This window comes from Urocitellus parryii, chromosome 12 (genome assembly GCF_045843805.1).
Source record: "Urocitellus parryii isolate mUroPar1 chromosome 12, mUroPar1.hap1, whole genome shotgun sequence".
NCBI lineage: Eukaryota > Metazoa > Chordata > Mammalia > Rodentia > Sciuridae > Urocitellus > Urocitellus parryii.
In genome coordinates this window covers 32,021,488-32,159,975 of record NC_135542.1, presented here as the reverse complement: position 1 = coordinate 32,159,975, position 138,488 = coordinate 32,021,488, and the positions used below count along the sequence as shown (strand labels likewise).

Below are 138,488 nucleotides of genomic sequence, written 5' to 3'. Positions count from 1 at the left end.
AAGAACTCTCCCCGCCACTCTCCATAGAAGGTGCAGGGGCACCAGCTGCACGCGTGCTTAACATTGCCAATAGTGCCATGCCACAGGTTGGCTGAGTTATAAAGAAAAGAGGTTTATTTTAACTTGCCAGGAACAGGGACTGCCTCTGGGGATGGATTCTTGCTGGCAGAGTCCAAGGAAGGTGCAAGGTATCACACAGGAGGGACAGGGAGCAGGCATGTGCATGAGTGTGTAAGCGTGTGCATGTGTAGGTTTGTGTCTGTGTGAGGTGTGCGGGCACACGTGAGCTCCTTCTGGCCTCTCTCCTTATAAAATCACCAGGACTCAATCAGAGGGCCACACTCTGGTGACCTTCTAATCCTGATCAGATCCCAAAGGCCACACCTCTACACCGGCAGCGGGATTCTGTCTACACCTCATCAGGCCTCGAGATGGGGATGGAGTTTCCACTAGTGAAGCCTGAGTCACGGGGCCACTTCCAAACCCCAGCACACCCGTACCCCGAGGGTTCTTATCAGTTGCCACAGGCCTGCTGTTTGCTGTCCAGCTGAAGAATCCAGACTCAGGGCAAGCACACCTTTGTGTGTTGAGCAGATGTGCACACCACTTTGGAATGTTTGAGTAGTGTTTGGGGTCAAGTGCAGCCCAGACAATGCCTGTGTACCCCCAAACCTACACCTTCTCATGCTCTGCACTCCAGTGAGAAGGGGTCTGTTCTGGGCCCTTGAGTCCCCACTCAGGTCACAAGTCCTAAAAGCCATCCTACCACCTGGGCCCAGACCTGCGCAGCTGCCGAGGCCACCCACCCCTGCCGGGTTCTGCTCTCGCGACTAAAAGGCTCAGGGCCACTCCAGGAAAACTGGGCTGCCTGGGCTGCGCAAAGTAACCCCACAAGAGACACAAAGACCTTTTTCTTTGGGGTCGCCGTGACGGCTCCTCTGACCTTAAGGGTCCGCAGGAAGAGAGCGAGAGCAGGCGCTGACCCTTTTTATTGAGGAGAAGCTATTCAAATGAGGCCAGGGGTCAGGTTTCAGGGGCTGAGTCTATCTTCATGATGTCCACTGTCAGCAGGTTGACTGACACCTGGGCAGGCCACACCCAAGGGCACAGTAAGAGGAGGGGACACACACAAGGCACTTCCCTGGAAGACTCTATCCTAAATGGGGCAAGGGGTTATATCACAAAGGAACAGGGGAGCGTAGCTTCACCCATGGGGCTGTAGCAAGGCACACCCATGCACGAGACACTGACCCTCGCACCCAAGAAGGGTGGGGAAAGCTTGTCACATTTCTGCGACTGAGCGCCTCAGCACCCAGCCGGGGAGAGTGCCTCAGTCACGAGCAAGGTTGGTCTCCCACACATCCCAGCTGAGCTGGGCCAAGGCAGCACACACTTCAGTGCTGGAGATGTGATGGGCCTCAGGGCTCTGGACTCCACACACCACCAGTGCACACCTCACCAGTGCAGCCAAGTCACCACCCGTCACAAGGGCTTGGGTGCACGCCCACAGAGAGTACAGAGATAGGCGTGACCCAGCCTCTGTACCATGGGGATTTCTCGGTACACAGAAATTGCTTCTTATCAGAGTCTAGAAAAATGTGCACCCGAAGGCACAGGAAGGAGGAGACGGGAGCAGGGAGCAGGCGCAGCTGCGGGCAGCAGGAGGGGCTGGAGGTCTGAGGGGCTGCCCCTGGGGGTTGTAGAGGAGGGGTAGGATTCCAGGACCTGAGCGACAGGGAAGAGAAGAAAGTTCTGGGCTGGGAAAGCTGGAGCGAGAGGAGGCAGGTGGGATGGGGTGAAGCTGTCCCCTGGGGTTCCCTTCCTCACAAGGTCAAGTGCAGCAGCTGGTCGAGAGGTCAGAATGAGAACTGGAGGAGGATCTGGCAGGCCAGAGTCTTGGCAGTCGACTCGGCCTCTGCAGAGCATGGTGGCTCTGCACGTGCCCACAGCTGTGCTTCTGCAGGTCAGCAGCACAGGCACCTGGGCTGGGCCACCCTCCACTGTGCCCTGCCCCACCCCCTCAGATGGCTCCCTGCCACCTGAGGTCTTTGTGGAACCCAGCCCACCTGCTCTGGAGTGCCTGTCCCGCCCCCTGGCAGAGAGCAGTGCCCCCTCTGCGGGGCCTTCCCTAGATCTGTCTCCTGACCCTGAGGGGTACCATGGCAGGCTTCCCGTGCTGTGAGGCTCACGCCATCCTGGGCCAGGAGTCAGACGGCAGGTGTCTTGGCCTTGGCTCACACGGGCTTCGTCCCCTAGCTCCAGGCCACCCGAAAGCTACACCCTGTGTCCGTGGCAGGTGGCCATGGACCTGCGCAGCCGACCTGGCCCTGAAGTGTGTTCACGTCTCAGTGTAGCACAGGTGCCGTTCACCAGCACAAGAACAAAGACCAGTCCCCGCCCACGGGCCTTTCCAAATCAGGTCTCAGGGTGAATCCCACCTGTAATGACCTGGTCTCAAGAGATGTCCATCTTAGGAAAACTGTGGTCCAGGGGGAGACAGTGAGGAGCAGGCTGTGGAAACCCAGGGTCTGCCAAGTCCGTGGCCTTTCTGAGGCTGGTGGGAGGCTCTCTGAGGAACCAGAGCCTCAGACTGCGGCACCACCTACAGATCCCCGTCCTGGGGCACGCCACCCTTATCCCAGGGGAATGGGTGGTCCTCAGACTCAGATCCACACAGGGACCTGCTGCCCGGGGGTGGGCCAGTGTCCTCCCTGAAGGTGAGGACAGGGATCTCTAATGGCCACCTGTGTTTGAAGCCCTCAATCCCAGGCTCTGAGCAGGCCAGTGCAGGCCTCCTGCAGGAGGGACTACGGTCAGGACTTCTCAAGTCCCGAGGGTCACTCCAAGAGGGTGGGCACGAAGGTCTCTGCCTCTGTTCCCTGCTTCTTTTCCCTCCTCCATTGTGATCAGCCCGTCCTGGGGAGGCTGGGGTGGGAGGCCCTGCAGGCCCTCCCTGCACCCCTTCCCACGGGTCTGCCACTTTGTGCTGCCACACTGCACAGCCAGCTCCGAGGTGCTCCAGAATATTTCTCTGCAGCTTGAGTCCCGTGGGCTGCATCTGGCCCCTGGAGAGGCAGGTGTCCTCTGCCTGAGGTGGGCTTCCTGCCTCCAGGGAAGAACCCAGGGTTTGCCTGGACTGTCCAGGAATGCCCAGGCCTGCAGCCCTGTTGACCCTCAGGGTCGGAGCACCTGGGCAGGATCCACAGGAGGACCTGCAGTCCAGTTCCCCCTGGTGAGCTGGAGGCTTGGGGGCTGGGGAGGCAGGTGAGGCCGAGGCTCGCTGTGCGCCAGGCAGCACCACACAGGCTTGCAGGCTGATCCCATTGCAGAGAAGGGAAGGCCCCAGGCAGAGTGCAGAGCCTGTGTGCCCATGGTCACAGGGTTGGAGTGCACAGACCACGGTGGTGTCGTGGCAGGGTGGACGCACCCGTGAGAATTGTCCCACTTTGAGAAGAACACACAGCGTCAGCTCCTCAGGTTCCCCCCAGAGGACCTGGCCTGGGGCTGGGCAGGACGGCTGGATTCACGGGCTCCCGGGTCCCGGAGAACACTACACTCGGGGGCCCCGGCTCTGGAGCAGGGAGCTTAGGTGGAAAGAGAAATCGATCTTTTTTTACTATTTATTTTTTAAATATTAATGTGTTAGACATGACAGCAGAAGGCATTTCACTTCATAGTACACATAGAGAGCACAAGTTTTCACAACCCTGGCTGTACACAGTGTATTCACAACACTCCTGTCTTCACACATACTTGGGTAATGATGTCCATCTCATGCCACCATCTTTCCTACTCCCATGTCCCCTCCCTTCCCCTCCCTCCCTTTTACCTGTCCAAAGTTCCTTCATTCCTCCCCATCCCACTATAGATCAGCATCCTCATCTCAGAGAAAACATTCAGCATTTGGTTTGGGGGGATTGGCTTAATTCACTCAGCCTGATCGTCTCCAACTCCATCCATTTACCTGCAAATGCCAAGATTTTATTATCTTTTATTTCCAAGTACTATTCCATTGTGTATATAGGCCACGTTTCCTTAACCATTCATCTACTGAAGGGCGTCTAGGTTGGCTCCACAGTTTAGCTATAGTGAATTGTGCTGCTATAACATTGATGCGTCTGTGTCGCCTTAGTGTGCTGTTTTTAAGTCTTTGGGGTATAAACTGAGGAGTGGGATAGCTGGGTTAAAGAGAAATCGATCTTCAGTGTGTCCCCACCAATGCTGGTGAGACAGGCAGACAAGGGGTGACCTGGGAGCCTCAGGTGTGGGGTGCCTAGGCCCTCACTTTGTGTGTCAGTCCTCATGGAAGAGAAATGGCCTGGGAGTGGGTCAGAGCCACCAGGCGCAGAGGGGAGCAGGGCTGGCGTCACAGAGACCTGCTGAGGGTGAGGGTGGAGGAAGCCTCGGGGTGCTGAGCCCAGGGAACCAGGCCAGTGCCCTGGGTGGCCCCTGCGTGGAGCAGGGTCAGGGCCTCTGCACTCGGCCTGCTCTCCCCTGCCTGGTGACCCCGCGGAGCTCTGGCAGCCCTGACAGCCCTCCGCTGTGTTCCGTGCTGAGGAGCTCACGCTGCACATGGGGACACAGGCCTGGAGGGGGAGGCACAGCCTGCCAGGACCTGGGGCAGGCTCCTCCAGGGAAGTGGGCTTGCCACACACCCACTGTGGCCGGCACGGGTTCCCGGAGATGGGACTTTAACAAGAGAGAGTCGCCCAGGGGAGCGGGAAAGGAGGCCTGGCGCAGTGCCCTGGAGGACGGTGGGCTGGAGAACCCCCTCCACCCACTGCCGAGGGGCGTCACCACGAGGGGCGTCAGCAGGTCACACCCTGGGCTTCCACACCAGCCCGGGCCCCAGCTGCCGTGAAGAGGAGAGGCACCCAGGAGGTACACCCCATATCCAGACGAGGGCACAGCAGTGGGGAGAGGTGGGGATGGGAGCCCAGAGTGGCCGGCGGGAAGAAGATGCCAGAGAGCCAGGCTCCTCGGTCAGCTGCCCAGGGAGAGGCCCGGGTCACGGCTGAGAATCCAGGGCTGTGAGGAGAGGACAGCAGAGACTCGGAGCACGGGGGACTGTCTCTGTGCGACCTGGGGAGGCCCAAGGCCCCAGTCGGGTCCTGACCTGGTCCTGAGAGGAAGCAAGTCTAGGCCGGAAGCCTGGTGGACAGAGCGGCCCCAGGCCCCACCTGAGCAGGAAGAGGAATGGGGGCCATTAGGACTTAGCTGGGGCCAGATGGAAAGAGGAAGCTTCAGCACTCAGTCAGTAACTGCCAACTCAGGTCCCAGCACTGTCCAGTGAGCCTCCAGGGGACAGCACCAGGCTGGGGACCATCATTAGGAGACCTCCACCTGCAGCAACTCTCAAAACATCCAAAGCTGAAAAGTAGAAGCCACCCGGAATCTTCAAGGACTTCCCATGCTAGTCCAGCTAGTCCAGCTAGTCCAGCTAGTCCAGTTGCCACATTTTCTTTCTTTCTTTTTTCCTTTTGTGACTTGCTGGGGATTGAACCCAGGGCTTGGGCATGCGAGGCCAGCACTCTGCCAACTGGGCTATATGCCCAGCCCCCAGTTCACACGTTTTCTAGTGTAATGGACCAGAAGGCTGAGAACCAGCCCTTCGGGTGGCCGGTCCTCTGCATACGCTGCGTGCACTGGGCAGTCTGGGCGCACACCCAGGCGACGTGTGTTACATGTCACACACGTGTGTGTTCTAGATCACCACGATGGAAAGCAACCTGAAGACGATCGAGGAGGAGAACAAGGTCATCGAGCAGCAGAACGAGTCCCTGCTGCACGAGCTGGCCAACCTGAGCCAGTCCCTGATCCACAGCCTGGCCAACATCCAGCTGCCTCACATGGTAAGTGAATGAGCGCCCGGAGGGCAGCCTCCCTTCTCACCTGGATAGATGTCCTGTGCCATCACTCCATGGTCCTCCGCCTTTGGGCACCTTGGTCACCATCCCAAAGCCATGTCGTTGCCCGCTAGCCACCGTGGTGGGCGGACCCATGAAGCCGAGTTGCCGACAGGCTGTCTAGTGGATGACGCAGGGGCAGGGTGCTATGCTCTGTTTTATGCTGTTGTGAATATACTATGAAGAAAATAAAAGTTGTGTATGAACTACTATTTAATATTTCGTAGGATCCAATCAATGAACAAAATTTTGATGCTTACGTGACTACTTTGACGGAAATGTATACAAATCAAGACCGTTATCAGAGTCCAGAAAATAAGGCCCTACTGGAAAATATAAAGCAGGCTGTGAGAGGAATTCAGGTCTGAACAGCTGCTCTAGTGGCGAGACTCATGCTAAGAAAGGACGCCTCTTGGTTTCGGCTGCTGTGACTTGTTGCCAGACAGCGTTCTATTTATTTCTGTCGGAACAGTGTTATGCTTACGAGACTCCACACGGTTTTGTGTCTTGCTTTAAGATAGCACCTGCAGAATAGTTTTTGAACACATTCACATTTTGTACGTTTTCCTAAGAGCTGACGTAGTGTGATCTGCCGTGTAATGTTTATAGCTGCTACTGTATGCACACTGGGGGTATATATATTTCTGAAGAGGTAAGCTGATCAAAATAAATAGAGTGTAAATTCTTTTTAATGCTTTAGTGATTAAATGTTTTAGTATTTTGAACTGAAATGGACAAAAAAGAAAAAGAAAAAAAAACAGCTTTGAATGACCATGTTGTGGCCCCATGGCCACTTTTTAGACATTATCATTTTGCCTCGTGTTGGAGGACTTTATGGAATTTAAGAAATACATTTTGTGTGCATATTGTTTCATAGCGAGAATTGGTTGCAAAATGCTTTATTTTTGAACAATGCTTGGAAATATTATGTGATTTTTTTGTTTGTTTGTTTTAGGAGGATGGTGTATGGTGGGGGCAATAAATGAGGTTTTTTGCATTCCAAGGAAATGGCATATGGATTAACTGTAAGAAATGAAATAAGTAATTTATTGTAAGACAACATCAAGCCATGGAAACTTGGCAGAAGATTCAAAGCAGCTTAAGCAGCACTTTTAAATTAACTCCTAAACATTACATGGTGTGACTCTGGAGACTTCCGTTAAGACAGGACCTTGTCAGAGGTGGACAGCACGAAGATTTCCTTTTGCGTTCTCAGTACCCTCTGGAACAACCTTCTCTTATCTCTCCTAGAGTCCCGTGCCCCTCTGAACTGTTCCCGCAACATAGTTTACCTAACAGAAGTTGTGTGCTTTCAATTTGAGCAAAAAGATAATTTAAGAGCATTTATTTCCCCTTTTCACTTTTAAAAAATCATTATCGTTGCTATTCTCATTTCACGTTTGAGGGACAAAAGCTGACGGCTGTGAGCACTCTGGTTTCTGGACTGAATTTCCTGCTGGACGGTGGGAAAGCAGCTCTGTAAAGTTTCCCACCCCTCGCCCCACCCGACCCTGACTCTGAATCGGCTCTGGCCCTATTCAGAGCGCTCTGAGAACGACGGACGCTTACGCTCTGCCCTCGCGGGTCCAGGTGACCACAGAGCATTGCCTAGCCTTGTTGGTTATTGTGCCCTATGCTGAGAATGAATGCAATCAGAGTTTAACCTGACTAATATACTGCAGCACTTTTTGCTTTGAACTAGGTCATCTTAGACTTCTTACACCTTCAGGATTGGATTGTTTGACTCCAATGACTGCACTATCTGTATGCATAAGACCACTTTTGACGGCTGCGTTCCCCTTCTAAGTAGTCTTTTGACGATGTGTTGTGTTTCCTGATGTTGATTTCTTTTAGTAGCATCTCTCCTTCCATGTCTTGATGTTATGCAGGAAGTACAAAAGTACTTTAAAATTTTGTTATGAAAAAAAAGATGGGTTTTGTAAAAATTAAAAAAAAATATTTTTAGCAGAACAGGACTTACAGGGTCATTGTCCCCACAATGTGCCAGTCGACTATTTGCACTTACCTTGTCCTATTATCCGTACGGAGGTGTGCAATTCCTGTGTCGGTCGCCTCGCGACATGAAGCTGGACGGATGAGAGCGGAGGCCCCCCCGGCTGACCCACCGCGTAGCCCAGGGAGACTACAGGGATCTCACGACGAACATTCTGATACAATACTCGACCTCGGTATATATATGTGTATAGATGTGTGTACATCCCAGCGGCACTTTATACTGTTCACTGTACAGACGCCTACAGTTCTCCAGGACGGTCATTCCTAGCTGGGAGAAGACGACGTCACTGCTCGGCGCCCTGGCACGCCCCTTCTGTTGTGCGACTAGTCCTAGCTGCCATGCTCAGAAATGCCTTTTGAGAGCAGAAGCAAGGTGCTCACTGTCACCTGATGCCATACACGGTCCGGGCCTCGCCTCGGAGGGCCCCTGTTCATAGCGGCACACGCATTCCCCCGCGTCTGGTCTGCAGCTTCTCGGCCAATGTAGTATGCTTTTAGTAGAGTAATAGGTAGTATCGGTTTGGATTCTCATTGTCATCCCCCATGTACAATGGAAAGGGACACTAAGCACAAACCTGCTGCTCATGTAACGTTGGTACATAATCAATCAGAGTCATCTGTGACTGTTGTATAGGGATCACAGTGCCACCTGTTAGAATGCTGACCATATGGGCTATTGTGAGTTACCAGAGCTTATTTATTATAACTTATTGTTCATATTCATTTGAGTTAATTTAAGCAATCATTTATCAAGACAGAATTTTGTATAAACTATTTATTGTGCTCTCTGTGGAACTGAAGTTTGATTTATTTTTGTACTACACGGCATGGGTTTGTTGACACTTTAATTTTGCTATAAATGTGTGGAATCACAAGTTGCTGTGATACTTCATTTTTAAATTGTGAACTTTGTACAAACTTTGTCATGCTGGATGTGAACACATCTTATCTAAATAAAGAGGTGTTGCCACGTTTGTAGCACGAAGGATCTCTACCCGGCTCTGCGTCTTCCCTGGACCTCTGGCCCCCAAACCAGAGCGACTCTGCACTGCCGCACTATGGAGGGCTGGTCAGAGGGAACAGCTGTGAGGGCTTTCCTGGTCTGCCCACAGTGTCCTTTTTGAAAACACAATTTTGTCACATTTCCTGCAGCACCTCCCAGCTCAGAGTGTGCCTGGAGGTGAGGACACTGCCCCTGTCACTCAGGTGTCCCCAGGGACAGGACATCTGCTGGGAACAAAGGTGCAGTCCTCATACTCTAGGTGACCATGTTGTCACTGAACAGCTCCCACATCGACGGCTCCCATTGGAACCAGTGATGTCCGACCTGTAGGAACAAATGATGTTCCTGCAGATGGTGACTGCCATGCCCCAGGTCTGTCACCTGATGATTAAAAGCCATTTTCCCCAGGAGCAGTGTGTGCCCCAGAAGTGATAGCACTTTCAAACAGTAACTTAACTAATGTCAAAACTCTTTGAAAATTCAAGATTTTGACCCCAAATTACCCAACTTTATCCTAAAACTATTGAAAGAGTTGCAAATGCATCAAAATAAATTAAAACAGCCTTAAAATTCTATCATAGAGGAATAAGTAAGGGTTCATGAAAATCGCCCCTGTTGGAGCTGTTGAAAGGATCCTTAGAGGGGCAGGTGCAGCTCAGAGGCGGAGTGCTTGCCAGGTGCTCGGGAAGCCCTGGGTTCCAGCACACACATGATCCTTAAACACGGGAAGATGACTGGGATGAAGCCAGGGAACTGTGAACAGGTGAGGCCGGGGGGCCAGCATGGAGGCCAGTCAAGTGCATGTCCGGAGAAGCTGCTCCCTGCCTCCTGTGAGTGCAGAACACAGGCTGCAGTCCATGCCGAGGAGGAGGAGCGCCAGGCGGGAGCGCAGGTCCTGCCTCGGGCAGCACCCCTGTGTTTCAGGTAAGAGCAGGAAGACGGCGCAGGCTGTAAGGGCACACAGAGAGTGCACCTCGCCTGGCCCCAGGCTGGCCTGCTGCATGTCTGTGGCTTTGTGGAACCCAACAAGGAGGCTGCATCAGTGTTGTCTCACTGGGGAGAGGCCAAGCGTGGTCGGGGCACTGGGGGGCTGAGGCTGAAACAGGTGTGAGTCCATGCAAAGGACACTCCCCCGCCCGCAGCCCACCTGTGGGTGCCAGAGCAGCCACAGGGACACGGCCAGGGGCCTGCAAGGGCATAGACACCAACGGGAAATGGTGCGGCCGCCAGACTCTGGACGGTGGCCTCTGGCCAGTCAGTCCTCTGCCATCCCCCAGGGGACCCAGGGATTCCAAAAGCCTGGTGTCTCTGCAGCCCCTGGTGATTGGGAAGCAGCCCTCCCCTCCACACAGGAAGCCGTTTGCAGCCTCTGCCAGCTGTGAGTGGCTTCTCTGTGTCATCAAGCACACTTTCCCGTGGAGTTAGCTGGAGGCCAGTCCTGCTGGAGGAGGACACGGCAGTGAGGCCCCTCAGCAGGATGCAGCTCTTCTTCCTGGGCAGTGCCCATGTGGATTGGTGCCCTGGCATTCAGGGCAGCAGATAACACAGAGGAGCCAGGACCTCAGGCAGAGTACCGTCTAAATCCACATCAAGGAAAAGCCTGAGCATCCAGCGAGGCCTGGCTGCCTGGCCACGAGTGGGGGGGGCAGTGTCCCTGTTCCTCCCTGTCCGTTTCTTCACACCAGACACTTTTCCCTTCTGTGCTTCAGTCTGGGCCCTTAAGTGGCCTCCAGTCATTTTTTGAGCCAGGCAAGAGAAACATCAGGAAGGAAAGACAAGCACAGGGAGGGGGGGTGGGAGGGCCGGGGAGCAGGGCAGGGGAGCAGGGCCCGGGGAGCAGGCCCAGCCAGAGCGACAGTCTCAGTTGGCGTGACAGCGGAACCCCTGGAGCGGCCCCAGGCTCAGGTACAGTGGGTGGGCTGCAGGTGGCCGTGGCCCTGTTGTTCCCCAGGCTCAGCTTCCCTTCCCTGGAACCTGGCAGGCTGGCCAGGACGACCTGCCCAGCCCTCAGGGGGGAGCCCTGAGCCGTCACCGAGATGCGCACTGCTCACGTCGGAGCAGAACCACAGCAGTCAGCTTCTCCTGTGCTCAGTCAGCCACAGGGTTTTCTATCCCGTGTGTAAGGAGAAACGGTGAGTGTTAAGATCATCTTCTTCATCTAATCTGTGGGGGCAAAACCCGCCCAAGACCAGCGGAGAGTGGGCTAGAAAAGCGACCTATTAACTCTGTGTGCCAAGCTGGGCGCCCACACCATCATCTCCACACAGACCTCCCTGAACACCCCCTGGGCTTTGCCAAGACCCTGCTGGGGCAGTCAGTCCCTGGGAAGTGTCTCGCCCGACTAGAGGAGCCCTGAGGTGGGGACCCGGTTCCTCTCCTGCTTTCCTAGCGGACACAGGATTCACACTCCCTGTCCAGGGGTGGACAGAACTGGGCGAGAAGGATGCTACTTCCTTCCTCTGCTGGGAACGGCCTCTTTACGCAGCCCCAGATCCTGGGATGGGGCAGATCCTCGTGAGCCACCAGGAAGAGAGGGTCAGGAGAGAGCCCAACGCTCAGTTCCTGGTCTTCAGGACCCAGATGGTCAAGGAAGCCACTGGCTCCTTAAGCCAATGAGAGGCCCCACCAGGGCCCCCTTCACCCCTGGGCTTCTGGGTCCCCTGAGTCAGACCCTGTGTCTCTCCAGCCCCCACCAGCAAGTCTCAGGTGGTTTCAAAACCCCACAGTTTAAAGACAGCCCCCAAATAACTGGGAAACCCCAAACTGTGTCCTCAGTTGTATGAAAGGAAAGCAGAACCTCAGCTGAGAGCTGACGGAGGCCATTGTGTGGGACCAGGATCTGGCACACTCCAAAGCAGGCCAGGGCAGGAAGGCCTGCAGGGGAGGGAGGGTCTCAGGGCAAAGCCCAGGGGGCCGCTGGCCTGGGCAGGCAGACGGCTGCTGGGGAGCTTCCTTCAGAACTGGTACAGTGCTGCCGTCTGGCTGGGCACAAGTCACGAGCCACTCAAGCAGGAACAAACTTTATTTCCCAACTCCCACAAACGCCATGCACGCGGCCTTCTCCAGGAACACGCCACACACCCACCGGAAATCCCTCCTCCGGCACTTCCCCAACCAACAGGAACTCCCCAGGAAGTAGCAGCCCAGGCGGACAGCAGGGTCTAATACACAATTGAACACACAGCTTAACATAACCATCATCATCTCAAAGGCTCGCTGGCCTCACCTCTCAATCACTCCATTCTGGCAAAAATGCCAGGCGTCATCCCGACTCGGCTGTGGCCCTCAACAGGACAGGGGGCAGCTGGCTCCTGCGACATCCGAAGTTGGAAGCAAGGACCCTTACAGGAGCCATGAGTCAGTGTGCTGCCCGCTCAGTGCCGGTCATCACCGGCTGCTCCTTAGCTCTAGGAGAGCCACTGGCTTCCTGTGGCAGACTGGTATCCAGCTCGTTTACCACAAATAAGAGGCTGGTTCCTGGGTAGGTGGCTGCAGGCCAGTCATGTGTGACCTGCCCTTTCTCTCTGTGTTTATTCTTGTTAGCAGGCTCCTTTCAACCTGTGAGAATCAAGAACTAAAACACTTTTGTGTTAAAATTGGGCTTCGCAGGCAGGAGTTGAAATGCCCCGGGCATCATGCTGAATAGGGTCCCCGTTTGGAAACTGCAAAGTTCTGTCTGTCCATTTCTGTTTCTATGACACCTGAGACTTGATCTGCGCGTGGTCCTGGGGACGTGTGGGGCCACCGGGTGAGGGCCCCACACGTCCTCAAACTTCTGGCGGAGAAGAGCAACCAGGTTGTTGGAAAAGACAAACACAAGGAACAGTGGGCTCTGGAGGCAGCTGGCAGCCCAGGGAAAGAGCGCAGCCCCACAGGACTCGGTCACCTCTACAGGCCACAGCTTCCACTCTAGTTGGATTCACCTGTGATCCCCTCTGCCTGTGCAGCGAGTCATCGAGAGAAACACGCCTCCTCTGTTTACAGTGTGGGTAGGAAAAGGGAAACTGGCCCTTTCTTTCCCTTATTTACAATTTTTTAATAATTTTATTTATTTTTTATGTGGTGCTAAGGATCAAACCCAGTGCCTCACCTGTGCTAGGCAAGTGCTAGCAACCTCAGCCCTAAAAGAGTATTCTTATATTATAAAAATAACATGAGGTGTTTAACAGACAGCAGAGTACTTGAAAGGGAAAATAAACACGTTAAATTTTTAACTTAGTTTTAATGATGTGCAATTCACCAGATTTTTTGACCAGACCATATGTTAATCAAGGGTCATGCAATACTGATGGTTCAAGGCATCATATTTATGTAAAAGGCTGCAACATTTACAAGTTTAACTTTAAAATGCTTACAAAAGAACCAAGATTTTGTTATGGTTTGGATGTGGTGTCCCTCAAAACCTCACGTGTGCAAGAAGATTTGGAGGAGAAATTAATGGGTTATCAGAGCCTTAACCCAATCAGTTGTAAAGGTAAAATTTTTAAGCTGATTCTAAGCTGCAAAGCCTGAGTTAAAGTGTAAAAGACCGGGCATTGTAAAGTTTCCAAGCTGCAGGGCCTCAGTTAAAAAGTGAAAGACTAGGTATTGTTAAAATTCCTCTGCTACCCCCAGAACCTGTAATCCCTGTAGCTGTTAGGACAATGCTGGAGCTGCCCAGTAACTATCCCCACTGTTTCCACTGGTTGTCTAATAACCTGGGACTCTGTGTAGTATGTCACATAGTCCTTGAGGCCCAAAACCAATCAGTTTGAATGTGTACCCCGCTTAGAAGTGACCCATCACCCCCGTCCAGCCTGTTCCCGTCAATGAATGTGCTAATCATGTCTCAGAGTTGTTGTTCAATTTTCCCGTGCCTCATGATGATCTGCTCTGATGTATGCAAAGCCCCCCGCCCTCCCCAAAAAGTGTACTTAAGCTCTGCTTGACCTCTGCTCTGGGCTCTGGGCTGCTCTCCCTTCCTGAGTGAGCCTTGAGCCCCAGCATGCTGGTTCAATAATCTCCCTCCTGCCAATTGCATGGAGCCAGTCTCTTGTGTGGTCTCTTCCTCCGACGCTTTGCCGGACCCTTACACAGTGAATTAATCCCCTGGTAGGCATTAACTGAGTGGTAACTGGAGCAGGTGGGATATGGCTGGAGGAGGACGGCTTTGGGGCGTGGCTTTGGGGTGTACATTTGTGTCTGGTGAGTGGAGACCTCTCCCTGCCTCCCCCGCCCCTGCTTTCTAATCTCCGTGGCAGCTGCTTCCCTCTGCCACACTCTTCTGCCATGATGTTCTGCCCACCTTGAGCCCCGAGGAATGGAGCCGGCCTTCTGTGGACTCAGACCTCTGAGACTGTGAGCCCTCACCTAACTTCCTCCTCCACCGTGGTTCTGGTTGGGTCCTTTCAGTCACAGCAATGAAAACAAAGCTAAAACAGATTTTAAATGTCGAGTTGTGTCAACGTAAAGCAAAAGTCACTTCTATGTTGCATTGTTAACAATGAGCCAAGATTCAGAGAAGCCAATGGCCGTGGATGCACTGCCTGTGCCTGGTCCTGTCAGGGACAGCCTCCACCCAGCTTGCTAGAGCCCTGGGTGCTCTGGGCCCCAGCAGTGCCCAGCTGTAGCAGGTGTCTTGCAGGGAGAACCCCTTCAGACCCCGCCACTCCCCATACCCAAGGCTCTGGCTTGTGGCCACCCGGCAGGGGATCCGGTCATCCCAGACTCTAGCAGTGCGAGTCCTGTTAGATTGACTGAGACAGAATCTCCCTGTTCTCTTGTCTGGGTCCACTCGGGATGTTTTAACCAAACACCATGGACAGGTGGCTGAACCACAGCTGTCCTTCCTCACACTCCGGAGGCTGACTGTCCAAGGCCAGGAGCTCCAGCATGGTGCGGACCTGTGTGCTGGCTCTCAGCAGCTGCTGGCTGTGCACTTGGTGGAGAGATGGGACAGCACCATTCTCCAGGCCTGCTTCTAAGGACACTAGCCTCTCTCATGACCCACTCCTGCTCCAAGGCCCTCTCCTAAAGCTAGCTCCTCGGTGCTCAGGCATCAGCCTGTGGATCTGGGGGACATAGACATTCAGACCAGACCCCCAGGCCACTTCTGGGCTGCAGATCCCCACATGTGCCTGGCTCCGTCTCCCTCCCTGGCAGCAAGAACCCTGGGTGGGGGGGGGGGTCCCTGATATACACTTGACAGTATCAGGATAATTTTTTTCTTTAAGGAACCTTCTAAAAAGAAGACCTCATCCAGTCAGTAGCTGCCAAACGGATGCCCCCACTACTGTGTGCATGGACGGTGTTGACCATGACCTGCTTTGTTCTGAGGCTGTACAGATTCATGCTGCTTGCAGGAGTGACCGACATCAGGAGCAGACCTCAGAAGGACCAGCAGTGGAGTCCCGCAGTCAGGCACCGCAGGGCCATCTTCAGGGTGGAAAATGGCCCCGTTATAGAAGGAGTCTGAGGGTTATAGGTTACAATGAGGGTGAATTAATCACTGGAAACTGAGGCGAATGTGTCCATTGGGCAGTTAGGAAAAAAGTTGTGGAAAGTCTGGAACTTATGGTTACTGGGAAGGGATGAACGCTCAGAACCCGGCCCGAGCTCACTGTGTATCCTCTCCCTTGGGGACCACTGTTCCCAGAGCTGCACAGCGCTTTTCTCCTGCCAGGACTCATGGGCAAGGCACAGGGTGAAAGTCCATGGCTCAGCTCAGTCTCTTCAGGACGCAGTGCTGCTGGAAAGGGTTAATGCTGCCTTAGTTTTTCTCCCTCCTCCTGGCCACACTGCCCTCCTGTTTTCCCTAGAGGCTGGCTGGGGGGAAGTTATTTTCCATAATCTTCATCGACAACAGAACCTGTCATCAGGGTGACTTGAATTCAGCTCCCAGGCCACGGTCACTTGTATTCGGCTGAGAATCAATTACTTTTCATTCGTTCTAAAGCAGAGGTGTCATTTCACATTGACAATGTTCTCCGCCTTCCAAAGCATGCAAAAGTCAGACCTTCATGCACTTCTACACAGGCAACTGCCCGAGGCCACGCGCCCTTGGTTCCAGCCCCACAGTGGAGGGAAGCAGAGCTGAGGCCCGAGCCTGAGTCCTGGGACCACTGCCTCAGAACAGGTTCTGCAGAGGTTCAGAGCCCACTCCAGAGCACCGCCTCCTTCTGGAGAGAAGAGGAGGGAAGTGGGACCCGGCAGGTGGCCCACTGAGGAACACGCAGCCCATGAAGCTCACAGCTCTCAGAAAGTGAAGGGAGAGTCCAGGTTGTCGGAGGAGCTGGGAGGAAACGCAGAGACTTGAGGCACAGTGCGGCCATGGACCGAGGGGCTAAAGGGCACCTCCATGGGAAATGGGCCACAGTCGGCCATCTGCTCAACCTCGCGGATAATGTCCATTACCCCAAGTCCCCACGCACCTTAGAGGTGCTCCGGGAACAAGCCGTCACCCCATAAAGTTGACCAGTGTGCAGAGGAGATCCAGCCACTTCTCTCCTTGCTCCCTGGACTACTGAAGGCCAAAGACTCTGAGGCCCAGGAGGGGCAGGGAGAGCCCCAAGCCTAGGGCATACTGGGGACTCCAGGGACAGGAGGGCCCTCCACAGCCCTAGTCAGTGAGCACCAGAGCCCCGTGGCTCCACCTGCAGGACGCCTGCCTGCCACCTCTGCTGGTCACCCCTGGGTGGCTCGTGTTCCGGACTGCCGCCCGAGACAAGGCTGAACCCCAGTTTCCCTTCCTCCCATCCCCTCTCTCTGCCACTCGCCCCACAGGGTCCCAGGTAGAAGCCTGGGATCCAAAAGGAGCAGGGCTACTTCCCTCTCCAGCAGCAACGAGGACGCACAGCGTGGACAGGGAGGCCTCACTGCTCCCGGCCACCGCAAGAAGAACCAGGTGAAGGTCCGGGCTTCTTAGAGGAGAAAAGAGGCAAACCAAATCTAAGGGTTTCATGGAGCTGAGAGGATTGACACACCAGGTAGCCCCCCAAGCCAGGGGAGGCTCAGAGAGCTTCGCCCAGGAACTGAGAGGACGAATGAGGTGGTTGGAGAACAGGGGGGCTGTGCTCTGGGCTCACCTCGCTCCAGCACAGCCGTGGTCTCCCTGCCTCCGCTGTGACTGCCTGTGCTCAGACTGGGGTCATGCTGTGAGGACTGGGCACAGGGGCAGCCCAGGCCAGGACCAGTTTAAAGAAACAGGCTGCACAGATCCGCGAGGCCACAGGAGAGCGCTACTGATCCCATCTGCAGTTACTGTCTGGACTCGCTGTTGGTGTGGGTGTTCATACAGGTTCTCCAGAGAGGACCAAGAGGACCCGTGTGATTCCAAGCCATTCATGGGATCCTTTCAATTTAATGAATCGATAGTCCTGGGAACCAGTAGCTTCTCAGTGCAAGGAGCTCGAGCCCCCAACAAGAGGGACCTGCAATGCAGCCCAGGCCCAGGCTGAAGACCTGGGGGTCCTACTGCAGAGCCTCTGGTGCAAAACTGCGCCCCAAGTTGAGAATCATGCCTGACGTCCACGTGAGAGCAGCATCAGCAGATGCACTGCTCAAGACAAGCAGAGCTGGTGCACACTCCACACTACCTTTACCCCCCAGGCCTCCCCACTGTACAGGGCAAGCCTCTCCCCTCGGCTCCTGCCCCCACGGCCAAGGCAGAGGCAGATGCCCTCGCAGACACACCTAGGAGTGTGCTTTGCCAGTTCTCCAGGCAGTGTCAGTCCCGCCACGTTGACCAGCAACACCGACCATCAGAGTGTGACTTGACCGTCTTTACAAGAGTTTCTAAAACTCAGAAGGTGGAGTAGCCTCAACATACCAAGAGCATAAGTGAGCACCAGAGGCCTAGTCTGAATTGTAGCTGCGGGAAGGCAAACCCATTATCTCCATAAAGACCACTAGAATTGAAATGAATCCTGGTCATGGCACGCAGCTCTGCATGTTCTAAATCGGTGCACTCCTAGAAGGTTTGTAACTCATACTGTAACTAACGTGTTCAGCACAAAATTCAAATTTCCATGGAAGGAATTCTGGCTTAAATGTTATGTAAATATGTAAACTTGGGAAACTTGCTCAGGTCGGATTTAATATTCAAAAATCCTGGTAAGGCAGTACTGTATTTGCCCCTCTGTGGGATTCTGCTGCATGAAACTTACTTTTCTGGAACATCCATTTCTGGCAAGTATGTCTGTCCTTTTGGAGGCTGTGAAATGACACACCTGCTGCGTCCCAGTGCTGGGCGTGCACATGACTCTGCAGGAGGCTGCCCATCCTTAGAGGGGCCTCAGGTCTTGTCCATGGCAGGAGGTGGGAGCCAAGCAGCAGGAATAGAACATTTGGCTAGAAGACCATAGGCAAATCTGCCTCCCAGCATATTGTAACAAATACACGGAATGCCACGTGAGACTCTTTCATCACCTACATCGATTTCATTGTATTGACTATTGAAAACACAGTTGTCTGTCTTATTTTTTCTTACAGTGTCCTTCAAATGCATTGTTAGATTAAGGCGGTTCCAAACCCTGGCCTTAGACATGGGGAGGGACTAGAGTGGCTGGAGGCTGGGGGTTGCTGCAGGTGCCCGTGGGCGGGGCCCAAGGGTGGCTCACACCTGCAGTGTCAGCCTTTCCCGTGACGCAGCTTTTCCCACCAAGAACTGATCCGTGGGCACTTGAGGACAATTCTATAAACTGGGCCCACTGTGCTGACCACCAGGCTTCCGTTAAAAAGCAACTTCCCTGCAGTCCTGCCTGCCTCGAGTCAACAGATGTCACATTCCTCAGCAAACTGCCTGTCACCTGCAGGAGAAATGCAGGCCTGCAAAGCCAATGAGCAGACCACAGGTCACCCTGCAGGGGTGGGAGCTTGTGACCCTACACAGACCAGATCCCGGAATTCGGAGAGATAAGGATCAGTCCCTGAAATCTGTAAGAACAGGTTCCAGTGAGAACCATCAGCAGGGGCCAAGGTGACCCAGGGTTGCCATGGCAGTGGGGGCTTGAGAGTCGGATGTCATCCTGCTGTCATTCAAAGGTGAAGAGGTGCCCTCTGGAAGCTTCCCTAGGACCCCAGTGGAACAGGAGGGCAGGAGGGATGCTGTCCCCTCCTCTCTGGCAGGACCCAGTTTCCCTGGGAGAGTCTCCTTTCCCTTTTCCTATCCCTCCAATAAACTCAGGCTGCTCTTCTGAGGGACGAGTGTGACATCTTTCTGGCATGAGTGCGACCTTTGTGGTGAGGAAGGACAGCTGTGCTGCCTAAGCTCAGTGAGACCCACGCCCGGGGACGACCACAGCTGTCGTGCCCGGCTGGAGGGGGTCAGCTCCTCCTGAGCCGGGCTGAGCGTCCTCTCCTTGGTTCCAGAGGAAGTTCCTAGCAGGAGTGGGAGCAGAGGCAGGCAGCGCTCCCACAGCTGCGTGTCTGTGGGAGGAGGGGGTTCGCGCCTCTGGCAGGGTGACCATGCTGTGCCTAGTAAGCATCCCACATTAGACACCTTCCAGAGGTCAGCATGGCAGGCAGAGTGGAGGCAGACCCTGGCTGCATGTTCCCCGGCTGCACCCCCACACAGACCCTCCCAGGGTGGTCCAGGCCAGGCCTTCTCTAAGACCGGGAGAGCCCAAGGAGAAGCCTGGGGGCCGTGAGGGAGGCAGCAGCTCCCGTGTCCCAGGGTACTGTCTGTGCTTGCTGTGCCCTGCCACCTGGCAGGCGCCGAGCAGCAGAGGTGGGCCATCACCCCGCACAGGTAGGCTTGGGAGAGTCCTGCTGACCTCGCCTGCTGACCGCGGAGCACAGGGCCTGACAGAAAGAGGGCATGCTGGGCAGGGCAAGAGGGCTCTCGGGGCAAGTGCAGACCCTTCAGAGGACACCAACTCAAGGAGGTGGGCCACCAAAGCCCCCAAATGCCGAGCCACGCACAATTAGAGGAACGGCTGTGAGTGTCTCAGCATCTGCCTCATTTTAAAACAAAAAGGATCTCATCTACTCTAAAGCAAGGCTAGTGGCCTGAGCTTCCAGGGTACCTGCACGAGGGAGGCGGGGAAGAAGAGGCTCAGGACTGGACACTGGATCCTGGGGACGGGTCAAGACGAGCAGCTTCAACCTGGCCAGGGTCTTCAGCCCCTGTCCCTATGAGGCACCTTCCGGGGCCTGAGAACAGAATGAGAGCAGCTGCCTTCTGCAGGGCTTGACCAGGCTTTCCTGCCCCACTCGGGCTGGGTGACCTGCAGGAATTGGGCAGGTCCTCCAAAGGGGGAGGAGGGACACATACCTGCTTATTCCTGGCACAAGAACCAGAACCCAAGTACCCGCTGTGCGTCTGGAAGTGCCACTTGAGGTAACAGACTCCACGTGGCTCTGACGTGACCAAACACTGCTCACAGAGCAATGTCCAGCAGAGAGCAGGCCCACTGCAGCCCATCCTGGAGCTGGCCCGGCAGCCCAGGGAGTGGCTGGTGGTGGCTCCAGAGTGCCACAGTAAAGCATAGCAGGTGTGACCACAGAGGTGTGTTCTCCGAGGGAGGCTTATGGTCCTGGAGGCCCCAAGTCACAGGGACCTGTCCCTCCGCACCTGCAGGCAGTGATTCCCTGCCTCTGCCAGCTCCGAGTGGTCCCACATGCTCTTTGGCTTGTGGTTGAATCACTCCGGTCTCTGCCTCTGTGGTCACATGACATCCTTGTCCCTGTGTCTGTATCCTGGCACCTCTTCTTAGGAGGACTCCAGTCTCCCTGGACTGGGGCTGCCCTTGCACCTGTGAGTTGACCAGATGACTCCATTTCCCGAGAAGGGTATGCTCACAGGCCTGGATGGGACTGCAGCCTGTCCTTCACGGGAACCTGTCATCACAGAGCAGGCAGAGTGACAGCTCCCGGGTGTGCACAGCCGTCGTGCAAGTCTGAGCCCAATTCCTGCAGGTCACCCAGCCTGAGTGGGGCAGGAAAGCTTGATCCATGAAAAGATCGAGAACCCAGCAATAAAGAATTAGCCTTTAAAAGACACAATGGGTTAGAACCTGGCCAGGCCAGGCCGGGCGGGGCCCTGAGAGAAGGGCATTATTGGTAAGGAGTGAAGCCCACCCTTGACTTTGGAGTTGGGAGGTGGCAGCCAGGCCCGTGGTGTCCTCCTGGTCTGCATCCTGGCAGCCCCTCTGAGAATGTCTGCCTGGACACTGCCCTGTTGGCCTGCCTTGCTGTTCTGGGGAGGAGACCACAGGCAGGGGACGGGTCCTGCTGCATTCCATACTCTCACACTCCAAGAAAAGGCAGGACATTCCCCAGGGGTGCCACACCCACTTCCAGGCCTGTGTGTGCCCCAGGCTGAGGGGTGGCTGTGGGGACAGCGTGCTGAGAGCTGGGCGTTGAGCTGGAAGACTCGTCCACTCACTTCCCAGATGGACAAGAAAAGCTGCAGGCCCGAAGTAGGGCTTTTTTTTTTTTTTTTCCATCGGTGCCCTTGCTCTGGGCCCAAGAAAAGCGGGGCCAGGACTCAGAGCTCAGGAAAGCCTTGCTTGGACGGTAAAGGTTGGTCACAGTGGAAGGGCACCCACCAAGGCTGGCCATGGGAGAGGGACGGAGTCCTGGGAGCCTGGGCAGAGCTCCTAGCACTAAGAAACCCCAGCAACACAGTGGGCAAGACGCACGGGGCCTGCAGCAGGGCAGCTTCTCTAGGGAGTGTGCTGGGCTGATCACGCATGGCCTGGCTGACCACCATGGTCTGGCTGATCACCATGGCCTGGCTGATCCCCGCCTGCAGCCCTCCAGCACAGACCACTGTTGGCATCAAACAGTAGTGGTCCAGGCCCAGGCCAAGAAGACGCTCACAAGGAGACAGCAGGGTGCGGGCCCAGCTTCTTTACAGGCACAGTCTCTTGGAACCAGCGGTTTTGACTCCGTATTTCCAAAACAGCACTGAGGAGAATATAGTGTCAAAATGTCTCCAGGGCCTGGGATATGGCTCAGCATATTGTCTAGCACGCATAAGTCCCTGGGTTCAACCCCCAGCACCACCTAATAATAATAATAACAACAACAACAATAACAATAACATCTCCAAACCACAGAGCTCTGCAGTCAAAGCACCCAGAAAGGAGAACAAAGCCCCCTGCACCACTGGTCTGTGCACTGCCCTTCACGCTCCAGAGCTGAGTTTGCTGACACTGCCTGGGCTCTCCTGGACTATGAGGGCAGGAGTCTGGCCGTGTCCCAGGTGGGATGCTGGTCTTAGGGCCAGCTCCTGCTGGGCGTGTCGCTAGAACCAGGCTTCCCAGGGGACAGGAGGGCACCTGCCTTCCCAGTGCACCTCAGCTACCCAGGATTTGATCATCTGTGGCATAACTTGAGCAGAGCCCAGATGAGGGGTATTTTGAACCAAAGAAGGTCATGCCATTCAAACCCCCATGACACTTGTGGTCACCCAGGGTGGTCGGGCAGAGGTCAAGAGCCCAGGAATGCCAAGTGAAGCCACTTCGTACACACGAGGCCTGAAGTCTGCTGTGAGAAGGAGCCCGGGTCTCTGGTGCTGTGCTTGAGGAGGAAAGTTGGTTTCCTAGAACAGCGCAGCCTGCTCGGTAGAACCCTGGTGCTGACCTTCACTGCAGGTGAAGGACACAGGGGATCATTTTTAGCTCTCAGGTCTGTCCTGAGATATATTCATTTCACAAATGAGGATTCCGAGGTATTCAGTGGTCCAATTGCCTAAAGTCCAGTGGGCCCAGGATTTTGAGGCAGCCCTGTCTGGTTCTACACCCTGTGGCTGTCCATCCGCAGCACCAGCTCCACACACTGAGCACATCAGAAGCCGGCAGGTGTGGTGTGCACCTTCACAGGCAGCAGACCCCGGAGAGTCGTCAGGCAGTGTCTTTCCACCCACTGTCCTGGGGCCACTTCTTGAACTCACAGGACTCCAGGGCGGAGCAGACCCTCTGAAGCCAGGCCTCAGACCAGTCGGCGACTTTGTACCAAGTGGACCCTGAAGAGACTCTTGGGACGCTGTATTGATCCAAGAGGAAGGTCCTGGAGTTTCCCCTGGAACACACTCTCTGGTTCTCTGGTTGGGCTGAAGTTGCTGGGGGGGGGGGGCTGCTGCCAGGGGACTGCTGCTGGGAAGGTCTGCTGCCAAAGCCCCGGTGGAAGGGAAGGTGCTCCTGCAGGCCGGGCAGTGCTGGAGGGCCGCAGGCACGCTGCCATTCCTCAGGCCACCACGCTGTGGGCAGGCCTGCAGGACACTCCAAGTCAGAGAAGAGCCTATGGCAGGACCAGCTGTGCTTTCCCCGTGAGCCCCAGGAGCACTCAGCCTCCTACCCAGAACTCTGGCTGCAGCCAAGAGGCTTCCGGTGGAGGGTGGCGTTTGGGCACTCCAACTCCCCTGAGCACTGTGACCTGGTGGTACTGAGCGGCTCAGCACCTTCTGAACAAGGCAGATCTGAACTCTGCAACAATCCATTCTTTGGCACACCTCAGGCCCAGGTTACCCAGGCGATCCACTCTGACATGAGAGTGATGCTTTCTCCAGCGGCCCCTGTTCGTCCTTCTGCTGCATCCCGCCTACCAGGTAGCACCTTCCCCACCATGTTGTCCTGTTTGGACCTGCTCTGCTGGGCTTCTCTGCAGGTGTGCCAAAGTAGGAAAGGTATGGAAGACTGTCTCCATGGACTGTTTCTCAGGGCTGGCCGCTGCTGACTCAGTCCTCTTGGGTTCTCTTCCTCCCTCGCTTCTCAGGAGCTGAGGGCCCGTGAGCTCTCTGCCGACTCCCCCACTTCCAGTTGTTCTGTGCCCCCGACCCCCTTCTGCCTGGGAACTGAATCTGACAGTGAATCAACAGTGTCCCCATCCGTTGTCTTCCTGCTGGGGTGGCCCGTGGGAGTGACCCCTGCCCTGTGTCCCCCCATTCCCAGTTACACCTGGCTGGGGTCTAGTGGCACCTCCTCTCCCGGCCTTCCCAGGCACCCCTGCCTTTGCTCCACCTTCTCAGGGTGGAACTCTCTTCAGTTACACCCTGCCTGTGCCTCCAGTCCCGGGGGTCCCCACAAACGATGGTAACATGGGAAACTGGGCACCCCCCACCCCAGGTGGCTCCTGAACTCTCTGAAGTCTTCACTCAGGAAAGAGTCACTGTGCTCCACACAGGAGGCCTGGGCAGTGCAGATGCCAGGCCCCTGTGGGTGGAGACTGTGGAGCCTGGACTCCTCGCACCCCAGGAGAGGCCAGGGGGTCTGACTCCATCATGCAGACAGGTGGGAGGGCTGATGAGTGCCCATGTGAGAAACCCCCACGCCATGCAAGCCGTGGCTGCCTTGACACAGGTCTGCCACGCCATGCAAGCCGTGGCTGCCTTGACACAGGTCTGCCACGCCATGCAAGCCGAGGCTGCGTTGACACAGATCGGCCACAGGCAGAGGAGGGGACGGGACTGACAGGCAGGGTCCGGGGCTCCCCTTCTGGTGGCTGCCCTGGAAGGGTTCGGGTGCCTGACCCTGACCTGGGCAGGGGGGAGATGAGGTCAAGGAGAGACAGGGCCCACAGTCTCCCTCAGATCCTGAAAGCTACTGTGGCAGCTGGAATGAAGACGCCCATCTTCCGGAAACCTCAGACCTGCCACCCGACAGTGATCCCGGTGGGGGCCTTCCTCAGAGTCAGGCTCACTGGCTCTGGGGTCTGGACCTCCTGGCCTCCTCTGAGGTCAGAGCCTTCGTAGCCCATCCCGTGCACACTGTGAGAGCCGAACCCCTCTGCCTCTCCCTGTTTGCAACTCTCACTTCCAGTGGACTGAGTGCGTGCTGAGGCCTCTCCTCCCTGACTCTCTGCAGCTGAACTGAGCCTTCTCAGGAGGGCCCTGCAGAGGAGATGGGTTAAGTTAGGGAGAGGTCCTCAGGGTGAGTGAGTGCTAATCTTGCCGGGCCCTGGCCCCTAAGAAGGCAGAGCCGCGGGGCACAGAGTGACCAGGAAGGAGGGCTGGAGTGCCTGATCCAGGAGATGGGCCAAGGGCGCTGCTGTCCCCAGAGGCGGGAGAGGCAGATTCTCCCCAGCCTCCTGAGAGAAGCTGCCCCAGCACACTGTGGTGGCCTGCTTGTGGCTCAGGACTGTGTGAGTCACCTAAGCTCTGGTGCAGAGGGACTCTGGGCCCCCTGAGTGACTCCCTGTTGCTCCTGGGTCGAGGGACTGGGTCTGAGGCAGATGGACCTTGGGCCAGTCAGCAAGCCCTTGGCAAGTCGGTGCAGGCCCCTGTTCTGGGGCACTGACCAACCATCTGGGCATGGCCTTGACCTTCCCCAGGCCAGGTCCAGCTGACCCTGAAGGCTCAGGTCACGAAGGGTGTTCAGCCCTCACCGCCTGGCTCCATGGCCCAGGCTGATGGAGGGTGACGCGGGCAGCTGCCTTCCCTGTGTTTTCTTAACCCTTTGCCTGTGGGTGACAGGTCTCAGGACACAGGGCAGGGGTCACTCCCACTGGCCACGCCAACAGGAAGACAACGGATGGGGCACTGTTGATTCACTGTTAGAGTTCAGTTCCCGGGACAGTGAGGAGCAGGCCCAGAGACAAAGCAGCCACCACTGCGGCTTAGGAGATGGTGCTGAACCGAGAGGAGTGCCGGTGGCTTGTGATGCCCTGTGGTACAGGTGCCAGGTGGCTGCTGTGTCAGGACCTGAGTGTGGGGCCAGACACCAGCCACCGGGGAAGCCGGGAGACCTGCGCCCTCCACCCCGAGGTAGCCCCAGGATATCCAGCTGGTCACCTGAGACCTGCAGTCTCAGGGCCTCCTCTCAGATGAGGACCAAGGGTTTCCCGGAGCCCTGGGGAGACCTGGCACAGCCAGCACAGTGCCCCTGGGGTCTGCTGGTGCTTGCACGTCTAGACCAACAAAGCAGCCAACCCAGCTCCACAAGTGGGGGTCTCGTCTGTCTGTGTCCAAGCTGCGCCCTGCCCTGGTTGGTGCCAGGAACATTCAGAACTGCAGGCCTCCCGGGCTGCTCCGGCCCTCCAGGTGGGCAGGGCCACGGGGGACAGGCTGGCCGTGCTCATTCTTGATGCGTGTGCCTTGTCCCTGCCTGCCACAGCCAAGGCCAGGACCTGGGTGTAGAAACACTAGCCTGTGCTTGGGACAAGTGGGAGGTGGCACTAGACAGGAATTAATGTCGAAAGGGGTGGAAGCAGAGGAATTCACAGCAGGGGGCCATGGAACAGAATAGGGTCTGGGAGGTTGCCCAGAAATTTTCCAGTAGATGTTGAGGTCACTTGGCATCTGGTGCATGGGAGAGGTGGGCACACAGACAGAGCACTGCAGAGCTGAATGGAGGCCCAGCCAAAGGACTGCTGACCCACCAGGCTGAACTGAGTCCAGGCCCAAGGGGGCGGGTGTTGGCGGCGCAGAACTCAGTTATGGAGTGAGCGGCGCTGAGCACAGGAGACTAACAGGATTTGGGGTTCTCAGTTGTGGGGCGAGGACCCAGCTGAGCACAACTTCCATGCTGCTGGCTGTGAGACAGCGCCTTGGGTGACTAGTGGAGAAGGCACCTTTTTTAAGGAAGGGGCTACTTTGGCTTCTGACATGATAACCTTGGGATTCTTGTAGGGCATGCAGAGAGAGGTATCAAGAAGGCATTGGAAATGCAAATAGCACCCTGGAGTAGGTCAAAGAGATGTAGGACACCGTCTGGCTCATTGTGAGTCTACAGGTAGGGGAAGGCCATTACAAGTCTTTAAGGGTGTACTCACCTCTGGACATGTATGGCAGCCTGGAGCACGTGGCCCAAATATGAACAACCTTTAAAACTTTTGTGTTGTGTAAGAAAGAATGTGTTCTTTTACCTGGGCTAGCATTTTCTCCAGTGGCAGGAGTGTCATTCACTGTGATTCCTCACTGCATCTGAGTTGGTGCTAATGAGGTATCTTGGGATGGGGCTGGTCACCAGAAGGACTGGTCATAGGATAAGAATGTTGGGACTTTGAGGACTGATGTCTGTCTGACTTCCGGTAGTGGAGGGGTGCTGGAGGCTGAGTTCAGCACCTGGCCAGAGACTCACTCAACATGCTGTGGAGCTGATACCCGGTCCACACTCTGGATGGCATTGCTCAGAGCTTCCTGGCTGGTGAACGGTGAGCATTTGGGTTCCACAGTGAGGACACAGGGGCTCTGCGTCTGGAACCTTCCCTACCTTGCCCCATGCCTCTGTATTTCATAGGTACCAATTTGTACCCTTCATGATGACTTGGTGACAGTGACTCCACTCTTCCCTGTGTCTTGTGAGGACTTCCAGTGAGTTGTCCAGCTGGAGGGGGAATGTGGGGCCATGGAATTCCCAAGCAGCTGGTGAGATGTGTGAGGGGCTGAGGACTCTGAACTTCCAGCTGATGTTGCACAAGGCAGTCCTGCTGGGATACACTGTGCCCTCCATGCGGGGTCTGCGGGAGCTGCAGGTGGCCATCATCAGGGTCCCATCACAGTCTGCTGGCTAAATGGGCCTGCTCGTCTGACTCCACAATGCCCTGACTTTCTGACCATGTGCAAACTGAGGAACACTATTCCACAGCAGTCCTGGTCCAGCCTCCTGCCCTTTACACTCTGATGTGCTTCCCTGGAGCCTGGGTGGGGTCCAGCAGAATGCAGGCTTGCCAGCTGTGAGGCTGCAACCAAAGCTGTCTCCATGGGCTCTTAATTCTCTCCCTGGGAACACTTGTGGTCAGAGGTGTGCAGGCGTGGAGGGATCTACATGCTAAGGAACAGGAGCCTCCTCCCAACAACCGTGAGTCCCTAGATGGTGCAGCCTGGCTAGCCTTGCGGCCTGAATCCTCCTGAGAGCCGAGCTGGACTTCACCCCCCTTCACTGCTCCCAGAGGCTGGGCCCTCAGAAGCAAACCTGCAGGTACAGAACACCTGTGTGAGCTCAGGAGTGGCAGGTCAGCACAGACCCGCGGTCTATTTCAGAGCCTGGCACCTATTTACCCTGTACCTTGGGGCCAGGCCTGCCCTCCAGGTCCTTGCCTGTAGAATGGTGAGAAGCCATATGCCAGAGCCAACGGAGAAGTGTGAGAACGCAGTCTTTCAGTGGGCATGTGAGCCTTGGTGCTTCCCTCCTGGGGGTAGGGTGGGGGTGGTTCACAGTGACCTTCCCCACCAGATGCACACAACACCCACCTGTGAGGCCAAGGGTTCTTCCACTCTAAAGCGAAGAGGAGGCAGACAGCAGGAGGGTAGAGGCCTTAGGGAGTAGGCAGCTTGGCTCTTAAACTTGCCACTGTGCCTGCCTGTCTCCATACTGCACCTGGAGGAGGGGCCTCAGTTTCTCCAAAAGTAATGAAAGTTAAATGGTTTTATATGGGGGTGGGAGTGGCGACAGGGAGAGAGCACCAAAGTGTGCTTGGAACTGCGCCTGGAACATATTAAGTGTTTTGTAACACTCAAAAGTGTTAAAAAACAGTGACGTCGCCAACAACAACATACCCCTTCTGCACACAAGGAGGAATGGCTAAGAAAGGTGGAGAAACTTAGCGCTGAGTCCTCTGGGTTCCAAGAGCAGAATCGGGGATTCAAACCTGGGTCACGAACCTCTCCCCTGCACCCCAGGCGCCCTGCGCCCATAGCTCCTGCGGTGGCCACCACATCTTGACCTCGCTCGCTTCTGTCGCCTTTCCCGGCTACGCGGAGGGGGCGCAGCAGCAGGACACCGCGGTTTCGGGTCCTCGCCCCGCCCCCGCCCTGGGCGAGGCAGAGGGGGCAGGGCGGAGCGGCGCGCATGTGCACAGCTGGCGCCCCCCCCGCCCCCCGCGCACAGCTGGGACGTGGGCCTCGGCCAGGCGGGCTCAGTCGAGAGCCGGCGGTGGACGCGCCGGGCCCAGTACAGTCTGTCGGTGCGAGCGAGCCTAGGTTCGCACCGTCGGCCATGACCGCGCGCTCCGCGGAGACCGCGCGCCGCTGCCTGCTGGCTCTCGTGCTGTGCTGCGGCTTGGGGGCGCTGGCGGTGGTCGCCCAGAAGCCAGGCGCCGGCTGTCCGAGCCGCTGTCTGTGTTTCCGCACCACCGTGCGCTGCATGCATCTGCTGCTGGAGGCCGTGCCGGCCGTGGCGCCGCAGACCTCCATCCTGTGAGTGGGGCCCGGGACCCAGGGCTGATCGGGAACACGTGGGGTGGGGACCCCACGTGGGGTTTCGTGGGGCTCGTGCGGATCAAGGGGCGCGGGAAGCTCGTGGGCTCAGCGGTGCCGGGGATCCTGGGTCGCAGGACGTGGTGACTGGACGTCGGGGAACCCGGCGCAGGGCGCGCCGGGCCTTTGTCCGCCCGGGCCTGGACGCCCAGGGGCGGACCGAGCTCTAAGCGCGGGGCCTCGGGAGCCGCCTTTGTTCAGAACTTGGAATCCCCGGCTGGACCGAGAAGGGTTGGGAACCGCCAGGGAAATCCCCGCGCGCCTCCCGAGCCCTCCCCCAGGGCCCGTTCTCTCTCCTGTTCGCTCCCCTCTTCCTCCAGTCCAGTCCGGCCCCGGCTGAGTCCCACTCTCCTCCTTGAGCGTCGGGCTCCTGGCCGGTCGCCCCTCCTCCTCCCTCCCCTGCTCTTGTCTCCCTGCCCCCCCCCTTCCCTCAGTGCAGTACCCCACCCCCGCGCTCGGGGAAACCTCCCATGTGTAGCTTCAGTTCCCGCGACCATAGCGACCTCAGCCAGTGTCCTCGCATGGGGTTCAGAGCGCTCTTCAGCCCAGAGTGCGTCCTTCCTTCCTTTTCCAATGTGGCCTAGCGTGTTTACCCAATTGCTGAACTTCCCGGATACTTGGTATTCAAATAAGATACAATGTGTCTCGTACTCTGCGGACCTCTCCGTGGACCAGAGAAACCTGCACGAACTTCTATGTCACCTTTTCCTAAGGAGGAATCTCTTTCCTTTTCACAGCCTGCTTCTTAGGGACCTAGTGCCACCAGAGTTCGCTGCAGGCCTCGGTGTGTTCTGATGATACTTGGATTAGAAAAATTCAGATTCTGTAGAGGCAAGCATGCGTTTTAGGCGCCGACTTTAATTCAGCCTCCTACAGCTGCCCTCTGCATGCCAAAAATAGTTTTCACTTTTCTTGGCTGGACTGGAAGACTTTTGGCACCACTGAAGAGCCTGCAAAGGTTGTAAAAGTTTGAGTGAACTGTTCAGGAAGTGGGTGGGAGCCTTCTTGTACACGGATGGCCTACCTCTCCTGGTGGGTCATGGCTATGCAGGCAGCTTTGTGCAGGGGCTGTAATGCCCACAGGAAACTGCTCCTGAGAGCTGAAAAAGACTGTCCTTCTTTTTCAGAGGGGGTGGATGGTCAGCCAGGACCAAGATCTAGGAGGGTACAGTACCCCAAGAAATGGACTTACGTGGGACAGGGTGAGGTTTCTCCAGTGTGGATGACTGGATTGATTCTTTAGTGAGTTAGTGGGAGAAACTTGGACCCTGAAGCCATTTTTCACATATGGTCAGAGCCTGATACTTGCTCTGTGTTTGTTCCCAAATCTTAATTGCTTTTTGAAAAAAAAAAAAAAAAACCGACTATTTCAAAATGAGTGTTGTAGGAGAAGAGTGGAATTCTCTGTCCTTCTGTGCATGTGTGGCCTTCAGCAAAGATATAACCGGAAGTGTGAAGGAGCCAGGGGGACAGGCTCAAACCTCTGTCCACACTTGGGAGACTTCCTGAAAGAGCACATTTGCAGACATTTATATCCTACTTACATGGAGTTTTGGGGCTTTCAGAGATGATTGAAATGGGAGCATCTGATGTCATTGATTCTGTGAGGCAAGGAGCATAGATGTCAGGTTGATGGAATCCCTCAAGAACTGAGCGGAGTCTGGGTGAAATCCAAATGCCTTCATTCCACTAAGAAGCTGGCTACGCACAGCTCCCCGTGGCCATGACTGTGGACTCACGGGCAGAGAGAGGGTAGAGCCAGGAGCCAGAACCCAGCCAGGGTTTAAGTGCCGGAGCCCGTGATGTGACAGCACTCTCCCTGGGAGAATGTGTTTACCGCGTGGCCTGAGTGCGTCAGTGGACCGGTGGTGTGGTGGGGTGGCAGGCTTGGGGAAGGACAGGAGAGGGTGGGCTGGGGAAGTGGAAGGAGGGAGGCAGCCCCTATGTTGTGTCTGGGTCGGGGCAGGCGTGGGTGGGTACCGGCTCAGCAGGGCAGGGCACAGGCACTGGCAGAAGCAGGGCTCTGCAGCTCCTCTGCTAGCTCTCTGCACCCTCATACTTGCTGTTGCTTGCTTTCTTTTTTGAAGAACTAAGTGGTAGAAGTTGGCGATGTGACAGAGGTCAGCACCAAGACCTCACTCCCACAGTCCGTTGGGCCGTCCCACCTTCGCCTTGTCCCTCACTTTGGAGACCCCACCCAGCTTCTGGAAGGGACTGGATCAGAGCTACAGGAGAATGTGATTCCTGGGCCCTCCGTGTTTCAACGCGACAGTCCCACATGTAGCTTGGGGCCTCAGAAAACAGGGGCAGAAGACACCTTGGGATTCCGGTTTGGACTGCCCCTGAGCTCCCTCTGCCTAAGAGTGTGAGGTGGCTGCAGTGCGCTGCAGCAGGGCCTGGCCTCAGGGTCCCGGGGTGCGTGCTGGGTGCAGCTCTGCAGGCTCCTCTCTGTACTCACACTGCGGTCGACACGGTCATGCCGACAGGAGGAAAGCTGGTATCCGGAGACCAAGCGCATGTTTTTACTCTGCCCCTTTTTTTGTCTACTCAACTCCAGCCTTTGGGGGAGTACATTTAAATAGACGGTGCAGGGTCCTCTGGGCAGCAGGGCCTCTGCCCTCTGCCTTACTCTTTCCCCAGCTCCTTTCTCTTCCCTGCAGCCTCTATTGCTGAGGTCATAGGAATCGACTTTGCAAAGCTAGCATCCACCCGGCAACCCAGGCCACTTCAAAACCCGGCATCTCTGCCAAACCAAGTCTGTGGCAGAAACCCCGGTGCTGGCGGGCCGCGGGGCCCAGGGAGGCAGCTTCTTGGGGAACATGTGGTCGGCCAGGGCCCACAGGCACTCCCCCTGGGTGCCACCTGTCTGCCAGACAGCTGTCCCGCATTCCTCCGCTTTCCAGCCTCCTCAGTGTGGGGGTCCTGCTGCATTCTCCACCTGATTAAAAAGGCCCGGCTCAGGGTCAAGGATCCATGTTATCATGTTAACTGGCTTCTTCCCTCTGGAGGGGGCGGCTTCTCCCCACGTGTCAACACTCCTGAGGGCAGAGAAAGGGGAGACCCCGGATCTTCAGAACCTCAGACCATAAACCTGGGAGGAGAACGAGCAGAACTGCCCTGTGGTTCCAGGGCCTTCTTGGCTCTGCTCTTGCAGGATTTTATTTATTTAGTTACGTAGTCGTTCTGGGGATCGAATCCAGTGATTCAATGGATTGAATCTACTACGGAGTCACATCACAAACCCTTTTTATTTTGTTTTTTTAAATTTTTTTATTTTGAGATGGACTTCTCCGGCCCAGACTTGCGATCCTCCAGCTTCAGCCTCTGAAGTAACCGAGTAGCTGGGATCGTAGGCGGGCTCCAACTCCAGCTGCTGGTGGGTTTTCTGTCTGCCCACAGCTGATCAGCCCCAGAAGAGAGGGATCTGCATTCCTACCTGAGGAGCTTGGCCTTAGGGCAGGGTGTTGCTCAGCATCCTTTGCACAGCCCTGCAGCACCCAGGGCCCTGGGAGCCCATGGGCTGAAGTGGAAGCTTACCCAAGGACTGTGGCTTTATTTGACCTTCAGGGTGGATTTGTATGAGGGAAGGAGGACTCTTCAAGACACAGTTGATGTCTGTAGAGGTGCAGACTCTAGTGGTGCACCCTGGGCAATTTTGTCCTGCCTCTGACCCTGGAGCGTGTCCCCACAGTCCAATGGTGAGCTTGTGCCCTGACTGCTTCCTGGTGCCTCCTGCCAGCCTTTGGCTTGTGGAGGGGGATGGTCTTCCATTTTCTTTCTTGTCTGTCTTTGGCCCCTGAGGGTAGGTTTTGCCTCCTGGAGGTGTGGGGATGCACTGCCCCTTTCCCTTGTCTGGAGAGGGTGTGGAGAGTGGGTCTCAGCATGTTGTCCAGTTCCCTAGTGGGGCCCTAGTCTTGGGGCTTACTTAGCTGTGGAAGGATTTCTAGCTGCGGTTTTGATTTTTCCCGTTGGCAAAGGCCTTCCAGGGTGTTTGCTCTGGAGCGAGCTTGGGAGTCTGCTCCCACCCAGAGACCCTCCACTTCACAGGTGTGCCTGGGATCACCAGCATGAAGTCGTGCATGAGTTCCCCTTGCTGTCCTGAGACCTGAGGTCACCGAGCAGCCGCAGAGTCCGCCTTGCCCTCGGGGACTGTTTCTTTCCTGCGTCAGCCCCTGAAGGTCTGTTGTGTGGTTTGTGAAGGCCAGCCTTGGACACGTCCATTTCCCTCTTGGTTGCCGTGCCCATGCTGCTCATGTCCACCTTGCTCTTCGCTCCCTTCTCTGCTGGGGCTCGGTGTGCTCCTGCCTCACCAAGGTGAAGACGAGGCCAGGGTGCCAGGTGATTCTTCTCTGACGTAGGTGGCCGCAGCCGCGAGCAGGGTCTCCATTTTCACTGTGTTCAGGGTGCCTTCTGACTCCTCCTGGTTTCTTTGTTGACGGGGTGACAATTGCTGAATATCTGGGGATCTTCCTGACATCTTCCTGCTGTTGCTTTCTAATCAGTTCCATCAGCAGCAGCAAGTATAAATTGTGAACTTAAATCCTTTTAAATTCATTGAGACTTGTTCCTTGGCCTGGGGTATGACTCATTTTGGAAATGTTTCTTGGGCACTTAGAAGGAACATATTCTGCTGTCTTTGGGTGGAACATTCTGTGATCTCAGTTTGATCAAGTTGGTGGACAGTTCAGATCTTCTGTGCCTTCCTAACTTTATGTCTGTGTATTTTGCCATTTCTTTTCCCCAGTGCTAGGGATTGAACCCACGGTGCTCCACCCCTGAGCCACATCCCAGGCCTTTTTATACTTTATTCTGATACAGGGTCTCGCTAAATTTCCGAGTCTGGCCTTGATCCTCCTGCCTCAGCCTCCTTCAACTTATTCCACTGATTATTGAAAGAGAAGAGTTGAAATCTACAACTCTCTCTGGGAATTTGCCTTTTTCTCCTTGAAGTTTTTATAGTTTTTCTCATGTATCTTGCAACTGTGTTATTAGGAACACAAACATTCCTCTTCCTTCTTGCTAAAGAGACTCTTTATTTTTGGTAATGTTGTTTGCTCTGCAATCCACCTTGTCCGATATAGGTATTGTTCCTCCTCTGTTGAAGTCAGCATTAGCTATGAGTGGGCTTCCGTCCTTGGTTTTGCCTGGTGTGTTAGCAGGTGGGTGGGCCCAGCCTTCTCACCCAGCCTGACCTCCTCTGCCTTCTAGTTGGGATATTTAGACCATTTACACTTAATGTGATAATTGGCAGGACTGGGTTTAAATCTCTCCTCTTGTTAATCGTCCCATCTGTTATTATTTTCTCTCCATTTCTATGTCTTTGCAATTAAATGCATGTTAATATCACTACACTTTCTGTTGTTCATTGGTCATTCGCTGTGAACCTACTTGCTTTAGCATTTGTAATACCCTTCTGAGTTTTATTGCAGCTTAACTTCAAATATTGCCACTGAGCCTTGGAGGAGCCTGCAGTAACACTTGGTTCCTCCCCAGCCCTGGCTTTGGGCTGTTGTCTTCACACATTTTAACTTTACATTATTGCAACTTACACTATGTTTTCATTATTTTGTTTGAACAGTTTCTTTTTGAGATTTAAATAGGCAGGACGGTGGGGTCCTACCTGGTGGGTCCCCCTGTGTGGGAGCATGTTTCTGTCTTCTGCGGGGAAGACGTCTGACATCCAGCTTGGTTATGCCCAAGAAATAGTCTCTTTTACCTTAACTTTTGAGTGATGTTTGGTGGGACGGCTTCGGCCCCTGCTGTAGACTAGACGCTGCTGTGCTGTCCTCTGCTCCGTGTCCAGGGGCACGGCAGCTGCCCTACCTCTGTGCCCTGGTGTCTCTGACGGCCTGAGGATTCCTCTCTGCCCTTTGATCAGATCTGCCTTGGCGTGGATTTCTTCCTGCTTCTCACACTCGGGGTTTTGTTTATTTATTTGTGGTTTTTAACTTAGATTTACGGCTTTATAATTTCATAGACTTGGACGCTCTGGGGTGTTGATTCCTGAGCCGTGTGCTCTGTCCCCTCCTCTGTCCCCTCTCCTCCGAAGGTTCCAGGAGTGCCTGTGAGAGGCTCCTGTCCGTTTCTCTGGGGGTCACTAACCTGCGTGCTTTCTGCTCTTACATCTGTACGGTTTCAGGTCTTCTCTCTGCGATACCTAATTTGCTACTGATCGCCTCTATTTCAGGTCAGTCTTCATCTCTGGAACACGTGGACCTCGGCACAGGCCTCCGTGTCTCTGCTTCACGTTCTGAACCTGTGCAATGCGATTCCATGGCGTAGCCTTTCCTGGCTGCTAACGTTGACGTCTGTGTCAGTTCAGGGCTGGTTTGATGGAATGTTTTCATCTTTTAATGATGGATCATTACTTTCCTGCCTCTTCTCATGCTTGATAATGTCTTATGAGATTCTGGACACTGTGAATTTCATTTTGTTGAGCACCAAATATTTTAGTGTCCAGTCATTATCCTTGGCTTTGTTCTGGGTGCAGTTACGTGGAGACAGCGTGGCTCTTTCTGGTCCTGAGGCAAGATTGGAGCAGTCCTCAGGCTGAGAGGAATCACTTCCAAGAGGTGGCTGAGGCAAGACCCTCCAAAATGCCATGCCCAGTGCCCCATCCGTCTCGAGGTTTCAGTCCCGTGGTGGGAACAGGCGCTGTGGTGAGTGCTGGACACTGCTCTCTAGTCCACTGGGGGCCCTTTCCTGCCGCCGCACGTGTGCTGGCCGGTGCTCAGCTGACCCAGCGCCCTCTGCTCTCCACAGTGGTGTCTGTGCCCTCCCTGGAGCGCTGGCCTGTCCTTTCCAGGGCCATCCTGGAGTTCCATCCTGTGATGTCCCTGGGCAGGGGCTGGGGAGGCGCGAGCCTCTCTGTCCACCTCCTGGGCCATCCTGTTTCGCCGATGCCTGTTTTGAAACCAGTGGCCTCACATCAGGTCTTTGTGCCCCCACTCCTATCTGTTCTTGCCGCTGCTGGTCCGTCTTGACAGAAAGCAGGAGTCCCCACTCCATTTTAAAACACCGTTTTTTAGCCTTTAAATTTTTCTGCACCAAGGTGTGGTAAAATAAATAACGCTCAGAACTAACTGCTGATGAGCTCACGTGCTCAGAGTTTCAAATCTGCTCTGGAAGTGGCTGGCGCTGGTGTTCCCCGGTCCCTTGGCACGCCGCTGCGTCGGGGTGGCTCGGCTTCAGTGCTGGGCCGCCGTGGAGCAGCCCGTGGACCTGGCCATGTGAGGGGCGGTGCAGAGCTCCGGGCTCTTCTTGGAGGCTCTGCTGGAAGCCTCTTTGCAGATCGAGCTGTGAGTGTCCCTTGGGTTTTGTCCGTGGCTGCCTGCTGACCACAAAGGCAGAGTTGCATAGTTGTCAGCAGCCGAACTGTTCACATCTGGAGCTTTGGGACCATGTTTGCTCTGACAGTGACACAGTGTCCCGGCTCTGCCTGAAGCTCTGTCTGCACAGCCCCGGCCTCCAGGCTTCTGTGGGAGGGGAGAGGGAGAGTGGGCACTGCCTCTGGTCTCATGTCCGTCTGGATGCCAGGCCCTGGGAGAGGCCTCAGCAGGTTCCTGCAGAGGGGACATGTCTGAGGGCCTTGCCCTTCTGCCGTGCCGTGCTGGACTTGGGTGCTTAGGCGTCGGACTGTGTTGCGTGGTCTCTCGGAGGCCTCTACCAAGTCCTTCTCCTTTCTCTGCTGTCCTGGGCAGGGTGCTGCTGTGGGCCTCTCCCCTGTTCTGGGTGTTCCTTTTGTGTCTGGGTTCTGTGCCTGGGGCTGACAGTGCCCTCCACCCCTGCAAGCTCAACTCCTGCTGTGGGAGGCAGCAAATAGCACCACAGAGAAATGCAAGTGGGAAACCATCCTCCTGATGAGCAGCATAGTGTGGCTCCTGGTTTGGGGACTAAAGGAAAATGCTGGATGGGCAGCTGCCCAGTGTGATTATCTGTGCACAGGTAAAGGAGTCTCAGCAGCCACAACCTGCAGAGCCAGCCAGGTGCTTACCTGAGGACCTTTCCCGAGGCGGGAGCCGGCGTGGGTTTGGCATTGACCTGCCTTGAGTGTTTGTGGAGGTGGTGGGTGAGGTGGTGAAGGGCTGGAGGGGAACCAGGAGAACCCTGATTTTCCCGTCAGAGGTGGGCTTCTGCAGACCTGGAATCAGCCGGATGGCGGAACAGTTTTGCTTAGGTGGGAGACATGCATCTTCTGCTGCCCTGAGCCAGGGACGTGGTGTGTGCCCTGGGGCCCACGAGTGCTCTTCCTGCTTTCTGCTGCGGTCTGAAGGACTCTGGGAACGAGCCACGCTGCCTTCACTCCCGCGCCCTCTCAGCGGCTCAGCGTGTCCACCCCCTGCAGTTGTGGAGCTGGCCGTGCACACAGATGTGTCAGAGTAGCCTTCCGGCTTGAAGCCAGGGCTGGGCAGCTTGTTCTCCAGGCCATAAGCTAAAGAATTATGAAACACCCTCTTTCCCACTAATTGCTCCATCCTGTGTATTTTTATTCTGCAACATATTTTTTTAAAGATTTTTTTTTAAGAATTTGCAAGTTGTACATGTTTATAGTAGAAAAATTTGAAAAATACAGATAGAACAAATGACTCACATTCCTATGATCAGAGAAAAGTATCAGCTTCTTGGACTTTTTCCTCCGATGCAGGTTCTCGCAGACCTCTCCTTGTGTCAATCACGTGTCAACAGTTGGGTGGCGATGGACGTCCTAGTCTGTACCTCACGTGTTTTAAAACGTGGCCGCGTGTTTTGATCCTGCTCAGTATTCAAGCTCTGCACAGGGACATTGTCTTTTTCCTTCCTTTGCTGTGCTGGGGTGATACCCAGGATCTAGGTGTGCTTCCCAAGTGCTCTACCACTGAGTGTCAACCCTGCTCCTGTGTCATCGTTAGTGGCCACATAGTATTTAAGTAAATTGCCACATTTACTTAATGAAATTCTTATTACTGGTCATTTCTTTGTTTCCATTTTTTTCTTTTTGCTCCTGTAAATAAGGCTGCATTTGTGTGCATTATTTTACGTGTCTGTCTAGATTATTTTAGGGTAGGCTTCTATAATCTCGCCATGGCTTGAATCTACACCAGGGATCCTGGTTGGCCTCCTGTGGGATCCTGAGTTGGCTTCCTGCCTGGGTTCTGGGTGCGATTTTCCTGAGGACCGTCCCTTTAGCTGAGCCTGGTCCTTCACAATGTTAGCAGCACAGATCCTACAGGGTAAGCCTGTGGCAGCTGAGGGCGGGTGCAGGGAGGGGTGTTGGGCTGCTGGGCGTGGGACACCATCTTGCCACCAGCTGTGCCTGCCTGAGGACGGTCCCTCCCGACACTCTGTGACTCGAGTGCCTGAGAACCACACCCACCACCACACTCGCTGACAGCTCTGTCTGCTCTGCGCTCCAGGGGCCCCCAGCTCATGGCTGTTTCCTGTTTGGTTTCTGCCCAGTGGCTGCTGACTTCTGCTGGACAGTGGTCACACCAGGCTTTAGGACCCTGGATATCAGGCAGCCCTGCACCCTGCCGTCTGCTCCCTGGGATTCACGGTCGGTGCCTGCTGTCTGTTGGAGTCACATTCTGGACACGGAATGGGGCAGCACTGGCCACTGCTCCTAGAGGAGCTGCAGATTGACCTTCTGTCAATCTCTGGTCACAGAATTTTTATCAGCTACCCATAAATGTTCTCTTGTGTACCTTGTGCCTGCACGTTGTCGATCATGAACACTGAATGCAGGGCCAGGAGCGCACCCCCACAGAAGCTGTGTCAGCAATGCTTGCTGTGACCCGGTCACCTGACAAGGACAGCTGAGACGGGAAGGTTGACTTTGACTCCTAGTTTCAGCGACTTGGTCCCTGGTGGACATTGCTCTTGCCCGAGGTGAGGCAGAACATCACGAAGGGTCTGCAGAGGAAGCCGCTCAGGACATGACGGCCAGCAAGCAGAGAGGGGGTGGCTGGGGCACCTTCCTGGCCTCACCTGCAGGGCCTCTGTCTTCCCATCTGTGGGGGCCAGAGGAGTGGTCCTGTGGGCCTCCCGCCAGGCCACTGGCTCTAGGGGCGCGTGTTCACTGTGGGCGGACGTCTCCAACCTCGGGACCGCACCCAAGTGCAGGTGTAAATGTGACAGGTCCCACCTGCGGGGGCGCCTGGTGCCAGACGCAGGGTGGGGGTGGGTGGGCGGAGGGGGTACTGTGCAGGAGCCCTTGGAGACGGCAGGGTCTCCGAGAGCAGGTGGCTGGCAGGACACGATCCTTCCTGATTCCAGGGGCTGGCTTTCAGTCAGCGGAGACTTCAGGTGCAGACAGGAAGTCACCATCGGTCCAGCTTTGACGCAGGTCAGATGGGCAGTTCTCGTTTGAGAAACGTCTGATTTCCCTTGTGAGGAGGGACAGAGGACATGCTCCGTGATTGCAGGTGCCCTGCCCTGCCCTCCCAAAGTCCCGACTTTATTTTTAGAAACATCCTGCTTTCTTGAAGTGCCACATCAGCACAGACCTCACGTCACTCCCGCACAAAGCGTGAGGGACAGTGACAGTGGAAATCCAGGCTTACTCTAAAGATGAGGCTGGCTGGGTAGAGAGAGAATATTTGGCCTCAGCAGTGATTGACCTCTTTGTGTGCATTGTTCACTGCAGGAGAAAAATGAGACTCTTGCAGTTTTCAGGCAGAGCAGTTTCTTCACTCAGAAGGTGAGGTGGCTTTCCGGTGGGAAACGGGGCTGCCAGCCACTGTTCACGTCATGCCCCCTCCCGGGCTCAGCCAGACTCCAGGGGATGAAGTTAGGGTTGCTGCTTCCTGGGCTAAAGCAAATATTTCTAAAAGTTTATAACCAGAGGAGCAGCACGTTTGACTTTTAAAAACAGCAATTAAAGTAGATAGTCATCCCTGTGGGTGTTCCAGACGCGGGATGTTTGTGTTGGCATGGCAACAGTGGGCAAACAAGCACATCGGATGCTTATTTTCTTGTGTGTGTGTTTCACTGTGTGACCTTTTTAAGTCAGTGTGTCACCCCACGATTCACCCACCCACCTGTCCATCCACATGTCCATTCATCCCCAGCCACTCATCTACCCATCTGTGCACATATCCACCCTTCCATCCACACATCCTTCATCCATCCGTCCTTCTTTCCATCTTCCCAATCATCCCACACACCCACCCACCTATCCCTGCATTGTTCTGTCCATCTATGTGTTCATCCATCTGTCTGTCCATCCATCAACCATCCAAGCCACCCCCCATTGAACCACCCACACCCACGTCCATCCATCTGCCACCCATCTGCCCAGGTGTCCACCATCCATCGTACTCGAGTCCTTGTGAGGTGTCAGTCACTGGCGCATGCAGCCCTTGCTGTTGGGTGCTCACTGTGCCAGGGGGTCAGGCTGTGAGTGTGTCCAGCAGTGGTGGCAGTGCCACGTAGCAGTGTGCACCATTCTGTCCTGCTTCTGTCCCTTTTCCTCCCTACCCTCTCCATGACTTGAGAAGAGGTTGATGCCTAGCTGCAGGGTCACAGAGGAGGAGGAAGAAGGAATTCCTCCAGCAGATCCAAACTTCCTTCCTCCTAAGCTCAGAGGGCACGAGTTTTAAAGCCCAACTCCCTCATCGCTTCTTAGCCTTAGAAGGCCTTTCCTTGCTGTGAGGTCCTCAGCCCTGGGTCCAGTGGCCTTTCAGCTGGTTCTGGGGGATGAAGCTCTACAGAGAAGGGCTGGCTGTTTTTCCAGTCTTGCCAGGTGCCTGGCTGGTGGCTGCAACCCTGCCCACCGTGGGTGCTGCCTTCAGGCTCTCCTGCCCTCAGTGGTAGGTGGCCACAGGGATGCTGAGTGGGCAGCCGACTGTGCCTGCCGTCGAGGGGCGGGGAGCTCTCAGCTGGTGGTGGGGAATGAGCCGCGGGGCCACCTGGGTTTTTGAGGAGGCTCCCTTTAGGACCTTCTCTGAGACCTGGCGATGGTCTCACGGCTGTCCCCGGAAGTCCTCACGCCACCTTTGTCATGGAGGTTCTCTGTCCTGTCTTGGTTGGCTGGGGCTGTGTTCCCACGTTCCTGAGTCCCATGTGTGGGAAGCCCCCAGGTCGGTGCTGGTGGTAGCCACTGGATTCCACCTTGTGACCTTTTCCTTGGGGAGCGGATTAAATCACACTGGACCTGGCTGGAGACTTAGAGAGCCACCAGCCAAGGTCAGCGAGCCCCAGGGACCTGGGCCAGTTGCTTCTGGGGAGTGGCTGGCCCAGCTGGGGCCCCCTCTGCTAGCTGGCTGGGTCCCGGGTGAGTGCCCAGGGGCTCCGCCTGGCTTGTTGGTTGGTCTGGCTGACCGGCCACGGGTCTCTGATCCCTGTTGAGGGGCAGTGTTCGCCGCAGGGAGCGGCTCCATCTTAGCAGGCTGCGCTCCCGCCTTCTGATGGGAAGCCCATGAGGGTGAGCTTCAGGGCCCGCGGGGATGGGCTGCGGCTCCCAGATATGGAGTCAGACCTTAGTCTAGGTATTTCTGGGGAGGTGTTTTAAAGATGAGATTAACATTTAAATCGATAAACTCGGAGTAAAGCAGATAGCTCTCTACAATATGGTGGTCCTCGCCCAGTCAGCTAACCCTTAGTGGAGCAGGGTGGAGCCCCGCGGAGCAGGAGAGGGTTCTGCAGCCCACAGCCTTTGGGCCTGGGCGACTCCTCCCAGGCCCCTGCCCGCCCACGCTGCACATCCTGACTCTCCACCCCCACCCAGCCTCCTCAGCCTCCTCTCTTCTTGTGTCTCTGGCTCTCCTCCTGCCCTGTTCCCTTACCTCTCCCTCCTCTCCACCCTGTCCCTACCCGTCCTGTGGCTCTGTGTCTTCAGGACCCCTGACTGACAGTGTCCTCGTGGTATGTCACATGACTTGGTCCTCCAGGCCAGATGACGGATCAGGTGGGGCCTGACCTAGAACCGTGAGTCTGTGCTGTCCACGGTCAGTTACTCATGGTCAGGCTCGGCCCAACGTAGGAGCTGCCTCCTGGGAACCTGAGCCGGGAGGTACCTGGAGTGAGCAGCGGGCTGTGGTGCTGAGGCCAGAGCAGAGACGGGGACCAGAGGGCTGGAGCACGGAGGAGGGCGTGGTGGGCAGGGCTGCGGGGGCACGCAGTCAGCACCAGGAGCCAGCCTCTGCCGCCCTTCATCCCCGTTCAGCACGAGAGTCGTGCAAAGAGCTTTTATTTCTCGAACTCAAAATGGGTTAGAAACACAGTTGATAAAGTGAAGAAAGAGAAAGAACCCTCTTTTCTTATTAATAAGAAATCAATTATTTTTCTTGTTATCAAGGCTGTTCTTTGAGGAATACTTCAGTGACACGTTCGGAACAGCCAGCCTGCGCCGTCACCCTTGTCACATCAGCTTCACCTTTTCACTGTGCCTCTGTCACTCAGTTCTTCCTTGTTCATCTGTGCAGGTCTCTGCCTGTGCAGGTCTCCCCAAGTGCCCGTGTGTGTCTGTGCCCATGCTTCTCTGTGTGCCCTTCTCTGTGTGTGCCCCTCTCTGCCTGTGCCCACCTCTGCGTGTGTCCCTCTCTGCGTGTGCCCACCTCTGTGTGTGCCCCTCTCTGTGTGTGCCCCTCTCTGCGTGTGCCTCTCTATGTGCGTGCCCCTCTGTGTGAGTCCCACTTGGTGGATGTGGAGGTCTTTGTGCAGAGTCAGCAGGTCCCTCCCCTGCTCAGCCCGGGGTCCTTTCCTGCTGAGCTCCTCATCATAGCCAGCCTGCACTGCGAGCGCCCTCGGGCATTGCTGTCACAGACCGTGGTGGCTGCTCTTGGCCCCATTTCCAGGTGTGGGGGCCATGGTGCCTCAGAGGTGGCAGGGCAGGGCGCAGGGCCAGCACTCTGCCTCTGGCCTTCTGGTGGCTTCTTTTAGTTCACACGCCAGCCTCCCTCGCATCTCTCTCTCCCTGGGATCCACTGTGGCTCAGTCAGTCCAGGTGTGAAGGCTGTGAGTGACTGTGAGGGCTGGTGCTGGGGAGATCCCTGGGCAGGGTCACAGACTGCCGCACCCTTGGGCTCTCACCCTGAGCATCCTGGCCAGGGACTCTCACTGAAGGGCCCTTCAGGCCTCCACTGCTGCGCGGGGCCAGCTGGGCCTTCCCAGGGAGGTCCTGACAGTGGAGGGCTGAGGGGTATGAAGATGAGCTGGCGGTCCCAGCCCCTGTCTCCAGGGCTGGACGTCCCCATGGTGGGGCCTGGACGTCGGCATGGTGGGGCCCAGCCTCCCTCTGTCAGGCCTGCCCAGCCCCCGTCTCCAGGGCTGGAGTCCGCATGGTGGGGCCCAGCCTCCCTCTGTCAGGCCTGCCCAGCCCCCGTCTCCAGGGCTGGAGTCCGCATGGTGGGGCCCAGCCTCCCTCTGTCAGGCCTGCCCAGCCCCCGTCTCCAGGGCTGGAGTCCGCATGGTGGGGCCCAGCCTCCCTCTGCCAGGCCTGCCCAGCTCCCGTCTCCAGGCCTGGACGTCGGCATGGTGGGGTCCAGCCTCCCTCTGCCAGGCCTGCCTAGCTCCCGTCTCCAGGCCTGGACGTCGGCATGGTGGGGCCCAGCCTCCCTCTGCCAGGCCTGCCCAGCTCCCGTCTCCAGGCCTGGACATCGGCATGGTGGGGCCCAGCCTCCCTCTGTCAGGCCTGGGTTCGTGCTGCTGGCTGTGTGCAGACCTCGCTTTGCCGTCAGCACTGCGTACTTGTGGCTCAGTCACCCTGCAGGGACTCTGCTGGTGCCATGAGACGTCCTCTCTGGGGCAAAGTGCCCGTGGGCTGCGGGAGTGCTGTGAGCTTGGTTCGGTGCCAGCAGGACTCCAACAGAACCATGGACACGGGGGAGGCCGAGAGGCCCTGCAGGCCACTGCCTTCACGTGGGGAGCCGCCGGCCAGGTACGGGGCACAGTGGCCCAAATGTGGACACTGGGGCTCCCCTGTGTTCCCTCCGCCCTCCTCTCTGGCCACATTCTCACCTTGGCAAACACACCTGGTCAGTTGCTGTCCGGGGGCTGCCCGTGCTGCCCTTCCAGGCCCTGCACCCTTTCCTGTGCTGGGGCAATGCAGGGGCAATGCAGGGACTTCCCCTGGGATAATGGGTGGGTGGGCGGGCGAGAAGGCAGGAGGGAGGGCCTGGCTGCCCCGGGGGTGCGTGGAGAGGTCGGCACACAGGTGGAGCAGGAGGTCAGGGTGGCACTGTGCAGACGTGGTAGGGCCAGCCACAGGACGGCAGTGTGGCTGCGGGTCAGGGCCTGCACTTCCGCCGTGGGTCACTGTGGCAGGACAGGGGATTGGGCTAGTGGAGGTCCCTTTAGTAGACCACAGCCCACGCTGGCTGTGACATGGGCCTGCTCCTGGGGACAGTCCCCTTCCACAGTGTGCCCCGGTCTCAGCTTGTTCCCTGTGGAGTAGACTAGGACAGTCTCTGGTCTGGAGTTTGCTTTCCAGGAGGGGGGTACAAAGATGGGGCAGGAGGGGCAGGTGGGGCCGTCTGGGCAGTCCCTTTGCCCGTGCCAGGAGGATCTGCTGAGACGGCAGAATCTGGGCTGGGAGTTCAGCTGATCGCAGGCGTCCCGGAGAGAACAAAGGCCTCAGACAAGACCCCAGCGGTGGCGTCTGCTGTTCCCAGGCCAAGCCCCTTCCTCCTGGAGCCCCCGGCTTGGAGACGCAGGAGGAGCCCTGGCCCGCCTGGGAGTGGTGCTAGCATCTTGAGGCAGATGGCCGGGTCGGAACCAGCTCCGTCTTTCCATCCACGCGAGTGTCTTGGCCAAGTCAAGGCTGGAGCCGTGGAGTGCCTCTGTGTCCAAATTCAGTGCCCAAGCCAGGGGGCACCTTGGAGCTCCAGGGCTGGGGATGACGTCCTCCTGGTCCTGCCCTCTCAGCTGTGTGACTCCAAGATCAGCTCCTTCTCTGAACTTGGTGAAAGACGATGGACAAGAGCTGGATGTCCTCTGGTGGCTGTCTAGCCCCGAGTTTTTGTCCTTGGAGGGGGTCCTTGGCTTCCCTGTGGGATGGAGAAGGGGCAGTGGCAGGCCACAGGCGGGCAGCAAGCCCAGCACAGACGTCCTCTGCTGGGTGCCACTTTCTGTTTCTGGGGACTGCCCTCGGGTTGCAGGCCAGCCCCTCACTGCTGGACATGGTGCCCGAGAGCCCAGCCTTCCCACTGTCTGCTCTGGTCCTCTCGTCAGTTCTGCACGTGATGGATCTCATTTCATTCATGGCTTCTGCCTCCTTGCAGTCAACACCTGCTGGCCAGCAGGGGAGAAGGGTTGAGACCTGCCCTGAGTACTTTCATAAGGGCCGGACTGTGGCCTGGAGAACACAGGTCTGTGAGCAGGTCCCGGGACACAGGCCTCTGACCTTCTTGAACACCTCATCTCTGTATGCTGGGCCTCAGCCAGCAGGCCTGGGTGGGGAGAGAGGTGGCCCTGGCCTGGAGGTGAAGCCACCAGTGCCCGGGCCTCTGCCTGGCGCTCTGCAGTTCCTGCTCTTCTTCTCCCGGCCGCCATCCGGAGCGCTTCTTGCTGCCACAAGGCCGGAGCTGGAAACCACACTCGCCCAGAGGGTGGGCAGGCCCTGGAGTGAGCCTTCTGTGCCCAAAGGCCAGTGGACGTCCTGCCTCGAGCCAGGGTGTGCTCTTTCAATCAGACATGGTCACTGGGCACCTGTGTCCTGTTTTCAAAACAGGAAGACTTGTACCGCTTCTCAGCACAAGCCAAGCTCTCAGCCCATCGCCTGGGACTGTGTTTGTGAGATTCTGCCATTGTCTTCGCCATTTCTGGTCAGGACGTGCTGCCTGCTTAGGTCTCAAAGAGCACTTATTTGGAAGTCCTGGGCCTCACCCTCACCGTGCAGGGGTGTGCTGGGTCTCGAGCATACGCCCCTTCCCTCTGACGGTCTGCTGTTCTCATCTAACACCATTGGGGAGCTTCCTGGGTCAGAATAAGATGGACTTGGAAGAGGTCTGCTGGGACACAGTTTTGGCCAATTATTTGTCTTGAAAGCCAGAAAATACTGATTTAACTCTTCAGTGCTCGTAGGCAAAGTTCTGATTTCTTCCCCAGGGAAGCCGTCTGCTAGATACTGCGTGGCTTCCTTGTAAGGCACAGGGGAGGCTTGGCATGAACTGTCTGCATTTGCCTGTTGCCTGGAAAGCAGCGCCCCCACCAAAGCTAGAAGTGGGCCCTCTTCAGGGCCAGGCCCACAGAGAGGCAGACTCCCCTGCATCGCCTCCTAGGGATGCACCCAGAGCGGCTTCCTGAGTGGGGAACTTGGTCTGGGCCTGGTCAGCCCCTCAAGTACTTGGCCCAGTGTGCAGTCAAGGCAGTCTGTGCTGGGATGGCTAAGAAGGCTAACGGTGCCCTCAGTGCTGACCATGGCTGGACAGAGGCGTCTGTCCAAGGGGACCACACTGTTGGGCTGGGCAGAGGGCTGCTCACAAAGACTCTGCGGCCTTCCAGGGGCCTTTGGCACAGTGCGAGCCAGAACCTGGGCTCTCTGAGGCCCATGCAGCAGGACCTCAGAGGTCTGCCCCCGCTATGGCCCCCGGCCCTGTGGCCGAGCCCAGCTCTCCTCTTGCCTCCCAGGCACTTGAAGCTCTTTTCTGGTGTCCGTTTTAAGTTGGATGAGTCATGACAGCAGGTGGTGCTTTCTGTGCCTGTGCTGGCTGCCCACCGGCCTCTCCTGCTGGGCTGGGGTCAGTGGCCAGGCCTCTCAGCTGTGTCCCACTCTTGCCAGGTGCTCAGTGGCTGCAGGGTCCCAGGTACTGCCTCCAGCTGAGTCCTGGGGCTCCTTCTAGCTGGGGAGCCCAGCAGAAGCTGCAGCTGCTGTACCTCTGCCTCTGGCCTGCCCTGGGGAGCAGGTCTGCACTGGACATCATCGAGACCCTGAGTGACCATAGGGAGTGAAACTGGGGAGGCGGGGGCCTCCTGCAGACAGGCTCCAGACATCTGCCCTGGGGTCCAGGAGCTTCATTCATTTTTGCTGAATTAAGGGAATACCTATGAAGAAAAATGTGAAAAGTGCCCAAAGTGAAGCATGAGAATCCTCCCCAGCAGTCCCACCTTTGGGAAATCGCTCTGGAGTCACTAGCTCCTTTCTGCTGCCTTAAATTAAGCCTCTCCCTGCCTCACTCCTTCAGGATTCCTGCCATGAAAGAAGAAAGGCACCAAACGTAGATTTCCTCCCTTCTCCCCTTCCTGTTGGTTTCCAGACAGTTACCTGTGTTCCCTAACATGGACGGTGTGTAATATTGTAACCTCAGCCTCAACCACACTTCTCGCTTGCCCTTGAGTCCTAGGTTGGTGCCTGCCCTAGTGACTCCATGGTGTGTAGAATAGCAGCTCTCAGGTTGTGCCTGTCCTGAATGACTCCATGGTGTGTACAACAGCAGTCCTCAGGCTGTGCCTGTCCTGAATGACTCCATGGTGTGTAGGACAGCAGTCCTCAGGCTGTGCCTGCCCTGGTGACTCCATGGTGTGTAGGACAGCAGTCCTCAGGCTGTGCCTGTCCTAGTGACTCCATGGTGTGTAGAACAGCAGTCCTCAGGTTGTGCCTGTCCTGAATGACTCCATGGTGTGCAGAACAGCAGTCCTCAGGCTGTTCCTGCCCTAGTGACTCCATGGTGTGTAGAACAGCAGTCCTCAGGCTGTGCCTGCCCTGGTGACTCCATGGTGTGCAGAACAGCAGTCCTCAGGCTGTTCCTGCCCTAGTGACTCCATGGTGTGTAGAACAGCAGTCCTCAGGCTGCACCTGCCCTAGTGACTCCATGGTGTGTAGAACAGCAGTCCTCAGGCTGTGCCTGCCCTAGTGACTCCATGGTGTGCAGAACAGCAGTCCTCAGGCTGCGCCTGCCCTAGTGACTCCATGGTGTGTAGAACAGCAGTCCTCAGGCTGCACCTGCCCTGGTGACTCCATGGTGTGTAGAACAGCAGTCCTCAGGTTGTGCCTGCCCTAGTGACTCCATGGTGTGCAGAACAGCAGTCCTCAGGCTGTGCCTGCCCTGGTGACTCCATGGTGTGTAGAACAGCAATCCTCAGGTTGTGCCTGTCCTGAATGACTCCATGGTGTGCAGAACAGCAGTCCTCAGGCTGCGCCTGCCCTGGTGACTCCATGGTGTGCAGAACGGCAGTCCTCAGGCTGCGCCTGCCCTGGTGACTCCATGGTGTGTAGAACAGCAGCTCTCAGGCTGCGCCTGCCCTGGTGACTCCATGGTGTGCAGAACGGCAGTCCTCAGGCTGCGCCTGCCCTGGTGACTCCATGGTGTGTAGAACAGCAGCTCTCAGGCTGCGCCTGCCCTGGTGACTCCATGGTGTGCAGAACGGCAGTCCTCAGACTGCACCTGCCCTAGTGACTCCATGGTGTGTAGAACAGCAGCTCTCAGGCTGCGCCTGCCCTGGTGACTCCATGGTGTGCAGAACGGCAGTCCTCAGGCTGCGCCTGCCCTGGTGACTCCATGGTGTGCAGAACGGCAGTCCTCAGGCTGCACCTGCCCTAGTGACTCCATGGTGTGTAGAACAGCAGTCCTCAGGCTGTGCCTCCCTGGTGTGCAGAACTGCAGTCCTCAGGCTGTGCCTGCCCTGGTGACTCCATGGTGTGTAGAACAGCAGTCCTCAGGCTGTGCCTCCCTGGTGACTCCATGGTGTGCAGAACAGCAGTCCTCAGGCTGTGCCTGCCCTAGTGACTCCATGGTGTATAGAACAGCAGTCCTCAGGCTGTGCCTGCCCTAGTGACTCCATGGTGTGTAGAACGGCAGTCCTCAGGCTGTGCCTGCCCTGAGTGACTCCATGGTGTGTAGAACAGCAGTCCTCAGGCTGTGCCTCCCTGGTGTGCAGAACGGCAGTCCTCAGGCTGTGCCTGCCCTGGTGACTCCATGGTGTGTAGAACAGCAGTCCTCAGGCTGCGCCTGCCCTGGTGACTCCATGGTGTGCAGAACAGCAGTCCTCAGGCTGCGCCTGCCCTAGTGACTCCATGGTGTGTAGGACAGCATTCCTCAGGCTGCGCCTGCCCTAGTGACTCCATGGTGTGTAGGACAGCAGTCCTCAGGCTGCGCCTGCCCTAGTGATTCCATGGTGTGTAGGACAGCAGTCCTCAGGCTGCGCCTGCCCTAGTGACTCCATGGTGTGTAGGACAGCAGTCCTCAGGCTGCGCCTGCCGTAGTGACTCCATGGTGTGTAGGACAGCATTCCTCAGGCTGCGCCTGCCCTAGTGACTCCATGGTGTGTAGGACAGCAGTCCTCAGGCTGCGCCTGCCCTAGTGACTCCATGGTGTGTAGGACAGCAGTCCTCAGGCTGTGCCTGCCCTAGTGACTCCATGGTGTGTAGAACAGCAGTTCTCAGGCTGTGCCTGCCCTAGTGACTCCATGGTGTGTAGAACAGCAGTTCTCAGGCTGTGTCTGCCCTGGGTGACTCCATGTGTATAGAATAGCAGCTCTCAGGCTGTGCCTGCCCTTGATCACTTTGTGATGCTAGAGCAGCAGTTTCTATTTTGTGCCTGCCTGAGTGACTCCAATTTATAAAGCAGTGGCTTGCTATGAGTTACTCCATTTAGAGTGAATGATCCTACACCTTTTTTATATAAAGGAGTATTCTCAGGAGTATTCTGAGGATGACCAACCCTAAATGGGGTAGCCATCCTCCTGGCACCACCGTAAGGCACATAAATGATAATAAGACCAATAAAAATGCCCCCTGTGAACTCACTGAAGTGATCAGAAGCAGCAGATGCAGGGGCATAACAAACTCAGCAAACCAGGCCCATGAGTTTACCGAGCACCTGTGATCCCCAAATGAAGCAACCCCTTACCTGAGACCTACAAAAAGAATACCCTGAGACTGGACAGTGGTACTCTGACCCCATCACCTGGTCACTAGTCACCAGCCTTGCCCAGGAAATTCGTCACAGCCACATCCTCTGATTGTCTGGCTCTGGACATCAGCTCAGAACAGTTTCTCCTGCCTGTGATGACAAGCTGACACCTCAAGCTGTGGGTGTCTGTGGTGTGGCCCAGTGCTGCCCACTCAGGTCTTCACCTAGGATAAGTCACTGCACCTCAAAGAAGCTCCTCTGCTGGCTCCTCATCTTATCCGGCTACCTGCAGGCAATTTGCATTGCTTCCTGCCTTTGCTGCAGGTCAGCCTCCTGAAGCCCCCTGGTGCCTTAACCCTCTCCTAGCCTTTCTGTGACCTTTGGGGTCAAGTCTGATGTGTGACGAGTGTTATTGTAAGTATCTATAGTTAAGATTGGAATAACAGAACCTGTGATTGCCTAGCTCAGAGCTACCAGGTGACCAGGAGTATTCTGAGGACTCCACCCCTGAAAGTGGTGTAGCCTGTGAGTTTATCATTATTCTATGAATTCTGACACTTCGGAAAGACACAGATGTGTTTGGTTTATGTGAATGGCACAGTTCAGCTCATGATTGAAGTAAAATTTAAATCCAATAGAACAAGGTTTACGATGCCTTCATTATTTAAATGCTATGATCACAAACGATAGCAACTTAGTTAAGAAGGAAACAGGTCACTGAGTTCCAGAGAATCTCCCCTTCCTTTATTATTTGTTGATTAAAGGGGCGCCCTGAACCCCAGGACCGCAGTGCAAGCCTCTGCGCACTCCCCCAGGTCTGTGGTCCTGGCTCAGCTCCCATCCTCTTTCTCAGTGAAGTCATTTGTACCAGCTTCTCTCAGCCTTTCTTTTCTCTTTTGGAAATGCATATTGAACAAAAGATGACCTTCTGCTTTTGCTTCCTCCTTGTTTAAGTACCTTCCTCAGTACCTTCAGGAACCAGACTTTCACAGATACCTGAAGAGCACCGGTTGCGTTATTTCACCATCCTGCCCTTGGTGAGCTGAGGGGCCCTCTGGCAGCATGGCAAGGCCCTCTGGCATCCCCGCCCTCAGGCTTGCCCTGACCCCAGCTCAAGGCAGAGCCCCGTGGCTGGGGAGCTGCAGCAGGTCAGTCTGACAGCGGGATGCTCTGGCTCCCAGTGCCGTGGGACCCTGCTGTCAGGGGCCGGGATGCCCAGGCTGCTGAGTGCCCAAGCCTCCCTGCCAGTTATTTCAGGCAGCTGGGCCTCACTTTATTCAGCCTAATCCCTGAGCAAACACTGATGACAGAGGTGCTGATGGAGGCAGATGCTGATGGAGCCCTGGTAGGAGCCCAGATCTCCAGGCGTGGGCTCCAGGTGGGCTCCAGCGAGGGGCAACAAGGAGCAGAACTTTGGTAGTGGTGTCCGGAGCCTCCTTCCAACCTCCTTCTACCTGCTGGTCTTCCCCTAGAATTTGAGTAATTCCTGGGCTGTTTCCAGGAGCCACCCAAACTCCAGGAACCAGAGTGCTCTCCCCATGGAGCACTCACGGATCTGGAGCCCTCACTGTGGAGCACTCACGGATCTGGAGCCCTCACTGTGGAGCACTCACTGATCTGGAGCCCTCACTGTGGAGCACTCACGGTTCTGGAGCCCTCACTGTGGAGGACTTGTGATCTGGAGCCCTCACTGTGGATCACTCACGGATCTGGAGCCCTCACTGTGGAGCACTTGTGATCTAGAGCCCTCACTGTGGAGCACTCACGGTTCTGGAGCCCTCACTGTGGAGCACTTGTGATCTGGAGCCCTCACTGTGGAGCACTTGTGATCTGGAGCCCTCACTGTGGAGCACTTGTGATCTGGAGCCCTCACTGTGGAGCACTCACGGATCTGGAGCCCTCACTGTGGAGCACTTGTGATCTGGAGCCCTCACTGTGGAGCACTTGTGATCTGGAGCCCTCACTGTGGAGCACTCACGGATCTGGAGCCCTCACTGTGGAGCACTTGTGATCTGGAGCCCTCACTGTGGAGCACTCACGGATCTGGAGCCCTCACTGTGGAGCACTTGTGATCTGGAGGCCTCACTGTGGAGGACTTGTGATCTGGAGCCCTCACTGTGGAGCACTTGTGATCTGGAGCCCTCACTGTGGAGCACTCACGGATCTGGAACCCTCACTGTGGAGCACTTGTGATCTGGAGCCCTCACTGTGGAGGACTTGTGATCTGGAGGCCTCACTGTGGAGCACTCACGGATCTGGAGCCCTCACTGTGGAGCACTCACGGATCTGGAACCCTCACTGTGGAGCACTCACGGATCTGGAGCCCTCACTGTGGAGCACTTGTGATCTGGAGCCCTCACTGTGGAGCACTCACGGATCTGGAGCCCTCACTGTGGAGCACTTGTGATCTGGAGCCCTCACTGTGGAGGACTTGTGATCTGGAGCCCTCACTGTGGAGCACTCACGGATCTGGAGCCCTCACTGTGGAGCACTTGTGATCTGGAGGCCTCACTGTGGAGCACTCATGGATCTGGAGCCCTCACTGTGGAGCACTCACGGTTCTGGAGCCCTCACTGTGGAGCACTCACGGATCTGGAACCCTCACTGTGGAGCACTTGTGATCTGGAGCCCTCACTGTGGAGCACTCACGGATCTGGAGCCCTCACTGTGGAGCACTTGTGATCTGGAGCCCTCACTGTGGAGCACTTGTGATCTGGAGCCCTCACTGTGGAGCACTCACGGATCTGGAGCCCTCACTGTGGAGCACTCATGGATCTGGAGCCCTCACTGTGGAGCACTCACAGATATGGAGCCCTCACTGTGGAGCACTCACAGATATGGAGCCCTCACTGTGGAGGACTTGTGATCTGGAGCCCTCACTGTGGAGCACTCATGGATCTGGAGCCCTCACTGTGGAGCACTCACGGATCTGGAGCCCTCACTGTGGAGGACTCACTCATGGATATGGAGCACTCTCCTTGGAGCACTCACTGATCTGAACAGCCACAACTAATGACATTTCTGGCAACATCTCATCACGTGTGTGGCATCATGTGTGGCTGGGGCCTTTCCTCTCAGCTTGCTTTGAAAGGCCTGGGGCAGGCATGGGTGGTTCCCTTGTGTCTCCCTGAGGTGCTGAGCTCCGAGCCATAGGCTGCCCTGGCCTGGGGTCTGGGCCTGTTCCCCCCTGGTGTGGGCTTGGCACCCCCCACGGATGGAGCAGCTTCCAGGGAGTCTTCTCCAGGTGTGGCTCAATGAGGCCTCGCCACAGCGGGTCTGGACACAGGCCAGAGGTGGGCCAGGTCGGGCACTGTAGGGGTGTGTTAGGGCTGTCATGGGGACCAGGACTCTGGAAAGGGAAGTGGGGCTCTTGTGTGGTGTATGTGCATCCTGGGGTCATCGTGCAAGCCAGGATGACCAGTCCTCATGACCCGTCATCAAGACGGTCCTTGCCTCCTCGTGCTGCCCTAGCCAGGGTGCCCTCTGGGGAGTGACCTTGTGATCTGGAGCCCTGGCAGCATGCTGTCTGTGGAGAGATCCTACTAAGGCCCCAGCAGTAGGGGAGCCTGGCTCCAGAACCACCTGAGGGTGGAGTTTCTGTAGCTTTTCCTCATCTTGGAGCCGGAGGCCAGTGCAGACATGGCCAGGGCTCCCTCCTGGGCTTCTTAGGAGCCAGCCTGTTCCTCTTGCTGCTCTGCATGGCTTTGTCTTAATGTCAATCATGGGGGGAAGGAGAGTTGCCTACTGTGCGTGCACAGAGCAGGTCTGAGGGGTTAGCTCACTTATGGGTGCAAATCAGGGTCCAGAAAGGGCTGTGGAGGTTGGAGGGATGACCCTAGAGAGCAGATGACATCGGTGTATTTGCTTTTGTTGAATTATGCCCTGAAATAGTGCTTCCGCGAGGGGCAAGGACATGTGCATTCAGAAGCAGCGGTGGCCTCATCTGGGACGCCACTTACTGCCCCTGTGAGCCTGGTGTTTGGATGGATGCTTGGAAGAAACCTCCCTTGTCGCTCTCTAAGTAAAAGCTCTGTTTCTCCCAGCTGGCTGAGGGTTGTTTGGGACCATCCTGTATCTAATTGGGGTTTTCTGTGCCTTGGATGCTAGGACTTTAGGTGCCAGAGCCTGTTCCCAACTGCATGGAAGCCTTGTTCTTTCTCTGATCTTCCTTTTCTTTTCTCTTTCCCCTAATTCCTTAAACTCTGTTATTTGTGGTTTCTTTGTGTGACTTTTCTGTGTTGCCTCTAGTTATTTGTGAGAGGAATCAAGATAGGCATAAAAACACTCATGAATTGAATCTGACATTGTGTATGAAAGCCCTGTGATTCAATCCCCAGGGTATCTAGTCCCCGACTCTTTGGTTTTTCAAAGCAGATCAGCAAATGCTGACGTAGATTGTGCTTTGAGATAAGCTGTATGAATACCAGATTGGTGGTGGGCGGGAGAGATCCTGTGGTTAAATCCAGAGCATTGGTTGCATCTAGGCTTAGAGCAAGATACGACTGGCTGCTGGAAAAGCCTGCGTGGTGGTTCTGCGTTATGTACTGAAAGGACCTTATCAGGTCAGGGTGGAGACTGAGGGCTGCTTTTCTCTGGTGGACCCCTGGGTCTGCCATGGGACAATGGGACGTCACTTCTAGCCCAGCAGCGCAAGTCTCCTGCTGTGTGGTGCCTGTGTGCTCCGCGTTCCTTGTGGTGTTGCAGCAGGCCGAGGGGAACACAGGAGAGTGGCACTGAGCCTGGGGAGATCCCCACTTCCTGGGGAAGCAGTGGACGCTCGTGGTTTTGTGGGCGCAGATGGTGCCTCCTCCTTCAGGCTACGTGCTGCAGACGCGGCTCTGGGGATGGCCCAGGCGAAGACGGCTTGCGTGCTCTACATGCCCATCAGGGACACTCAGGGAGGCCTGGGCCCAGCAGATTGCCAGCCTCTCGGGTGGCACAGTTTGACCTGTTGCTGCTGCACTGTCTGATCCTACTTGGAGGGCATTGTGCTGGATGCTGTGTTTTAAGATGGGGAGACTGAGGTCCGCACATCAGGCGAGCCTGGGGCCGGGTCTGTCTGCACTGCCAAGAGAGGTGTGGGAAGAATAGCAGTCTTTGTCTCAGTTGTCTGCTTGAGCTATGGCTCTGTCTCTCCCCTGGTCTGGCCTCTCCCTGGACATCTGATGGTCACTTTACTGCACTGATACCAGGCCTATCCCCCCGGGCTCCTGTCTTCCTGAGCACCTCCGCTGGCCCCCTGGCCAGGACCCAGGAGCCCCTGTGACTCTGCGTTGTGGTTTCCTGAGCCCCTCCCTGTGCCTCCTGTCTGGCTCACATGCTGCCTGGCTTCCTCTGCAGCCCCCTCTGGGCTGGTGTGGGTGTCTCCTCCCACCTGAACAGACCAGTTGTGATAAGTGCTTTTTCTCCAGAGTCCTGCTTCGACGCCCTTCCTGTTGGATACCAGAGTTATGTCCAGTGCCCTCTTCTGCTCACAGCCCGAGCTCTGGGACCTGGGGTGCAGCGCTATCCTGGGAGCTAGGAGCCCTGGGCCAGCCTCTGCCTGTCCTGGGTCCTGCAAGTGAGGGCGAGCGTTTGTAGAGTGACTGACATGAGCCAGCACATAGGCAGATACAGCTATTTTGATGAGTGGCTGACCTCTGACCCCGCTGTGCCCCTTCTAGGCACCTGTCCATAGACATCAGCAAGAACTGGGAAAGGCAGGCACAGAAGGCTCAGCGCTGCCGTGCTGTTGATGGCAGTGCCAGGGAGGGACTGGCTGGGAAGCTGTGGTGAGGGCATGCGGTGGTGGCTGGGCAGCCTGAGGAAGGACGGCCACTGTGCTGTCTGCATCAGCCAGCTCAGGCTGCTGTGACCAGACACCTCAGAGGGACGTGGACAGCTACTCCAGAGGCTGGAAGTGGAGAGCAGGGTGACTGCCGGCTCTCTGGTGATTCTCCTGATCCCCTGTGGGCCTCTCTGGACCCATCTAAAGCTGGTGCCCTTCCAAGGCCTCACCTCCTGACACCGTCCTCCTGGGCCAGGGCTTCAGCATGCACCTTGGATGACACAAACCTTCAGGGCTGTGGAGCCAGGTGTAGAATAAATTGAGTAAGAAAGCCCAGTGAAGCGGGCTGTGTGGCACGTGGCCTGCTGCAAGGAGGGGGAGTGCCAGATGTGCTTGTCGACATCTCCTCTGCTGCAGGTGAGGAGGAGCTCCGAGGCAGGCCGGGCAGCGGAGCCTCACCTGTGCGTTGGACAGGACGACCAGGCTGGCTGGGGCTGCTGTTGTCCTGTGTTCCGGCCTCGGCAGGTGTGGTGGCCTCCTGCAGAGGCACCTCCCTCCACCCTGCCCTGGCTGTGCAGGGTCCCCACCAAATCCCCCGGCTCCACCTGGCCCACCGCTGCCTGCACCGCCTCCCCTGCCAACCAGCCTCCTCTGCTGGGGGTCTTCCGCACCCTCCCGCCATAGCCTGACTCATTCTCCTGGGCACCTTGCCCCAGCAAGCATGGTGACCCGTGGGGCAGGCCTGTCCTCCCAGGAGGACCGCCACGTGGCCCCACGCTCCTCCTCTCAAGTCCGTCCTGTGGGTCAGGGCACTCTGGGAGGGGCTCTGAGCTATGGGAGCAGGACAATGCAGAGATAGGACGAGGGGGGTGGCTGGTGTGTGACCACAGCCCTGCCTCAGGAGTCCCAGGCAGGACAAGGGCAGGTCCAAAGCAAACATTAGCTCCGGGTTTACTCTGCACCAGGATGGGACGAGAACTGGAGCAGCCATCATCCGCTGACGGCCAGGGCTGGGCGGGCCCCTCACTCCTGGACAAAGCTCATTGTTGTGGCTGCTGTGGGACTCTGCTGAGGGTCACTGGGTTTCCTTTCCACCCCGGCTCTGTGGGAGCCTCATTCTTAGGGGTTGTCTCCACTGCTTGCCAGGAACGGTCAGTCTGGATGCTGGCCCCTTGTTCCTTCTGTGCAGCCTCTGACTCCCAGGAGGCCTCCTGCAGAGCACTGCCCTGGGCACTCAGGTGTGGATTTGCTCCTGTGCTGGTCCCCGGCTCTGCAGGACAGAGGTCTTCTCGTTTCACCCCCAGGCCCTTCTCCACTTCATGGCTTGTGGAGATACTCTGCAGGACTCTCCCCTGTTCGTTCTGGAAGACCCAGCAACATTGTGCTTCCAGAACCTGGAGCAAAAGTCTGCAGGGGGCTGTGTTGTGTGGGCTTATTATTTTAAAAAAAAAGTCAGACGTATCTGCAATCATAGTAAAAAACTGCTTTTTGATGACTTATATTGACAATTTGGTTTTAAAAGGTTCTAAGGTGCCTGGAGTTGATTACAGATGCTTGGTGCTCTGGGTTGTCTTTTGATGGGCAGAAAAATTAACAGAGACTTGGCACCCCCCCCCCCCCCGGGCTCTGAGACCAGAAGCACTCCTCCGTGGCCTATGGGAGGCCCACGCTGTTGGAGGTCCACACAGCATCGCCTCCTTGCTCTCTGGAGGGTCCCAGAGGAAAGGGCACAGGGAACGCCCACCCTCTCCACAGGCCTTTGTTCCCTGGCAGACCACTCCAAACCATGGACTAACCCCGAGTTTACGAATAAGAGTGGAGTTCAGAGATGCTGGGAGGGACACTCAGGCTGTCACTGGGTTTGATGGATGGTGAGCATCAGCAGCCTCGAGGTCGGCTGAGCAGCACCACCGATGTACTGGGGACCATGGCTACAGGCAGAGATGACCCTGCCCTGCCCAAGTGCCTAGAATGCTGCAGTTGGAGTACTGGCCACTGCAGTCCCACTTTAACAGGGAACCCTCAGAGACAGCTGGGCACAGGGGGTACCGCAAGCACAGGGTGGCAGTCAGCAGGGACATATCTGTAGCTTAGGGATAGTATGATTAGGAGCCCTCATGTACAGACCCACAGCTGTCAGAGCAGAGGCTATATGCTGGGTCATGGGAGCTGCAGCCTGCACCCAGGTTCACAGGAGGCTGCACTCTACACCCAGGTCACAGGGAGCTACACCCTGTGCCCAAGGTCATGGTGGAGCTGCACATCCAAGGCCACGGGAGCTGCAACCAGCACCCAGGTTATGGGGAGCTGCACCCTGCACCCAGGTCATGATGGAGCTGCACCCTCATCCAAGGTCATGAGGGAGCTCGACAGTTAGAGAAATGCAAATCAAAAGTACACTGAGATTCCATCCAAGGTCACTGCACCCTCCAGGCAAGGTCATGAGGAGCTGCACCCAGCATCCAGGTCCCAGGGACCTGCATGTGGCTGGTCTTCCATGTACCCTCCACCTACCCGCCGCGTTCCTGGGGGCAGTGATCTTGAGGGCAGATGTGGCTGGGTGTGGGGGAGGATACCCTGGTCCTCCAGCAGGTGGAGGCTTGGGCACTGGGCCCAAGTGGACTCTGGTCCTGCTCCCTCTCTCTGGCATGTCCCTGCCGTCTCCCCTGAACCTCAGCCAGCTTCATCCAATGCTTTCTTATCCCTGTGTGTGTTGTCCCGCTAAATCTGCAGAACATGTGGTTGAGCAATGTGTGGTCTGCCTGTCCAGAGGGGATGGCTGGTTTCCGAGAAATGCCCGCGGCCTGGCCATGACCGCTGCTGGGCCAGCCTGGGTCTCCCCTTCTCTCCTGGACCACATCCCGCTCATCCCTGCCCCAGGCTGTTCCCACAGCCTGGAGGAAGCCGTCTGCCGTGAGGGGGAGTGGAGAGGGGTAGACGGGGCTGTAAAGAGGAGGAGGGCAGCAGGGAGGAGCCGCCTCAGGGCCCCACTGCCTCTGCCCCGAAGCCCGAAGGGACACCTTCATCCTGCCCAGGCCTGACGGTCATTCTGCCTCCAAGTAGGCGCCTGTGCAGGATCCCTGCCCCTGAAGGACAGCAGACCCTCCTCATGCACCTGACATCACTGACTGACTTCATTGTCCTAGGGGGGTCTTGGTGTGTTCCAGCTGCTATCACAGGACACCACACAGTGGGTGGCTTACAGGCCACAGAGGCTCATTTCCCACTGCTCTGGGGCCTGGAAGCCCAAGGTCAAGGTGGGGTCTGCTCCGCAGCCCACAGATGGGCCTCCTCTGCCCTCCCATGAAGGAGGGCAGGAGCAGTCAGGGGCCTCTTTTATGAGGACCCTGATCTCACCCAAAGGAAGGAGCTGTCAGGACCTCATCGCGTCCCAGGGCCCCACCTGGGGATCAGATGCCAACATGTGAATCTGGGGAGATGCAGACGTTTGGCTCCCAGCAGTGGGGGTCAGGGAGCTGTAAGGGTGTCTGGGGTGGGCGGTGCACCCCCCGCGGGGTAGCTGGTGTTGGGGCCAGCGGGTACAGCCCCGAGGTGCAGTACTCTAGAAGTGCTTAGGGTGAGGATCCTGTCCTGAACACAGGCTGGACTGAGTGTGGTGGTGCCCCCCGTGGTCCCAGCTGTGTGGGAGGAGTTGAGACCCGACTGGACCACATCGCCAGACTGTGTCCCCTAAGTAAATAAGAATGGTTGATAGACTTTTAAACCCTCTCTGGCCCAGACGGAGCCACCGGGTCCCCGTGCTTCCTTGCCTGTGGTACATGTTGGCCTTTGTCAGCTCCCCTGTTGGACCTGGTTAGGTGCCTTTGGAGCTTTGGAACCGGAGCCCTGAAGCCATCCCGGCAGGTGGCCTGTGCAGGCTTTTGGTGACCCATGGGCAGTTTGCAGTCCAGGGTTCACCCACTCTGTGGCCAGGAGGTCATGTGAAATCACAGCACGAGTCTGAGCTCCTCAGCTTTGTCCTGAGCCACGAGAGTCCTGAGAGATGCTGGCGGGCAGGAGGTGTGCGCTCCATGCAAAAGGGACACGCGCTGACACGCCCGAGGCGGGTCACTGTGGAAAGACGGAGGGAACCTCGCTGGCCCAAGCACTGGCACGCAGACTGAGGGGCCTCCGTGACCTCGTAGTGGAGACTTTTTAGGAGCCGTAGCTGCAGCCATCGAAGAGGCTTAAACCCAAGAGCACTATCTGCGTCCCAGGAGACGGGGAAGGCTCCTGGCCCCTGGTGGAGGAGGCGGGGATCAGGAGCTGTCCTGCTGGAGGTGAAGGGGGCACCGCAGATGGGCTGCCCACACTCATGACCGGCCCTGGGAGCTGCTGCTGGCCACGCTGGAGAAGAACAGGATCTGCGTCTCGGGGCCCTGCGGCGTGAGGTTCCTCTGGACTGGGGTGGCCGTGCCCTGTGCTTGACAGGGCAGGAGCCTCTTCTTCCCTGCTCGTCCTTTACATGGGTTCTGTTTTGGTCCTGGGGATGTGGCTCAGGCGGCAGCACGCTCGCCTGGCATGCGCGGGGCGCTGGGTTTGATCCTCAGCACCACATAAAATAAAAAATGAAGATGTTGTGTCCACTGAAAACTGAAAGATAAATATTAAAAAACTCTCTCTTCTCTCTCTCTTAAAAAAAAAAAAGTGTTCTGATTTAAAGCAGCCACCGTGCTGTGGAGTTGCATGGGAAGTGCATCTTCAGGGTTTGAGGTAAAATGCTGGATACCTAAAAGCAACTAGACTGGGAGGTTGAGGACCTCCATAGCAGATGTGGTCAGGCAAGACCCCTGTCCAGCATCCCCTCCTCCCAGTCCTCAGGGGGCGGAGAGAGCTGGGATGAGGCACAGCTTCCCCGAGCGGGACCCCTGCTCTGCATCTGGCAGGACTGTCTGTCCCAAAGAAGAAAGCTGTTGTGGTCTGAGTCCCGGGGGACTGTTCCCTGGATCAACAGAGAACACAGTGAAATGGAAGACTATTCCAGGCCCGGAAAGATGTTCCCATGTCACTCTCCCGGCAGTGGGCAAGGTGAATCCCAGCCCCGGCTCTGCTCCAACCCGGAGGCACCCTCCAGGGGCACAGCCACCTACCTGGGGCTGTGCTCGCTCCTGCTGTGACCTCCTGTGCGTGGAGCAGCAGAGTTAGCTTTATTCTAAAGCAAACGTGGAAAAGAACAGTCTTCATGAGAGAAAGGTGCATGACCCTCAGACGTGCCTGACCCACGCGGGGCCTTGAGTCGGTTCCAGCCTGAGGGAGATGTGGCTGTCGGGTAAATCTCGGCGTGGTTTCCCTCAGAGTGTGTGCAGGTTCCGTTAGACGGTCCTCCCGGGGAGGCTGTCCACTCTCGGTGTGGGCAGCGGGGTGCTTCCCTTTGCCCAGATGGCATGTGGACGTGGTTCACAGAGCTGCTTGGTGTGGCTCGGGGCCTCAGCGCGGGCCACCCTCCTCAGGCGCGCCCTGCGCTTCCGGGACCCTCCGTGGTGTCCCTTCTCTCCCGCACTTCAGCTTTGCCTCTGGGCAGGATAGGACCACCACGGGCTTCCCCTGGCAGCGCACTTGTTAATTCACGCCTGCTGTCCCACGACCCTCAGCCTCTGGCTCGGACCTGGGTGTCTGCTAGACGGACCCTCAGCCTCTAGCTCGGACCTGGGTGTCTGCTGGATGGCCTCTGGCCTCTCAGAACTTGATGTTTGCCCGCCCCCGCTTCCACACCCTCCTTCTAACTGGGAGACCCTCCCTTCTCCCTGCAGGGCTCAGACGCTGCTGGGAGACAAAGCCAGGCACCCTGGAGGGCTCTCCTGGCCCCTCTGCCCCAGGGGCACGGCAGCAGCGCTGCTGTCCTCACCCAGGACCAGGCCAGCCTGCTTTCTGCCTGTCTCGTCAGCAGCTGTTGCAGTGCGCAGTGACCCACTACAGGGCTGTCCAGGTAGCCTCTGTGCTGTTGAGTCCCGTGCCACAGAGGACTGCGGCCAAGCCATCTCGTGAGACACCGAGGCAGGACTGCCTGCACATGCCATGTGGGAACAGTGACCTGGGCACCGTCAGCTCCTGTGAGTTAGGCCAGCCGGCACAGTGAGGACCCCAGGTCGGTTTTCCAGCCTCTGCCACAGCTGCCCTGCACCTGGGGAGGCCGGACAGGGAGTGTGATGGGAGCTCAGCACTGCCACCGGGCGGTCCTCTGGGGGCCGAGGTGGCGTTCCCGTTTTGTGCCGTGAGAGGGGTGTGCACTTGCTGTCCCTCCTGCTTCTGGAAGCCTCTTGCTGAAGCACAAAGCTGGGGCTGCCACTGCTCTTTGCCAAAGGCTCTTCACAAGGAAGAGCATCAAACAGCGTGGATTCTGCAGTTCACATCAAAGTGACTTTGGGACGCCGGGGATAGGGTCCAGGACACCCCACCACTGAGCTGTCTCTCAGTCCTGCTTTTATTTTGAGACCGTGTCTTGCTAAGTTGTTGATGTTGGCCTCAAACTTGTGATCGGCCTGCCTCAGCCTGCCTCGCAGCTGGGATTACAGGTGTGCTCCAAAATGACTTGTTCCCTTTCTCTCTTTTTGGTGAAACTGGGGGTGAACTCGTGCGTGCTAGACACCAAAATGACTTCCAGTGAGGTGTTACAAATGTGATAAGAGATCTTTTGTAACATGGGAAGATGTCCAAAAAATACTGTTTAAAAAGTCCAGAAAACCCAGATGATAAGAAGAAGATGGTAATAAAAGCATGCCGACAGCACCGCGGCTTTGCCTTTGAGATGGCTGTTTGTGGAGAGCTCTGCATGTGGCGTCTGAACCCCTGTTGGCGGGCAGCTTGCTCTCCATTCACAGTGAGCTTCCTCTTCATGTCCTGAAAGTCACGTTTGTGCATTAAGTTCTCTGTCTACAACTGAAATACTTTTGGTTCTCAAACCAAACAGGATATACTTGTAATTTTGAGTTTGCTGGCAGGCCATTAATTTTTTTTGTTTGTTTAAAAATAAATTTAGAAGTATGCCAGTTTTGTGAATGGGGAAATTTGAGATAATCTATTTTAGAAATCAGTATTGAAGATTGTCGCCAGGTGAGCTTTACAATGCAGTCTTTAAAGACCATCTCTTATCTTCACAGTGACCTTTCTGTGGTTAAAGGGAGCTTTGCCAGCGTCCTGCTCCGTCTCCGACTGTGAAAGGGAATTCCAAGGCACAAGTCCCTGGGCCGACTGAGTGAAACATGGCTGAGTCCCCTTTTAGTTCTGGACTTTTGTCACCCTGTGGTTCTGAGATGAAGCACGATCCTGGTGTGGGATATAAACCTGTCCTTCAGTGCTTCCTACTGAACAGGTCTGGACAGCTGTGTGGGGGGTGGGTTGTGGTCCATCAAGGTTTGGGAATCATAGATACCTTCAAACCAAAGAGAGCCACGCTGTAGCTCCCGGCCTTGGAAACTGATGAGAGACTCAGGTCAGCCCAGCGGTCACTGAGACTTGGAAGAGTGGCCCTTCCTTCTTCCTGCTCATTCTTCACGCTGGAGAGGCTCCCTGACGGTCAGAAGGAGTAGCGGTGGACTTGGGGGCTCATGGTGCTGGGGCTGACGTGGACTCCCAGGGCAGTGCCTGGTTCTGCTGGCTCCAAGCCGAGGGCTGCGGGAGACGCTTCCTGACTGTGCTCTTTCTGGCTGTGTAAAGGGCTTCGTCTTGCCTGTCCCTTCGTTCCTCCTTCCTGTGGCCCCTGTCCTGTTTTGCCAGGGTGTTACCTTGGGGACACAGAAGAGAAGGTTCCCAGGAGCTGTGGGTCCTGTGGGTGCAGGCCGTGCTGAATTCCTGACTGCCCTGGGGGCTGTGGGCCTGTCAGGAGGAGCCGCCAGGCCTGGCTTCCTGGGGACACTCCTGGGGAGGGGTGTGTCCCCGAGCTCGTCTCTGGCAGACCTGGGCCCAGGCCGTCTTCCCTCTGACTGCTGTCTGGTATTGGCTGACCTGCGTTTCAGAAAGACAGACACCACTCAGCTCCAGTGCAGTCAGAGGGAACTCGTGGGGCTTAGTCCTGGCCTGAGCTGGAGCTTCCCAGAGGCCATTTCTGGGGTTTGCTCTTGGTGTTCTTTTTAGGAGGTCACTCCATTCATGGCTTTCCAGGAACTTTCTGGAATCCACTCCCACTTCCCCAGGAAGCTCCAGACATGGGTTGCTTGCCAGGACATGTGACTCTGCAGGGGTGTGAGGGCAGTGACCAGGTGGCCAGGGCATTAGAGGCAGGTGCCCACTGTGGCGCCCCAGCCCCCGCCCCTCAGCCCAGGGGAGGGCTGGGGGTTCTCGGAGGCCTGTGAGGTGCTCCCTGACTCTGAAGTTCAGGGCAGCGCTCATTCAGTGGGAACACTTTGTGGAAATATTTGTTATGATCTTAAAAATGATATTCTACTGTCAGCCAACCTGTGCCTGTGCCTGTGAGGAAGGGGGACAAGGACCCTGCACATTCTCGAGTTTGGGGGGAGGCCCTGGCTATGGGAGTTGATTTTGTTTATACTTAACCTACGTCCAGTGCCAGTGAGGAGCGGGCTGAGGACAGGACAGGGACTGGACGGGGTGCGGGGAAGACAGGTGCTGCCGCTGGGGTGAGGATGCCCATGTGCACGGCCTGCATCTGCCACACGCGGCACACAGCAGAAGGACATGTGCTTGGACTCTGCTCCCAGCATCCCTGAAGGCCCGGAGTGGAGCTCAAGGACACACTGCTGCTCTGCCCTGCAGTCCCCGCCGCCTGCCAAGGGCCACGGCCCAGAACGCACTTTTCTGACAAGCCCGGGTGAAGCTGCTGCTGCTGTGGGCCTGCCTGGACCCCTGGGGTCATGGCTGCTCAACCCGAGCCCCTCCGACCTCACTCTGCAAGTCCCCCCTGCAGAAGTGCAGCCCTGCAGTCCACAGGGCCTTGAACTGGGGCTCATGGGAAGAGACATCTACTTCCCCTCGCTTGTCTCTGGTTGGAGCCTCTTCCTTCTGCCTTCTTCCTTGCTCTGGAGGGTCACGGTCTCCGTGTGGCCCCTAGTCCCCAAGTGATGTGTCAACACCTCGGCTGCATGGCCAGCCAGCTGGGCCCACACACTCCAGGGCATCACAGTGGCCGCCACAGCTCCTCCCAGGTCTACTGTCCAGGTGTGGGCCAGTGGAGGGGTCAGGGTGGACACCCAGCACTCTCCTCGGGCTGGCTTCTGATGTCCTGTGCTGCAGTGTGCTCCATTTCTGTGGGCTCCCTTTCTCTGCTGAGATCCCCTGTGCTGCCGAGGGACTGACCCCAGTCTTCCTAACCGCGTCTGTCAGGCTGGTCATGTGGGGAGTGGTCTGCTGTGCCCAGTTGTGAGGTAGCCTCTCCGTAGAGGCCAGCTCTGTCCAGCAGAAACTGTGTGCTATGGCGTTTGTCCATGCAGGTTGGCCATGGGGCGGGTGTCCAGGACCTCCTCCTACCTGATCAAAGGCAGCAGAACTCTCTGACTGTGGGGCCAGAGAGCGCCCCCTGCCAGTGTGTGCTTGTGCCACGCCCGGGCTGAGTGGACCGAGGAGCGGGCGCTCCTGGAGGTCCTGCTGGGACGCCAGCTCCTCTGGTCCCTTTCTCCTTCCCACCCCCCAGGGGGACTGTGGGGTCTGGATTCCAGGGACAGTGAAAGCACCCTTGTTTAGAAGCAGTGGTGGCAGTGCCCAGGAGCGCTGGTCCCGGGGCGCGTGTGGGTCAGGCAGCGCCAGGCGGGGGCTGCGGCTGAGGTCGCCTGGGGGCAGGAACCGGCCTCCGCCTTCCTATCCCTGGTGCAGAAGCTATTGCGTGCTCGGCCCCGAGAGAGGGGCAGTGCTGGGCCGGACGTGCCGCTTGCTGCTGCTCTGCCCACGGTGAATCGTGATGACGTCAGTGTTCGAGAGACGTCTTCCTGAACCGCAGACAAGAACTGGCTCTACCAGCCACTGGCCGTTATTAAATTGTCCCTGAGAGGACCTCAAGCCTTTCAGGAGGTAGGAAGTGTCCTGTGGGAAGCACCATATGCAGTGTCCACCACGTCACCCAGCACCCAGTGTTTTTACAGGGTGACATGGCCATCCCACAATCGGGTGGCTCAACCAGAAAGTGCAGCCTCACAGCGCTGGGGCCGGAATCCAAACTCGAGAGCCTCCGTGGCCTCTCCCAGGCTGCTAGTGACCACCTGTGTTCCCACTGTGCCCTGCCTTCCTCGCTCGGTGGTCTCCCTGTGCCAGGTCCCCAGATGAGAGGGTTGGAGGGGCCCCCTCTGAGGATGCGTCTCTGAGGAGACCTGACGCGCCAGGTCAGCAACACCAATTTGGGGTGACAGTCCCCCACGACCACCCCTGTGGGGTGCTTCCCAAGTTGATGGTTTGGGTCAGGCTGGTCCAGGCCCTGGGCCAGACAACACAGTGGGTCTTTACCCACCGCCGCAGCAGGCCTGGGACCTTGGCTGTGCCCCGTGCTTTGCTCTTGCCTGGTCAGAGCCTCGAGGGCACTCTGCTGGGTCAACTTCTCAGGGTGCAAAGCCTTCCTGCTGCCCGGCCAGCCTGAACTCCATTCTGTCCCACTCTCGTCTCAGGCGGGCTGTTGGGATCCTCGCCCCACGCCTGAAAACACAAACAGCACTTTGAACAGTGCACGTTTACTTAAAGTTCCCACCTGGAAACCCACAGAGAAACCCGCCGGTGGGACAGCCTCTCTGTAGATGGGCCTACTGGGCTGGCCTTGCGCTTGGGGATGAGCAGCGGGACTCCATAGGCAGTGAGCTGGTGAGTGGCCAAGCCCAGCCATGGAAATGCTGGGGCCTCTAGGCCTACCCAGTGACCAGTGGGCACGATGCCTGTCTTGACTATGTGCCACTCCCCCAGAGCACGCTATCCTAAGACGATCTGAAGGCACACGTTCTGGGCATCAGCTGAGCAGGGGTCATATAGGTGGTGCCTGCAATTCTACCGCCCCATAATTCCTGTCTAAATAAACGGCTCTACGTGATGTTGCCTGTTGTTTGTCTAAACATGTAGTGGCCTCAGTGACAAGGCGGCCTGCCTGCCGGGGAGTGACCCAGATCTCATCTGTAAACGCCTTCTGCACCTGGCAGCACTGCAGAAGCAGCAGGAGTGCTGCTGGCTGGGCTCTCGGGATCACAGCATTTCCTCTGTCTTCACAGGGACCTTCGCTTCAACAGGATCAGAGAGATCCAACCCGGGGCTTTCCGGCGGCTGAGGAACTTGAACACACTGTAAGTCAGAATGCTCGGTGGTGTCCAGTGGGAGAAGCAGGGTCCTGACCAGGTACCTGCAGGCCATCTCCAGTCTGCATGATGGGGACAGCTGGAGAGGGACAGTGGGGTGGAATTTGCATGTTCCATGCCCATGGCCTTGTGCCCAGCTCCTTCCTGGATGGGGTGGGTTTGCTTCCTGCTGTGGTGGAGCAGGACAGCACCTCTGCTGAGCTTGGCCTGGAGGTAGGTGGGCTTGACCTGCCGACAGTTATGCCGCAGAGCTCCACCTCCTGGAGGGCAGTGTGGGGGCAGCACCAGTCTCTCTAGAATGCGCAGGTCTCTCTTAGGCACCAGGACTGAGCGCTAGGCCTGGGTGCAGGGTGTGGGGAGAAGGAGCCAGCAGGTCCCCTGAGGGCAGGGCCTGTGGTGGCTGTGCCCACCAACTTCTCATCTGTGGCAGCGGGCGTAGCTTCCACCTCCAGTGACACTGTGTGGGACCCTCCTACACCTCACAGTTGTTCCAAGTGGGCTACAGCCCTTGCTGGAGACAGGTGGGGAGAGGTGGGCAGGAGATGTGCCTTTCCCGGGAGGCAGGGTGGCCTTCTCCAGTGTGCGTGAAGGTGAATGCTCATGGAGGGATGTGGATGCTGCTGGAGCAGGGTCTGGGGCTGTGGGTCGCACGCTGGGGCCACACCTGTCCTGTGGAATCCCCGGTTGCTGACTGGGCAGCAGGTCTGAGGGGCAGTCATGACCCAGCCTTGCCCGTGGCTAAGCAGGGTTTTGCTCAGCATAACCTGGAGGGTCTCTGTTTTTCACAGGCTTCTCAACAATAATCAGATCAAGAAGATCCCGAGCGGAGCGTTTGAAGACCTGGAAAATTTAAAATATCTGTAAGTTAACCATGCGACCTTTTCCCCTCAGGGTGGGCTGTCTGTGCTTAGACCTCTGAGGAGCAGGAGTGTGTGTGTGTGCTCCTCACAGGCACCAAGCTGGAGCCTTGCCTCTAGGTGAGTGGCGTGTGGGTGGCATTTCCAGAGGGTCTTCCCTGCTGGGCAGAGCCAGCCATTGTGCTCTTCAGTGTCCAGCTGCTGTGCTCAGGGGAGGCCAGCTGTGGGCCTGTGGGCACAGCCTCTGGTCCCCAGGTCTGGAGGCGGAGGTGGCAGCAGGCTCAGACACACAGCTGAGGGCGTCCGCCTATGCAAGCTCAGTGGCTCCTCCAGCTGTGGGGACAGACAGAGGAAATGACTAATCCACGTGGAACGTCATTAGTTCCTGATATTTTTCTTGTCCCCTGGCTGATTTGAAATTTTAGTCTCGTCTACTTAAACTCTATTTTACCTTTTTAAAATTCACTTTGATTAAAAGTATCTGCTAGTTGAAGTCAGTTTTGCAGTTCAGAGATACCCTCCTTGAGGGTCCGCTGGGTACTGTCCACACACCCATTTCACACCCAGAAAGGATGGAGGTGGACAGCACTGGACTTAGGTTTCACCTGGATCCAGCCAGATTAGAAGCACATGCTGCTTGCTTTGAACAAATCACTCTTTCTTTTGAGGATGTAGATAACTTTCCAAGGAGAGCCATTTTTAATGAAGCATTTACATCACTTATTATTTATTGGAACAAAACAACCTAAACGTCTTTTTTATGTGGATAGTTAAAGCGAAGCCATCTTGTGGGTGTTGGTGTATGTTTTGAAATCTCTCTTTATTTTAGATGTTCAGTGGTTCCTAATCATAGACCTCCCTAACTCTGCTAATTAAAATGCTCTCCTCATTCAAAGTGTTTCTCCACCATCTCTGCCTTAATGCTGATTTCCCGGGCGGTGTGGACATTGGAGCCCTGCGTGCCGCTGGACGTGAGGGAGGTCTGCGTCCTCCCTGACTCTGGTTTGCCTCTGGGCTGCAGTTTCAGTGCCCTGCAGGTCCAGGAGTGCTTGCAGTCCTGAGGAGTAGGTGCAGGCGGCTGACGGCAGTGTCAGGCTGTGTATGTGTTAAGTGGTTCTGTTTTGCTCTTGGTTTTAAACAACTGAAGGGCAGTTCATCCTCTGCAGACACCCTCCCTGCGGGAGGCGAGGGATGCCATTTCTTCCCAAACCCTTTCAGCACCACCTGCCAAGCCCCACCAGCCCTGGCTCACTCAGGGGGCTCCTGCCCTCTGTCTTCCCTCCCTCCCTCCCCAGGTGGTGGGCACAGATTACTGGGGCAGGATCAGGGGATGGGCTCCTCGCTCAGGAGGCAGTCTTGCTGGAAACGGGCACTCACAGGGCAGCGCTGGCAGGTGGCCCTGGTCCCAGGCTGCTGTGCGTAGCTCCTGGTGCTGCTCTCGGTGCCTGGGAAATGTGGTCAGTCTACCTGCTGGACCACCGCCTCCTACTTGAGTGTGCAGCTCTCCTGAGGCCCTTTGGCTGCTCTGGCCTTGGGTATTGGCAGCACAGTTTTGGAAGTTGTGTGGACCTTCTATCCTGGACCCTCAGTACTTCTGGGGACCCTCCTTAACTTGCATTTCCTAGTGCAGAAGAGAGTGTTGTAGTTAGAACTCAAGGTCAAAGAGGCAACTGCAATAAGGAAGAAGAGCATCATCATTCATTCTTGGAAGATCAATACCAGCTGTTCCCACGAAGTTCTGCCTCAGTGTCTTTATTTTTAGACTTTCTTGGGTTTTAATTTCATTTACTTACAGATTGCAGTACTAGGGATCGGACCCAGGGTGCTCTGCCACTGAACTGTACCTCCAGCCCTCTTGTATTTTTTATTTTGAGGCCAGCTCTTGCTAATTTGCCCAGGTTGGCCTTGAATTTGGGGTCCTCCTGCTTCAGCCTCCCAAATGGCTGGGATCACAGGTTAGGGCCACACCTGAGGGTTTCACACATACTTATGCCGTGATTCTGTCCACTTTATAGAAGAAGAAACCAAGGCACAGAAAGGTTGTCCTCTCACATAGGCGGCACGGGCATCAGGCCCCCGCAAGCTGCCTGCCTTTCCCGGCAGCCGTGCGCTGCTGGGCTCTGGCCCGGGTGTCCAGCCAAGGTGCAAAGGCTCACTGTGAGGTCACCTCAGTGGATCTGCTCAGAGGGAGGAGGGCCAGGACCACTGGGATGGATTGCAGCAGCCCAAGAGCACCTTCAGTTCCTTTAAACCAGGTCCTGCACTAGACATGAGTTGAAGACAGTGAAGCACTTTGTCCTGTGGAAACTGTGGCCTGAGAAGTGCTGGGGCAGAACCTGCTATCCATGCACGGGGATCGCTAGGCGATTCGCCACCAGGGCAAGGCTTTGAAGGGAGGTGTCTGCTTGATGGGAGGCAGGGATCTGGACCTTCAGTCCATCTGCCGCAGAGATAAAGCCCAGTGGATCATCATAAGCCACAGTAGCAGCCATGTCAGAGGTGGGAGCCGTACTCATGCAGAGCACCCCCAGGTCACCAGAGATCTGCTGCTGCTGGGCTGTGGTGTAAGGAAGGCCTGGCAGGTCAGGCCCAGAGCCCGCACGACACCAGGGGGACTGTGTTGGGAGCCTTTGCCCCTCAGATGGGCTCAGGAGCAGCAGGCCACATTCCAGGCTCTGTGTCCTAGCTCAGACCCGCCTGAGGGGGAGAGTGCAGTCGGGTTCCAGCAGACTTTCCTGTGGACCCTGAAATATGAATTCCATGTGACTTTCATTTCTCACAACTCAGTTCTTCCTTTGGAAATTTTACCATTTAAAAATATAAACTGCATTTTCAGTTCCCAGGCCACGCAGAGCAGGCTGCGGCTGGCCCTGGAGCTCCTCGGAGAGTCAGGGGGTCTAGGCGGTGAGTGGCTTCCTGGTGACCATGGCCCGTGTGACTTCAGGACTTCCAGAAGCCTGTCTGTGTGATCTCATCCAGGCATCTTGTGTGTGTGCAGGGAGATGCTCATGTTTCCTCCAGGCTGAGAAGCAGAGTGCCACCCCTGCTCCCTGGCCTAGTGGGGGAAGCAGAGTTAGGCCCCTGCTTTTGACCCTTTTGAGATGCAGAAAGGACCCTTCACAGGGCGGAGCCTGTGGTGTCCTGCTGTGTTGTCTTCCAGAGCAGTTGGGGCTGGAGGCCTGGCATCACGTGCCCCTGTTTCTCTTACCCATCTGCAGAGTGCCCTCGGCTGTGCTAACACTCCTCCATGTTTCTTGTTTCAGCTATTTGTACAAGAATGAGATCCAGTCAATTGACAGGCAAGCGTTTACGGGACTTGCCTCTCTAGAGCAACTGTAAGTGCCCTCTCCTCTGTGCTTCTGTGTCCCGGATGACACCTGCCTCTTTGCCCCCACGGGAGGAGCTGTGGAGCTGGTTGCATGATGCATGTTAGCTCCACGAGCTGTCGGAGGCCGTGCATGTTGCTGTGAGGGCCTGACGGGCCATTTCCCGTCTGTGCCACCTCCCACCCAGTCCACCCCTCACCCACCCAAGAGCAGAGGTTTGCTGGGCTGCTTCTATGCCCCAGACCCAGAGTAGACACTCATGGTTCCAAGAACAATAAGAGGGATTGAGTCCCTGTTTCATGGTGAAAACTGCTTATGTTTCAAGGGAGAGAGAGATGTGCATACAAGAGCCAGTGGTATTGTCCTGGGCCTCGTGGGGCCTGATGGTTCCCACTGCACATTATTTCCCTTTTGGATACGGGGATTGAACCCAGGGCACTTTCCCCTGAGCTGCAGGGCCAGTCCTCTTTATGACAGAGCCCGACTAAGAGACTGGCCTCACACTTGCATCCTCTGGCCTTGGCCTCCTGAGTGGCAGGATTGCAGCCGGGCACCTCTGCTCCTGGCTGCATCATTTCCTCTTTGTGACTGTGCATGTGGGGTTAGCTTCTTCAACCATGATGCCATGACTTGGAAGAAGACAAACTTTCCTCTCCTTGCTAGATTAGTTAGTGGAGTTGCCTGTGACTTAGTGCTGTTTCTTTGGCTACATGTGAAGTTGTACTTGGCTCTAAAGTCAGCATGTTGATTTCTGAGTAGAAAGTTCTGGTAAAACCATCAAGGTCTTTCTGTCAAGTGAACCTGCCAGTCCTCCAGGGACTGCAGTTAATGACCCTCAGGGATGAAGGGCAGCGGCTTGCCCTGCAGTGGGAGGTCTTCTGCTCCAGCCCTGAGTCTGCCTTCACCTGTCTCGGGGTGACTGGGCACAGCAGGCAGAGCCGGAGGCCGCCCTGGAGCCCGGAGCTGCAGGAGCACACTCGGGGCACCTGAGTCCATGCGTCTGAACAAGAGCCTCCTTCAAGTGAGAGCAGGTCTCCTGGGCTTAATGCAGGGGGCACCCGTAGGTGGGTGCAGAAGTCCTGGGTAAGGTGCGTGCAGTCTGGGCCCACCTGGGGAGGTGGAGAAAGCACCCAGGGCCTTTGCAAAGGAACAAGCTCTGTGTGCAGCGAGGTATTCATGCCTTGGGGATGTAATGGTAGTTGGGGCAGCTGTGGAAGCCTGAGGGTGCTGGGGTGGGAGACAGCCTCAGGAGGTGGGGCCTGTGAGCTTTTTGAGGAAGGAGGGGCCCAGGGTGGGGGAAGCGAGGCAAGGGAGGAGCTGTTCCTGCTGCAGGAACTTGGGCTTCACTCCACGCTGATCTCAGCGCATCTAGGAGGACCAGAGGCAGCTGCCTCTGGCAGCATTAGGGTGACCTGCATGTCCACAGCGGCTGGGCTCACAGCCTCTCCACCGGGTGTGCAGACTGAGGCTGGGAGGGCCAGCACTCTGTGATTGGGAACCCCAGCCCTGTGCCCTGAGCCCACTCCAGCCCCAACCTTAGAAGATGTGCATTCACACCAGCCCCTGGGAGCTGGGAAGACGAGGCCCCGGGGCACGGCTGGGAGGCCACAAGGTCTTTGGGAGTCTCTGAGCTGTTCTTTGGGAAGCTATGGGTATGATCAGAAGCCTGCCAGAGTCAGGAGCTCGGTCTGAGCTCAGGGTGTCCTCCGTGCACATGGGGAGTCACTTCCTGTCCTGTTTCCTTGGCTGTCCAGGGAGGGGTGATGGTGCCCGTGGCTGTCCAGAACCCCAGCCATACAGGGTGCCAACTCCTGATGGCAGCCTTCTGTTGGTGCCTTCTAAAGCAGGGCCTCTGGGTCCTCCTGCCCTCGACTGGAGAGCCTACCCTGTGGGTCAGGGTGAGGGGACTCTGCAGGGCCTGGCCTGGCCCCCTGTCTTTATCCTGTGGGCCCTCTCACCTGTGTAGCTCAGGACTCCCCCTGCTGGAGTTGGCAGAGCCCTTTCTCTGGTGTCCATGCGGGCACAGGAGCCCAGGCCCACCCAGGTCCATGCTCTGGACCCCTGCTGCCCAGGACAGATGCAGCGCTCTGTGACGGGGACTGAGGATTTCTGTTGGGTCCTATGTCCTTGGGGACCACTGGGGCAAATGCCATCCCGTGACAGCCACCGGCCTTCCTCTTCCTGTGGCACTCCTTCCTTGTCTGGTGTAGAGGGCAGTCGGCACAGACCTACCCTAGGAGAGGCAGGGAGGCCATGGCGTACTGAGCCCCTGCAGCCAGCCTGGGTGGCCAGCCTGGGTGGCCTTCAGAGACCTGAGCAGCTCTACCTGGGAGCTACCAGGGCAGGAGTTGAGGCGACAGAGGTGTGGGAAAGTGGTCACCTGGGGAGGCCGGCTTTGGTTGGGATTTGTGGTAGGGCAGGGCGTTGGTCCTGCCGGTTTTGACCTCTAGCCCCCGAGGGTGGGGATTGGGGGCTGTCTCCATGCCGGTGCAGGCAGAGATCTACCTGAGAAGCAGCCTGAGGTGTGTGAGAAGCACAACTGTGTTTCACTTGAGGAAAAAAATCCCACCAATTTGACTTCCAAAGTGAGAAACTGGTATGCAGCAGAATCAATTAATTGCACCAAAAATCCACAAATTGCCGAAAGCAGGGAGATGTCCTAAATGGAGAGACGTGTGGACGAAGGTCCTTTGCACTGGGGGGCCCTGGAGGAAAGGGGCCTCGGACTCGGCGTGGTGCCATTTCCCGGTGGCCTCTGGTGCCATCTCAGTGTGCTGACACAGCGTCCAGGGTCCTGCCGTGCACGGAGGTTGGAGGGGGGCTCCTGTGCACAGGCATGTCATCCTCAAGACCGCGTCTGTATGGTCCATCTGTGGGCTCAGGGAGGCCCAGCCAGCAGCCAGACCCGCCTCCACCGCTCGGGCCTCCGCGTGACTTCAGCCGAGCTACGCCTCCTGATGGATCCCAGGAAATCCAGAGTTATCTATTGACTTACCAACGTGAAATGACTGAGAAAAAGATTTTTGACAGAGCATCTAGGTCTGAAAGTCATTAAATTGATGACATTGTTTCTTTTTCTGAACTCCAGATACCTGCACTTTAACCAAATAGAGACTCTGGACCCAGCCTCCTTTCAGCACTTACCCAAGCTCGAGAGGCTGTGAGTTGACTTCCGTTCCTCCTTTAAGGCCCTCGGTGTCTCCCAGGCAGGCTGGACGGGGTCCTGGGCCTCAGTGCCGGGGGTCCTGGGCCCCTGGCAAGGCCTCCTGGGCTCTCTCTAACCCTCCACTGTCCTCCCTGGGCTCGCCCTGCTCACTGCCCGTGTGGGTCGGCCTCCCTGGCCTAAGGCTTCCAAGGTGGGATCCGAATCTCTCTCTGCTGGGCGTGGTGATGGAATGGGAAAAAGATCCCGTTGTTTTTCTGAACTCCAAAGCATCCTGGAATCATGTCTATTAAATAAATGGGATCCATAAGAATTTTTAAAAGTCTGAATATTTGCTGGTACTCTTTTCTACATCTCTAAGACGTTCTCCTAAAAATGGGTTTGTCGCATTCTCTTTCAACAGATTTTTACACAACAACAGGATCACACACTTGGTTCCTGGGACATTCAGTCACTTGGAGTCCATGAAAAGATTGTGAGTAGGAAGCCGTCTCCACAGGGCCCTGCGGCCTCTGTCCCTCGCCCCCTGCCCTCCTAGTGCTGCCGCTCAGAGCGCCCTGGGGAGTTGGTGCCTGGGCGGGGCCCCTGCTAGTTCGGGTACTAGGCAGAAGGCAGGTGGGGTGTGGTCTTCCCTGCAGGCACCAGGCCCAGGGCTGGTGATGATTCCCAGTGCAGACCCTCACAGCAGCCCTGGGCGTGTTCCTGCTCCCATCTCAGGCCTGCTCCCGGGTGGGGACAGTGCCCACGGAAGTCCTGCTCTTCACCTGTTGAGACCGTGGGCAGGCCACGTGGTGCTTCCACCAGACACTTGCTGGGACAGCCAGGGCCCAGGCAGGAGGTGCCCCTGCCTCACTCCCCAGGGAGGGAACGCCCCGGTGCCTGGGGCGGGAGGCTGGGGAAGGACAGCTGCATGGCTTTCGTCACTGACCTGTGGATCAGCTCTGCCTAGTCTCCTGGGACTCCTGGCCTGTCCACCCCCAAGCCCCAAGCTGTTCCTCTTCAGGCCTCGGGGTTTTCTTTGGTGGATGTGTGTACCCAGCAGGACGGGAGGGCTTGGGGTTCCTCCCGTGGTGTGCAGAATGGACTGCCTGGCAGGCTGTGGGTCAGGACCCCGAGCCTGGGTGTCCCGCGGCTGCTAGTTCTCACCGGCTGCCCCTTCTTCCCACAGGCGACTGGACTCCAACGCACTTCACTGTGACTGTGAGATACTGTGGCTGGCAGATCTGCTGAAGGCTTATGCGCAGTCTGGGAACGCACAGGCGGCGGCCACCTGCGAATATCCCAGACGCATCCAGGGAAGATCCGTGGCAACCATCACCCCAGAGGAGCTGAACTGTGGTGAGTGGGTTCTGCGCCCACCCAGGCTGCATCACCCAGCGGGTCAGCACCTGCTGGTCAGCCTGTGCCTGCAGCCACCATCACGCAGTCTGCCATGCCCCAGGTCCAGGTGGGCGAGGCCTCTGCTTCGGGAGGCTCTGCCCTGCCGTGTCTTGAAGAAGCAGCTGAGTCCCTTGGCAGGTTTCTTTGAAGAAATAAGCAAACTCCCTGCCACTACCCCTCCTGTGGCTGCAGCTACCCCGGGGGCAGAACTCACCTGGGGGTGGGGGGCACAAAGGCCTGGCATCTCCTGGACGGGCAGAGCTCTGCCTGGCTCCTGAGTTGTGACTTGGTGTCCTCTGCCTGTCCTGCTGCTGCCTTCAACCCAGAGGTGCCCCACACCTTCCTGCCAGCTATCCCATGGCGAAGGCTCTGGGGAGCCAGCTGGGAGCCTCCACAGGGTGTCAGAGCTGAGGGTGCACTGGGGAGAGCCTCCCCACGCTCTGCGGCCTGCCTGCCAGCAGCTAATTGCTACTATAGCCGCTCTGTTGAGGTGTTGTGCAGACATGGGACACGCCACCTTGTTGAAATGTGCAGCTTAGTGGGTTTTAGGATATTTACAAAGCTGTGCAGCCTGAGCAATGAAACAAATAGTAACGGGTTTTTAAATAGCAGTGGAGAGCCAAGGGGGATTTAGAAAATGAGGTTCGAGGTTTATGCTCTAGAAAGAACTTCATCGGGGGAGGGTGCTGGAGGCCAGCCCACGGCTGCAGCAGTGAGGACCATGAGGAGGCAGACACGTGGCCAGCAGGCAGAGGAGTGGCGTTCCTGGCTGGGGCTGCCTGGGGCTGGCGTGGGGTCGCGTTCCTGGGCTGCTGTGAGGAGTCTGTGCTGACAGCCTCGCCCCTGCAGGCCTGAGGGCCAGGCAGGGCACACACTCAGCACACGGTTGCTCGTCCCTGTGTGGTGCCCTCAGCTTGCAGGAAACCTCAAGGCTGGGTTAGGGGACAGGTGGCCAGGCAGGGGGACACGGGCCTGCCCCTTCCTCAAGCCCAGCTCCTCACAGGAGCCTGTGGGGCTGGCAGCTGCACACACAGCTCGAGCCCAGGAGGGACGGCTGCTGGGACACGGTGCCTGGACAGCTGGGTGCTGATGGATGTGGAGCTAGGAGCCTCTGGCCTCAGGGACGTGAGCGGCTCCTGGCCATTCCCAAGCGGTGGGAGGGACGGCCCTCCTCAGGGTGGGGTAGGACGGCTGCCGCTGCAGCAGGCCCCTCCCTGCCCATCCTCAGGGCCACCAGCTCAGGAGCCGCCGCTGCGGCTCTCGTGTTTGCTGGAGCAGAGCCCGTGCAGCACCCGCTCGCCGGCGTTCCTCTAGCTGAAGGGCGCTCGCGCACCACTTGGAGGTCATCCCTGATGCTTTCCTGGCCACCCCCAGGCCAGCCCTCTGACATCCTCAGCCTGGCGCCTCGGAGCTGAAGGGTGCTGTGACGCTTCCGGGCAGAGCTGTCTCTGCAGGGAGTGTTTGTGGTCACGCTGCGCGTTTGGGAGTTTTCTCCTGATGGTAGGGATTCCGCCTGCGTTCTTATTTTGTCCACTCTGAGGTTTAGACTGAGAAGGTTTTCCCTCTTTGTTGGGCACAGAGAGGCCTCGGATCACGTCAGAGCCGCAGGACGCGGACGTGGTGCCCGGGAACACTGTGTACTTCACCTGTCGGGCGGAAGGCAACCCCAAGCCTGAGATCATCTGGCTTCGAAACAAGTGAGTTGGGAGTTGGTGCCACGCTCTGCACGCTGGGAGCACAGTGCTTCTGAGTCTCGTGCTGTGTCCAGGGGCTCAACGGTCACCACCCTGCCAGACACCACCTGATCTTCCTCTGCCAGCTGGGGAAGGCATCAGGGAGACGCAGCACCCGTGTGAAGTGGTGCCTCCTTCCTAGGCTCACCCCCAGGCCAGCCACAGACCTGGCCCTCATCACTCCCTGCCTGGCAGGAACCGGGCAATGTCCTGCTGGTTGGTCTCTGGCCACCCTCTTCCTCTGGCAGGGCCTCCTGGTGTCTGACCCTTGCGTTAGCAGGCTTTGGGCCTGGGCTTGGTGGCCAGACCTGAGGGGTGTCCTGGGCAGCGTCTCCAGCAACACCAGTGTGGGAGGAGGGCTGTGCTACTCAGGTACTGGGGTTCTGCCCTCTTGACCCAGGGCACTCCCTCTCCTTCCGAAAGCATTTCCAGGGGCTGATAAGCTGGGGATGGCCCCGCACTTGCCAGCAGGTGCTCAAGGACAACCAAGGTCACTCCTGGAAACTGACCCTTACATGCAGGCCAGACCGAGGTGGGCCCGAGTGTGGGGAGCACCTAGTCCCCAGCTGGGTCTGGATGTTGTGTGGAGGGGAGAGGGAAGGGAAGTAAAGGGAAGAAAGGACCACAGTGAGGTAGGGATTGGGTTGTGTGTGGGCCAAGGACTGGGGGCATCTGGCCAGGGGACTGGAGGGCACCTGGGGGCAAGTCCCTTGTCCATGTTGACGTGAAGCACTCTTAAGCATCTGATTTGAAAAAGGAATCCTGAGGAGGGAGTCCTGAGCATCCCCAGGTGCGCGAGCCAGGGGACCAAAAGGCGCCCTTGAGCCTCGTCTTACCATTGGTCAGGCTCCCCATGAGCTTGCTGGCCACGTCCAGGCTGGAAGGAGCCCGGAACTATCTCAGATCAGAGCCACGCCAGGGCCAGGCAGCTCAGAAAACACCCAGTGGCCCTTCTTCCAGCCAGGGCCAGATCTCAGAGCACATTCTCCATCTCGGGTGAAGCCATACTGACGGGCGAAGGTGACAGTGGTCAGGTGACACTGGACACCTGTCGGGGCATCGTCGAAAGGCGGCTCAGAACAGGGGAAGTTGTTGGAGGTTTGTGCCAAGTCCAGAGCTCTGGTCCTCATATCTGAAGGGTCCCATCAGCCCTGGGCTAAGTGTGAGACGCTGTCCAACTCTTCAGAAACCTCGTGGCCTCGGGTGGCTGGGGTCAATGATGAGACTTACAGTCCAGAATAGGACATTGTTACATTTCAGTGGTAGAGAAGCATAAATTTGGTCCAGAACCTTCATAGTGACATTTTATAAGTGAAAAACTCAATGCTGAAAGATACGATGGCAGAACCAAATGTGTCAAAGTGGGAGCCGACCTTGTGAGGTGTGACCTGTGCCCGCCTGCCTCCCCTGGGCAGCCTCCCCTGGGGGCCTCCTCTGCTGTCTACCTGCCTCCAGTGGCTCACTCGTGTCTAGAAAGGGACTGGGCCACGTTAGTACATCCCACTCCTGGGCCCGGGTGACGAGGTGAAAGCCTGGGCAGGGATGGGTTTCGCTGGGCACAGCAGATGGTGAGCAGGTGGGTGGAGGCGGTTGTGCTGCGGGAGCCAGCCTCCCTCTGGGGAGCTTGCCTGTGGGTTTCCCAGCTGCCTGGGAAGTGCTTGCAGTTCCTTCTGCCCTCGTGATGGGGCACAGTCCCCACTTTGCCGGTGTCTGGGGGCTCCGAGGCAGAGGTGGGCCAGAGCTGAGGCCTGCGTGGCTGGAACTTTTGAAGGGTTGCTCCATCCTGATGACTGGGTGGCAGACTTCTCTCTAGATCTGCTGCTTTCTGGAGCTGAATGCAACAGCCTGTTCTCGTGCCATCTAAGGGACGGCAGCCTGCCCCGCCCCCGCTTCGTGTGCCTCCGAACAGAGGGGCCTAAGGCAGATTCACGCAGTGGTCAGGTGCTAAAGGTGGCCGGGCTGGACCAGGAGCCAATGCCTGCTGGCCTTTCTTGCTGTGCAGGGTGGCAGGAGGTCACAGTGAGGACTGAGGCCTGGGCCCCACAGCCTGGGTGTAGCAGTGGTCCTTGCCCCTGGAACAGAGCAGGACAAGGGCCCACCGAATCCCCAAAAGGGACTGAGCAGCAGCTTCTGGGGTTTTGGTTCTTGTTTGTGCTGGGGTCAGTCCCCTGCCTCTGCCTCCCAGGTGGTGGGCCACGGGGTGCTCCCACGCCCATTGGTCTTGGGACTACAGATAGGTGTATCTCTCGCCTTTGGTAATTTCTTTTTATTTAATTTGCCAAAAACAAAGGAAGATTTTCTTCTGAATTTCCCCCATCTTGCTGCTTCTTCCTACTAGGGATGACAACCACTTTGGAAGGGTGAGGTGGGTTGAACGTGGGGTAGTGCAAACACCTGTGTGCACTGAGAGGCGCTCTCTCAGAAGTGCCGCTAAGGAACGGGCATCCTGCCATCAGGTCTTGCCCTCCCGCACCTCTCCCTGCTGCCTGCCGGCGCTCTGGGCCGCTGGGACCCTGTGCTGGGGCTGCCTGTGTCCGGGATGGGTGAGGCACAGCCTGTGCATAAGCATTCGAGAGCACCGGATCTCTGTGTTTGCAGTAATGAGCTGAGCATGAAGACAGACTCCCGCCTAAACCTGCTGGACGACGGGACCCTGATGATCCAGAACACGCAGGAGACAGACCAGGGCATCTACCAGTGCATGGCGAAAAATGTAGCCGGAGAAGTGAAGACCCAGGAGGTGACCCTCAGGTACTTTGGGTCTCCAGGTACGTGGAGGGCATTGCACAGGGGCCATCCTGACCATCTGCTTCCCCTTTCCTTGCACACCAGCCCAGTGAAGTAGGAAGCATTAGTCTCACGGTGGACATGGGGTTGTTGCTCGAGACTCCCAAAGCACTGGGCCCTAGGTGATTAATGAGGGGCCTCCGGCCTGTGGTCACCTCAAATCCAGGGACATGCTAGGACACTCCAAGGCAAATGCAAAGGCAGCCGTGGTCTTGCAGGATTCTGAAAAGTACTGTATCATGAACTACTGAAGCTACTCTTTCTACTTTTTTCTCCAAAATGTCACCACCCGTCTTAATTATGTGCTCCTGGTTTCTGTGTGCTTTTCAGTCTGTGAACCATATCTTTCTGAGTTCTCTCTCCCTTGCTGTAACACAGAGCAAATCCGTTTACCAATGTCGAGTCCTGGACAGCACCCTTGGAAACCATGACTAGGGTCCTACAGGACACTGAATGTTCACAGGAAGTGGAGTAAACAAAGACTGGAAGTGGCCTTCTGTGGACAGGCCAAGTTTTGCAAACAAACAGTGAAAAAATAATTGACTTTGGAGATTTTTGGATCTCAGATATGTGGCTAAAGGTTGTTGGCCCAAAGAAACACAGAAAAAAGATCTGTACAAATGTATGTCATGTTACATGCTTTAGAAAGTTCCTATGGGTTAAATTCCTACTGGGCTAGTTTCTTCGTGGAAGAGTACGTACAGTTTACAGTTTGGGTTTGGGCATGAATGGCTGAATTTGTCCAGGTGGGCTCTCGGTTCTGTCCCTACCCTGCCCACCAGTGTGTGAGAGCTCTATTTCCATTCACACCCATAGAACACATAGTAAATGTGTAGAATTTATTTATTTATTTTTTATAGATTTAGATTTGAAAAATATTATCTCAATGTAGTTTTCATTTTTCTTTTTGTGATGAAATTGACATTTTATAAGGTCTGAATGTGATTTAGAGACTATATTTTGTGCCAGTAGGAGCTACTGGCTTAGCAGGATGGGCACGTGCATGTAGAGCCAGCTGGAGTGAGCTCCAGGGGGCCGGGAGTCTGCCCAGGAGGTGGGCAGGCGCCCACCTGGCACTGCCGCTGCTCTGGGCAGAGGGGCCCGTCCCACCTATGCCCTGGATCCTCGTTATCTGCACATTTCTTGATAAAAAGAAGGATCGCAAGAAAGTAAGCGCATAAATTCTGTTCCATGTGGTTGAGATCACTGGAATGGATGAACAGCCTCAACTGTCAAGAAAAAAAAAAACCACAGTGAAACTGAAGAAATTAACTGAGGTTTTCTGTTTGTGACAGCGCGACTGGCTTTTGTGATCCAGCCGCAGAACACGGAGGTGCTGGTGGGAGAGAGCGTTACGCTGGAGTGCAGCGCCACGGGCCACCCCCCACCGCGGATCTCCTGGACCCGAGGGGACCGCACAGCCCTGCCCGCCGACCCCCGGGTGAACATCACTCCCTCTGGTGGCCTGTACATACAGAACGTGGCCCCCGGAGACAGCGGGGAGTACACCTGCTTTGCCTCCAACGGCATCGACAGCATCCACGCCACCGCCTTCATCATCGTCCAGGGTGAGCACCGCATGCGTGTCAGGGCCACCGGCTCTGTAGCCTGACCGCCTCCTCAGCGCTGTTCCCACAGCCCCTCTGGAAGCTGCCTGGCCTGCTCTGGCTCCACCAAAAGCCCCGCCCTTTGTCCCCTGGCTCCCTTTGTTATTTTTTTTTTTAATTTTAAGCTTTTATTTATTTATTTTTAGATTTTTTAGAAATTTTTTAACTACACGACAGCAGTGGAAAACATCACAATTCTTATTACACATATAGGGCGGAGTTTTTCATATCTCCGTATATAAAGTCTGTTCACGCCAATTTATGCCTTTGGGGGTTTTTTGCATTACAATTCTTAATACACATAGACCACAATTTGACTTGAATTGGGTGTCAACATACTTTTTTTTTTAATATTTATTTTTTAGCTGTCATTGAACACAATACCTTCAGCCCCTCTGTCTGTTTTTGCCCACAACACTCACTCACTCACCCACTCGACTGATTGTCGTGACCATGGATTGCTGGTTCTCTTCAGCACGGGGCTTTGCCTGTGGGCTGTGGTGTGGACAGCCCTGAGCACTGGGGGACATGAATGCCTATGTCCTCTGGTGGCCATCAGTCCTGTACCTTTCAGGCAGCTTTCAGTCCTGCCCTGAGGTCAGCATCTAAGCGCAGGACCTAGGGAGTAGGCAGCTTTAAGATCATTGCAGTGCATTTCCAAGCCACTTAGTCGATCCTAAACTGAGTAAGAACTTTTAGATGACATGCCAAGTGGGGTGTCCATCAGGAAGCCCTGAACAATGCCCAAGAACAGACTGTGGATGACTCGTTCCCTGGCCCACGCCTCTTCCTTCAGCTGGGTCCTGCCCCCGACAAGCTGCCACTCTGTTTCCCTGTGCCCAAGTCATCGTTGTGGGCTTTTCCTTCCTTGAGCTTGTCCCTTCTGTGAGATGGGCTCCCACCCTGCCCGTAGCTTGCTGTCATCAGCAGCAGTGACAACTTCCCACTGCACCCAGCTGCACCAGGTGGGGTTTTAACATTTGCAAACACTAATTTAGATGAAGGAACCAGTGTCTTTTTGCTGGTCTGTCTCAAGGCTGAGCTACCCTGTCCTCCCTCTCTGGACACATTGTAGCTGCCTCTGCTGGTGCACAGAGCTGCAGTGCAGACCTCTCTGATGCTGAGGATACACCCTCTTTCTGGGTTCCTTCTGCTTTGCTGCCTGGGTCTTCCTCCAGTGCCTCCGCCTTTCACACCTGCAGGTGCACAGTGCACCACGGTGTGTCCTGTTGCAGCCCTGGGCACTTCCTGGTGCAGTGTTTTTGTCCGGTGCTCTCCTTCAATGCCCATTTGAATGTTCTTCCTTCTGAAGCTCTTCCGCAGTTCACTGTGACTCCTGAGGACAGAGTGGTCATCGAGGGTCAAACGGTTGATTTCCAGTGTGAGGCAACAGGCAACCCGCAGCCGGTCATCGCGTGGACCAAGGGAGGTAAAACACCAGCCCGGGCCTGCGGGGCCCACAGCTTCAGGACATGAGAAACCAGCTCTTGCAAACCTGGCATCTCCCAGACAGGGCGAGCAGAGGCCATGCCCCACGGGACAGGTGCTGGGAGAGGGCAAGGTGCCCATGGGTCCACAGCACAGGTGGCCAGAAGGCCACGAGGCTTTGTCCTTGCTAAAGGACTTGAGGTGCCTGCCTCTGGATCTATACATCTTGCCTTTGATCAGAAGCCTCCCATCTCATAGCATGAGGGTTGCAGCTCTCTGGGTCCCTCATGGCACATGCCAAAGCACATGGCCTCAGGCTCACTCTGACACCCAGAGTGCCGGATGTTGGTGTCTGGCTGCCAACAGTGGGACTCTTGGGTCCCCCCAGCCACATTTGGAAGAGGCACAGCCCAGCAGGATGGGGCTGGGGGCGGGCGGGCACCCAGGCTGCTGGGGAAACACCCAGACTGCCAGCCTTCTGTCCTCAGCCCAGGGGCGTCCCTCCAGACACCATCCCAGCCACCCCGGCTTGAACAGAGGGCTACCATGTCCACTTGTCCCACCAAGGGACCCAGTTCAGGGCTACTGAAGAGCAGACACATTCCCGTCCTCAGGCAGCTGCCCTGTGGGATCTGCAGAGGCTTCTCCACCAAGGACTGTGCCAGCCCCTGCTTGGGGGAGCCCGGACTTCCCAATGGCTCCAGCCCCAGCTCCTGTCCTGTCCTCTCTTCTCAGACACACTGGGGTCAATCCCTCCAGCCCCTGAGTCACCACGCAGTCCTGACCCCCTGTTCTCCCCCATTGTGAGTTCTTCTTAGCCCCCCTGCTGGGAGTGGCCAGGTGCAGGGCTGTGTTTGATCCCTCCCTGAACTGACCCCACAGTGTGTGTGGCCCCCACCTGGGCATTTGAGGGCGTCGGCTGGGTGGAGGATGACTTGCTCACCCACTGCTGGGACCAGCCACCTCCTGGCCCAGGTGAAGCCCAGCTCCTCCAGGCTGCCATTTCCAGAGAGAAAGTCCTTATGCCCCGCAGGCTGCCTCCTGCCTCACCCAGCCCCTGCCGGGTGACTGACGCTCCCCCTTGCAGGCAGCCAGCTCTCCGTGGACAGGCGGCACCTGGTGCTGTCCTCAGGCACACTGAGGATCTCGGGGGTGGCCCTGCACGACCAGGGCCAGTATGAGTGCCAGGCCGTCAACATCATCGGCTCCCAGAAGGTGGTGGTGCACCTGACCGTGCAGCCCCGAGGTAGGCGCTGCGGGCGGGGCGAGGGGTTGGACCCGGCACTGGGATCTCTGCAGCCCACTCTCCTGACACCGGCCCTCCTCCTCGTGTCTGATGCCCCACCAGAGTGTCCCCAGGGTGTTTCCGTCACAGCCCACCCGGGCTCTTTCGCTCTGTCTTCGTGGTGCTTGTACTGAGCGTGGTTAAGTGACCTGCTGATGGGAAGCCCATTGCTTCCCTTGGGTTCACCGGGGACTCTGGGAAGAACCCCCAGCTGCCCTGGCCCGGGGGGCTGAGGGCCGTCTGGCTCTGCAGACCCGGGCCGTCCCCAGGCACACTGTCTCCTCTCCCCCTTGCCCTTGGGCTCCTGTCTTCCCTGGGCCTCCTGGAAGTCTCACTTCCTGCTCCCCTAGATAGAGGAGGCCAGCTGCCCGCTCCCTCCTGGTAGACCAGCATGGAAGGGTCAGGGAGTGTCTCCAGCACAAAGGCCCCTGAGCTGAGGAGGACCGGGCCTCTCAGGCTACACCTGCCCTGCAGAGATGGGGCAGAGGGCAGAGGGTATGTTCAGGGCCCTTGGCTGCCCTGAGAAGATCGAATCAAGACCAGGAGAGCGTCCTGGGGGCCTCTGGGGGCCTCTGGGGGCCTCGTCCCTGATCAGCCCTCCGGGTGGGCCCTGGGCTTTATGGATGTGCCCTTCGAGTCCCTGATTGTCAGGACCTGCCCTGCTCAGTGAGTGCAGGCAGTGGGGTCCTGAGAGGCGTCCAGCCCTCCGCTGGTACTCCCTCCCTTCTCGAATGGCTCTCCTGCCTGGAGCAGAGGCTCTCTAAGCCTCTGGCCCCGTGGAACGTGCGGCCAGCAGTCTGTCCTGCCCCTGTGTGGGTCAGGGCACTCTGGGCACCGGGGCCTGGGGAGTCCGGGGGGCTATTGCAGAGGACCAAGTTGCTGTCCACCTGTGCGGCTGCTCTTGGGGCCCAGGGTGGAAGCAGTGAGATGGAGGGTGGGGGCAGACCACCTCTTGTCCCTCTGGTCCCCTTGCTCTTCCTGGTTGCCACCGGGAGGCCGGGAGGTTGGTCGCCCACAGCCCCTGGGTGGGCGTGACTGAGGTGGGGTTTCTGCTCCTCTGAAAGCTTTCTGCCGTCCGTGCTTCCTTCTAGTCACCCCAGTGTTCACCAGCGTTCCCAGTGACCTGACGGTGGAGGTGGGCACCAACGTGCAGCTCCCGTGCAGCTCCCAGGGCGAGCCACAGCCAGCCATCACCTGGAACAAGGTAGGAGCCGAAGCCACCCCCCTGGCTCCTCTGTGGGCGGAAGGGTGCAGGCGGCTGCCACCTTCTACAGATGTCCTGCAGCAGGAAAAGGCTCCTAGTCGGAGCAGGTGCACGCGGCGGTCCTCCCTCTCCCTCCAGCCCCCTCTGCAGGTCTGCAGCCTCATGGACAGTAGAGACAGTGCTCATGATTTGACTGATGAATTGATCTTTATGTGGCTGTCACTGCTCAACCCCATACAAAGATGCTGATTGAGCTCAGTGTGGGCAGGACGTGCTCCCTGGGGGACCGGTGGCCATGCCAGGCTCCCCTGAGGGCACAGTTCTCAGGCCAATGATGTCCCGGCCCCCTCCAGCTCCTTCAGCCTGTGGCCTTCTCCGCGCACACCTGGACCCTACCTGTGACTTGTCTTTTCTGTCTCCAAGTTGTCCTGGGTCCCAAACACCCTGCCTCAGGGACAGTCCCCGGGGCCCATCTCTCCGGGCCTCCCCACCGTAGCTCGTAGCCCAGGGGGGTACCCCGAGTGTCTCTGCGCTTGTGGTGAAGCCTCCTTTGTACCAGGCTCTGCCCCTGTGAGAGGTGTGTGAGAGTCCTGGAGAGTCCCCGGGCCGCTCTGCGCACAGCCTGGGGCGCTGTCCCGCAGTCCCAGCCACCTCCCCACTCTCAGGAAAATCCCCTGGTTTCTCAGCTTTTGGCTGAGACTCTTTTTATTGTTTTGCTCCAGGATGGGGTTCAGGTAACAGAAAGTGGGAAATTTCACATCAGCCCTGAAGGATTTTTGACCATCAATGACGTGGGAACCGCAGATGTGGGTCGCTACGAATGTGTGGCCCGGAACACGATTGGATACGCCTCGGTGGGCATGGTGCTCAGTGTGAACGGTACGGGGTGCCCGGGAGCCTGGGGTGTGCCCAGGCCAGCCCTGTCCCCCAGGTGAATGGCACTGTTCAGGGTGTGCCCCTGACGAGGCTTGGCCAGGCGGGTTCTCCGGAGCCACTTGGATCCCAGACTCACGGGCTTCTGAGCTGTGAGCACAGCTGGTCACGTGCCTGGTGCCTGCGCCGCTGTGCTCGGGGTGGATGAGGGGGTCAGTTTTGCCCAGTTGCCAGGGCAGCAGCAGCAGGTGCCAGGTCACCGTGAATGGAGGCTGGGGCATGGGAGGCTCTGAGCAGGGCTAGTCCCTCATGGCCCACCCTGCTGCAGTGTGGCCTCCACTCTGGGCATGTGGGGAGCCACTGGGACGTGCCCATGGGTAGAGCTGTGAGCGTCCTCCTCTCAGGGGCCACTGTGCCGTGGGCCAGGCTTGTCCGCCGGCACAGGAGTATGGTCCCGAGTCCCATGACAGCCTCACCTCACGGGTGCTGGTAGCCATGGAGATGCGCGGCCAGGTCCTGGGATGCTGCCCAGAGCCGTCTCAGGCCAGCAGTGCACTCGGGAGCGGGGTGACCGCAGGGCCAGCCAGAGCCCTTTGGTGCCATTCTCAGTAAAGGAGGCCAGTTTGGGAGGAGGAGGGTCAGGGGTCATTTGAGCGGTGAGCCATGGCCTGCAGCAGGCCCTTGGGATGGACGGGTCTGGAGCCCGGGGAGAGATGAAGGCTGATGGCAGGAACAGGAGAAGTTAGGTCCTGGGACTGTGAGGTCACCTGGGACTGGCCCACACCTGGGGTGAGCCAGCAGCCAGTAAGGCAGGGAGGACAACTGGTGGAAAGATGCCCGAGTGACCCGGGGAAGCTGGCACCAGAGACCCGAGCGGCTCCAGGAGGCCGGCTCCCGCAGAGACAGGAGCAGGGGCTGTGCCCGGGGAGGAGGAGGGGTCGGGGCCGAGGAGTGCGCCTCGGCAGCTGGCGGGGACCCCGGGTCCCTGCGGTGGGTCAGGCGGCCTGGCCCTCGGGCCTGCCCGCCCCCAGGGGGACACAGCTGCAGCCACCCGGCCGCTGAGGCAGCCTGGCGGGAACCAGGTCCGGTCCTGGCCAGCTCCGCTCGCAGCAGCTGAGTAGAGGGCTAAGCGCGTGTGTGGTTGTGCGGTGTGTGGTGCGTAGTGTGGTGTGTACAGTGTGCTGTGTGTATAGTGTGCTTTGTGGAGTATGGTGTGTGTGTGTGCTGTGTGGCTGTGGATTGTGGGTATAAGGTCTGCTCTGAGTGGTGTGTTGTGTTTGTGTGTGTACACTGTGCTGTGTGTGGTGTGGTGTTTGTGTATGGTGTGCTGTGTGTGGCATTTGTACACAGCTGTGTGTACACTGGTGTCTGTGGTGTGTTGTATGTGTGCACTGTGGTGTGTGCTGTGTGGTATGTGTACCCTGCTACATGTGCCATGTGTAGTGTGTGCTGTGTTGTGTGTGTGTGCTGTGTGCTGCATGTGCCATGTGGTGCGGTGTGTGGTGGTGGTGTGTGTACACTGTGCTGCATGTGCCATGTGGTGTGGTATGTGTGTGTTATGTGGTGCGTGTACACTGTTGTTGTGTGTGCCATGTGGTGTGGTGGTGTGGTGTGGTGTGTGGTGGTGTGTTGTGGTGTAGTATGTGTGGTGTGTGGTGTGGTGGTGTGGTGTGTTGTGGTGTAGTATATGTGTGGTGTGTGGTGATGTGGTGTGTTGTGTAGTATATGTGTGGTATGTGGTGTGTGGTGGTGTGTGGTGGCGTGGTATGTGGTGTGTGGTGGTGTGTGGTGGCGTGGTATGGTGTGGTGTGTGGTGGTGTGGAGTGCTGTGTTGTGGTGTAGTATGTGTGTGGTGTGTTGTGGTGTAGTATTGTGTGGTGTGTGGTAGTGTGGTATGGTGTTGTGTGGTGTGATGTGTGGTGTGGTGGTGTAGTATATGTGTGGTGTGTGGTAGTGTGGTGTGGTGTGGTGTACTGTGTGGTGTTGTGGTGTGGTGTGTGGTGGCGTGGTATGGTGTGTGGTGGCGTGGTGTGGTGTGGTGTGGTGTGTGGTGGTGTAGTATTGTGTGGTGTGTGGTAGTGTGGTATGGTGATGTGTGGTGTGATGTGGTGGCGTGGTGTGGTGTGGTGTACTGTGTGGTGTTGTGGTGTGGTGTGTGGTGGCGTGGTGTGGTGTGTGGTGGCGTGGTGTGGTGTGGTGTGGTGTATGGTGGTGTAGTATATGTGTGGTGTGGTGTGTGGTAGTGTGGTGTGGTGTGTGGTGGTGTGGTGTGGTGTGGTGTGTGGTGTTGTGGTGTGTGGTGGTGTGGTGTGGTGTGTGGTAGCGTGGTATGGTGATGTGTGGTGTGTGGTGGCCTGGTGTGGTGTGTGGTGTGGTGTGTGGTGGTGTGGTGTGTTGTGTAGTATGGTGTGGTGTGTGGTAGTGTGGTATGGTGATGTGTGGTGTGGTGTGTGGTATGGTGATGTGTGGTATGGTGGTGTGTGGTAGTGTGGTATGGTGATGTGTGGTGTGGTAGTGTGGTATGGTGATGTGTGGTGTGGTGTGTGGTATGGTGATGTGTGGTGTGGTGTGTGGTATGGTGATGTGTGGTATGGTGGTGTGTGGTAGTGTGGTATGGTGATGTGTGGTGTGGTGTGTGGTATGGTGATGTGTGGTATGGTGGTGTGTGGTAGTGTGGTATGGTGATGTGTGGTGTGGTGTGTGGTATGGTGATGTGTGGTGTGGTGTGTGGTATGGTGATGTGTGGTGTGTGGTGGCCTGGTGTGGTGTGTGGTGGTGTGTTGTGTAGTATGGTGTGGTGTGTGGTATGGTGATGTGTGGTGTGGTGTGTGGTGGCGTGGTGTGGTGTGTGGTGGCGTGGTGTGGTGTGGTGTGGTGTATGGTGGTGTAGTATATGTGTGGTGTGGTGTGTGGTAGTGTGGTGTGGTGTGTGGTGGTGTGGTGTGGTGTGGTGTGTGGTGGTGTGGTGTGGTGTGTGGTAGCGTGGTATGGTGATGTGTGGTGTGTGGTGGCCTGGTGTGGTGTGGTGTGGTGTGTGGTGGTGTGGTGTGTTGTGTAGTATGGTGTGGTGTGTGGTAGCGTGGTATGGTGTGGTGTGGTGTGTGGTAGCATGGTATGGTGTGGTGTGGTGTGGTGTGTGGTATGGTGATGTGTGGTGTAGTGTGTGGTATGGTGATGTGTGGTATGGTGGTGTGTGGTAGTGTGGTATGGTGATGTGTGGTGTGGTGTGTGGTATGGTGATGTGTGGTGTGGTGTGTGGTATGGTGATGTGTGGTGTGGTGTGTGGTATGGTGATGTGTGGTGTGGTGTGTGGTATGGTGATGTGTGGTATGGTGGTGTGTGGTAGTGTGGTATGGTGATGTGTGGTGTGGTGTGTGGTATGGTGATGTGTGGTATGGTGGTGTGTGGTGGTGTGGTGTGGTGTGTGGTGGTGTGGTGTGGTGTGTAGTATGGTGTGGTGTGTGGTAGCGTGGTATGGTGTGGTGTGGTGTGTGGTAGCATGGTATGGTGTGGTGTGGTGTGGTGTGTGGTATGGTGATGTGTGGTGTGATGTGTGGTATGGTGATGTGTGGTATGGTGGTGTGTGGTAGTGTGGTATGGTGATGTGTGGTGTGGTGTGTGGTATGGTGATGTGTGGTGTGATGTGTGGTATGGTGATGTGTGGTGTGGTGTGTGGTATGGTGATGTGTGGTGTGATGTGTGGTATGGTGATGTGTGGTGTGTGGTGGCCTGGTGTGGTGTGTGGTGGTGTGTTGTGTAGTATGGTGTGGTGTGTGGTATGGTGATGTGTGGTGTGGTGTGTGGTATGGTGATGTGTGGTATGGTGGTGTGTGGTAGTGTGGTATGGTGATGTGTGGTGTGGTGTGTGGTATGGTGATGTGTGGTGTGTGGTGGCCTGGTGTGGTGTGTGGTGGTGTGTTGTGTAGTATGGTGTGGTGTGTGGTATGGTGATGTGTGGTGTGGTGTGTGGTATGGTGATGTGTGGTATGGTGGTGTGTGGTAGTGTGGTATGGTGATGTGTGGTGTGGTGTGTGGTATGGTGGTGTGTGGTAGTGTGGTATGGTGATGTGTGGTGTGGTGTGTGGTATGGTGGTGTGTGGTATGGTGGTGTGTGGTGGTGTGTGGTGGTGTGGTGTGTTGTGTAGTATGGTGTGGTGTGTGGTATGGTGATGTGTGGTGTGGTGTGTGGTATGGTGATGTGTGGTATGGTGGTGTGTGGTAGTGTGGTATGGTGATGTGTGGTGTGGTGTGTGGTATGGTGATGTGTGGTGTGATGTGTGGTATGGTGATGTGTGGTATGGTGGTGTGTGGTAGTGTGGTATGGTGATGTGTGGTGTGGTGTGTGGTATGGTGATGTGTGGTGTGGTGTGTGGTATGGTGATGTGTGGTGTGGTGTGTGGTAGTGTGGTATGGTGATGTGTGGTGTGGTGTGTGGTATGGTGATGTGTGGTATGGTGGTGTGTGGTAGTGTGGTATGGTGATGTGTGGTGTGGTAGTGTGGTATGGTGATGTGTGGTGTGGTGTGTGGTATGGTGATGTGTGGTGTGGTGTGTGGTATGGTGATGTGTGGTATGGTGGTGTGTGGTAGTGTGGTATGGTGATGTGTGGTGTGGTGTGTGGTATGGTGATGTGTGGTATGGTGGTGTGTGGTAGTGTGGTATGGTGATGTGTGGTGTGGTAGTGTGGTATGGTGATGTGTGGTGTGGTGTGTGGTATGGTGATGTGTGGTGTGGTGTGTGGTATGGTGATGTGTGGTATGGTGGTGTGTGGTAGTGTGGTATGGTGATGTGTGGTGTGGTGTGTGGTATGGTGATGTGTGGTATGGTGGTGTGTGGTGGTGATGTGTGGTGTGTGGTGGCCTGGTGTGGTGTGTGGTGGTGTGTTGTGTAGTATGGTGTGGTGTGTGGTATGGTGGTGTGTGGTGGTGTGTGGTGGTGTGGTGTGTTGTGTAGTATGGTGTGGTGTGTGGTATGGTGATGTGTGGTATGGTGGTGTGTGGTGGTGTGGTGATGTGTGGTATGGTGATGTGTGGTATGGTGGTGTGTGGTGTGTGGTGGTGTGGTATGGTGGTGTGCTGAGTGGTTGTGTGCGTGCGCCACGCTGGGTGCCTCAGCAGGGAAGCACCCCGTGGAGGTGGGCTGGTGGCAGGGCTGTGGCTGAGGCGTGGGTGGTGGAGGCCGGCCTTCAAGGAGGCCAGGGGCTGGGCTTGGCTGCTGGCCCCTGGGGCCTCCAGATGCCTCCTGAGGCTCTTGGGGTCACGCCCCTCGGGCCCGGGATGTGGCGTCCTCAGCTGCCGCTGTCCTGGGGGCCGCCTCTGCTGCGGCCAGCCGTCGTCCCCGGGCCTGAGCTCTGGGTGGGATGGAAGGGGCGATGCCCAGTGACCGGGCGTCTGGGTGGGTCTGGTGAGTCACGGGTGGCTTCCTGGCAACCTGTGACCTTGTGCTTCCCAGTTCCCGACATCAGCCGAGACGGGGACCCCTTTGTTGCCACCTCCATTGTGGAAGCGATTGCCACGGTGGACAGGGCCATCAACTCCACGCGGACACACTTGTTCGACAGGTACGGGGCGGGGCGGTGCTGGCCTCCGGTCCCCTTGCTGGGTGCGGGCGGAGAGCCCAGGGCCCCGCACAGAGCTCTGCCCCGTCTGGTCCCCAGAGAAACTTGGAGTGTCACCGTCACGAAGGGCACGGGCTCTGACTGGGGTGTTAGGAGACACAGGGACGTGCCCTTCCTAATAGAAGGTGGACGCTGAGGGCAGGCAGACGGTTTCCGTGAGGCTCAGTGGCCTGGCCGAGGTGGCCTCCCGCGCCTGCTCTGCTGGCGGAGCCGGCTGCTCTCTGCACCTGGGTTGGGATGCTCTGTGCCCTTCTCTGATGCCTGATTAACGGTTTGTTTTAGTGTCTCTTGGCTCTTGTCTGTCTGTCCTTGTTCTCTTGCCTTCCTCTCCGGATGAGTCAGGTACGGTGCCTCCCGTGGTCCAGAGTAGCACTAGAGACACACAATAGCTCCAGCACGTTTGGACTCTGGCGGGTTTTGACGCCACACCGTGTTTCATGGCTCCTCTCTCCCAACTCCTGTCAGCCGGCCTCGTTCTCCAAATGACCTGCTGGCCCTGTTCCGGTACCCGAGGGACCCCTACACAGTGGGACAAGCCCGAGCGGGAGAGATCTTCGAGCGGACGCTGCAGCTCATCCAGGAGCACGTGCAGCATGGCCTGATGGTCGACCTGAACGGAACCAGTCAGTACCGCGTCCCCTCCCTGCCCAGCGTCCCCACAGCCCACGTGAGCCCTGAGGGCTTCCGGCACCTTCCACCCCAGGCTGGCGACGGGCACACAGTGTCGCAGCTAGGGGCTCTGCTTTGGGCCTGAGGGGGGCTGACCAGGCTGTAAAGGCCTGTCCAGGCTGTCTGCACCAGGTCCTCCCTGGGAGCATGATGACCCTTGGGTGGAGGCTCGAGCGGGTCCATGTGTGGGTGCTGGGCAGTGGGGGGTGTTTGCAGATTCCCAGCGTCTGACCAGGCAGCCCAGGCGGCGGCTGGGGGGGTGCCGAGTGTGAACTGCCCTCTGCCCTGCCCACCGTGGCCCTGCAGGACCAGAGTGTGAGTCTGTCCTGTTGGTGGCGCCGACAGGCCCCGCAGACCTCGGTCCTGCCCTGTGGCTCACGTGCACACAGAAGGAGGGAAGGGGAGCAGCCGTCCCAGGCCGCGTCAGAGCGGCTTCCTGGGGTTTCTGCGTCTCCAGGCAGTTTCCACAGGCCTTTTAAACCATCATGGCAGAAGGTGACTTGGGGCTTCACATGGCTGCCCGTGAACGTGTGAGAGGAAAGGGGCGTGGGGTAGGTCTGCAGGCACTTCTCTCCGGAGCTGGGTGATGACGGGCGGTCCTCATCCTGTCCTGTCCCAGAGCCGAAGCTTCTAGGCACTGCCTGGTGACAGGTGGACTGCAGCCCCTGCCTCCCTGTCCTGGGGGCATCCAGCCTCCCTACTGGAGGCCTGGGAAGAGGGAACAGCCTGGTGTTCCAGGTGGGACTGCAGCTGCATGTCTCCTTCCGCCAGGGTCTGGGCACCTCTGCTTGCTGGGCACAGCTCGGGGGGGTGCGGCAGAGGCCGTGTGTTCTTGGGCACCCCAGCCCTCCCCAAGGATCAGGTGTGGCTCCTCTGTTCATGGCCTGTCGTTCTCCGGCGGCACAAGGAGAGAGTTGCCAGACGTCACTGCTGGCTGCGGGCTGCCTTTCTCACCCCCAGCCTGGACGCCCCTGTGGCCCTGCACGACCAGCCCCTGGGGATGCCAGCTGCACATCTGCCCTGTTCAGATTTGCTCAGCTCCCTGCCAGTTCCGCCTGTCTCCGTGCTAGTTAGGGAGAGGGCTGGGAAGGCACAAATCCACAGCACCCCCACGGCCCCACCACGCTGGCCTTTTCTCTGAGTGGCAGCTGGAGCTGTCCTCACCGTCCACCCCCCACCCTGGTTGGGGCACATGCTCCACCCCCAGGCCTGGGGATGTGGCCACATGAAAGAAAGGAGACCCTCAGCCCCGAAGGCCCAGCACTCCTGATACGCACAGGGGCTAAGCCAGGAGACCAGCCCCCGGGAGCCGCCCGGGCAGTGGCGGCAGGCAGCCCTGCTGGGGGCAGGCCCACTCCAGAGTGAAGATGGTACTTGATGGGGGACCCCAAAGAGGAGAGGCCTCCTGGGATGAGGGGCAGCAGGTGCCCAGGCTGCGAGGCAGGACGTGGGCAAGTCAGTGTGGCCGGAGCAGAGGGACGGTGCAGGAGAAGGGATGGGGAGGCCGTCGCCTGCCAGGAAGGGGCTCAGAGACAGGTTTTCTAGCAGAGAAACGGGATGGTCCTCCATGCTGTGGTGCCTGGCAGGGGGCGGGGGCACAGGCAGCCCAGCCCTGAGAAGCCAAGCGGGGGTCTCGACTGCTGTCTGCTGGGGCTGCCAGGATGTCTGCCGTGGCCAGTGCCAGGGAAAAGGTGAGCATGCCCCAGGCAAGCCCCGAGGCCCACGCTGCAGCAGAGACGTGTGGAAGGAAGACTCCTTCTTGGCTCTCTGGGTTTTTGGTGCTTCTGAGGTTCAAGACTGAGGGTTTTCTAGACTCCCTGGCTGTAGCTGTGAAAGCAGCCAGACTTGGTTCTTCTATGCGGGAGGTGTACACTGGAGGGGCAGGGAGGCAGGTAGGCTGCATCCCCTCTGCTCTCCCTGGGCGCCGGGGTTTCTGAGAGCTCCTCCCCTCCCTGGCCCAGGAAGCCTCCCCAGGTCCCTTCACGCCACCTGCTGTGTGTTCTGGGTGCCATTTCCTACAGACACTAGCAGTCTCCTTTCCTCTAAGGCCGTGTGGACACTGCAGCAGAGCTGGAAACGTGGAGTCTTGGCTCAGGACTCAGCAAGTGTGTGGATCCTGTGTCCATGTATCTGGATATGTGCATGTGTGCACAGTGAGCAAGAGTGCATGCCTGTATCCGTGTCTCTTGCATGTGTGTGAGCAACAGTGTCTGTCCTGTGCCCTCTCTGAATATGTGCACATGACCACGTGTAAGCACGAGTACATGCCTTCCCAGACCCAGTGGCCACACTATCATCTCAGCAGCTCAGGAGACTAATGCAGGAAGATCACAAGTTCAAGGCCAGCCTCAGCAACTTAGTAAGACCCTGACTCAAAAAACAAAAAGGGCTGGGGCTGGGGTTGTGGCTCAGTGGCAGAGCACTTGCCTGGCATGTGTGAGGCACTGGGTTTGGTTCTCAGCCCCACATATAAATAAATAAATAGAAGAAAGGTCCATTGACAACTAAAAACATATTAAAAGTAAAAAGGGCTGGGGATGTGGCTCAATGGTTAAGTGCCACTGGGTTTAGTCCAAGGTTCAAAATAAAAAGAATGCATGTCTGTGTCAGTGTGTCAGAATATGTGTATGCGAGCATGTGAGCAAGAGTGTGTATTCTGCGCAGTGTCTGGATGTGTGTCCATGGGAACAAGAGCATGTCTGTGTCAGTGTCTGGTTATGAGCATGTGTGCGTGTGTGAGCAGGCCTGTGAGCACGTGTATCCGAGTGTGCCTGTGTGTATATAGATGTGCACACGAATGTGCTCACACAATGGTTCGAGTGTGGAGGGATGTTTGTGCATGTGTGCACATGTAAAGTTCACATGTGTGGTTCAGTGTGCTCACACGTGAGGGTGTCAGCATGCCTGTGCTGTCATGATCTGTGAGAACACATGCGTGCCTTGTGCCAGCTTTCTGGCAGATCCCAGGCACGCTCCAGGGAGAGGAGCGTTGAGGAAGGCCTTGTGAGTGTTTGGGCAGTTTGGGAACATGAGCTCTGAGTGAGCAGAAGTCTGAGGGGAAGACTGGGGCCCTCACTTAGGAAGAGCTGTCCCCTGCGTCACTTGCCTGGTGGGCAAGTCTGGACTCCTGCAGCTGGGAGGTGGGCTGAAGGTCTCTGAGCGGCCCAGTGACCCCCTGGAGCCAGCGCCTAGACCAGATGGAGGGCCATCTATGCTAGGGCTCGCCAAGAGGAGGCTCTCGGAATTGAGGCAAGCATCGTGAGGATCTGCCTCTGGATCATGCTGGAGCAGTGGTGAGGAGGGCGTGTCCTAGGGGTGTTTGGTGGCAGTTGATGGGCTTCGGTTGTGCAGTGATGGGCCTGGGGAGTGGCCCTGCCAGTGAGCAGGAGTCAGGGGTGTTCAGTGGTCTTGGGGTGTATTTCTTGCCTGTTCTCCCCGAGTAGCTGCAAGCTGGGCCACATGGGAGAAGAGAGAAAATGGGAAGGTGCAGGTGCCTCGCTCTGTCAGTGTCACCACAGTGGAGCTGGCCTGGAGGCCCCAGGCCCGTGAGGGCTTCATGACCAGGAACCGCAGGGGCACCGGGCGGGGCTCTACCCAAAGGCCAGAGGGGGCTGCGAGAGGCCCCCGCCCCTCAGGAGGCAAGCACCGCCTGTGTTGCAGGTTATCACTACAACGACCTGGTGTCCCCGCAGTACCTGAGCCTCATCGCCAACTTGTCGGGCTGCACCGCCCACCGGCGTGTGAACAACTGCTCCGACGTGTGCTTCCACCAGAAGTACCGGACCCACGACGGCACCTGCAACAACCTGCAGCACCCCATGTGGGGCGCCTCGCTCACGGCCTTCGAGCGCCTGCTGACGGCCGTGTACGAGAACGGCTTCAACACACCCCGCGGCGTCAACCCCCAGCGGCTCTACCACGGGCACGCGCTCCCCATGCCCCGCCTGGTGTCCACCACGCTGATCGGCACGGAGGCGGTCACGGCCGACGAGCAGTTCACGCACATGCTGATGCAGTGGGGCCAGTTCCTGGACCACGACCTGGACTCCACGGTGGTGGCCCTGAGCCAGGCCCGCTTCTCCGACGGGCAGCACTGCAGCTCCGTGTGCAGCAACGACCCCCCCTGCTTCTCTGTCATGATCCCACCCAATGACCCCCGCGTGCGCAGCGGTGCCCGCTGCATGTTCTTTGTGCGCTCCAGCCCCGTGTGCGGCAGCGGCATGACGTCCCTGCTCATGAACTCCGTGTACCCCCGGGAGCAGATCAACCAGCTCACCTCCTACATCGACGCGTCCAACGTGTACGGCAGCTCAGACCACGAGGCCCGCAGCATCCGGGACCTGGCCAGCCACCGCGGCCTGCTGCGGCAGGGCATCGTGCAGCGCTCCGGGAAGCCCCTGCTGCCCTTCGCCACCGGCCCCCCCACCGAGTGCATGAGGGATGAGAATGAGAGCCCCATCCCCTGCTTCCTGGCTGGGGACCACCGCGCCAACGAGCAGCTGGGCCTGACCAGCATGCACACGCTGTGGTTCCGCGAGCACAACCGCATCGCCACCGAGTTGCTGAAGCTGAACCCGCACTGGGACGGGGACACCATCTACCATGAGACCCGCAAGATCGTGGGGGCAGAGATCCAGCACATCACCTACCAGCACTGGCTGCCCAAAGTCCTGGGGGAGGTGGGCATGAAGATGCTGGGCGAGTACCGGGGCTACGACCCCAACGTCAACGCCGGCATCTTCAATGCTTTCGCCACCGCAGCCTTCAGGTTTGGCCACACGCTCATCAATCCCGTGCTCCAGAGGCTGGACGAGAACTTCCAGCCCATCGCGCAGGGCCACATCCCCCTCCACAAGGCCTTCTTCTCACCCTTCCGGATCGTGAACGAGGGGGGCATCGACCCACTGCTCAGGGGTCTCTTCGGGGTGGCAGGGAAGATGCGTGTGCCCTCTCAGCTGCTGAACACCGAGCTCACGGAGCGGCTCTTCTCCATGGCGCACACAGTGGCCCTCGACCTGGCTGCCATCAACATCCAGCGTGGCCGGGACCACGGCATCCCGCCCTACCATGACTACAGGGTCTACTGCAACCTGTCCGCCGCCCACACCTTTGAGGACCTGAAGAACGAGATCAAGAACCCTGAGATCCGCGAGAAGCTGCGAAGGTGAGTTCTGGGAAGCCGCTGCCCTGGCTCCTGTGTGGGCACCAGTGTGACTGGCCACGGGCTGTGCTGCTGCTGTGTGTGTGTGGCACCGCACGGGAGTGAGAGGAGAGCGCCATTGGCCACCCAGTGTAGGGGGCGCGAGGGCGGAGCCCAGCCAGGTCTTCACTGCCCAGCTGCCCAGCCTGCTCAGGAGGTGAGCTTTGCTGAGCCAGGACAAGCTCCCAGTCAGTTGACCCAGTTGTGCTTCTAGCCAGGGTGTGGCTGGACTGAAGGCCCAATTACCCTAGAATGTTCCAGAACTGAGGCTGTGCTGAGCAACTCAGGCAGGTGGATCTGGCTTTCCTGCAGCCCCTCCACTTGCCACGAGTCCCCACCAAGTGCCCTCTCTGAGCAGCAGTGGTCGTGGGGACATGGGCCACAGATAGGCCTTCACCTGGGCACAGGAAGCTGTCAGGCTTGGCACACCTCTGAGCACTCGTGGCAGCCCATGGGAAGTCCCTGGGCACAGAGGGGATGGAAGAAGACAGACCAGGAGGGAGCAAGTCCTCTAAGTCTGCAGGCGGCTGGCCCCTGCAGTCCAATGGGTGCCCTGTCCAGCACAGACCAGTCAGCCTCCAGGTTCCTCGAGAAGCAGCTTCCCACCGAGGTGCTGGACCTCCAGGGTGCCTGGACATGGAACAGAGAGCGCAGCTGTGTCCTGCAGGCCCCTGGGAGCTGGGGCTGGAGCAGAGCCATGTTTGTGCCCACGGAGGAGCCCACTGGTGTGCCTGCTGCTGACCAGAGGCAGAGGCCCTGGCTACGTGTGCCTCCTGTGTGCTCTGTGGGGAGTGACCTTTAGGACTCCAGTGAGCCTGGAACCATGGCTCCTGTTGACCAGCACAGCCTTTGAAAACCGTGAAACTCTGGGACGTGAACGACCTGTAGAAGTCATCAGTGTTTGTTTGTAAGCCAGTATTTCTGAGGAATTGGAAGAATTTGGTAAAGAAGTTAGTAATCTGACACTTCAGCTTCCTCCTAGTCCTTTGGCATCTTTGTTAGAAAACATTTCATTATGGCAGATATATTTCCAATGTATGGTAGAATGCAGTTCCACTCTGTTAAAGCTGTGGCTGTGGCTACATACTGGTCCTTGTCCATACATCCATGGACAGAGGCCCGGCAGGCATAGTGGATGGTGGGTTTTCCCTGCAGAGCAGTGGGGTGTGTGGTTCAATTTGCTTTCTTGGGTTTTTCAAATCTTTGATAGATAAGTTGGGGCCTGTACATTTTACACCCACAAAATACAAAGTAGGAAAAGGTCTTCAAAGTATAATGGATCTATGTTTTAAAGAAATAAAGGTGAATTTGTTTGTGAAGTATAGTTATGAATAATGTAAAGTAGTGAAAGAAAAAAGGAGGCCGTTTGCATTTGCTGTGTTTTCTGCCGTGTGCCGCCCTGTTAGGTAAGGGACCTGCCTCTTTGTTGCAGACTGTACGGCTCCACCCTCAACATCGACCTGTTCCCGGCCCTCATGGTGGAGGACCTGGTTCCTGGCAGCCGCCTGGGGCCCACTCTGATGTGCCTGCTCAGCACTCAGTTCCGGCGCCTGCGGGATGGGGACAGGTGAGCGCAGATGCCCTGCAGAGACTGCCATGACCTCCAGAGACACAGAGACCCACCCTGGCTGAGAAGGAAAAGCCACACCCTGGTGGACCTCCTTAGGCTAGCCACACCTGGCCAGGTGCCCTGAGTCCCCAGCCTGAGGGGCAGGATTCAGCTCCTGGAAGCCTGTGGGTCCACCCATGCCGTTCTGCCCCTGTGGACCTCAGAGCAGCTGAGCTTCTGGCTGGCCCTCTCTGCGACTTAGGCTGGCGTCGTGAATGTATTGGATGCCTGGGAGGCGGCCCACCCTCCCTATTCCTTAGTAACTCTGCAGACGGCTTGCAGATATCCTTGTTTTGTAAGTGGCCTGTCCCCCGTGTTGCTGCCCCGGCAGCTGGCAGGCGGCCTCCTGTGTTCGGGGTTCTGCATCCGCTTTGTTTGGGGAGAAGCGCGAGCAGCTGCTGCTCTGGGCCAGCTCCCTGCTGCTGGAGAGACAGCTCAGCCCCCTCCTGGGTCCCGGGGCGTCCCTTCCTGCTTCTGACCTCGCGTCTCTGCCCCTGCAGGTTGTGGTATGAAAACCCCGGGGTGTTCTCCCCCGCCCAGCTGACGCAGCTCAAGCAGACGTCCCTGGCCAGGATCCTCTGTGACAACTCAGACAACATCACCCGTGTGCCAGGGGACGTGTTCCGGGTGGCTGAGTTCCCACATGGCTATGGCAGCTGCCAGGACATCCCCCGTGTGGACCTGCGTGTGTGGCAGGACTGCTGCGAAGGTGCGTGGCCCACGCTGCCCGCCCCACTCCTGCGTTTCCAGTGTCGGCCAAGGGCAGCCCGACAGTGGGGGGGTGTGGGCACGGGTGGGGTAGCCCACTGGCCCACATGTCCTGAGATGCTCCCGAGGAGCTGTCACCTCACACATCCCAAGGGTTGTGCCCACGCAGCAGGTCTGGGCAGCCGCTCCTCCTGGCCTCGGTGCCATCAGGAGACATGGCCACAGGAGACTGGGCGGCTGCTGCCAGGCAGCACCATCTCCTGGCAGACCTGAGGAACAGGGCACAGGGCGCAATAACAGCTGGAGGTCGTCTGTGCAGACGCAGACTGCAGCACGCCAGTGAGGGTCCCTGCCTGGCGCTGGGAAACGTGCCCAGGGCGGACCCCACTCCACCCCCCGCACTGCCTCGCCCACCCCTCACGGTGGCCAGGGGATCCGTGGGCCCCGTGTCCACAGTGACCGCAGCACTGGGAGGGGTGCAGGCACAGTGCTCCTCAGGCCTGGCTGGTCTCCCTGTAGAGCCTGGTGAGTGTCTGAACACAAGTGCCCCTGAGCGAAGCCCAGCCTCGGAGCAGATGGAGAAGGGCACGTGGAGGCAGCCTGGCACCCGCACCCTAAAAAAGTGGGGCTGCCCCTTATGCCGGCCAGGGTGCCCTCATGGAGCCTGCACAGCAGGTGGGCTCAGGAGGAGCACAGAGTTCAGACACTGGCCACCCCTCCTCCTGCTGCCTGGACGCAGGTGCAGCAGGTGTTGGATGGTCCAGCCTGCACAGCAGGTGGGCTCAGGAGGAGCACAGAGTTCAGACACTGGCCACCCCCTCCTCCTGCTGCCTGGACGCAGGTGCAGCAGGTGTTGGATGGTCCAGCCTGCACAGCAGGTGGGCTCAGGAGGAGCACAGAGTTCAGACACTGGCCACTCCCTCCTCCTGCTGCCTGGACACAGGTGCAGCAGGTGTTGGATGGTCCAGCCTGCACAGCAGGTGGGCTCAGGAGGAGCACAGAGTTCAGACACTGGCCACTCCCTCCTCCTGCTGCCTGGACGCAGGTGCAGCAGGTGTTGGATGGTCCAGCCTGCACAGCAGGTGGGCTCAGGAGGAGCACAGAGTTCAGACACTGGCCACCCCTCCTCCTGCTGCCTGGACGCAGGTGCAGCAGGTGTTGGATGGTCCAGCCTGCACAGCAGGTGGGCTCAGGAGGAGCACAGAGTTCAGACACTGGCCACCCCTCCTCCTGCTGCCTGGACGCAGGTGCAGCAGGTGTTGGATGGTCATCCGCGGGTCTCAGTCTCTGGGAGGGAAGTGTGTGATCGGATTTCCTGTCTCCACACGTACATCAGTGCACATGTGCCTGCGTGTGTGGTGGGACCTTCACGTGCATGGACACTGCTTGCTGGGCCCCGAGTTTTCCGGGTCGAGGCATCTGCCTCCTCACTTCTGCTGGGGACTTTACCTGTTTCTGTTGTGTTCTGGTGCATTGGGCGTGAACGCTTCTGCTGGAGCACAGCAGAGAGATCCATTCTGTTGGCAGAAAATGGTTCCATTGAAAGCCATGGGAAAAGCCAGCTCTTCTTACTCTCAGATGCAGGGACTCTGCCATCTGATAACTCCAGCAGGCCCTCTGGCTGCCTGAGCTGGAACAGAGCCAGGCGTCTGCTCTCCACTGGAGACCCGCCCCCTGGGCTGGTGCTCCTGGGTCCTGTGGGCGCTCTCTGCAGGGCAGCCACCACCACGAGAGCTACTTGCCCACACTGGGTTCCGGTACTTTCCCCTGAAACAGTGGGCTTGGCCCTGGGCCACCACAGCTTAAAAATGCTTTGTAAGGTTATCTGTTTTTATTTTAACCCAAAAGCTATATCTAAAATATAGCAGGAAAAGAAAAAGAAAGAATTGAAGTCTGACAGGCCAAAATATCAGCTTCTATTTATGTTGGTTCAATTTTCAAAGAAGGCACCTGTCCAGCACACTTCCTAAGCTGTGGCCACGTCTTGTCAGCCCCCAGGCTGCCCCCTGTGCCCCTGGGAATCCCAAGAAACAGCTCCTGGGAGGTGGGTGACTGATGCTCTTGACCAGGGTAGCAATTATGACTTATTTGTGGGATTGATGAGTCTTAGGGAAAAACAGATGTACACATGAACACAGATGCACGTACACTCACACACAGAGGCCCATTCGTTCACACATGCACACATACATACATGCAAGTGCACGCCCACACCCTCATTTGCGCTAAGCATTCTGAAATCGTTTGGAATTGTTGCAGTGAGCATTGGGACACGATTAGGAACTGCACACTGCACCTAGCTTCACCAGTTGTTAACATCTTGCCTTACAGTGCCCCTCTGTCACTGTGTGTGTGTGTGTGTGTGTGTGTGCGCGCGCGCACATGCGCGTGCGCCATGTGGATGTTTTTCTGTATTAGCCCAGGATAGTGTAGGCATTGCACTGCCTTGCTTCTAAGTAGCATAAGTGTGTATTGTCAGAATTGGGACGTTTTCATGAGCGGTTTATGGAGTTCGCTCAGATTTTGCCTTCTGTTCAGTAATGTCCAGTGATGTCCTCTGTGCTGCTTTACATCTGGGCTCCAGATTCTGTTCAGGGCCATGACTTACCTCTCACCTGCAAGTCCTGTGGCATCGTCTAAACAGGAATCGAGTCTCGGCGTCTGTCTTCACTCCTCTGTCGCGTAGCAATCGCCTCCTGGCAGCTCACCTGATATTTCCTCAGGGTTGGGCCCTTTGCTGGGCTTGGTGCACGGCATCAGGAGACACGTGGAGTCAGTCTGCTGGCTGGGGACGTGGGTCTCCCTAAGGGGTTGTGTTGGTGTCTGAGCAAACCAAGGGTCTGTGAGCACGCTGCCCGAGGGGGGAGATGAGCAACTCCAACTTCACAGCCCCCAGGGCCTGGGCAGGGGACTGTGCCCAGAAGGGTGGATTCTGGTTCTGGGCTCAGGCTCTCTGCCTACACTGTCCTGGGCCCTGCGTGGTCCAGCTCACCGACAGGAGCACATCGGCTTCCCTGTGTCCACTCACATTGCCCCCCCCAGCCTCACTGGGGCCAACCAGCCAGGCAGCTCCTGCCTCCTGAGCCAGGGCAGAGCCTGGGGCCTGAGCAGCATGGGCCAGACCCGCCCTGCACACCAGGCAGCCCAAGGGCTCTCCTGGCAGGGATGGGGGCCCGTCCCCAGACAGCCTGCTCCCTGGGGACCTCATGGGCTACAGACCCCTCCCTTGTGCACCCACTCTGTGGTACCTGGGATTGGGAGTGACCCTGCCTTCTCTAGTCCCCACTGTGGACTCTGCCAGGGAGGGGACCGCCAGTCAGGCTCATCCTGCCCTGTGTCAGAGTGCTGGGGTCCCCGGAGGGGCCAGGGCTGTGAGGGGCCCTGCTGGGTGGTCCGATGCATTTATCTGAGCCATGCTCTGGGGTGATTGGCAGGCAGCGTGCCGTGGGCGGGTCGGCATTCTGGGCCTGGGCCAGAAGCTCAGTGCTTAGGTGCTGGGACACAGTGCCGAGCTAAGGGGTCCTCCTCAGCGGTGTTGAGGGACAGAAATGGGCTGTGATCCTTGAAGAACACTCTCCAGATGACAATCTAGCCAGCCCGCGAATACCACCTAGGACGGGAACTGGAGAGCCCACCACAGGGCCTCAGTATTGTCCTCGTGGGCCTTGGTCTTGTACCTTCCTGCCGCAGTGGTCCCCTGAGGCTGTCAAATCAGGAAAGGGCCATAGTGGCCTTGACCTTCTTTCTGGTCCTCAGTGAGGCAGAGCCACCAGCCCCCAGAAACCCTGCCCGCTGTGTCGGATGATGTGGGAAGCCCCAGGGTCCCATGCCCAGAGCACCTCACTCCACCTGGGCCCAGGAGAAAAGCCTCAGAGAAGGTGTCTGGGGCTCCCTTGGGCGCAGCAGAGGTGGCCCACCTCCGGAGGACGGGTGGGGGAGGGTGTCAGGTGCACCAGGCCACCGGGCCACAGGAGGGGGCCCCACGCCAGCAGCCTCTGGAGTCAGCCCCTGGCCTCTGTGTGTGAGCTGTGGGGGACTGGTCAGACAGCAGGGTGGCCTGGTGGCATTGCGGGTGCTGGAGTGGGGCCCACTCCCACCTTTTGGATGCCTAGGGACCTCAGAGGTCAGATCCACAATCCCTTCCTGGCCCCAGGCACCACAACTGGTTCATTGACCGCCCCACAAAGGGGGTTCCCGTTTGATGAGATGCACAGTAGTTCCTCACTGTCTGCAGCGTGCCCTTTTCTGGTTTCTCTTTAGACTGTAGGACCAGGGGACAGTTCAACGCGTTTTCCTACCACTTCCGAGGCAGGCGGTCTCTGGACTTCAGCTACAGGGAGGACAAGCCCCGCCGGGGAATGCGACCCCGGAAGTTGCGAAGGTGCTGGTCTCTTGGTACACGGGAAGCAGGCCCCAGCCGCTGGATGCCTGGTGACAGGCCGCGGTCTCCCTGCCAGCCTGCGCTTTTTTTCAGCCAGGCTGTCACGGGAGGGAGGTCTGGGGAGCCCTGGGGGCTACGCTGGGCCACGGCTCTGGTACTCAGGGAACTCAGGAGCCAGGAACCGGTGGGTGAGTCTGCGCTTCTCCTCCCGTAGTGTGCTGAAACCCAGCGAACAACAGGGCAACACCACCTCAGCCGCCCGGGAGCGCCCAGGAGCACCCGTGACCAGCGACTTCCGAGAGTTTGTCCTAGAAATGCAGGAGACCATCACAGAGCTCAGGAAGCAGGTGAGGCGGGCTGAGCCCCTCCACCGCAGCCTTCTCCGCAGCCCGCCTGCCTCCTCCGATCAGGAGGCCTTCCTTCTCCAAGGACCGAGGGCGAGCACCCTGCTGGGCACCACTCCAGTCCACGGCTTGCTGCTGTGGGCCCTGCTTGTCTCCCCGGGTTTCCCAGAGGATCAGGGACAGTAGGCAGTGGGTAGTGAGTGTCCTGGGCGGTGTGGCCACCAGCCAGGTGACTTTGCTGAGAACACAGCTGGGGAGGAGGCAAACCTGAACTCCTCTTCAGCTGCTTGGAGAGGGATGGCTGCAGGCTGCAGACGGGGACTCGGGTGACACCCTGCTGGCTGCTGGGTCCTGTGGGGATTTTCAGGCAGCTGTGGCTCAGGCCTGGCCTTGTGGTGCTGAGCTCAGTGCCCACACGCGTGTCTCCGTTGAGACCCACACAGGCCCAGCTCTGAGTTAACTCGGGATCAGCTGCACGTGCCTAGGGTCTGGCAGGGTAGACAGGTCTGCGGTCACTCAACTCTGGGGCAGCCTGGCCCGTGCAGAGGTAAGGGTGTGCTCTGCCAGGCCGAGACCACTGTTGTGGTTGGTGGGCTGCGACGAGAAGCTGCCCCTGTGGACACACACAGGCCACAGGTTGGCGGTCTCCTCTGCGCACAGCTGGTGTGGCCTACTGTCAGGGCAGCTGCCGCTGCAGCTGGGCAGGGTTCACAGATATTTGTTCCCAGAACAGGAAGGCGCGTGGTGAGTGTGCTCTCTCTATGCCGGACCTCAGCACCACTGAGATCAGGCTCAGCTGCAAGGGCAGGACACCCGAGGGGGAAGCATTCAGTGAGCCACAGCACGGCATCCCTGTCGCGGAGTGCATGGCGGCAGACGGTGGCGGGGCCTCGGCTTCTCCCTGCTCGTAGAGGGGGCCTCTGCACAGAGGCCCGGGTGTGGGAAGCTGGCCCTCGGGGGGTCTCTGGGCTCCTGCAGCCTCCCTCACATCCTGCACCACTGACCCACACCTCTACTGTGGACACCATGTGTCCAGTGCACCCCAGCAGCCCACCCATGGGAAGCCAGGTGGCCTGATACCCAGGCTGGCCCGCCACCGCTCCTGGGAACACGGCGTGTAGTGCGCTCTGCCCTGGATCGGGGGCAGTCGTGGGAGGAAAGCGCCCTGGCTCCTCTGGCTTCAGAGAGGCTGCCAGGCCATCGGGAGCCTGTCTGGTCAGTGCCACTGAGGTTCCCAGCAGTGCTTCAGAGTTCTGTGTGTGAGCAGTGTCGGGTGTCACCTCATGGGGGGAGGCTTGCTCAGAGGTGAGGGACGCTCTGTGTCCTGCTGCAGATCAACAGGCTGGAGTCCCGGCTCAGCACCACAGAGTGTGTGGATGCCAGTGGAGAGCCCCGTGCCAACAGCGCCACGTGGAGACCCGACCCCTGCACCGTCTGTGGGTGCAAAGTGAGTACAGAGCACCCCCGCCACGCCACACGTCAGGGCCAGTCCAGCTCCTCCCAGGTCCTTGCCTTTCCCCGGGAGCACCAGGGGCCCACCTCTCAGTGCCAGCTGTGGCTGTGCCTACCAGGCAGTGCTGGTGCCCAGACCTGGGCAGTGTGCAGCCATGCTCAGGGCAGGACAAGCAGTGGGCACTGGGTGCTCCAGCTCCACCTTCTGCCAGCTGTGGCACTAACGTGTCCACCCTGGAAACCTGAAAACCCAGCCGCTGGGCTCCTTCCCCCAGAGAGTCCCTGATAATCACCTCCCCACTGGGCACTAGCAACACGGGAAATGGGGCTCGAGCTGGCTTTGGGAGAAGGTGAGCAGGGGGGGCGTGGGTACCAGGAGGCAGCAGAAGCCCACCTGCAGCCCAGACTGGGGCTGTGGGGGCTGTGAGCATGAGGACCCCCAGGCGCCTCGGGTGCCGCTGCAGATGAGGCTGTGCCTTTGTCAGGGATGTGGGGAGGGCACCCAGGCACCCTGGGCCTGTCTCCTTTGGGCAGCAAACAGGGAGAGCAGGCCTAGGTGGCCTCCTGGTGTTCTCTGATCCATTGTCCTGGAGGAATCAGGGGTAGGAGGAGGGTGAGTCACCCATGGTCCCAGTGGCAGTCACCTTCCCTCGAGTCTGTAGCTGGGAAGCCTGCCAAGAAGGGCCCCTTTCCTAGTCGCAGGAGAGGGAAGGCCTCTGCAGGCCAAGGGGTGGGGACGTGGATACGGAGTGACCCGCCCCAGGTCCAGGTCAGTTCTTGAAATGACACTGTGCCCATCTCCCCCTCCCCCAGGACGGGCAGGTCACCTGCTTCGTGGAATCCTGCCCTCCTGCCACCTGCCCTGAGCCCGTGGAGACGGAAGGAGCCTGTTGTCCAGTCTGTGTAGAGAAGCCCTAGCTCCTGCAGGCTCCCGGGTGGGTCTGTGCAGCTCTGGCAGGAACAAAGTCCACCAGGAGTGCAGACCAGAGGGAGCCCCTGCCCTCCGGTGTGTCGGGCCTGGGCTGGGCCTCAGACAGCAGTCCGGGCGCCCCAGACCTGCGCTCCGTGGAGGAAGCGGCAGGCAGGAAGGGGAGCCACTCTGTGTTAGACTTCTCAGGTTTTATTTAATTCTTTCAAGTGAAAATCTGGTGCTACTATTAAATCGCACAGTTAACTCTTTAGGCTCCTAAGTTGATTCTGCCTGATCACACCACTTCTTTTCCGTGAGGCAGGCCTCTAATCGCCTGCCACGCCTGCTCTGGGGCCAGGCACTGGCAGACAGGTGTTGCCGGCAGTCGGGGGCCTCACAGAGAGGAGGCAGGAGGCTCTTGATGCCTGGGCTGCATCAGACCACACTAAAAAAGAAAATCACGTTTGGCACGAAACAAAACGGGATCTTCAGGAGAGCGTTCTGGGGACCCGGTCGGGTCACTCGGGCTACCGCTCCCTGCCTGCTGTCTGCCCCACCTCCTTGGTCCTTTCTCAGCTCCTCAGTATCTAACCGTGAAGCGAAGCAGCTGTGTGTCAGTGACTGCTCCTCCTCCCACGGAGGACGTCACCAGGCCACCCTACCGACGGGCTCTTCCTCCTGGGGCCGGAGTGGAACCTTCCCTCTTCCTCCTGGAGCCTCCTGGAAGGCCCAGGCACTGGCCAGTGGCCTGCGGCCTTGGTGTGCCTGCCAGCTCCTCTGCTGACCACGAGCAAGGCCTACTCTCCAGGTCCTCTGCAGGGCAGTGACAACCGGAGTCCCAGCGTGGGGACTCTGACGCCATCATGTGAACCTTTAAAAGAGGAATCCCTGTACCTGGTGTATTTTTTAACTGCATGATGTTTTATATTAAAAAAAAAAACCTGCCCATTTCTTAGGTGTAGACATGGCAGAAACATCATTATACAAAAGTATTTTTTTGTTTTATTTTTATTTTCTAATTCTTGTTTTTAGAATTTAGTGAAAAGCAACTGTCATACCTCATGGTCTCTTTTTAATTGACCAAAACCTTCCATCTTAGTCTAAAGACGGAGTGACCTGGGTTTTGAGGAACATTCTAACTTGCCGATTTCCTTCTACCCATTTCTGAGTCTCTTCCTGCCTGAGGTTGGCTGGGAGGGGACCTGGAGGACCCAGGTCTAGAGCCAGGTGGCAGGAGTCAGCCTGGGAACATGCAGTGAGACCATCGTGGGGACAGGGAAGACTGGGCTTCGTGCTGCCTCTGGCACAGGAGGGGCCCTTCCAGCCTGGGGAGGCTGGTGTGATGGATGGCTAGCCTGCTGTCCTCCCAGGGGTCACGAGGCCTGCTGCACAGACCGCGGGTGTTGGCAGTGGACTATGGTCTATGTACACATGTGGGTATTGGGCTGCTTATCCTCACATTGCTAAAGAATAAACTCAGGCTGGTTTGTATTTCCCAGGCCACAGCATTTCTTCTGAAATATTAAATCAAATTTAGCCATCGAATCTTAAAGCAGTTCTGTGAACGAGGAAGCTCACGAGTCTGCCTAAAATCCTGTGGCTAGTGGCTCAGGTGGCAGGGTGGCCGTGACCTGCACTGGGGGCTCTGCTGCTGCACACAGAGGAGCGCGGTGCAGCGCGTGGCTTGGGCCAGGGTCTAGGGCTGTCGATCTCTGTAACTCCAACTGACTTGCCTGTGGGGTCCCCAGCTGGCGCTCGGTCCTGGTGACCTGAGGAGTGTCCTGGCAGCAAGTGAGGGCCGTGCTGTGGCCTGAAGCCTAGTGTCTATATTTGTTTCCTGTTCTGTCACCAGCAGCCGATGCCTTTTCGTGTTCACTGTATTCAGTACCTTACCAAAGAAACATTTGCACTCTGTAATGACGCCTTCAGTTCCAATAAAAGGCCCACCGTGTCCAGGGGAGCCCGGCTCTTTCTTTCTACCTCGAGATGATGCTTGGGGCTACAACTTGTTGTGCAGGTGACAGTGAAGCTGGATGAAGAAAGAGGTGGGTCCTCAGCAGCTGCCCAGGAGTGCCCCAGTCGCGGGGGTTCTGTCCTGCAACACGAGCAGGAAGAGGAGAGCGGGCCTGAGGTAAAATGGCCCTCACTCAGAGGCAGCAACCCTCTTTTCATGACATGGCAGGTCTGATGTTGAGTGTTTTGTGTGTGGCATGAGCAGGTCTCCATTTCTCCCATCTTGAACTTTGTAAGACTGCAGAACTGCCACCTCAGGAGAGCACCGGGGCATCAGCCCCACCTCAGCCGTGCCAGCCCCAGGCCCGAGGTTGCGCCCTGGGTTTTCCTCAAAGTCCCGGCATCTGAATAGGTTCCTGCTGGGTTCTTCGGGAGTTTCTACTTATGCCCAAGACATCCACATGAAGGATTCCCACTCATTAACATTCATGCCACAAACGTTCAGGAGCCCGGGCCCAGAGGCAGTGCTGTGGGCGGCATGTCTGGTTTGGAAGGTGGTGGAGACTCCAGCGGCGACTGGCTTTACGTCTGTGGGTCTCCATCTGTGCTTGGAGCCTCTGGTTTCCTCTGGAGACCGCGGGGACTCCAGAGGAAGGAAGCAGCTGCCACACCCCCGCAGCTCCTCCCTCGTCCTTCCTGTGATGCCCTCAAGGTTTCCCCGACTTAACAAAGTGGTCTTCCAGGGAGTGTTTCTCCCATTACGGTTCCTCGTGCCAGGAAGCCCCGGCTCGGGACGCGCCTCCTTCCTGCTGGCCTGGTGCTCCCTCTGCCCCTTGCCATGACTGTTCAGCTACTGATCAAGCTGGTTTGGCTTTTCTCCTGAAGAAGCTTGGGGCTGTGAGGAGCAGAAGCTCTGGCTCCCGTGCTGTTGTCTTTCCTTTTCGGACATCATCAGGGGTCAGGGAAAATTTCATTTTCAGTGTGTTTTATCAAAACCGAATCTGTCGTCAGTGGTTATTGATCCACAGTTCAAAGCCCAGACTAGACAGCCCATGACCTTGGTGTCCCTGCTTCCTAGATGGTCTGCCCCCTTGCAGCACGAGGGTTCCCTCCCTGCCGTTCTGGGCTCACGGAGCCAGACGGGCAGGATGTGCACAGGGTCACTGCTGAGCACCGGGCCTGCAGCCGCTCTGGAGGAAGTTCCTGGAACCGCTCTTGTTTGTGCTCCTGGGTGATGACCCCACAGCAGTCCCCTCCTGGGACCAGCAGTGGTCCTTCCTGGTAACTGTGACTCAGGGTGGGGAGGAGGTGGAGCAGGGCGTGCCGTGGAGAGGTTCTGTGGCTAGGCCCTTGTCCAGGTTGTGGCTTTAGGATGGGGTTGGGGGGCGGCTAGTGTAAATTGTTAACCATGTGGTAAGTATTTCTTGTTTACACTTGAGGAATAACACCATTGTTTGTGTCCTGAGAGACACTGAAGCGCACCTGGTGGCATGTCTCCGTTGTATCCTTAGTCTCCTTCTGGGAATTTCCCTGCAATCTCAGGCAATGCGGACTGTCATTATTGGTGACATTCACCCTGTTGTCCACGTCATGAGCATCATAAACAAACACTTAACGTTCCCGGAGGTTCCAGTTTCCAGACGGCGAGGCCCTGCCGCAGCTCCCCCATGCTGTAACCCGTTCAGACAGCGGGTGCAGGAATGCCTTCACCCTAACAGAAATGAACTTCTCGTGATTTTGTGATGAGATGGCTCCCGATTTTGAGATGAAATCGCAGCTGGTTTGGCTTTTCCCCTGAGGAAGTTTGGGGTTGGTGAGGAGCAGAAGCTCTGGCTCCCGTGCCGTTGTCTTTCCTTTTCTGACATGGAGCATATCATCAGGGGTCGTGGAAAATTTTATCTTCAGTGTGTTTTATCAAAACCGAATCTGTCGTCACCTCTATTTCCATCCCTCGTCCATGGGGGACAATCTCCGGGACCTTGCCCAGCCTGAGCACCTGTCTCCCACCCCTAGGGTGCTTGGTTTCTCTGGGGATCCTTTCCAATTCAGCTCCCAGCTGCTTGGCGACGCCCCTTGCTTCCCAAGCTGAAAGCCTTTAGCAGTGTTCACAGGGCACCTACTGGCAGCCATGCTTGGTGCTGTCTCTGGGTTGTGCCAGCGGGTACATCCAGAAATACAGAGAGGAGACTAGACATAGCGAGGACAGACGCGGAGAAGCGGGGGCGGGGGGCGTACATACAGCATGGATGCCCATGAGCCAGACAGGGAAGGCTAGCTGGGGCTAGAGACTGGTATGGAGAGAAGGAAAGGGGCCCACTGGGCGCAGGCCGGGTGTAGACAAGCTGTAGAGTAGCCTAGGTTCACATCTAGTTATGGCAGAGTAGGCAATGGCATGGGCTGGGTGGAGGCTAGATAAACAATCATGTAGATGGATACACACTGGCGTGGACGACGTAGAGAATCCAGAGCCGTGGGTACAGAGTGATCTCGTTCAGATACAGACTGACCGTAGGTCAGACCTAGGTGAGATGTGGCCTGGGCCTGAATGTGGACTAGAGTTTCCTGACCTGAAAAGCAGCTGGCCGGGGCTGGAGGCACCCGCAGAGCAGAGGGACCCTCTGGGCGCAAGGGGTCAGCAGTTTTGCCTGGGCTGACCATCTAAGAGCTGCCGGGGATTGCCCAGGAGCCCTGGGCTCTCCTCACGCAGGGTGGGAGCTACTCCCTGGCAGTTGCTTGGCCAAAGGGTGCCCTGTCAGCCCCCTGTCACAGGAGGAACCGGGAGGAAATCAGGGCAGGAAGTAGGCCCTGGAAAGGACCCACAGCGGAGGGCCAGGGCCTGGATGAAGGCCTTGGATCAGCAAGGCAACCGCTCCCCAGTCAGAGGACACTGTCCAGCCACATGCTGAAAATCCCCCACTAGGGCTCGGACACAGATGGCCACGAGGCCACCCCTCCTTCAGAGCTGTGTCGTGCCACCCGCCCAGATGTGAGCATGGCCCAGGCATGGACTCCGCACCTGCACTGCTGCCGTTGGGTGCCCTGAGCACCACTGAGGCTGGCCGGGCACAGGGTTGGGGCACGGAGGCGCTGACCCGAGGTCTCAGCAGCTTCCTTGAACAACCCCAAGCGGTTCCTGTGAGTTTCCTTCTGGCCTCAGGAGTGGATTTTGTCTCAAGATCCTGGAAGTGTGTTCTGGGCTCCGCCCCAGGCAGGGTCTGGAGTAGCCCGTGCTCGGGCTGCGGCTGCTCCTCTGTGATAGAGCTTCAGCTTGGTGTTCTGTCCACACCCGGGTTACGGAGTCGGGGCCTCCCGGGAAACAGGCACCACGAAGACCCTGTCTTCAACCCAGATTCTTGAGGTCAAGTCAGACCTTAGACCTGCCGCTCAGTAACAGGAGTGAACCCACTAAGGCATAGGAAAGGGGAAAGGACACTCAAGGGAGAGAGGGGTCCTCGGAGAGGAGAGGGACAGGGGCCTCTGCTGCACTGCAGCTTTACGGGGGGTCCCAGAAGGTTCCAGAGAGCACTGCCCAGGTCCACCCCTTGACTTTTGACTGACAGTGGGGTGACATCAGACTTTCCTGCTGTCATGGCAACTCTAGGTCACCTGGGCTCATGCTGGCTGGTTCTAACTGGATTCTGGGCCATACATTCTGAGATTTTCTGCTTATCTTCTGGAGTTTCAGGATCTGGTCCCCAAGATGTGGGTTCCTCCCCAGATATTGTCTGGGGCCTGCGTTTGGCCTGCAGTTAATGTGGAGTTTGCTGAGGAATGTGACCTATCCCGTCCACTTAGGCAGAGCAGGGCTGCAGGTAAATGGCTTCTGGGAAGAGGAAGCATGTGGGGGTCGGCACAGTGGGCCCGGTTTGTAGAGCTCCTCTCCTAACCTCGGGCCCCCCCTCCTCACCTGTCTGTCCCTTAACACTGACAACTGGCACTGGGCTGGGAGGACCATGGTGGAGGGCACTGAGGTGTGCAGCCTGGGAGACTGGGGCTGGGAGAACCTCGGCAGGGGCAGGTGTCGGAGCATTAGGACAAACCTGAAATCAGGGAGGCAGGAGCGTCCGGAGGGACTGAAATGGCAGAAGCAGGTAAGGAGGACAGAAACCCTCATGGTGTTTGAAACCCAGGCACGAGCGAGGGCCTGTCCACTGGATGGTAAAACTCCCAAGCTGCTGCCACAGGCCTGGCTCTCTGGCCTACCTTCACGTTAGGTCCAGGATTTCTGGTCTTTGTCAACAATGAGCCTCAGGACCTGGGGCCACAGTGTCAGGACCTGCCTCCCTCCTCTCTGATTCTGAGAGATGGTGGGGCCTGGAGCTGCCCGCTGCCTGTGTCCTTCTGATGCCTCAGAAACCTCCACTGGGACCTTGAGACCCCTCCAGATGCAAGCCCAGGGGGACCCAGGAGGGCACAGGTGCTCTGCGGACACCATCGGTGTCTGTCCTTCAGCTAAGGGGATAGCACTGTCCCCTGGGTGTTAAGTTGGGCAGCTCAGGAAGGTGAGGTCACACACAGTGGCAGGTTTGGAACACAAACTCAGGTGTACAGGACAAGGAGTCTGGGCTCATCTTACCCCCCATGCCTACCTAAGGGCCCCGCCCCCAGCAGTGGTCTTGCTATCAGGTGGGGCCAGCCACCAGGCACCAGGGCCCCACAGAAGGTCCAGCAGCAGGGCCTTCCCAGGAACTCAGCACAGCATCTCCAGAGAGAAAGGTGCTGGCAGGCGCCAGGCACCCAGAGCCTCGGGAGGCCCAGGATGAACATGGGGGTGGCGTCCAGGGAGGTGGGATCCAGACTCCAGGCCACACAGGAGCCTGCAAATTCCTGGTGTGACTGGGAAGGCGGAGGAGAGAGATGAGAGGTCAGCACGGCACTGTCAACATGAGATGGGGCTCACTCCTCCTCCCCTATTAGTCAGGACAGGGCTTGCGAAGGGCGGGTTCAGATACAGGGCATAAGGAACAGGCAAAACTCGCCACCCCCGCGAAGCAGAATTAAGAAGGCCGTTCCCAGAGAAGGAGTAGTCCTGTCCCCAGATTCTGTGGACACAGCAAACATTCATAAGCCCCAAACAAATCCTCAGCTCCACGTGGATCACAGACGGAAATGTATGACACCTAACTGCGACCTTTAGAGGGGACAGGACAAACACCTTCCTGGCCTTGGGTCAGGCCAAGAGCTCTCAGGGTGATGGACAAGCACTGCCCTCGTAGAGAACGCTGGCCGCCAGCCACTGGGCGCCACCATGCAGACATGCCCAGGGAGAAGCCGTCTGCAGCCCTTCACAGACTTGGGCTGCACGGTGCCGGCTTTCAGCTCAACAGGCAGATTCCTGGAGCGGACCCTGCACTGAAGACAGGCAGGTGAGCAGTGCCGTGGGTCAGAAGGGGACGACCCGTTGGAACACCAGAATGAGAAGCACTGCTGATGACGGCCAGGAGGCAGTGGGGGACCTGGGATGTGCAGCACGCCGGGTCCCCGGGTGAGGGCGTGTCCCCCAGCACATGCCTTGCTCCCTCTCCCTCTGCTCACCATGAAGTGAGCAGCTCGGGCTCCCCAGGGCTCCCCACCTTGAAGCTCTGCCTCTCCAAAGGCCCAAACAAAGGGGCCAGGTGACCCTAGACTGAGCCGTCTGAAGCTGTGAGCCACCACCAGCCTTCCTCCTCCAGGTCACCCTCCCGGCCGTCTGCACAGGGCTGGGAAGCCACCTGAAACACGAGGGAGCAACAGGAAGCTGCTCCCATCCGCGCTGGTGGGATTGCAGATGCAGCCACTCCTGCAGTTTCTTGCAAAGTTACACATGCACATCTCAGAGGACCTGGCCACCCTGTTCCTGCACCTCTGCCCTGGGGGGAGGCCCGCTGCACAGAATGTGTGTCTGCATGCCCGGAGTCCAGTTAGGTCACAGAAGCAACTCAAAAGTCCTGCCATAAGTAGATAATCACATATGCTCCTGAGGGGGCTCCATTGGGGAGCCGCAAGCTGGGGGTGGAGGGCCCTGCCCAGAGGTCCACGTGGGTGACTCCTCTCAGCACCTAAGCAGACAGAACTGTTTGCAGGAGGACGTGGGTCTCCACCTCCCTGGAGAAGGAAGCCTGTGGCTATGGAGGGAGGGGGTGCAGTTCTGGGTGGGGCTGCTCTGCACCCACCCCTCACGAGGAGACACCCATGCACCTCAGGGCCGGGCAGGAGCAGCGCTCCATGTGGGCAGCTTCTTGGCCAGGAAGCCCACAGTGTGGGACCCACCCTGTCCTTCCAGAAGACTCCCCTGGGAGGGGTAAAGTGCATTTTAATAAGCCCTCCATGTTCTACCCGAGTGGGAGGGGCACCATGCTGCAGGGATGCAGGTGTGGAGGAGGCAGGTGCACCCGCCCTCCTGACCCTCAGGGCTCCCTGGCCCACCCTCCTGCAGGCCTGGGAGCTAGAGAACCAGGCCTCCACCCGGGAAGTCTTGCTGTTTCACAGATACAGAGGTGGACCTCAGAGGAGCTGGCCTGCTCAGCTACAGCACTGGTCCCCTGGGCCCTGGAGGAGGCGGAGGTGGCACATCTGTGGTGTCTCTGTTCTACAACTAGCCCCTGGGTGGGTGCAGGGCTCTTTCCCCTCCTCCCTCCCTCACTCTCTCTCAGTCCTCAGCAGGGAAACACTAATTGCTGATGAGACGCATGATTGGACGGGGGCTGAAATCCTTGGCACACTGTGAGAAAGCTCAAATTCCATCCCCATCAATGTCTAACATAATTGAGGGCAGAAGACGCCACCTTGTTTTGTGTACAGCTCCTTCAAGAATAATTACAATTAAAAGATCTTTTTATACTTGTTAAATTTGAGAAAATAATTTTTTAAATAAAATTGTCTGAAATCAATAACTTTAATACTAAAGTTTTATGGTTTTTGTTATAAAATAAGCATGAAAATTGACTTTTAAAAATACCCTGAAGGCACACACATTTCCTGAAACTTATGATCGTTCCCACAGTCGCAGCCAGAATTCCTTCAGGCCATGTGAGCTGAGACAGGCCTGTGTGCTGAGCCTTCTCAAGCTGCACGAGGTCTCCATCAGCCTCCGTCTCGCCTTCTGCCCTAGGCAGGAGCCCATGTGTCCAGGTTCCTCCCTCCGCGGCTGGAAGCTGCAGGGCACAGACTCACCACAGCAGACTTGGCTTCAGCGTTTCCAGCCAAGATTTGAAAAACTCCGTCAGAAGCTTGTCTTCATCTTCACCTCTGAGTTACCCAGGATGCCTTGCAAGTCCAGGGTGCACCCGTGTGTGGGTGCCGCTCCGTCACACAGAGGCATTGGTTCCTGGGATGAGTGAGTGTGGCGCCTCCTCCCAGCCGCCCAGCGGACAGGTGCTTTTCACTCGCCCTGGACTGAGTGTGGAGAGTCCCAGGCAGGGCTTCTGGGCTTGTCTCTGCCCTACTCCAAACGGTGCCTGTCCCCGGTGTCAGCCTCCTCAGTGGTGCGCGGACTGGTTAATGCCGGTGGGGAAGCTCTTTGGTAACTAGAGTGCACTATACACTGAGTCTTGTTATCTAAACTGCGGTTCTTCAAATAAGCTAGAGAAAAATGAGACACTACACCCAGGGAAACTGACTGAATGCATCGTTTCTCTCTAGAAAGTCTCAGAAGACAATGCAGCGTACAGTATTCAGAGGAAAGAACTGCAGCCAGGACACTCTACCCAGCAAAAATGTCCACAGGGATGAAGGCCAAGTGAGTGTGTCTGCAGATGCGGAACTCAGAGAAGCTGCCCCAGCAGATGGGCATGCCACGGTGCCGATGGAGTCCTTTGGGCTGAGTGGGAAGAGTGCTCCTGGAGACGGACGGGGTCTTCAAGAATGAAAAGAAGCAGAATTGACAAGTGTCTGGATAATGCAAAGAACTATTTCCCCCTCTTGGGTATTTATGTTTCATGAGTATAGAAAGCAAAATTGATAACCTTGTTTGCTCTGGTTTTCAAAGAATGGAGCTGTGAAGCCCATGCCCAGCCTGGCTGTGTTGGGGAAGACTGCATATTGGCAGATTTCCCACCTTTTACATGAAGTGGTGCCCTAGCAGTTCTAAACAGACCATGCAAGGTAATGCGTATAAAATAGAGCCAAGAGCTATAGCAAAATCCAACCCAGGTATTAACATGCTATACTAAGGATATTTAGATAGCACCAGGAAGAGTGTGAGGGGGTAACGGCAAAACAAAAAGGGTCAGGCTCACAGAAACTGTGAAACCTATCTACACCAGTAAGGAAACTGTGACGGGCTCGGACTCCAACTGAGAGGAGATGGCTGAGGGGATGAAACAGGAAAAGCCATCTGCTACATGCCCTTTCCCAGAGTCACACCTCAAAACACAAGAGGCCCGTAGGTTGAAAGGAAAGGCTGGATAAAGTCACACCATGCAATCGTGGAGCATAGAAGGTGGGAGTGGCTGTTTTCATGTCAGTAACTATGGCTGGGGAAGAACAGGGACATTCCATAATGATAAAAGAAAAAGTTTATCAGGAAGGCATGTTTACCAAAGCACAGTTGTCATTACACAGCACAAGAATCAGAGTTGCAGACAACCCCTTTGTCAGAAACGAAGAAAAGGGTTGTCATCACCATCTATCAGACCTCTGTGAGCTTGTGTGTATCTGTGAGTGTGAGTCTGTGCATGTGTGAGCCTGTGTGTATCTGTGAGTGTGAGCCTGTGCATGTGTGAGCCTGTCCTCAAGGTGGTGGCAGTGACACCTGGCATCACAGTGGCTTGGAGGCCATCTGTCCCCGTGCCATGCCTGCTGTTCCTGCACCTCCCGGTGGCAGCCCCCAGGCCACTTCTGCAACGTGCCCGCTGGGAGGCCTCGGGTCTGTCCACTCTCCCCTGCTCCTCGCTGGAAGCAGGGGGTACTCTGACGCTTGACCGCTCCATCTGACCCTGCAGCGCCAGCCTCGGTTGGAACCGCTGGCGGTCAGAGCCTTCTTGCCCGGCTGACCTGCTCTGTCCTTCCTGCATCTGACGCAGGTGCCCACCACCTCGTCTTGATTTACCACTTCTCAATTGAAAGGAGCGACTCCCCAGATCTTTTGGAATTTCCACAGGAAGACTGAGGGGCCAGATTGAAAAAAGTGTCTGTGAGTGTGTGGGTGAGTGTGAGCCTGTGTGAATGAGCCTATGTGTGTAGGTGAGTGTAAGTCTCTGTATGTAAGTGAGTGTAAGCTTCGGTGTGTAGGTGAGTGTGAGCCTATGTGTGTAGGTGAGTGTGAGCCTGTGTGTAGGTGAGTGTGAGTCTCTGTGTGTGTGAGCCTGTGTGTAGGTGAGTGTGAGTCCATGTGTGAATGTGAAGGTGTGTGTCTGTGTATGTAGGTGAGTGTGTGTAGGTAAGTATTGTTGAGAGCCACAGCCGAAGGGGCCCCAGCAAACTTCCAGCTGCCAGCTGACGATTGGCTCACAGCAGCCCCAGCAAACTTCCAGCTGCCAGCTGATTGGCTCCTCTGCGGTGATGCTCATTGGGCTGTTTCCCCGCCCTTTCAGACCACGGAGCTGCTCATTGGGGGACTTTTTTGGCTCTGCCCACGTGACCCAGCCAATCGGCCTCAAGAGCAGGAGGAGTGGGAGGTGGAGAGGCTGTGGGAAGCCGGTGGTGGCAGTTGGGCTCTGAGGGTTTTTCCTGAGGAGCTGTTTTGTTTGGTGGGTGTGGTTCTAAAAATAAAGTTAGTTTCTTTTGACAAGTGGCTCCTGAATTGTGCCCAGCCAGACTGCAGCAAGTATGAGTCTCTGTGTGTGAACCTATGTGTGTAGATGAGTGTAAGTCTGTGTATGTGAGTATGAGTATCTGTGTGTATGTGTAGTAAGTGTGAGTCTGGGTGTGTGAGTGTGAGCCTATGTGTATAGGTGAATGTGAGTCTGTGTATGTGAATATGAGTATCTGTGTGTATGTGTAGTAAGTGTGAGTCTGTGTGTGTGAGCCTATGTATAGGCTGAGTGTGAGTATAGGTGAGTGTGAGTATCTGTGTGTATGTGTAGTAGTGTGAATCTGTGTGTATGAGTGTGAGCCTATGTGTACAGGTGAGTGTAAGTCTGTGTGGGTAGGTGAGCATGAGTCTGTATGTGTATGTGAATGTGTGTAGGTGAGTATGTGAGTGTGAGCCTGCCTGTGTAGGTGACTGTGAGCCTGTGTGTATGAGCCTGTGTGTATATGTGAATGTGAGCCTGTGTTTATATGTGAGTTTGATCCTATGTGTGGAGGTGAATGTGTGTGTAGGTGAGCCTGTGTATATGGGTAAGTGTGAGCCTGTGTGTATATGTGAGTATGAGCCTGTATGTGTGTGAGCCTGTGTGTATATGTGTGATCCTATGTGTGTAGGTGAGTATGTGTGTGTAGGTGAGTGTGTGTATAGGTGAGTGTGAGTAAGTATAGGTGTAAGTATAGGTGAGTGTGTGTTTAGGTGAGTGTGTGTGGGGGTGATTGTGTAGGTGTGTGTAGATGAATGTATTGTAGGTGATTGTGTAGGTGAGTGTGTGTGTGTAGGTGTGTGGATGAGTGTGTATAGGTTAGTGTGAGCCTCTGTGTAGGTGAGTGTGTGTAGGTGAGTGTGAGTGTGGGGATGTGAGTGTAGGTGAGTGTATAGGTGAGTGTGTGTGGGTGAGTGTGAGCCTCTGTGTAGGTGAGTGAGTTAGTGTTGGTGAGTGTGTGTGTAGGTGTGAGCCTCTGTGTATGTGAGTGTGTGGGTGAGTGTGTGTGGGCCAGTGAGTATGTAGGTGAGTGTGTGTAGGTGAGTGTGAGCCTCTGTGTAGGTGAGTGAGTGTGTGGGTGAGTGTATGTGGGCGAGTGAGTATGTAGGTGAGTGTGGGTGTGGGTGAGTGTGTAGGTGAGTGTGGGTGTGGGTGAGTGTGAGCCTCTATGTAGGTGAGTGTGTGCAGGTGAGTGTTGCAGGTGAGTGTGTGCAGGTGAGTGTGTGGGGGTGAGTGTGTGGGGGTGAGTGTGAGTGTAGGTAAGTGTGTAGGTGAGTGTGTGTGTAGGTGAATGTGAGCCTCTGTGTAGGTGAGTGAGTGTGTGCAGGTGGGTTTGGGTGAGTGTGTAGGTGAGTGTGTGGGGGGTGAGTGAGTGCCTCTGTGTAGGTGAGTGAGTGAATGTAGATGAGTGTGAGTGTGTGGGTGAGTTTGTGTGGATGAGTGTGAATGTAGGTGAGTGTGAGCCTCTGTGTAGGTGAGTGTGGGTGTGGGTGAGTGTGTAGGTGAGTGTGTGTTAGTGTGAGCCTCTGTGTAGGTGAGTGTGTGCAGGTGAGTGTGAGTGTAGGTGAGTGTGTAGGTGTGTGTGGGGGTGAGTGTGAGCCTCTGTGTAGGTGAGTGTGTGTGTGTTAGTGTGAGCCTCTGTGTAGGTGAGTGTGTGCAGGCGAGTGTGAGTGTAGGTGAGTGTGTATGTAGGTGAATATGAGCCTCTGTGTAGGTGATGTGGGTGTGGGTGAGTGTGTAGGTGAGTGTATGTGTGTTAGTGTGAGCCTCTGTGTAGGTGAGTGAGTGTGTGCAGGTGAGTGTGAGTGTAGGTGAATGTGTAGGTGAGTGTGTGAGTGTAGGTGGGTGTGAGCCTCTGTGTAGGTGAATGAGTGTGGGTGTGGGTGAGTGTGTAGGTGAGTGTGTGTGGGGTTAGTGTGAGCCTCTGTGTAGGTGAGTGAGTGTGTGCAGGTGAGTGTGAGTGTAGGTGAATGTGTAGGTTCGTGTGAGTGTAGGTGAGTGTGAGCCTCTGTGTAGGTGAGTGAGTGTGGGTGTGGGTGAGTGTGCAGGTGAGTGTGTGTGTGTTAGTGTGAGCCTCTGTGTAGGTGAGTGAGTGTGGGTGTGGGTGAGTGTGCAGGTGAGTGTGTGTGTGTTAGTGTGAGCCTCTGTGTAGGTGAATGAGTGTGTGCAGGTGAGTGTGAGTGTAGGTGAATGTGTAGGTGAGTGTAGGTGGGTGTGAGCCTCTGTGTAGGTGAATGAGTGTGGGTGTGGGTGAGTGTGTGTGGGGTGAGTGTGAGCCTCTGTGTAGGTGAGTGAGTGTGTGCAGGTGAGTGTGAGTGTAGGTGAATGTGTAGGTGAGTGTGTGAGTGTAGGTGAGTGTGAGCCTCTGTGTAGGTGAGTGAGTGTGTGCAGGTGAGTGTGGGTGTGGGTGAGTGTGAGCCTGTGGAGGTTCCTGAGGGGGCCCAGAAGGACGAGCTCTTGGCTGGGGACCTCCCGTCACTTCTGTCACCCAGTGTCCCTGGGCGCCTCGCTGAGGTTTCCGACCATGGCCTCTGTGGCCCCCGCACCGAGCGGGCACTTCCTGTCAGGGATCTTCTCCTGCAGGTGAGCTGGGCTCAGGGGAGTGTGAGTCCGTGTGTGTATGTGAAGGTGTGTGTCTGCGTATGTAGGTGAGTGTGTGTGTGTCCTCCGATGCTCTGTCCTGGCAGGGATTCTCACTTCTCTCACGGGGACCTGGACAGGATGAGTGCCGTTTGTGCACAGTTTGAGGGTGTCCTCTTTGCCCTGCTGGGCGTGGTCTGTTCTCCTGATGGTGACCATGCCAAGGGCAAGAGCAGCTCTCGGAGGCTCCCTGGGTGGTAAGGCAGCGGGCAGACCTCTGGCAGGCTCCTCCTGGGCACAGCAGGCAGACGGCCTGCAGAGCGGCTCTGGAAGGTGCTGGTGAGGGCATCTTCCCCTGGGTCAAGAGGCACTTTCCACCTTTGGACCCGTTGCCAGGCAGGCCACCTGTGTGACACCATCCTGATGCCTCTGGCCCGAGGACTGGCAGGAGACCCATCATCCAAAGGCAGACTCCTGCTGTGGCAGGTTGGCCGGGGAACCCACGTTCTTTCTAAGCTCTGGTTCTAATTTTCTTTTCGATGTTGGGGATGGAACCCGGGGCCTTGAGCATGCGAGGCCACACTCTACAACTGAGCTGTGTCCCCAGCCCCGGGCTTGGGGTTTCTCAGAGTCCCTCTCGTGGACATGTTTTGTGAACAAGAGTGTTCCCTTGTGGAGAATCTGGAGATGGGAGTGAAGTCATTGTGAGGAGACCTGGAGACACCAGCCCCTGGGGTCCCTAGGGCAGGAGAGCCAACAGGGCTGACTTCCTGGACAGCACCCTGGACAGATCAGCACAACAGGGGAGAACCAAGTTGCTCACCAGAGTCCACAACCTTAGCCTGTCGCAGCTGTGTGATGCTCACATGAGCCTCAACCTCTCTGAGCAGATTCTTGGTGAAGAGGTGGGACATTTAGCCCAGTGCCTGCAAATCCTGCTGCTCGGTGCCCTCGTGCTGTCATGCACACCCAGGAGCACAGTCCTCCTGTCCTGTTGTGCCCATGCACCTCTGCAGCAGGTGACAGGGAAGGGGGTGGCAGGCCAAGAACAGGAGAGCGTGGGCTCTTCTGACCTGTGACCCTCTGAAAGCCAAGGTCCCCAGGAGGACTGAGAGAGAAGGCCCCTCCTGTGCTCGCCTCTTCCCCAGGACTGCAGCCCGTGCACGGCCCTCGGTGGTGCCAGGAGGGGTTGCTCTGGCCCGTGCTGCGCTGGCATGTGGCTTGGGCCTGTGGCAAGCAGGGCTGACGACTCACTGTCCCCTCCAGGGCACCCTTCAGTGGCCTCTGGCCTCCACTAGGCCCTCCTCTTAGGCGCTCCCCTACCTCCGGATCTCGCCTCTCCAGGGGCCAGGCCTGCAGCACCTGGGCCTTCGGGGACATCCCACTGCTGCAGCGAGCAGCCTGCAGTCCAGGAGCAGGGACCCTGGGCTCCAAGGCATGGAGTGGGAGGTGCCCGCGTCCCCCACCAGGCCTGCCTGCTGGAGCCGGCGTCCCTGGGGACGGACGGGTGGAGGCCGCTACTGACTCACTGCCCCCATGTGTCCTGTGGGATGCGGGCAGAAGCCTCAGCGCGGACGGGGCTGCTGCCCACACAGAGGCCAAGACAGACCACGGTCCTCACAAGCCGACGTGGAGCCGAAACTCAAACAGCAAAGTCTTCACAGATTCCTCTCACCTCGAGTGTGTTCCGGAGCTCCCACTTCTCCTGTCCACCTGCGGCGGATGGCGCTGTGCTGAGGGCACCTGCCCCTCCTCCCCTCTGTCCCCCCGGCTTCCTCCTCTCAGCTCCGGCCCCACCACTCCACCCAGCCGCCTGGTTTCTGAGAACAGCACCCCATGCCGACTCCCTGTTTGAATCTGAGTCCAGGGAGCATCAGGGCTTGGCCCCTGGCCCCCAGCCTGACCCTTTCCTCGCCTCTGTTTCCCCAGGTCTCTGCCACATCTGGCCCTCTGTGCCTGGACACTCCCCTGTCCCCAGCAGGCAGGACCCAGGTCCAGAGGCTCCCAGGCCAGAGCCCTGCCCTGAAAGGCCAGCCCAGAGGCCCCTCCCCTGGTGGACCTGGTGGCCTCCGCCCTCGGGGGAGCTGTGTGCTCCAGGAGGGTGTCACTCAGGCAGCGGCGGTGCCTCCGTCCGTCCGCCGGTGCTGCTGCGGCAGAGCCCTTGGGTTGGGTGTGCTCAGTCCTGAGGCGCAGCCGAGACTGAGAGCTGCGACTGTGGCCGGAGCAGAGGGACCAGAGGAGAGGCAGGGGCCAAGTCCTGAGTAGCACTCTGGGGCGGCTGGCCCTCTCCTCGAGGAGACACAGCCTGACGCCCAGTCACCCCTCATACCCTGCCCGCTGCACTGGGAAGCAAGGTTTTGACACGAGAGTTTGAAGCACAGTAGCACGTAACACGTGTGTTAGCTGCGTGTTCACGTGCAGTAACCCCTCTGTGCACATGAGGCTGCACGCGGGGTCCAAGCCTCACGACATGCCTGTAGCAGCTGCAGGACTGGGTAAGCAGGGGTGCATCGTCGCCCTGACCGCCGGGCCTCTGAGCGGGGTGGAGCCCTCCCAGGGGAGCTGTCGTGGGGCAGGTCACGGTCCTTGGCCAGCTCTGCAGCAAGCCTGGATGCCAGGCGGGGGACAGCGGTGTGCTCCTGGCCTGCTCTGTGGAGCCCTGCCCAGCCCCTGGTAAACAAGTGCCTGAGCCTGCCTACACCCGGCCCCGGGGTCACACCTCTCCTAAGGTCAGGGAGGCGGGGTCACCACAGACCAGCCCTGGCTTGGGCTTTGGGCCCAGCTTGCCGATGTCGTCCACGTGGCAATGTGGACACAGGAGGCAGATGAGGACTTTCTCTGGAGGTGACATTGAGCACCGGGGTCTCCTGAGGGTCCAGACAACAGGACTGTCTTCATCAGAAGCGTCCATTAGAGCTGGGGAAGGCCTCTGTTGACACCTCAGAGCATGGTCCTGGGCCAGCACCCCCGGGAACCTCGTCAGGGGGACCGTGGTGACATGAGACCCCTGGGCTGGCAGCTGAGTGAGAAGTGTGTGCGTGTGGGTGGACTGAGGAGGTAGGGAGCTGCAGGCCCTTGTCTTGCAGAGGCACCTCTCGCCCCTCTGTGGACACCAGCAGTCCCCAGGTCAGGGTCCGAGGTGTCCGATTCCGGCCCCACAGGACTCACGGCTGGGTCTGCCCCGCACAGGCTGTCCCTCGCCCTGAGAAATGCTGTGGGGATGCACCTCTGTCCCTGCCAGGCCGCGCGGCCCTCAGCCTGGGCAGTACCGGCCAGGGCCAGTGCCAGGGGCCCCAGGGCCTCGGCTGGGTGCCCAGGACGCCTTGGCTTCTTGACCCCCAGTCCTGGGTACAGGCTGTGATTCCAGGGTCCACGGAGGCTCGGTCAGCAGGAAAGGTGAGGCTCTCTGGGCCCAGGCCAGCTCCACCAACCCTGCTGACAGGGGACCCACGTGCCACGGCATGAGCACTGCGTACCGCGTGCCGCTGTGCACGCGAGCTGCCGAGGTTTCCGCTCTGCGGTGGTGTGGTGAGAGAACCGCGGCCCACCCCGGGCGTCCCTCCTGGTTGGGGCGGTAAGAGCAGGGGTTGAGGAGCAGGCACACCTCAGGAAGGCCGGGGGCGTAACCGTGGGAAGAAGCGCCCAACGGGAGGCGCAGGGGTCACAGGGCAGCCCTCAGGTATCCAAGGAGTGAGGCCCAGACCCAGCGAGCCTTCCAAGCAAAAGAAGGGGCAAAGGCCCTGTGGCAGCCAGCCCTGTGGGTCTGGAGCTGGGTGGGCAGTGGGAAGCCAGGGGGGACATGCCAGGTGTGGCACCGCCAGACCCAGAGGCTGGCTTGAGACGTGGCCCTGACTGTGCCCATTTCTCACCATGCCCAGCAGTCCCATGTCCTCATCGAGACTTTGCTGTGTCCCCAGGAGCAGGTGGACTGGCCTTCCTGGGCCATGAGAGGTTGGCTGTGGCCTCAGGGAGGAGGGCAGCTGTTGACGCTTGTGGGTCCCTTTTCCGATGGGCCCTGCACTGGGGACTTTGGTCCTGAGTGACAGCACACAGAGGTGGCACCGGGGACACCTGCCCCGAGCTTCCTCATGGAGAGGCAGGAGGTGACCGCCCTGGTCCAGGGGAGGGCAGTGGGTTGGCGAGGAGGAACGCGCATGTCTGAAGACAGAGTCCAGGCCAGGCCCACCTGGCCAAATGACCGCGACCTGGGGACATGGAGGGCTTCTCCAGGAGACAAAGACCATCAGAAAGGGGGAGAGGACACAGCCGACACGCTGGACTCCACTGACCCAGGAGTCATGAGGGAGGGGGCAGGGCCCACCATCAACACTCCTATGAGGTCTCTGGACTGTGCAGTCAAGGGTTGGGGGTCAGTGAAGAGCCTGGCCACATGAGGACAGAAGAGGGTGAGAGAAGGGGCACTTGGGACGGCCAGTGTGGGTGGCCAGGTGGAGGGGCCAGGCAGGCATGGACATGGGGTGGAGGGGTGGGCAGGCATGGACGGCTGGGTGGAGGGTCCAGGTGTGGGGGACGTCCAGGTGGAGGGTGGGCGGGGTGGACATGGGGCGGAGAGCCAGGCAGGTGTGGAGCAGGTGACGCTAGGGGGACACATGAGGGCCACCCTGCTCTCTCACGTGGTCTCAGAGGCCCGTCCCACCCACAGCTGTCACCAGACAGGCAGCAGCAGGTGCCGGTAAGGACATGGGGGACCAGAGCCTCACGGAGGGGAGTGCGAGGGATGATGGGGTGGCCGCGAAGACCGTCAGGGTCTGGGTGAGGCCAGCCAGGTGGCCCTGTGGCACAGCCCGCCCTCCTTGGCACACCCCCGAGGAGCTCAAGATCCTCCTGCACAAAGCATGGGCACATGGTGATGGTGGCACTCAGAGCAGCCGGGTGGAATGGCCATGTTCCTGCCATCGCTGGATGAGTGGCACAGGTGGCCATCTCACGGGAGCAGGGAGGGGGCCCTGGCAAAGCCACTGTGAGTCAATGAGAGCTGTGGAGCGTGGCAGCCTGATGTCCAGGACGGCCCTCCCAGGAAGACGGGGGGAAGAGTGGGCTTCTCTCAGGTGACGAGAGCGTCCTACGCTGGCTGGGTGGCAGTGCCGCCTTCCCACCCAGCTCCACAGCTCTGGAAGCGGGTCCCAGGCAGGGCACTGCAGCTGGGGGTCTCCGGCCCAGGCTGTGTCCTCCGGCTCCTTCCCACAGCGAGAAGGGCAGGGCACCCCTGGGCTCCCTTTCTGTGGGCACCAATCCCCTCGAGAGGCTCCCCATTCCCGACCTCGTCTCCCACATCCTGAGCCATCGCTGCAGAACCTGGCGTGTGGTTTAGGGCTGGGGTATCTAGGAACCAAACGTGTCTCCACTGCAGCAGAGTAACTTCCTGTACCAGAAGGCAGTAAAGGGCTGTGGCCTGGTCTATCACTTAAATAACGAGTTGGCCACTAAGATTTCATGCTGATTAGCTTCTTGTTTCTGTGACCAAGTCCCAACAAGAACTCTGAAGAGGAGACAGCATTGACTTTTTTGGGGGTGGGGGAGTACTGGGGATTGAACTCAGGGGCACTCGACCACTCCGCCACATCCCCAGGGTCTCACTGAGTTGCTTAGCACCTCGCTGTTGCTGAGGCTGGCTTTGAACTCGAGATCCTCCTGCCTCAGCCTCCCGAGCTGCTGGGATCACGGGTGTGTGCCCTGTGCCTGGCCGGGAAACGCTGATTTTTGCTCGTGGCTTCAGAAATGCCCAGGCTGGGGCCTGAGGTGGGAGACCTGGTGGAGGGAAGCAGCCTGCACCGGGCCAGGGTTAGCCCGTCCCAGGCTGGCCCCAGGGACCCACCACCTGTAACAGAGCCCCATCCCCAGAGTCCGCCCCTCCTGCCCAGGGCCCCCCAAGCCCCGCCTCTGCCCACGCTGGCTGGGACCCAGCCCCCAGGCCTCCAGATCCGCACCAGAGCACATCCCCGTGCTTCCCCTGGTTTTACCCTCCTCCTGCTGCGTTTCCACTGTCCACTGCCTGCTTCGTGGGCGGTATCCCTGTCTCAGGACTGGCTGGATTGCTTCCTGCCCATTTGCCCACAGCGGCCTGGTGAACATGACCTCACGGGTCACTGAGTTGCCCACCTCCTGGGAGGTGGCTGGTCCGTCCAGGCCCCTGGAGTTGTGTGCCAGTGGCGGGTGGGGGGACTGGGGGCTGTTCCTGCAAGGAGTCCAGCGCCCTGGCGCCTGCATTCCTGGAGGCATCCGAGCCATCAGGGCTACATTAATCCTGAAGCCGCTGGACCTGCTGTTTGGGCTGGCTTCCTCCGGGCACTTGTCTCCCTCCCTGATCAGCTTCTGGTGGGCATGGCTTTCCCACGCTGGAGAAAACTCATGTGTGACAGAGGAAGAGTTTCTGCCCCAGCTGGGCCCCAGACCGCGGGGAACCACCCCAGAGCTGCTTCCCACCCGGGGCAGGCAGCCGGCAGACTTGGCCCGTGTGCACCCAGCCGCAGACTCCTGGCCTCGTGGCCCTGGGCACATTCTGCCGTCCTGGGCCCAGGTGCCAGCAGCACAGGGGAAACCTCCATCTCTGGTGGGAGTGGCTCCTGTGCTATTAGCCAGGTGGCACAGTGGAGGGTAGGTAAAGTACGCAGCCCTGATCCAGACAGTAGGGAAGCTATGTCTCCCCAGGTCTCCCCAGCCCAGAGCACCCCCAGCTTCGGACCCAGGGGCCTGCCCGACTCCTCCCCTCAAAATCCAAGGAGAGTAGTTAGTGCACCCAGGGCGAGTCTGGACCCACCCTCCAGCACCTCTTTCCAGCTCCCCATCTCAGCCAGCCGCCCTCCTCCAAACCTGGCCTCCCACCAGCCCTGCCCAGGGCTAGTGCCCACTACCCAGCGACCAGGCACTGGCCCACCTGGGGGCTGCGCCCATGCAGTTGGTGGCTGCCAGCAGCCCCGGGGGTTGGCCCTTCTCCATGGCATGGCTCCGTCTTCCTGCACCAGGGGGCACCCTGCCAGGACCTGCAGGCGCTGTCCAGGAGGGAGTGGGGCTCCTGTGCACACGGGGCTCCCTCCACACTCACGAGCCCATAAGCGCCACATCTCAGCGGGTTCCTCTTCCTGTGTCCTCTGCCGACGTGGCCGGCCCGACCTCCCACACTGGGTGCTCCTCTATCCAGCGTCCTCCCTACACTGCTCTCCACAGAGTTAGTACAGAGGCTCTCACCTGGGGAGCCACTGTCCCCTGACCTGACGTGCCTAGGGACATCTGTGACAGCTGCAACTGCGGGGAGCTACCAGGAGAGTGGTGGAGGCTGGGACACGGGCCTGCATGGTGGTGTGGGGAGTCCCACAGCCAAGTCGGGACAGTGGCTGACTCTGTGTGTGTGGGGGGGAAGGGTCCAAAGCCAAGCTGGGACACCAGTTGACACCAGCCTGCATGGTGGTGTGGGGAGTCCCACAGCCAAGCCGGGACAGTGGCTGACTCTGTGTGTGTGTGTGTGGGGTCAAAGCCAAGCTGTGACACCAGTTGACACCAGCCTGCATGGTGGTGTGGGGAGTCCCACAGCCAAGCCGGGACAGTAGATGACTCTGTGTGTGTGGGGGGTCCAAAGCCAAGCTGGGACACCAGTTGACACCAGCCTGCATGGTGGTGTGGGGAGTCCAACAGCCAAGCCGGGACAGTGGCTGACTCTGTGTGTGTGGGGGGGGGGTCCAAAGCCAAGCTGGGACACCAGTTGACACAAGCCTGCATGGTGGTGCGGGGAGTCGCACAGCCAAGTCGGGACAGTGGCTGACTCTGTGTGTGTGTGGGGGGGGGTCCAAAGCCAAGCTGGGACACCAGTTGACACCAGCCTGCATGGTGGTGTGGGGAGTCCCACAGCCAAGCCGGGACAGTGGCTGATCTGTGTGTGGGGGTCCAAAGCCAAGCTGGGACACCAGTTGACACCAGCCTGCATGGTGGTGTGGGAAGTCCCACAGCCAAGTCGGGACAGTGGCTGACTCTGTGTGTGTTTGTGGGGGGTCCAAAGCCAAGCTGGGACACCAGTTGACACCTGACTGCATGGTGGTGCGGGGAGTCCCACAGCCAAGCCGGGACAGTGGCTGACTCTGTGTGTGTGGGGGGGGTCCAAAGCCAAGCTGGGACACCAGTTGACACCAGCCTGCATGGTGGTGTGGGGAGTCCCACAGCCAAGCCAGGACAGTGGCTGACTCTGTGTGTGTGTGGGGGGGGTCCAAAGCCAAGCTGGGACACCAGTTGACACCTGACTGCATGGTGGTGCGGGGAGTCCCACAGCCAAGCCGGGACAGTGGCTGACTCTGTGTGTGTGGGTGGGGTCCAAAGCCAAGCTGGGACACCAGTTGACACCAGCCTGCATGGTGGTGTGGGGAGTCCCACAGCCAAGCTGGGACAGTGGGTGACTATGTGTGTGTGTGTGGGGGGGGGGCCCAAAGCCAAGCTGGGACACCAGTTGACACCAGCCTGCATGGTGGTGTGGGGAGTCCCACAGCCAAGCCGGGACAGTGGCTGACTCTGTGTGTGTGTGTGTGGGGTCCAAAGCCAAGCTGGGACACCAGTTGACACCAGCCTGCATGGTGGTGTGGGGAGTCCCACAGCCAAGTCGGGACAGTGGCTGACTCTGTGTGTGTGTGGGGGGGGGTCCAAAGCCAAGCTGGGACACCAGTTGACACCAGCCTGCATGGTGGTGTGGGGAGTCCCACAGCCAAGCCGGGACAGTGGCTGACTCTGTGTGTGGGGGGGTCCAAAGCCAAGCTGGGACACCAGTTGACACCAGCCTGCATGGTGGTGTGGGGAGTCCCACAGCCAAGTCGGGACAGTGGCTGACTCTGTGTGTGTGTGGCGGGGGTCCAAAGCCAAGCTGGGACACCAGTTGACACCTGACTGCATGGTGGTGTGGGGAGTCCCACAGCCAAGTCGGGACAGTGGCTGACTCTGTGTGTGTGTGTGGGGGGGGGGTCCAAAGCCAAGCTGGGACACCAGTTGACACCAGCCTGCATGGTGGTGTGGGGAGTCCCACAGCCAAGCCGGGACAGTGGCTGACTCTGTGTGTGTGTGGCGGGGGTCCAAAGCCAAGCTGGGACACCAGTTGACACCAGCCTGCATGGTGGTGTGGGGAGTCCAACAGCCAAGCCGGGACAGTGGCTGACTGTGTGTGTGTGGGGGGGGGGGTCCAAAGCCAAGCTGGGACACCAGTTGACACCAGCCTGCATGGTGGTGTGGGGAGTCCCACAGCCAAGCCGGGACAGTGGCTGACTCTGTGTGTGTGGGGGGGGTCCAAAGCCAAGCTGGGACACCAGTTGACACCAGCCTGAATGGTGGTGTGGGGAGTCCCACAGCCAAGTCGGGACAGTGGCTGACTCTGTGTGTGTGTGGGGGTCCAAAGCCAAGCTGGGACACCAGTTGACACCAGCCTGCATGGTGGTGTGGGGAGTCCCACAGCCAAGTCGGGACAGTGGCTGACTCTGTGTGTGTGTGGGGGGTCCAAAGCCAAGCTGGGACACCAGTTGACACCTGACTGCATGGTGGTGCGGGGAGTCCCACAGCCAAGCCGGGACAGTGGCTGACTCTGTGTGTGTGTGTGGGGGGTCCAAAGCCAAGCTGGGACACCAGTTGACACCAGCCTGCATGGTGGTGTGGGGAGTCCCACAGCCAAGTCGGGACAGTGGCTGACTCTGTGTGTGTGTGGGGGGGGATCCAAAGCCAAGCTGGGACACCAATTGACACCAGCCTGCATGGTGGTGCGGGGAGTCCCACAGCCAAGCCGGGACAGTGGCTGACTCTGTGTGTGTGGGGTCCAAAGCCAAGCTGGGACACCAGTTGACACCAGCCTGCATGGTGGTGTGGGGAGTCCCACAGCCAAGCCTGGACAGTGGCTGACTCTGTGTGTGGGGGGGGGGTCCAAAGCCAAGCTGGGACACCAGTTGACACCAGCCTGAATGGTGGTGTGGGGAGTCCCACAGCCAAGTCGGGACAGTGGCTGACTCTGTGTGTGTGTGTGGGGGGTCCAAAGCCAAGCTGGGACACCAGTTGACACCAGCCTGCATGGTGGTGTGGGGAGTCCCACAGCCAAGTCGGGACAGTGGCCGACTCTGTGTGTGTGTGTGTGGGGGGTCCAAAGCCAAGCTGGGACACCAGTTGACACCTGACTGCATGGTGGTGCGGGGAGTCCCACAGCCAAGCCGGGACAGTGGCTGACTCTGTGTGTGTGTGGGGGGGTCCAAAGCCAAGCTGGGACACCAGTTGACACCAGCCTGCATGGTGGTGTGGGGAGTCCCACAGCCAAGTCGGGACAGTGGCCGACTCTGTGTGTGTGTGTGTGGGGGATCCAAAGCCAAGCTGGGACACCAGTTGACACCAGCCTGCATGGTGGTGCGGGGAGTCCCACAGCCAAGCCGGGACAGTGGCTGACTCTGTGTGTGTGGGGGTCCAAAGCCAAGCTGGGACACCAGTTGACACCAGCCTGCATGGTGGTGTGGGAGTCCCACAGCCAAGCCGGGACAGTGGCTGACTCTGTGTGTGTGGGGGGGTCCAAAGCCAAGCTGGGACACCAGTTGTTGACACCAGCCTGCATGGTGGTGTGGGGAGTCCCACAGCCAAGTCGGGACAGCGGATGACTCTGTGTGTGTGGGGGTCCAAAGCCAAGCTGGGACACCAGTTGACACCAGCCTGCATGGTGGTGTGGGGAGTCCCACAGCCAAGCCGGGACAGTGGCTGACTCTGTGTGTGGGGGGGTCCAAAGCCAAGCTGGGACACCAGTTGACACCAGCCTGCATGGTGGTGTGGGGAGTCCCACAGCCAAGTCGGGACAGTGGCTGACTCTGTGTGTGTTTGTGGGGGGGTCCAAAGCCAAGCTGGGACACCAGTTGACACCTGACTGCATGGTGGTGCGGGGAGTCCCACAGCCAAGCCGGGACAGTGGCTGACTCTGTGTGTGTGTGGGGGCTCTAAAGCCCAAGCTGGGACACCAGTTGACACCAGCCTGCATGGTGGTGCGGGGAGTCCCACAGCCAAGCCGGGACAGTGGCTGACTCTGTGTGTGTGTGTGGGGGGGGTCCAAAGCCAAGATGGACACCAGTTGACACCAGCCTGCATGGTGGTGTGGGGAGTCCCACAGCCAAGTCGGGACAGTGGCTCACTCTGTGTGTGTGTGGGGGGGGTCCAAAGCCAAGCTGGGACACCAGTTGACACCACCCTGCATGGTGGTGTGGGGAGTCCCACAGCCAAGCCGGGACAGTGGCTGATCTGTGTGTGGGGTGTCCAAAGCCAAGCTGGGACACCAGTTGACACCAGCCTGCATGGTGGTGTGGGAAGTCCCACAGCCAAGCCGGGACAGTGGCTGACTCTGTGTGTGTGTGTTTGTGGGTCCAAAGCCAAGCTGGGACACCAGTTGACACCAGCCTGCATGGTGGTGTGGGGAGTCCCACAGCCAAGCCGGGACAGTGGCTGACTCTGTGTGTGTGGGGGGGGGTCCAAAGCCAAGTTGGGACACCAGTTGACACCAGCCTGCATGGTGGTGTGGGGAGTCCCACAGCCAAGCCGGGACAGTGGCTGACTCTGTGTGTGGGGGTCCAAAGCCAAGCTGGGACACCAGTTGACACCAGCCTGCATGGTGGTGTGGGGAGTCCCACAGCCAAGTCGGGACAGTGGCTGACTCTGTGTGTGTGTGGGGTCCAAAGCCAAGCTGGGACACCAGTTGACACCGGCCTGCATGGTGGTGTGGGGAGTCCCACAGCCAAGTCGGGACAGTGGCTGACTCTGTGTGTGTGTGTGTGGGGGTCCAAAGCCAAGCTGGGACACCAGTTGACACCAGCCTGCATGGTGGTGTGGGGAGTCCCACAGCCAAGTCGGGACAGTGGCTGACTCTGTGTGTGTGTGTGGCGGGGGTCCAAAGCCAAGCAGGGACACCAGTTGACACCAGCCTGCATGGTAGTGTGGGGAGTACCACAGCCAAGCCGGGACAGTGGCTGACTCTGTGTGTGTGTGTGGGGGTCCAAAGCCAAGCTGGGACACCAGTTGACACCAGCCTGCATGGTGGTGTGGGGAGTCCCACAGCCAAGCCGGGACAGTGGCTGATTCTGTGTGTGTGTGTGGGGGGTCCAAAGCCAAGCTGGGACACCAGTTGACACCAGCCTGCATGGTGGTGTGGGGAGTCCAACAGCCAAGCCGGGACAGTGGCTGACTCTGTGTGTGTGTGGGGGGGTCCAAAGCCAAGCTGGGACACCAGTTGACACAAGCCTGCATGGTGGTGCGGGGAGTCGCACAGCCAAGTCGGGACAGTGGCTGACTCTGTGTGTGTGTGGGGGGGGTCCAAAGCCAAGCTGGGACACCAGTTGACACCAGCCTGCATGGTGGTGTGGGGAGTCCCACAGCCAAGCCGGGACAGTGGCTGATCTGTGTGTGGGGGTCCAAAGCCAAGCTGGGACACCAGTTGACACCAGCCTGCATGGTGGTGTGGGAAGTCCCACAGCCAAGTCGGGACAGTGGCTGACTCTGTGTGTGTTTGTGGGGGGTCCAAAGCCAAGCTGGGACACCAGTTGACACCTGACTGCATGGTGGTGTGGGGAGTCCAACAGCCAAGCCGGGACAGTGGCTGACTGTGTGTGTGTGGGGGGGGGGTCCAAAGCCAAGCTGGGACACCAGTTGACACCAGCCTGCATGGTGGTGTGGGGAGTCCCACAGCCAAGCCGGGACAGTGGCTGACTCTGTGTGTGTGGGGGGGGTCCAAAGCCAAGCTGGGACACCAGTTGACACCAGCCTGCATGGTGGTGTGGGGAGTCCCACAGCCAAGTCGGGACAGTGGCTGACTCTGTGTGTGTGTGGGGGGTCCAAAGCCAAGCTGGGACACCAGTTGACACCAGCCTGCATGGTGGTGTGGGGAGTCCCACAGCCAAGTCGGGACAGTGGCTGACTCTGTGTGTGTGTGGGGGGTCCAAAGCCAAGCTGGGACACCAGTTGACACCTGACTGCATGGTGGTGCGGGGAGTCCCACAGCCAAGCCGGGACAGTGGCTGACTCTGTGTGTGTGTGTGGGGGGTCCAAAGCCAAGCTGGGACACCAGTTGACACCAGCTGCCATGGTGGTGTGGGGAGTCCCACAGCCAAGTCGGGACAGTGGCTGACTCTGTGTGTGTGTGGGGGGGGATCCAAAGCCAAGCTGGGACACCAATTGACACCAGCCTGCATGGTGGTGCGGGGAGTCCCACAGCCAAGCCGGGACAGTGGCTGACTCTGTGTGTGTGGGGTCCAAAGCCAAGCTGGGACACCAGTTGACACCAGCCTGCATGGTGGTGTGGGGAGTCCCACAGCCAAGCCTGGACAGTGGCTGACTCTGTGTGTGGGGGGGGGGGTCCAAAGCCAAGCTGGGACACCAGTTGACACCAGCCTGAATGGTGGTGTGGGGAGTCCCACAGCCAAGTCGGGACAGTGGCTGACTCTGTGTGTGTGTGTGGGGGGTCCAAAGCCAAGCTGGGACACCAGTTGACACCAGCCTGCATGGTGGTGTGGGGAGTCCCACAGCCAAGTCGGGACAGTGGCCGACTCTGTGTGTGTGTGTGTGGGGGGTCCAAAGCCAAGCTGGGACACCAGTTGACACCTGACTGCATGGTGGTGCGGGGAGTCCCACAGCCAAGCCGGGACAGTGGCTGACTCTGTGTGTGTGTGGGGGGGGTCAAAGCCAAGCTGGACACCAGTTGACACCAGCCTGCATGGTGGTGTGGGGAGTCCCACAGCCAAGTCGGGACAGTGGCCGACTCTGTGTGTGTGTGTGTGGGGGATCCAAAGCCAAGCTGGGGACACCAGTTGACACCAGCCTGCATGGTGGTGCGGGGAGTCCCACAGCCAAGCCGGGACAGTGGCTGACTCTGTGTGTGTGGGGTCCAAAGCCAAGCTGGGACACCAGTTGACACCAGCCTGCATGGTGGTGTGGGGAGTCCCACAGCCAAGCCGGGACAGTGGCTGACTCTGTGTGTGTGGGGGGGTCCAAAGCCAAGCTGGGACACCAGTTGACACCAGCCTGCATGGTGGTGTGGGGAGTCCCACAGCCAAGTCGGGACAGCGGATGACTCTGTGTGTGTGGGGGTCCAAAGCCAAGCTGGGACACCAGTTGACACCAGCCTGCATGGTGGTGTGGGGAGTCCCACAGCCAAGCCGGGACAGTGGCTGACTCTTGTGTGTGGGGGGGTCCAAAGCCAAGCTGGGACACCAGTTGACACCAGCCTGCATGGTGGTGTGGGGAGTCCCACAGCCAAGTCGGGACAGTGGCTGACTCTGTGTGTGTTTGTGGGGGGTCCAAAGCCAAGCTGGGACACCAGTTGACACCTGACTGCATGGTGGTGCGGGGAGTCCCACAGCCAAGCCGGGACAGTGGCTGACTCTGTGTGTGTGTGGGGGCTCTAAAGCCAAGCTGGGACACCAGTTGACACCAGCCTGCATGGTGGTGCGGGGAGTCCCACAGCCAAGCCGGGACAGTGGCTGACTGTGTGTGTGTGTGGGGGGGGTCCAAAGCCAAGATGGGACACCAGTTGACACCAGCCTGCATGGTGGTGTGGGGAGTCCCACAGCCAAGTCGGGACAGTGGCTCACTCTGTGTGTGTGTGGGGGGGGGTCCAAAGCCAAGCTGGGACACCAGTTGACACCACCCTGCATGGTGGTGTGGGGAGTCCCACAGCCAAGCCGGGACAGTGGCTGATCTGTGTGTGGGGTGTCCAAAGCCAAGCTGGGACACCAGTAGACACCAGCCTGCATGGTGGTGTGGGAAGTCCCACAGCCAAGCCGGGACAGTGGCTGACTCTGTGTGTGTGTGTTTGTGGGGTCCAAAGCCAAGCTGGGACACCAGTTGACACCAGCCTGCATGGTGGTGTGGGGAGTCCCACAGCCAAGCCGGGACAGTGGCTGACTCTGTGTGTGTGGGGGGGGTCCAAAGCCAAGTTGGGACACCAGTTGACACCAGCCTGCATGGTGGTGTGGGGAGTCCCACAGCCAAGCCGGGACAGTGGCTGACTCTGTGTGTGGGGGTCCAAAGCCAAGCTGGGACACCAGTTGACACCAGCCTGCATGGTGGTGTGGGGAGTCCCACAGCCAAGTCGGGACAGTGGCTGACTCTGTGTGTGTGTGGGGTCCAAAGCCAAGCTGGGACACCAGTTGACACCGGCCTGCATGGTGGTGTGGGGAGTCCCACAGCCAAGTCGGGACAGTGGCTGACTCTGTGTGTGTGTGTGTGGGGGTCCAAAGCCAAGCTGGGACACCAGTTGACACCAGCCTGCATGGTGGTGTGGGGAGTCCCACAGCCAAGTCGGGACAGTGGCTGACTCTGTGTGTGTGTGTGGCGGGGGTCCAAAGCCAAGCAGGGACACCAGTTGACACCAGCCTGCATGGTAGTGTGGGGAGTACCACAGCCAAGCCGGGACAGTGGCTGACTCTGTGTGTGTGTGTGGGGGTCCAAAGCCAAGCTGGGACACCAGTTGACACCAGCCTGCATGGTGGTGTGGGGAGTCCCACAGCCAAGCCGGGACAGTGGCTGATTCTGTGTGTGTGTGTGGGGGGTCCAAAGCCAAGCTGGGACACCAGTTGACACCAGCCTGCATGGTGGTGTGGGGAGTCCAACAGCCAAGCCGGGACAGTGGCTGACTCTGTGTGTGTGTGTGGGGGGTCCAAAGCCAAGCTGGGACACCAGTTGACACAAGCCTGCATGGTGGTGCGGGGAGTCGCACAGCCAAGTCGGGACAGTGGCTGACTCTGTGTGTGTGTGGGGGGGGGTCCAAAGCCAAGCTGGGACACCAGTTGACACCAGCCTGCATGGTGGTGTGGGGAGTCCCACAGCCAAGCCGGGACAGTGGCTGATCTGTGTGTGGGGGTCCAAAGCCAAGCTGGGACACCAGTTGACACCAGCCTGCATGGTGGTGTGGGAAGTCCCACAGCCAAGTCGGGACAGTGGCTGACTCTGTGTGTGTTTGTGGGGGGTCCAAAGCCAAGCTGGGACACCAGTTGACACCTGACTGCATGGTGGTGCGGGGAGTCCCACAGCCAAGCCGGGACAGTGGCTGACTCTGTGTGTGTGTGGGGGGTCCAAAGCCAAGCTGGGACACCAGTTGACACCAGCCTGCATGGTGGTGTGGGGAGTCCCACAGCCAAGCCAGGACAGTGGCTGACTCTGTGTGTGTGTGGGGGGGGTCCAAAGCCAAGCTGGGACACCAGTTGACACCTGACTGCATGGTGGTGCGGGGAGTCCCACAGCCAAGCCGGGACAGTGGCTGACTCTGTGTGTGTGGGTGGGGTCCAAAGCCAAGCTGGGACACCAGTTGACACCAGCCTGCATGGTGGTGTGGGGAGTCCCACAGCCAAGCTGGGACAGTGGGTGACTCTGTGTGTGTGTGTGGGGGGGGGGCCCAAAGCCAAGCTGGGACACCAGTTGACACCAGCCTGCATGGTGGTGTGGGGAGTCCCACAGCCAAGCCGGGACAGTGGCTGACTCTGTGTGTGTGTGTGTGGGGTCCAAAGCCAAGCTGGGACACCAGTTGACACCAGCCTGCATGGTGGTGTGGGGAGTCCCACAGCCAAGTCGGGACAGTGGCTGACTCTGTGTGTGTGTGGGGGGGGGTCCAAAGCCAAGCTGGGACACCAGTTGACACCAGCCTGCATGGTGGTGTGGGGAGTCCCACAGCCAAGCCGGGACAGTGGCTGACTCTGTGTGTGGGGGGGTCCAAAGCCAAGCTGGGACACCAGTTGACACCAGCCTGCATGGTGGTGTGGGGAGTCCCACAGCCAAGTCGGGACAGTGGCTGACTCTGTGTGTGTGTGGGGGGGGGGTCCAAAGCCAAGCTGGGACACCAGTTGACACCAGCCTGCATGGTGGTGTGGGGAGTCCCACAGCCAAGCCGGGACAGTGGCTGACTCTGTGTGTGTGTGGCGGGGGTCCAAAGCCA

At 57.9% G+C, this 138,488-nt stretch overlaps 2 protein-coding genes across 10 annotated transcripts in view; both read left to right on the top strand.

The window, feature by feature from the left end:
• The window catches only part of Myt1l (myelin transcription factor 1 like), a 136,616-nt gene extending 129,728 nt beyond the window's left edge, over positions 1–6,888 (top strand). For 5 of the 7 annotated variants that reach the window (XM_077791847.1, XM_077791850.1, XM_077791846.1 and 2 more), the window contains 2 exons: positions 5,709–5,852; positions 6,134–6,274. In XM_077791847.1, coding sequence (XP_077647973.1) covers positions 5,709–5,852; positions 6,134–6,274 — 285 coding nt within the window. Of the gene's footprint in view, positions 1–5,708; positions 5,853–6,133; positions 6,275–6,861 lie in introns of those variants that run through there. The other 2 variants (XM_077791849.1, XM_077791848.1) reach the window with 1 other exon arrangement.
• Positions 6,889–28,689: 21,801 nt separating this feature from the next.
• Positions 28,690–109,271, top strand: Pxdn (peroxidasin). 3 transcript variants are annotated; one of them, XM_077791752.1, is made up of 23 exons: positions 28,690–28,981; positions 66,706–66,777; positions 67,578–67,649; positions 70,910–70,981; positions 74,061–74,132; positions 74,539–74,610; positions 75,304–75,473; positions 77,095–77,212; positions 79,847–80,016; positions 81,331–81,603; positions 82,955–83,071; positions 84,158–84,316; positions 85,447–85,559; positions 86,282–86,438; positions 91,883–91,991; positions 92,514–92,671; positions 96,378–97,881; positions 99,350–99,484; positions 100,027–100,235; positions 104,495–104,615; positions 104,830–104,962; positions 106,293–106,406; positions 107,898–109,271. In XM_077791752.1, exons 1-23 carry the CDS (start codon positions 28,782–28,784, stop codon positions 107,910–107,912), a joined length of 4,335 nt encoding a protein of 1,444 aa, XP_077647878.1. In that variant the 5' UTR covers positions 28,690–28,781; the 3' UTR covers positions 107,913–109,271. The 3 variants fall into 3 exon arrangements, with proteins under 3 accessions (XP_077647878.1, XP_026268633.2, XP_026268634.2); XM_026412848.2 differs by having other exon boundaries at positions 107,225–109,271; XM_026412849.2 differs by lacking the exon at positions 70,910–70,981 and having other exon boundaries at positions 107,225–109,271.
• The last annotated feature ends 29,217 nt before the right edge of the window (positions 109,272–138,488 follow it).

What these genes read in the sequence shown, in the direction of transcription:
- Pxdn (XM_026412848.2), top strand. Translation starts at nt 28,782, where the DNA reads ATGACCGCGCGCTCCGCGGAGACCGCGCGCCGCTGCCTGCTGGCTCTC. An exon ending in CATGGTGCTCAGTGTGAACG is followed by an intron (nt 86,439 to 91,882) that starts GTACGGGGTGCC and finishes TGTGCTTCCCAG; the next exon opens with TTCCCGACATCAGCCGAGAC. An exon ending in TCACAGAGCTCAGGAAGCAG is followed by an intron (nt 104,963 to 106,292) that starts GTGAGGCGGGCT and finishes GTCCTGCTGCAG; the next exon opens with ATCAACAGGCTGGAGTCCCG.